Source organism: Pyrus communis, chromosome 14 (assembly GCF_963583255.1).
Source record: "Pyrus communis chromosome 14, drPyrComm1.1, whole genome shotgun sequence".
Taxonomy (NCBI): domain Eukaryota; kingdom Viridiplantae; phylum Streptophyta; class Magnoliopsida; order Rosales; family Rosaceae; genus Pyrus; species Pyrus communis.
This window is the reverse complement of record NC_084816.1, coordinates 19,472,441-19,598,124: the sequence shown is the minus strand read 5'-3', so window position 1 is coordinate 19,598,124 and position 125,684 is coordinate 19,472,441. Positions and strand designations below refer to the sequence as shown.

At 37.5% G+C, this 125,684-nt stretch overlaps 9 protein-coding genes across 19 annotated transcripts; 4 read left to right on the top strand and 5 right to left on the bottom strand.

Moving 5' to 3' along the window:
* Positions 1-30,273: 30,273 nt before the first annotated feature.
* Positions 30,274-30,639, bottom strand: LOC137714521 (calcium-binding protein PBP1-like). Its single transcript, XM_068453717.1, has one exon. The coding sequence runs from the start codon at positions 30,637-30,639 to the stop codon at positions 30,274-30,276; it is 366 nt and encodes a 121-aa protein (XP_068309818.1).
* A 33,508-nt stretch (positions 30,640-64,147) lies between these two features.
* On the top strand, positions 64,148-67,668 carry LOC137715830 (G-type lectin S-receptor-like serine/threonine-protein kinase At4g27290). Its single transcript, XM_068455177.1, has 7 exons — positions 64,148-65,447; positions 65,632-65,763; positions 66,017-66,141; positions 66,206-66,416; positions 66,547-66,784; positions 66,866-67,016; positions 67,120-67,668. The coding sequence occupies exons 1-7, from the start codon at positions 64,178-64,180 to the stop codon at positions 67,426-67,428; spliced, it is 2,436 nt and encodes an 811-aa protein (XP_068311278.1). The 5' UTR covers positions 64,148-64,177; the 3' UTR covers positions 67,429-67,668.
* A 6,773-nt stretch (positions 67,669-74,441) lies between these two features.
* Positions 74,442-77,811, top strand: LOC137714963 (G-type lectin S-receptor-like serine/threonine-protein kinase At4g27290). The gene is made up of 7 exons (XM_068454148.1): positions 74,442-75,774; positions 75,982-76,116; positions 76,187-76,344; positions 76,430-76,640; positions 76,753-76,990; positions 77,066-77,216; positions 77,313-77,811. Exons 1-7 carry the CDS (start codon positions 74,502-74,504, stop codon positions 77,622-77,624), a joined length of 2,478 nt encoding a protein of 825 aa, XP_068310249.1. The 5' UTR covers positions 74,442-74,501; the 3' UTR covers positions 77,625-77,811.
* Positions 77,812-87,628: 9,817 nt separating this feature from the next.
* Positions 87,629-88,404, top strand: LOC137714966 (calcium-binding protein PBP1-like). The gene has a single exon (XM_068454152.1). The coding sequence runs from the start codon at positions 87,781-87,783 to the stop codon at positions 88,243-88,245; it is 465 nt and encodes a 154-aa protein (XP_068310253.1). The 5' UTR covers positions 87,629-87,780; the 3' UTR covers positions 88,246-88,404.
* Positions 88,405-88,875: 471 nt separating this feature from the next.
* On the top strand, positions 88,876-92,876 carry LOC137714964 (G-type lectin S-receptor-like serine/threonine-protein kinase At4g27290). 3 transcript variants are annotated; one of them, XM_068454151.1, is made up of 7 exons: positions 88,876-90,649; positions 90,838-90,951; positions 91,086-91,255; positions 91,350-91,560; positions 91,685-91,925; positions 92,022-92,155; positions 92,245-92,409. In XM_068454151.1, the coding sequence occupies exons 1-7, from the start codon at positions 89,365-89,367 to the stop codon at positions 92,262-92,264; spliced, it is 2,175 nt and encodes a 724-aa protein (XP_068310252.1). In that variant the 5' UTR covers positions 88,876-89,364; the 3' UTR covers positions 92,265-92,409. The 3 variants fall into 3 exon arrangements, with proteins under 3 accessions (XP_068310252.1, XP_068310250.1, XP_068310251.1); XM_068454149.1 differs by having other exon boundaries at positions 88,877-90,649; positions 92,022-92,172; positions 92,245-92,876; XM_068454150.1 differs by having other exon boundaries at positions 88,878-90,649; positions 91,107-91,255; positions 92,022-92,172; positions 92,245-92,876.
* Positions 92,877-96,537: 3,661 nt separating this feature from the next.
* LOC137715329 (uncharacterized) lies at positions 96,538-99,057 on the bottom strand. Its single transcript, XM_068454616.1, has one exon. The coding sequence runs from the start codon at positions 98,934-98,936 to the stop codon at positions 96,561-96,563; it is 2,376 nt and encodes a 791-aa protein (XP_068310717.1). The 5' UTR covers positions 98,937-99,057; the 3' UTR covers positions 96,538-96,560.
* A 2,205-nt stretch (positions 99,058-101,262) lies between these two features.
* On the bottom strand, positions 101,263-105,661 carry LOC137715005 (G-type lectin S-receptor-like serine/threonine-protein kinase SD1-1). Of its 4 annotated transcripts, none has more exons than XM_068454200.1 (11): positions 105,530-105,661; positions 105,208-105,391; positions 104,941-105,025; positions 104,742-104,800; positions 103,880-104,529; positions 103,549-103,659; positions 102,987-103,144; positions 102,678-102,888; positions 102,304-102,541; positions 102,064-102,214; positions 101,263-101,983 (listed from the first exon to the last, which is right to left on the bottom strand). In XM_068454200.1, the coding sequence occupies exons 5-11, from the start codon at positions 104,469-104,471 to the stop codon at positions 101,648-101,650; spliced, it is 1,797 nt and encodes a 598-aa protein (XP_068310301.1). In that variant the 5' UTR covers positions 104,472-104,529; positions 104,742-104,800; positions 104,941-105,025; positions 105,208-105,391; positions 105,530-105,661; the 3' UTR covers positions 101,263-101,647. The 4 variants fall into 4 exon arrangements, with proteins under 4 accessions (XP_068310301.1, XP_068310302.1, XP_068310303.1 ...); XM_068454201.1 differs by having other exon boundaries at positions 104,941-105,014; XM_068454202.1 differs by lacking the exon at positions 104,941-105,025.
* A 2,765-nt stretch (positions 105,662-108,426) lies between these two features.
* Positions 108,427-112,248, bottom strand: LOC137715003 (G-type lectin S-receptor-like serine/threonine-protein kinase SD1-1). Of its 4 annotated transcripts, XM_068454196.1 has the most exons (10): positions 112,173-112,212; positions 111,978-112,036; positions 111,832-111,888; positions 110,953-111,602; positions 110,622-110,732; positions 110,062-110,219; positions 109,753-109,963; positions 109,379-109,616; positions 109,139-109,289; positions 108,427-109,058 (listed from the first exon to the last, which is right to left on the bottom strand). In XM_068454196.1, the coding sequence occupies exons 4-10, from the start codon at positions 111,542-111,544 to the stop codon at positions 108,723-108,725; spliced, it is 1,797 nt and encodes a 598-aa protein (XP_068310297.1). In that variant the 5' UTR covers positions 111,545-111,602; positions 111,832-111,888; positions 111,978-112,036; positions 112,173-112,212; the 3' UTR covers positions 108,427-108,722. The 4 variants fall into 4 exon arrangements, with proteins under 4 accessions (XP_068310297.1, XP_068310298.1, XP_068310299.1 ...); XM_068454197.1 differs by lacking the exon at positions 111,832-111,888 and having other exon boundaries at positions 112,173-112,248; XM_068454198.1 differs by lacking the exons at positions 110,622-110,732; positions 110,953-111,602; positions 111,832-111,888; positions 111,978-112,036; positions 112,173-112,212 and having other exon boundaries at positions 108,429-109,058; positions 109,753-109,958; positions 110,062-110,202.
* A 2,988-nt stretch (positions 112,249-115,236) lies between these two features.
* On the bottom strand, positions 115,237-118,622 carry LOC137715006 (G-type lectin S-receptor-like serine/threonine-protein kinase SD1-1). Of its 3 annotated transcripts, XM_068454204.1 has the most exons (7): positions 117,825-118,622; positions 117,499-117,609; positions 116,939-117,096; positions 116,630-116,840; positions 116,256-116,493; positions 116,016-116,166; positions 115,237-115,935 (listed from the first exon to the last, which is right to left on the bottom strand). In XM_068454204.1, the coding sequence occupies exons 1-7, from the start codon at positions 118,414-118,416 to the stop codon at positions 115,600-115,602; spliced, it is 1,797 nt and encodes a 598-aa protein (XP_068310305.1). In that variant the 5' UTR covers positions 118,417-118,622; the 3' UTR covers positions 115,237-115,599. The 3 variants fall into 3 exon arrangements, with proteins under 3 accessions (XP_068310305.1, XP_068310306.1, XP_068310307.1); XM_068454205.1 differs by lacking the exons at positions 117,499-117,609; positions 117,825-118,622 and having other exon boundaries at positions 116,630-116,835; positions 116,939-117,079; XM_068454206.1 differs by lacking the exons at positions 117,499-117,609; positions 117,825-118,622 and having other exon boundaries at positions 116,630-116,851; positions 116,939-117,048.
* Positions 118,623-125,684: the final 7,062 nt, after the last annotated feature.

The following is a 125,684-nucleotide window of genomic DNA, read 5'->3' as shown; positions in this document are numbered from 1 at the left end:
ACAACCTCGATTCTCTCCTCTTCGACAACACCACCGCCATCGTGACCACCATCACCCATCACTGACGTCGAGGATACTGCTACCAGCTTAGATTCTTTTACTTCATCGGCTATCGTAAGTCTACTTCTCCAAATTTTATTTTTGTTGATGCGGAGGATCAGTAGCATGAATAATAGCATTTGATTTGAGACCAAATCTTTAGGTGGGAGTAATTTGATGAATGCATGAACATTTGGGTGAAGGAATTGTGGATCTGTTTGGATGGGAGTGGGATTTGGGATTTGAGATTTCGGATTTGTGTTGGGATTTGGAGTGTTTGGTTATTGGTTGGGATTGGGATCGGGATTTCAATATGAGTAGGCAATTCTGAATTTAACTGGAATTTGGATCAAGAACAAGAACTGCGTTTTTCATATTTGGCTTTTTTTTTTTTTTTTTTTTTTGTTACTGTTTCATGTATGCTTATTTATCTAGGTTGTATATATGTAAATTATGCTTATTTGACTATGTGTGTGTGTTGTGTGTGTATGACGGCTTCTGCCTGATTTCATATTTTAATATGAAGTCTGGCGATTTATATTTTTTTGTGGAACAGCGCTTGCTATTTTCTTGTGCATTTAACTTGAGTTTATAATTTCAATTTTAGTAATTGGAATTAGTTTTATGAAGATGGTCTCTCTAGTGCACAACACTTGTATCAGGATGGCTTTTGTGTATGCCTTTATTGAATATGAATCATCAGTTGGCTTGATGAGTCTATTTGGTAAATAATTAAAGTAGGAATCTTGCGTTATAAAATCCAGATTCCAGATGGTTTTATGAGGCCTACTTCATTCAATCATGTTTATATTCTATTTTTCCTTACAGATTCAATAAGGAATATTGTTGGAATTTGGACGTTGGATGTGTTTCAGATGTTAATTTGGAATTTATTGTAGATGTTATGTTTATGTTGTTTTGGATTATTTGATTTTTGGACTTCGGAATTCGGATGTCTTGGACTTTCGGATATTTTATATTTTGATTTGATATTTAGATGTTGGACGATGTAATGTTGTTATTTTTGGATGTATTGTTAATCCATGAACTTGGATGTTGGACTTTGTATTTAGATTGGATGTGAATCATTGCAATGAATTTGTGCAAAATCTGCCTAAATGCAATTTGCACTGGTAGACTGGTAGTGCCGTAATGGTAGCGAATTTGTGCAAATTTTAGTTTTTTTTTTTATTTTTTTATTTTTTATATATAATAAAATAAACCAAGGACCCGTGGACCCAGTCCGTTTCAACCGGGCCTAGTAAGGTCTGGTTCCTATATTGAAAAATGTAATCCCCAGCTCGGCTTGACGCTTCTCCTTTGCACTCAGGTCCGATCCGGTCCGGTCCCTTCAAAATTGGGCCCTGGCCAGCCCGTGCCCACCTTTACCTGGAGTGGTTTTTCGAGAAGCACTTAGAGCATTCTAATGGGGTTTTTATTTTCTTTGAGGCTACTACATTGATAGCTCTAGTGAAAAATTTCATTCCTAATGGACCAGAAAATGGGATTACATCCACCACATGGATTAGCAACTTCATTCCTTGGATAGCGAAAAATTAGGCACCATTTATTCCCAAAAAGCAGAAGGACCCACACCAAATTGATGGCCCGGTGTTTTTTTTTTATAGTTTAAAAATGGGTGGGCCCTATTTCAAATTCCAAAACATGATTTTGATGGTTTATTTTTCAATTTTTTTATGATTTAAGAGTTTATTTTTAACCGATTATTCAAGAAAACATAAACGACTCATGCGTCATTGATTAAGAAAAAAAATGTTGTGCTTTGTGTTTAATTTTTTAAATCGAAAAGTTCACAAAAGAAAGTGATCAAATAACATTGGTAGTATAGAGACCTAAACCGGAAACATAAACAAACAACATACTTAAATTGTAAGGCCATTACAATTTTGTAATTTGAAAGCTTAAACAAGCAAACGGACCTAAGATAATCAACGGATGACATAAGACAAGATTGAGATGCGATAAATCCAATACAAGGGATGTAACGAAATGAAATCTTATATTGTCTGATTTCATAAAAACAAACTAACGAATAAGATTGAGGCAAGAGAACCTAATCCAATGTACATAAGTGATGAAATCTGACTTTGTCACTTTGTCAGAATTTGAATTTTTTTAGGTTGAAAAGTTCATTAAACTTCTTTTTAAGCTAGCATGTCCAAAAATCAACTTAAGAAAAGTTAAGACAAAAGTAAATTTATAATTATATTACTACATAAATAAATTATAGCCCTATATAGAGCACGAAAGATATATAACCCCGCACTGATAAGATTCTTTTTTAGAGCACGAAAGATTCCTTAGATCATCTCCAATGGAGAAGGCTAACGGGTTATAGGGCTAAAATATGGCCTGATTTGGACAAAATTCATCTCCAACTGAAGGCTGGGCCAAAAATTAGCGGAGCCCACCAGGCTAAAACATAGCTAAAGGGCCACCAGGCTGACCAAATTTGGCCTGGTACCCAGCCCGTTTTCTGGCCCTAGCAACTACAGCTGCAATGAGTTGGACAGATCCATTGGTACTATAATTTACATTTATATTATATTTATTTATTTAAGAGTGTTATGGGGAGCAGAGCAAGGGTACTAATTAGTACTAATTGGTAGTATCACTAACCCCATTTTTCAGCAAGGGTCTTGTATTTTGACCATGAGTCTAATTTGGGGAGCAGAGCAAGGGTCTTGTAGTTTGACCATGAGTCAAACATGAGTCTAATCTGGTCAATGAAACTTAAACAACATTTAGCGACAAGTGACACTCAAAATATGTCCGAAAACCTTATTTTAATATGGTAATTTAATTCAATTAGTCAATAAAATTAAAGAAAACACTTGAAATAATAAATTATTGAGAGGGCTAAAAAATAGCCTCATTCGGTTGGAAATGATATATAAAATGGCATGTCACTATTCATTAAAAAATAATTTCTTGCAGGGCTCTAATCTGGATGGCGGCTAAACATAGCCTCTTCAGTTGGAGATAGCCTTAGAGTTCTTAATTGGGCTACATCCATTACTTTTCTTGCCCCATATAGAGCTTTTCATTGGGGGTGCTCTTAGGAGGTGCTTTGAGATGTGAAAAAGGAAACACTTAGTTTATTTAATGAAAGTCTTTCAACTTCGAAACTACCTTTTTTAAAATCGAAAGGTCTGAAATACCCTTAAAATTCAAAATATCAAAGATTGTTTTAGGCTCTCTGGGTTGTGCAGACTTGTCAGCGATGTCCATTGATGTCCTTCTTGCAGGCCTTCTTCCCGTCGAGTTTCTTAAAATCTCTCTGATTCAACTAGCTTAGCAATATCCTCCAGCGACCTTCACCACGCCCTCACTCCTCGACACCTTTCTCTGGTCTCAGTGGTTGCAAAATTCACTTGCAAAAGCTCCAAAGAAATTAATATGTCAATGGAATAGAAGAAGGCCACATGAAAAATAGAAAACCATTACAAGAAATTGAAGCAAGATTGCCAAGAGTTGTCACACCCCGATCCCGACATAAGTCCAGGATCGACATGTGACGTCACAAACAACCCGTATCTCTAACATACCCCGTCTCCGGGATATGGGCAAAGCACAACTCGAGATCCAACTGCGTAATAATTTTCGTATACTTGATGGCTACACCTAACCTCCTCGTTAGATTGCCTACGTACCCTAAATAGGGATTAAGCCATTCGTAGTTCGTCATTTGTCAAACTCTAATTTTTTCATAAAATACTTCTAGCAAGAATCATAGAGTACCACACTACATATCAACCTTACGCCAAACAATAATTATCACCTTATCATGCACGCAGGTAAGCCATTCTCACACATATGCTTCCCAATTCATCCATCATATAAATCACTATATTTCACATCATACTGCAATTCATAGTATGCAACATCTCAAAGAATAGTCAACGAAGCACAATGGAATCGCGGAGTAGAAGGGATTCAGGACCATCACTCAACGGAATCCATATGGATACAATTCTAGACCATCACTCAACGGAACCCATATGGATATGATTTCAGACCATTACTTAACGGAATCACGGAGTAGAAGGGATTTCGGACCATCATTCAATGGAATCTATGTGCATACAATTCCGGACCATCAATCAATGAAATCGTGGAGTAGAAAGGATTCCGGACCATCACTCAACGGAATCCATATGGATATGATTCCAGACCATCATTCAACGGAATAGTGGAGTAGAAAGGATTCCAGACCATTACTCAACGGAATCCATGTGGATATAGTACCTACTGAATGTACCAAGTATATATAAACCTCATCATCCCTATAAATTACAACGTAGTCACCTACACTATCAACTTCTCATGACCATTAACTATTTTGTCATACCAACATAAAAGTTATACATAATACTTCTAATAAGATTCTAGGTTCACATTGTCATAAAAACAATCATACACATCATGCCAATCATACAAATCAAACCACATTTTATAAAAATTTCCAAGCTATAGTTGAATCACAATTAATAAAACCTAGATCGATGGCTAATAATAAAAATAACAATTCAATAGAAATCACATTTAATAAACAAGTATAACTCAATTTGGCACCATTAGTATATAAAGCGAGACACACGTCATCATGATGAGCCCATTAAGCTCCATGAAATCTCATCAGCACTCTATGCTAAATGACACGATAGAATAATTCCGCTAGTTGACTAAATAGTCAACCGTCAATCAATGTCGAAGATAGGGTTTACAACCGTAGTAATCTAATTCGGAAGATTCGCCTATCCAATTTCTGATCCGTAACTTCCCAAGGGTCTTTTTAATTTCCTAGAACAATATCTTAAAATTTCGGAACAATCCAACGGTCGGATTTCTTCCAATTGCTAAAATTACGTGGTGGCTGATGTTTAATTTTACAAACTTAGGAAATAAATCCGAGAAGATATGTACGTTAGATTCCCGATCTGTTAGTTTGTAATATCCTCAAATATTATGTACTATTACTTATTTAAGTTTGATGCCAATCCAACGATCTGATCATAATTCATAAAATGTCCAAGTGGCGGCCTCTATCAAAACTATAGTCATACGATGAGATTTCGTCAATTGAATGTCACATATGGAATCAGGGTATCCAAATAGTCTATCAACGGCAGGTGGGGTCTCGGCCCACGTGCCGCCGCTCGACTTGTAAAAAAATTCAACTATTTAAAAAAATTAGCAAATTTTACAAGCATGTAGATCTCAAGGAGGGGAGAAATTTACATACCTGGGCCGAAGTCCAATTTGGCAGGGAAAAGCCTGAAATCAGCATTGATACGCAGGAACCCTATAATTGGGTGTTCCTTGATTTGTCCTCAAATCGACTCCGACGCTCAAACCAATGATTGTGAATTGTTCCTAAGCTCAAGGGAGGTATTTTGATGGTGACGATTGATGGGGAGGGTTGTAGAAAACGATGAATTACCATCGGGTGTCCTCGAAGGTGAGACGATGATGAGATGTTTCTAGGTGGTGGCTCGACTTAATTCGCCATTGGCCGGATGAACCAACAGTTCCATTATTTCCGATCAAGTCGGGTCGCAAAGATCTGGGTAAGGGATCTATGATCCCGTGCTTCTTTCCCCTTTTCCTTCCCTTCCTTATTCTTTCTCTATTGGTCACCTTTCTTTCTCTCTCATTTCCCGATTCGGCCACCCTCTCTCATTTCTTATTCCTGTTCTCTTCTCCCCCTTCCTTTTTTCTGGTTGGTCTCCCCAATTTCTCTCTTTTTTTATTCTTTTTTTTCCCTTTCTCTCATTGGTTCCTTTCCAAAATAATAGGAACCCCTCAAAATGTTAAATTCCTATTTTATTTAAGAAACTTCTAACGTTCGTAATTTCTCCTTAATACAAATACGTAGTTTGCAATAGTGAAGTCCAGGAAAGGGATTTCACAAGAGTCACTGTGTTAGTTTTCTGCTGGAGGTTGGTGTTCAAATAGTGAGAATGTGAAGGTAAAAATGCCCCACATTGGTAAAAGAGAAACCTTGCATGGGCTTATAAGAGGTTAGGCTACTCCTTATAATGCTAATTGGTTTTATGGTGGAACCTTAACTTTCTTCATGGTATCAGAGTAGGTTGGCTCACTTGTGAAGCCCATCGGCCACATGTGTTCCACGTCAACCAATTTGTGTTGTCCACGTGTTTGGCTTGAAAATTCTCCACATGTGGGGCGTGTGAGAATGTGAAAGTAAAAAAGTCTCACATTGGTGAAAGGAGAAACCTTGCATGGGTTTATAAGAGGTGGTGCTACTCCTCATATTGCCAATTATTTTTATGATGGAACATCAACTTTCTTCAAAATACAGTTAATTTCCAAAAATTTTGCAACCCAAATAAAAAACCTTGAAAGATTTACATCAACCTTTCTTCAAACAAACCGATAATTATGATTTGAGATGAACTTGATATATATTTGGTATAAGGGAGAAATAGGAGCTCATTGGAAAATAATGTCCTATATTTATCAATACTAAATGCTTTTTTCATTTGGTAGCCAAACACTATACTTTAGTATCTAAAGCACTGATCAATGTTGAAGCACCTATTTGGTTGCTTGTGAAGCAACACACTACTTTTTCATAAAAACGTTACGAATAAGTATTACTGATAAAAAGCGCGGAAGACATTTATAGTCATTTAGTATCACGATAAAATGATAATTATCTTCACTTGTAAGTGATAGATTTTATGTTCGAATTTTATATATACCAAGTTCGATGACAATTTATTATGCTTCTTTAGTGTAAATATGTCGTCATATCTAAGAAAACAAAAACAAGACCTATATAATCTTGTATTAGAAAACAAAAATAAATTGGATATTTTTGTGCAGATAATTATAGTTAACGACATGATGTTTTTTTTTGTTTTTTTTTTTTGACGAAGGTATACAAGATGGCTTACAGAGAGGCAAACAACCAAACATGGCACCAGAAAATATATAGTGTAAGGAACTACATGGAGACTGACTCTGCACCTAATGTGAAATGTCACTCCTCACATTACCCACAAAGAAACCTAGTGTGGACAGGGAAGTCCATCATTACAGAGAACATGAACGAGGGAAGATGGAGATTTGTCCATCTAAACCACATTGCACATTTCCCTACTTCGCCGTGACGCCAAGAGGTGTGCAGCTTTGTTGGCCGATCTTGGGATCCAAGACCAGCGACAGTTATGGAAAGTCTTTCCCAATCTAGCACACTGGGAAATTATAGGGAAGTCGTCCCATCTGCCATTTGAAAGCGAATCCTGCAGACATGAGATTGCATCAGAGGAATCAGATTCAATTATCACTGAACTCTCACCCAATTGGTGACCCAGCTCGCAACCATGCTTGATAGCCAGCGCCTCTACCATAGCCACACTGCCAACCTTCATGGGATACCCACTTGCACCTAAAAAATGCCCCTCATGGCCCCATGCAAGCACCCCTGCAAAACCCGAGCCCAAATTTGCATCTCAACTAGCATCCACTTTATGACCCTTGGGTTTGGAGGAGTCCAAGTAACGGGAGTCACCGATGGTCAAGAACTAGGTATTGTACGAGTGCTTGATGATTGGGTAGCTGCCAAGAAAGCCCCTATTGAAGTGGAAATTGTGCGGATTACCTACCTAGGATTGATGGGTTGGTGATTGAAAAGAAAGTTACATCGTGTCTTCCAAATGTGCCAACTGGTAAAAGCAACATAAGATAAGACCCGTTTCTTATCAGACTTCATTCCAGGAATCGCCTCTAGGCAATTAATTGGACAAGCCAACCATGTTGTAACTTCACACTGCTGTATCCTTATGCTCAATTCTCCCTCAAACCACACCAATTCCACCCATGGACAGGATAGGAGAAGATGCTCAATGGATTCTTCCTGAGCATTACAAATAGGACATATAGAAGATGGAGAAGATCATTTCAAAAATAAATTTTCCATAGTAGCAATTGCCGCATTAAGATTCTTCCAAAGAAAACACTTGATCTTAGGTGAAGCCTCTATACTCCACACCCATTTCCAAATAGAATTTGGAATAGTAGCCGAAGTCGAAAAACTTATGTGTCATGGTAGTCCCTGGCGGGCACGAGCTCAATGGTAACCCGAACGAACATTATAGGTGCCATGTTTCTCAAAAGGCCACACCAAATGATCATGACACAACAGGTCACCAATATGTGTGTCTAAGATGGCTTCATAATCTCTTAGTCGTACAAAAGATTTCAAGAATTCAATATCCTATTGCCCAATGGCTGGATTAATCAAAGAGCTCACCTTCAAGGTTCTAGTGATAGACACCACACTCAATGGTTTCAGTCTACCTAATGGGACGTGTAGGAGCCATCTATTTTGCCAAACTTAAACCTATCGACCATTCATAATTTTTCAATGAGTGCCCCTCAGCAGTATATCTCATCCCGCCAATAAACTAGACTAAGCCCATGAAGCACGTCCCCCCTCGCTTAGCGTCAAGGAAAGAACAAGTGGGAAAATATCGAGCTTGAAGAACTTGTGCCCACAACGTATGCGGCTCCTGAATCAGTCTCCAACATTGTTTGGCCAGCAGAGCATCATTAAAAGATTCAAAATGCCAAAAACTAAGTCCACCTTCAGCCTTGGAGCTGCACAGCCTCACGTTGGAGACCCAATGGATGCAGTTTTCTCCACCTCTGCTACCTCCACCAAAATTGAGAAATCATGGCATCAAATTCATTACATAATGTCTTAGGGAATTTAAAAAGGTTCATCGGGTAGGCTGGAATTGCTTGGGCCATCGCATTGATTAAGACCTCTCGCCTCGTTTGTGAAAGCATTGATTGTTTCCAACCTTGCAGTTTCCCCAAAAGTTATAATTTGACGTATGCCAAGCCATATTTCTTCGACTGTCCCCATATAGCTGGGACCCCCAAATAGGACCCTGGGTCTTTAACTTTCATAATGCCCAAAATGTCGGTCAGTTCCTTTAATAAACCATTCGGAACATTTCTGCTAAAGAAAACACTTGATTTCTGTTTGTTTACCTGTTGTCCTGAGGCCAAACAATAATGATCGATTAACTGAATGAGACGCCGACAGTTTTCTCTAGTTGTCGTTAGGAAAATGAGAGTATTATCAGCAAAGAACATGTGGGATATAATGGGACTAGCCGTATTCATCTGCACTCCTTGTAACCACTTCCGAACACTGGCCTGTTTAAGCATAAGGGAAAAGACTTCACTAACGAAGAGAAATAAATATGGCGATAAGGGATGTCCCTGACACAGTCCTCGGGAGGGAGCAACGTTTGATCCTGGTTGACTATTAAGGAGAATTGTAAAGCTAACTGAAGAGAGACATCTCAAAATCAAATTCCTCCAACGTGAATTAAAGCCCATCTTCTCCATTACTGCCAACAAAAATTCCCATTCCACCCTATCGTACACCTTATGCATATCCAATTTAAGCCCAAGCTCGAACTTATGTCTTGCCTTTCTAAGTTTGAGAAAATGGAACTGCTCGTGAGTGATGCATATGTTGTTGGAAATGTTCCCTAAAACCAATCATATGATGATACTTTATGGACATTTCACATGTTAAACTAATCTAGTTTAATATTAAGGGCAAACATTATTGTTTGAGCCGTCTCATATAAATGTTATATGCTTAAACGATAAGTCCAAGGAATATGTGATTGGAAGAATGCGATCTAAAGAAGTTAGATTCATGAGACCATTCTTTCGTTGACACATCCTAAACGTTCCTGATCATAGGATTGTCAATTGGGCATTGACAGTCCGTTAAGATCAGCACGTGCTATGTCTTCTCTCAGGGAGAGTGACTAGTCTCGAGTCATTGGTGTGTGTGACATCAAGACAAGTACGTAGGTGCTCAATAGAGAATGAGTTCACTGAACACGATCAACGAAGAGTTCTCATATTCATGTCACATGAGAACTCATGGTTGGGATAATGCAAATTAGTCTTTTGACCTGAGGCATCACAGTTGTCTTGTGGTTAGGTCCTTAATCTTTGATTATGTCAAAGTCACTCCATCAGGAGGGTGTCCACGGCATCGTTGGGGTTAAGCCACTTAGCCATGGAGGCAAGTGAATGCGCAACAAGGGATCTCTAACCTTCAAACTGTTTGAGGGAGAATACTCTATGATATGATTAAGAATCTTTGGCCAAAGTATGAATGAGATTTAGGAATGTGTTCCAAATCACATTCAAGGTAATCATATAAGCACAAGACTCACATTGGATAGTAGACATGAATAAACTATCAAACCAAACAATGTGGTCAAGAGTATTGTATTAGAGAAAGACCGTATTGCATTTGTAATCCTAAAACTGAATAGGTTCTCCACCTCTTCTGATTAGCTTGGGTAACCATGACATGCTGCTAGGCGTCAACCATGGTTTGTGGAAGCCCTAAAAGTGTATTATCACTAACGGGAGAATTGAAAGTAAGTTTCAATTCACAATCGATTTGAAAGAGTTTGAATCGCCCACTGCCTCGCTAAAAGGAACCTAATGGATCGTACACCGTGTAAGGTAGAGATTGAAGATTCAACGGAGATGAGTAAGAATAATTAAATGGTTTAATTATTTATGGCAATGATTAATTAATATGATTATTAATCAAACGAATAAGTTCGTTAAAAGACCTCGGGATAGTTTTGGACCTTAAGGCCCAATGGGCTTCGAACGTCAAGTCCATTGACTTAAGTTGTGTGACAACTTAATGAATAATGATTCACAAAGGCCCAAATAGCCCAATGAATACCCTAAGGCCGGCCATTTAGAGAAAGAGTGGGTTTTGGACTTATTTACAAGTTTGCCACTCAAATGAATTAAGGTATAAGTGTGACTTTATAGCCAAAATTCAAAAGGGGTTGTTTTTGGGGAAATTGGAGAAACACAAACTTGCCTTTCTCTCTAGAAATGGCCGGCCACCCTTGAGGAAAATATCTAGCAATCTTACTTCCTCAAGGTCACTCATTTCTTCTCCAATCTTACCTTGGTGTGGAGACTTAGAGGTTCTCAATTTTGGGAACTTGGAGAAACCTTTTCATCCATCCAAATCCATGGATCTAAGATGCAAGGAATGAAGGCCCTCTCTTTGGGTGATTAGCCTTTGCTTATGCAAAGAGGAATCTACAAAGGTATTGATTTCTCAACTCACTTTGTTTTGAGTTGAGTCTTGGTTCACCTATCTACTAGGCTTTGAAGTTCATGGGTTAAGTTTTGTTTTTGAGTGCATATAAACATGATTCCGCCTTTTAATTGTTAATTGCATGTTGTTGATGTTGCTCAAATGAACTTGTTTTTCAAAAATCTTCCTTCATATGTCAACTTGTATTTGTCGACTAGCTACAAACGCATTCTGTGTAGGGGATATTAATTTCTGCAATAACACTTTAAGTCGGTTCGCCAACATCTTGGAGAGCACCTTATATGAATAATTGTATAAAATAATGGGTCTGAACTGTGAAACCGTTTCGGGCTTCGGCACTTTCGGAAATAAGACAACATGAGTGGCATAAATCCGAGTTGGATTCTGTGACTTTTCTACAATGTCCCAAACTAGCTGATTCCCATAATTTGTAGTGATATCCTAATAAGAGTGGTAAAAAATACCTTGGAAGCCATTCTTACCTAGAGCTTTAAGGCCGCCCATTTGTGTTGCAGCTTGTTTAAACTCATCCACAGAAACCGCAGAGTGAGTTGGGCATTCATTTCCTCCGTGACTTTTGGAGTGACACAATTCAAGATATCCCCCCAATCACGGTTCCCTTGTGACGTAAAAAGATCAACAAAATGAGCATCAATCATATGCCTAATCATTCTTTGGTTGGCCACCCATTCTCCACGGTTGTTCTTCAACAAAACCATTTAATTCCACCTTCTCCGTTGTAAAGTCGTTTGGTGGAAGAATTTTGTATTTGCATCCCCCTCCGTGAGCCACTTCACCCTGGAACGCTGGTGCTAATAACTTTCCTCTTGTCACCACAATTGATCCACTTGTTTATAGAGCTTATCAATTTTATGACAGTTATCCCGCCAATTCCCTTAAAGATTCCGTAGTTCATTCAACATATTTTGAATTTTCCACCCACATTCTTTGAACTTCTCTTTACTCCACTTCCTCAATTTATTACGGCAATCATTGATTTTTAAAGTCTAACGCTCCGCATGGTTGCCATCTCTAGGAGTTGCCCACACTTCGTTCACTAGTTCTCTGCAACTTGCTTCTTTGACCTAGAAGGGCTCAAACTTGAATAGATGTTTCCCCTTCAACCTTCGGCTCCTCATGTAATAAAATTGGACAGTGGTCGAACCCTAGTACTACATCATGTGTGACCATCGAGTTAGGCCAAAGCGTTTGCCACTTATCATTAACAAGCACCCGATTGAGGCGGGCCTCCAACAACTGACCATTCCTCGTTCCTCTCTATGTATATTGGGGACCATTGAACTCTAGGTCCATAAGCTCCAACTTACTCATAAACTTCGCCAGATAGTGTGGTCGGTTGTATCAGACTTCAGTTCCACCTACTTTTGTAGAGTCCCACAAGAATTCATTACAATCGCCACCATAAATCCAGGGTATGGTGTTTGGGACAAACTGTTGGTTCATATGACTCCAAAAATCCGTATTGTCAACATTATAAGACGTGCCATAGATTCCTGTAAACCAAAAAACACACTGTACATCCACCAACTTGTAGTGAGCATCTATATAATGTTGAGAAACATCTTTCTTATGTTGTCATTTTGTGTAATCAGTCAGCAGTCTTCGCTTGCTTCCCATAAATTGCATCTACTACACCATGAAGTTTAGTTTTTTCTGTGAAGAAAGAACTGTTTCCTGGTTTTGCTTGCCATCTCCCATTTCGAACTGCTACCTGACATATCATGTGGATCCCTTTCAACCTCCGACACCTTGTTGTCCATTCTCAATTCGGCCCGCCGCTTACTGTGGTATCTTAGATCACTAATTTGAGACGTCCCTGTTTCCCATCCACTCGAACTGCACCTTCCTGCTTGCAGTTATGGAGTTTGAACTTCCTGATTTTGTTCTTCTCCACCATATAACGCCAAAGGCTTCGTACCTATCTCAACTGGATTGTGGACCAACTGACTAGAATCTCTTATTCTCCCCTGATCCGTAATATTATTGGGCCCCCCTCGGGTCGTTGTAGTCTATGCCACCTCTTCGAGTTTTTACCCTTGACATTCTGCACTGCCACCTTGTGAGAAGTTTCTATTGATGTGTCAACGTCATGAGTGATGGCTTCGACATTGGTCCGCATGCTACCTTGATGGGCTATCCTTAAGCTCATTTGTGACACCCCCGGCAATCGACGATCTCCCATGATAGTTAACTGTCTTGGAGACTCAAAGATGTCGCAGACTGGCACCACCTTTGTCCAGTCCCCATACTCGGCCATGCCACCGCTGGTAAGTTAAAATGCATATTTCATATTTGAGTGTCCAATCCGACCACACCGATAACAGAAGTCCTTTAATCTTCATATCTGAATTCAAGCCACATTTCCAAATTATTATCCCTAGTAATCCAGCATCCAATAGTTAGTGGCTTTGATGTATTAACTGCCACCCTTGCTCTAAAAAAATCCACTTGCCTTTGCCGAGTCCTTCAATTCCTCAAAATCCCAATTTGTGAAGCTAGTTTCCGCACATTTTCTAAAGTTACTAGATATAGGGGAACATCTCTGATTTGTACCCAAAATGGAACAACTTCCAGATTGATTTCCTCTAAAGCTAGCTCACTTGGCCATTTTTTAATAGCGAAATTCTGTTTCATAACCACCCACGGCACCTGTTCCAGAATTTTCACTGCAGTATTTTCATCAAGTACTGTAATAATAAACATATTATCTTTTACCTACTTCACTTCTATTTCCCCCATCTCCTTCTAGAAAGATCAAAGAATATTTCTAATTCATCATTTATTGAAGGGTTTATGTACCAAAGCTAAACCTACTAACTAGACGCCCCGCTCCAAAGTAGTAAGCTCCAAGTTTCTCTCTAGATGAACCACTAATTCCTCAACAGCCTCTCCTGCCATGAGGTGCTGTGAAATAATTTTCTCACAGGCCAGCCAAATAGAGATATACGACCAATAATCACTTGAAATGACTTGCAGATAAGCTGTAGTTGTTTTCTTTGTTCTCTCACCCTGCACGCTTCTCTCAAACTCCAATAGGAAATACAGAAGAAACACCAGCAAAAAAAGAGATTTTTGTATTCCACAATTAAGGATTAAGTTGGATCGTACCTTGTCTTTAATGTTTGATTGAATGTTTGTTGGGTCAATTAGTTGTACCTCTATTATTTTAGACAGCTGAAGGTCATGCTTTCGCAAGATTGAGCCCTGAAGTAGCTGAGGCCATAATAGTAACTGCCGTATTAAGGGTCTTCCACAGAAAACACTTAATCTTAGGTAAAGCCTCCATACTCCACACCCATTTCCAAATAGAATTTAGAATAGTAGCTGAATGTGTCGTGGTGGTCCTTGGTGGGCATAAGCCCAATGGTAACCCGAATGAACAGTATAGGTGCCATGTTTCTCAAAAGGCCACACCAAACGATCATGACACAACGGGTCACAAATAGGTGTGTCCAAGATTGCTTCATAGTTTCTCAGCGACACAAAAGATTTCAAGAATTCAACATCCCATTGCCCAATGGCCGGATTAATCAAAGAACTCACCTTCAAAGTTCTAGTGATAGGCACCACACTCAATGGTTCCGGTCTACCTAATGAGATGTGTGGGTGTGGGAGCCATTTATCTTGCCAAACTTGAACTTGTCAAACATTCATAATTTGCCAATGAACGCCTCTCAACAATATATCTTGTCTCGCCAATAAACTAGACCAAGTCCAGGAAGCACGTCCTCCCCCCTTAGTGTCAAGGAAATAACAAGTTGGAAAATATCAATCTTTAAGAACTTGTGCCCACAACGTATGTAGCTCTTGAATCAGTCTCCAACATTGTTTGGCCAGCACAACATCATTAAAAGATTCAAAATGCCGAAAACCAAGTCCACCTTCAGCCTTGGAGTTGTATAACCTTGCGTTGGAGACCCAATGGATGCGGTTTTCTCCACTCCGCTGCCCCCGCCAAAATTGAGAGATCATGTCATCAAATTCATTACATAATGTCTAAGGAAATTTAAAAAGGTTCATCAAGTAGACTAGAATTGCTTGGGCCACCGCCTTGATCAAGACCTCCCGCCCTGCTTGTGAGAGCATTGATTGTTTCTAACCTTGCAGTTTTTGAATTGTTAATCATATTAACCAAACTTGGTATCAGTTATGAGTCAAGTTAAAGATCGTTATCTAGTGAATTTTGTTAGCTGAGATAATTTGATTAAGGATGCATCTCTAAGAGAAGCTAAAAAACCGCTAAAACTCTATGTTGACGAGCTTAATCTATAACTTTATTATAACAAAATGAAAAGTTACTTTTTTTTTTTTAATACATCGATATTTTTACATTAAAAGGAGAAGGGGTTAATTACTCTTTAAGTTTAGAGAGTGATGTTTATGAGCTAAAATATGAAATACTTAGTAGAACTCGAGGGTGGGCTCGTGTGCGAATGAGAAAGGGAAGAGAGACAAGGTGATTATAGAAAATGGTAATGGTTGAGAAACTAAATTTATAGATGAAATTTGCAAACTAAATGATTTGTTACCAATAGGAATGATTTATCAACGCTTAAGTAAAATTCAATCATCAACTTCCATGCTATTTAGTTTACAAAATATTATCTATAAATTTATTCTTCCTAGGTTTTTTGTTTTTGAAATGATTGATAATAAAATATCCAAAATTTGTTAAAATAGAGAGTGTTGTTAAAGATAAAAGAGTAAATTGTAGCAATGGTTCCTCAACTTTAATCAAATTGGAGCAATGGTCCCTCAACTAAAAATCCGTTACCATTGGTCCCTGAATTAATCAAAATGTGTAGTTATAGTCATTTTCATCAATTTCGTCAAAAATTTTCAAAATGAGTTATGTTGGGATAACCATTTATATAATAAGGGTCATTCAACTCATCAGAGTGTGTAATTATGGTTATTTTCGTCAACTACGTCAAAAATTTTGTCAAAATGAGTTATGTTGGAAGGACCATTGCTACAATTGGGTTAAAGTTAAGGGACCATTTTTCCAGTTGAATTAAAGTTGAGGGACCAATGGTAATGAATTTTTAGTTGAGGAACCATAGCTGCACATTTTGATGAGTTGATGGACCAATGGTAATGGATTTTTAGTTGAAGGACCATTGCTCCAATTGAGTTAAAGTTAAGGGACCATAGTTACAATTTACTCAAGATAAAAAGCTAAGAAGACGAGCTAAAGTAGTTTTTGTTTAACACTATTCACCCACTAACATAACAAAAAATTAATAAAAAAGTAACGCTAGATAAACTAAATTTGTAGGCTAAATTCGCAAACTAAATAATGTTTTATCAATAGAAATAATAAATACTTAAATAATGATCTAAATCATCAACTTCCATTTACTTTATAAGATTTTGTCTACAAATTTAATCTTCCTAATATTATCCTTAATAAAACTGTTGAAGATGTTGGTTTCAATAGCATTATTTTATGGAACTGGTTGTACTAGAGACTTTTTATTTAATTAACTTTCTTTTTCTAGCAAAAAAATAAAAAATAAAATAGCATTATTTTAATGAAACAATGATGACATGGAAAATTTTCGCATGATGATTCTATTTGGCATATGATTACATCGTGAGAAATCTTTGTTTGGCGAGGTGCAGAGTCGGCGTTGAGGGCGAGGCAAAAGTGCAATTGCACAGGCCCCAAAAAATTTTTGGTATCTTATATTTATATGTAATAATGTTATATATTATAAAAAAAACTTTTATTAGCACTTTAAAATCTTATAATGCACTTTTATAAGTGTAATTTTTTTTTTCTTTCTAAATATAAAAAATTGGAGTGCACAATGAGATATTAGGAGTGTCAATAATAACACCTTAAAAAATGATTTTCTTTTCAATTTTATTATATAATAGTGCTATATATTCAAGTAAAGCTCTAAATTAGAGTTTTTGAAGCTTTTTTTCTTTTTTCTTTCTTTATCTGGTTGTTTAAGATTGAATTGTATTTGATTGTTTGTAACTCTTTTTACTTATTTAGTGACACTTGTAAACTTACAATCAGTGAGTCTTGAATGTTGTTTTGATTTAAGTTATTATTTTTTAGTGTTAATATATTGTCCAATTGAAAAAATAAAAAACCTAAAAAGGGGCCCTTTTATAAATTTCGCACAGGGCTCTCGAAATCTCAGAGACAGCCCTAGCAAGGTGGAGGTATGGGGAGTTGTAATTGCATGGGGGAAATGTGTGGAAGAGAGTTTCTTGTGTGCGGTGAGTGAGGATTCTTGCCGGATCCTCTTTGTGAAGATTTCGGAAATCCTCTAATCACATATGTTTATCGTACATTGTGCAGTTTTTGTCACGTACTGTTTATATTCAATTTTAAATTAAAAAATAATAATAATTTCTGACTTCACGATGTATAATAAACATATATGATTGAAAGATCCTCACAAAGGATCCTCCTGAGTGTGCAGTGGAGGTTGAAGATACGACAGGTTCTTTGGATCAAGACAGAGGGGAATGAGTTTCCAAAAAACTAAAAAAGAAAAAGAAAAGAAAAGACAGAAGGGAAGGTGCATGTTCATTTTCCTTGGGGTGTAATCCCCAAGCATAGTTAGAGGGTGACGGCTACAATGATGTCTAGTGAGCACCCCATCTTTCATAATACAAAGAGGAACTCACGAAAAATGGTACATCGTTAGTGTTGTGTCCGCTTAATAAAATGATCTTAAGTTATGAAGGATTTTTATCGTAAATGGTCTTGAAAATTTATCCAAACTACTAAGATGTTCTATGAAATAGATAATAGATTAATATGATGTGGTCATTTCGTCACAATTATGTCAAAAATACTGTTATATGTTAATGTGGCACATAAATGGGTTCCAAAAGATTTAAGGGCTTTTACCATAAGTGATCCCCGAAATTAACATACACCATCAAGATGTTCGCTAAAATTGATAATCAAACAATGTACTTCCTGAAAATGAGTGTCACAAATCAATGCGATCCTTTCATCACATTTTTGTCAAAAATTCTGTTATATGCTGATGTGGGTTTAATAATTAATTAAAAAAGTTGTCAAAATACTTTTTAACATAGAGAGATTATCTCAAGGCAAAGCTCGTCGTTCTTTGCGTCATCAAGGTCACCAGGGGAACGCCTAACAAACTCTCCAAGAATAAGGTTGTGAGGTTGTCGTTCTCATAAATGTTAACGGTGATGTCACATAAGTAGTCGGCAATCCAAACCATCACTCATAACCAAAGGTCGTCACAATCCTGGTCCAATTCGGTGAAGGGTGTAAGATGGTGTCTTGAGAATTTTTTTAGACAGGAGATGGCAAAGGCTATCATAGATGGAGGTAAAGGAGTGTGGGCTGGGATCAGAGGTGATTGCGGGACTAGGATTCAAAGTTGACAACTTTTTTAATTAATTATTAAACATATTCCTAATTTATTTTTATAATTAGACTTGTGAGACCCATTTCTATATCACATCAGCATATACTAATATTTTTAACAAAATTGTGATAGAATGACCACATTGATTTGAGACACCTATTTCTAGGACTAATTGATCGATTTTCAATTTCAGGGACTACCTTGATGGTGTATATTAATTTTAGGGAACATTTGTGATTAAAAACGACTTGTGGACTCATTTATGTGCCAAATCAGCACTTAACGGAATTTTTGACAGAATTGTAATGGAAGAACCATTCTACTGTCTGTGAAAATGGTTACCACACTTAACCTTTAGAAAAATACATGTGATGTCACATAAGTTGTCGACAATCCAAGCCGTCACTCGTCACCAAATGTGGTCTTGATTGTTGGAAATGTGCCCTAAAGCCAATCATATGATGATACTTTACGGACATTTCACATGCTAAACTAATCTAGTTTAATATAAAGGGCAATGATTATTGTTTAAAGCTGTCTCATATAAATGTTATATGCTTAAACGATAAGTCCAAGGAATATGTAAATGAGGAAGTTAGATTCATGAAACCATTCTCTTTCGTATACTTATCCTAAACGTTCCTGATTATCGGATTGCCAATTAGGCTTTGACAGTCTGTTAAGATCAGTACGTGCTATGTCTTCTCTTAGAGAGAGTGACTGGTCTCGAGTCACTGGTGTGACTGACACCAAGACAAGCATGTAGGTGCTCAATGGAGAATGAGTCCACTGAATGCAATCAACAATGAGTTCTCATACTCATGTCACATGAAAACTCATGGTTGAGATAATGCAAAGTAGTCCTTTGACTTGAGGCATCATAGTTATCTTATGTTTAGGTCCTTGATCTTTGACTATGTCAAAGTCACTATGTCAAAGGGTGTCGATGACATAGTTGGGGTTAAGCCACTTAGCCATGGAGGCAAGTGAATGCACAACAAGGGATCTCTAACCTTCGAACCGTTTAAGGGAGAACACTCTATGATATGATTAAGAATATTTGGCCAGAGTATGAATGAGATTTAGAAATTCGTTCCAAATCATCATATAAATAAGATAATCACATTGGATAGTAGACATGAATAAACTATCAAATCAAACAATGTGGTCAAGAGTATTGTATTAGAGAAAGACCATATTGCATTGTAATCCCAAACTGAATAGGTTCTCCACATCTTCTGATTAGCTTGGGTAGCCATGACATACTGCTAGGTGTCACTCATGGTTTGTGGAAGCCCTAAAGGTGTATAATCACTAAAGGGAGAATTGAAAAGTAAGTTTCAATTCACAATCGATTTGAAGAGTTCTAATCGCCCATTGCCTCGCTAAAAGGAACCTAATGGATCATACACCGTGTAAGGTAAAGATTGAAGAAACAACGGAGATGAGTAAGGATAATTAAATGGTTTAATTATTTATGGCTGGGATTAATTAATATGTTAATTAATCAAATGAATAAGTTCGTTTTAGACCTCGAGTTACTTTTGGGCCTCAAGGCCCAATGGGTATCGAATGTCAAGTCCAATAACTCAAGTTGTATGACAACTTGAAAACACAAAGGGCATGAAAGCCCAATGAACCCACATGGCCGGCCATAGAGAGTGTGAGGGAGAATTGATTTTAATTTCAATTATGCCACTCAATGTAAGTGGCTATAGAAAGGAAATTAAAACCCATTCGCTCATAGGGGTTTTCTAGAGAGAAAAGAGAAAAACACAAAAAGCTCTTTTCTCTTAAGAGGCCGGCCACTCTAGGAAGAATGGACTAGCATCCATTTCTTCTTGGGTCACTCATCTCTTCCTCAATGCTCTCCTTGGTGTGGAAACTTAGAGGTTCCCCTTCTTGGGAACATGGAGAATCCATTCCTTCACCCATATCCAAGAAGTCATGAAGCCAAGAAGCAAAGTTCCTCCATCCACATCCATGGAGCCAAGGAGCAAAGGAGACTAAGGAAAGAAGGCCCTCACATGGGTGAATATCCTTTGCTAAGCAAAAAGGTGCTTCAAAGGTATAAAAGTTTCTCAACTCTTTTCTTTAAGATTTGAGTGAGTCTTGGTTCACCATAACTACTAGGCCTTGAATTTCAAGGGTAAAGTTTTGTTTTTGAGTGCATACAAGCATCATTCCGCTTTTAATTGTTAATTGCATGTATAAATGTTGCTCAAATGAACTTGTTTTCACAAATTTTTCCTTCATCGATCCTGGTCCAATTCGGTGAAGGGTGTAACATGGTGCCTTGAGAATGTTTTTTAGACAAGAGACAACAAAGGCTATCAATGATGGAGGTAGAGGAGTGTGGGCTAGTATCAGAGGTAATTACAGAATTGAGATTCAAAGTTGACAACTTTTTTAATTAATTATTAAACATATTCCTAATTTATTTTTATAATTAGACTTGTGGGACCTATTTATGTATCACATCAACATATAATAATATTTTTAACAAAATTATGATAGAATGACCACATTGATTTGAGACATCTATTTCTAGGACTAATTGATCGATTTTCAATTTCAGGGACTATCCTGATGGTGTAGATCAATTTCAAGGGTCATTTGTGATTAAAAACGACTTGTGGACTCATTTATGTACCACATCAGCATCTAATAGAATTTTTGACAGAATTGTAATGGAATGGCCATTCTACTGTCTGTGAAAATGGTTACTACACTCACCCTTTAGAAAAATACATGAGATATTATTTCCCACAAATTTTCTTTATATACATCAATTAGAGTGATTTTGATCATGACATTAATGTGAGTGGTTGTTAGTCGCATACTGACTATTGGTAGCATAACTCTTTCACTTAAGGATTTTGATGATTTGAATTTAATTAAAAACTTTTCACATATATTTACAATTTGAGTGTAATTAAGTGCTTTTCACATGCAAGCGCTTGATAGTGTAGAGAAACATTCAACTTACTTTATAATGCTATGGGAATTTTACAACTAATTAAGAATTAATTAGATCATACCAAGTGGATAGATGATGATTTTTTTCTCCATTTAAGCACCTGAAGTAATTTTTTTTTGGTTTTAAAAATAACATTCATTATGGAGGAAAAAGAGTTGCACAGGTCCAACACAAAAGAAGGCAACCCAAAACACAATGGGGAGTCCCAAGTACAACCTAGCCCAACAAGCAGAAAGACAAAAAAAAAAAAAAAAAAAAAAAAAAAAAAAAAAAAAAAATCGATTTTCCAATGGCAGAAAACAAAATGTTGCAGCCATCACAAATGACTTGTCAGCAGCTACCAAGGCAAGTACACTGGAGAAAACAATAGAGTGGTCAGTTCAACTAAGGCATCACATCACATCGGAGAAAACCTGCAACTAGAAGTGCACCACAACCAGATTTCTTCACTAGATACGCCTAATCAGGAGAAAGCCATCGACCCGAACCACCTTCACCAACCACTGCAAGTATATACAAACACAATAACTGTGAAAATGAGTAAGGCTAAGGGGGTATGTGAAATAGCCTTGATTTGACAGAAATCGCAACACACTCGGCCTTGAGGAAATCTGGCATGCCAGTCGAGGGTAGCGAAGGAAGAAATTGGATCTGTCATCCATCTTCGATTCATCACTTGTAGACCTCAACAAAGGTTGTGGTGGTGATGATTTGATTAGAATATTCCGTGCGCATTAACTAAATAGTTAATTAGAAAGAAAAAAAAAATACGCACCATTTATAAAAAAAAAAATTTCTAGTGTTAAAAAGGCAACTAATGTCCTATAATACTCCCGCCTTCTCGTGCTCGCCCACAAACGTCTCCTTCGGTTGCCGTTTTGAGAGTCGGTAGCATGCTTCCTCAACGATCATCGCTTGTTTTTGTTGTTTTCATTTCTTTAATTTTCCACCCATCCTTTCTTCTTGCAGTTTCTTTTCAAACCTAAACAACCATCATCATCCCGGTAAAAGTTTCCAAACTTCACCTTTTCGCTCATAAGACAACTCCAATCAGCCACCACACGCATGTAAACGAAACTAAAGCACATCGTTGTGAAAGTTCATGGTTTCCACACCCTTAACGTAGAGATAGCGATCCATATAAAAAAATAATGGCATATATATATTGATGTAATTATGCATGAAACCTAATTAAAGTTAATTAACTTGCTAAAACTTCATTACAACTTGATATGACAATAATGTATAAATTCTCATTATTCACCTTACAATGTGCCTCTACGTTAATATACGTCAATATGTTACTTGTAAAAGATGAATGAGGTAATAGACCTATATATACAGATAGGGTAAGGTGCGGTTTGACCACTTGATTTATCACCCCAGTTGAAATTGACCCATGAACTATTTTTTTAGTAAATTAAACCCCATAACTATTTAAAATCAGTCAATTAACCCCTTGTCGTTCGATTGCTAAATCAATTCCATCAAATTCAAGGGAAAATTAGTCATTTCATCATTAATTGTTACTTGTCAGCTATAACCACCAATAAAATTTTGACACATGGACACAAAATAATTCAAAAATATATAGCATACTAAGAAAACATAAAAAAACCAAACGTTTACATAATGGATCATCTCACATTGTCATTACACATTTTTGTTTTCATGTCATAATTACATTGTTGGTTATAGTTGATAAGTAAGAATTGATGAAGGAAAGACAAATTTTCCATTGAATTTGATGAAACATTGGATGAAATCTACCGACAAGGGGTCAATTGGCTTATTTCAAATAATTCACGGGGTTAATTTATCAAAAAAATAGTCAGGTGTTAATTTCAACTTGAGTAATAGTCTAAAAGATCAAATGACAGTTTGGTGTCAATTTCAATTTGAGTAATAATGCAAAGGATCAAATGACAATTTACCAGTACAAATATATAATTATCTGTTTGTGTGATGACCAAACAACACGATGAGCGCTTGTAATAAGCAACATCCATGCAACTTCCAAGAAGGAGACGAAACTCTCCACAAAATGATGAGCGCTGCGCCTGCCCCTTTGGCTTTTTTTTATTTCTGTGGCTCTAGCTAGCTAGCCATCAATTCAATTGGTTGGCTGCTTCTTCCCTTTCCTCGAAATCCTCCCTCCCTTTCCTTATTTCGCTTTTTGTCTAATTGCTAGCCACTTTCAAACTACGTACGAATATGCATGATCATCAACTGCATCATTTTTTTTTTTTATCACGTGAGCATGCAATATCAACCTTTTGTTTTCATCTAGTACTAGGCTACTAGCTACTTCGTACAATAATGTACATGTATTTATAAATGGGTATCTATGATCTGTTCCAGTTGCGATGGAAATTCATATATTGGTGATGAAATTTAGACTTATATAATATCCAATCCAATTTCACGCATGATACAAGTACGGCACGCATGTTCTGTTTGCGTAAATATATGTCCAGTTGTGTTAGGATTTGGAATGTTAGCATAGAATTAACAAACACCAAGACCAAAACATGAACTAGAACCATACAAGAAACCAGGAAGGATAACATACCTGTAGCAGCACCAGAACTTGAAGCCATCGCAGCAAGCTTTTAGTGATCCTTCTCTTCTCTTGCAAATTATCAAGAGCTCGACTCACAGATAGGCTTCGGTCCAATATGAGTGTTAGTTCTGTGAGAAGAGAGACCACTATATATATACATATAGACTTTACCAAAATAGATTAGGATTTCCTATCAAAATCCTAATAGGAAACAAATACTTGTTTCCGTGTCCTGCAATCCGATCTCAATGCTATACAAAATCCTTCTTTGTCAAGGATTAGCATTCCTTTCATCAACAAGACTTTCTATCAAAATTGAATACCTATAACTAGTCCTAAAACTTCTCTATCTCATACTCATATTTTTATATTCTCCCACTTGAGTATGAGAACAGTTTCAAGCATTCAGTTTATTCGATCATACTTAGATAGAAGTGATCACTACGTCTGTTAACAAAAGTTTTCAATCACAACCAATCTCACTTACATTTCAAAATGTAGAACTCTGAAACTTTATTACAACCATAATGCAAAACAGTTTTCAGGAGTTAAATACATTCAATTTGCATCTTTATCATTGTGAACTCGATCAATATGAGTAAAATGATTTGCTCCCACTATTTCATAACAATGTCAGCAAGAATTCAAAATAAATAATTGCCCTAAACAATGCATGAAACGATAATTCAACAACTGCTGAAACATACAAACTGTCATGAAAGCATCAAATGAACTAGCTCAAATTTTATTTCTCAAAACAATAGACCATTATAACAAGTCTCAATTCGAAAATAAAATAAACCAATCAAAACTAGCTAATTAAATACTAGCTTTAAGCTTTATTGAAAAACATAAAACCTGTTTTCATCACTGCACTAGCTCTTTGAACTTCACAGCAGCAACCAACAGTCAATATGCAACAATGGATCACTCCCACTGATCAAATGGTTCAAGAACCCCCATCCGTGCAACATGAGCTTTAAATACCCCAATAGGTAACACCTTAATCAAAGGATCTGATATCATCACATCAGTACTCAAATGCTCCACTTGTAAATAACTCAATCCTGAACCTTTTCTCGAACCTTAAGAAACTTCAAATCCATCAATCTCAAAGCTGAAGTTCTTCTATTATTCTTAGCAAAAAATACTACAGAGTTATTATCACAATACATCTTAACATGCCCTTGCACCGAATCAACAATTCTTAAATCACTTAGGAAATTTCTTAACCATACAGCTTGTTTCATCCCTTCAAAACAAGCTATAAACTTCGCCTCCATGGTAGAAGTGGCAATTATAGTTTGTTTTACACTTTTCCATGAAACTGTACCACCCTAAAGCATAAATACATAGCTACCCGTGGATTTTTTGCCATCTACATCACCAGCTAGATCCTAATCAGTATAACCAACTAGCTCTAGATTATCTTCTCTGCCATAAACCAACATATACCCCTTGGTTCTTTGCAAGTACTTTAAAACCTTCTTTGCAGCCACCCGATGAAGCTCTCCTGGATTTGTTTGAAATCTACCCAACATTCCTACTATGAAAGCTATCTCTGGTCCCGTGCAAATGGTAGTATACATCAAACTACCTACCAAAGAGGCATAAGGCTTGTTCTTTATGTACCTCTATGGATGTCTTGGGACAATGAGCTTTAGAGAATTTGTCTCCCTTATTCATAGGTATTTCACCATTATTACACTTTTCCATATTAAATCTCAGGAGTACTCTTTCTAAATAACCCTTTTGTGATAGTCTAATTAGCCTTTTGGACCTGTCTTGAATGGTCTCAATGCCAAGCACATAGTGTGCCTCTCCAAGGTCCTTCATCTCAAAGTTCTTGCTAAGTATGGCCTTAGTATCATTGAGGAGCTTCACATTAGAACTTGCTGGTAGGATATCATCGACATACAATACCAAAATAATAAAGCTTGAACCTGACCACTTAATGTATATGTAATCATCCAATTTGTTTTCCACAAAACCATACTTTGTAACAACTTGATCAAATTTTAAAAACCACTGTCTTGATGCTTGCTTCACTCCATAAATAGACTTGTTGAGCTTGCATACCATGTTTTCTTTCCCCCTTTCAACAAATCTAGGAGGTTGTTGCATGTAAATGTTTTCTTGTAGTTTACCATGGAGAAAAACAGTCTTCACATCCATTTGATGTAACTTTAGATCAAAGTGTGCAACTAGTGCCATTATGATTCTCACAGAATCCTTGGAAGAAACAGGTGAAAAAGTGTCATTGTAGTCGACTCCTTCTCTCTAAGTGAAACCCATGGTAACCAATCTTGCCTTGTACCTTTCAATTTTTCCATAAGCATCTCTTTTGGTCTTATGAACATCCTATAGCCTTGATTTGAGGATTGGAATCCACTAATGTCCATACTTTATTCTGTGACATCGATTCTAATTCCTCCTTCATTGCAATGCATAATGCTTGTTGATGACTGTTCATGGCCTGAGAGTAGGTGAGAGGATCATCTATATCGTCAAAATCATACTCACTCTCATGGAGATAAACACAGTCATTTGACATGGTGGTCTTCTTGATTCTTGTTGCTTGTCTCGATGGAACCACATATTCATTAATAGCTTCAATGCTTGGATTTCCTTGAACTTCAGACCTTGGAATTTGATTATGTTGCAGCTGCACTTGAGACCCAAAATCTATTTCCATTCTATCTTCAATAGGCCAATCTTCTTCCAACTGAATTGCAGATGAGGGAGTTATCAAAATCTCCCTATAATTTTCCTCAGAAAAAGCAACCTCAGTTTGATTTTGTTCTTCAAAAAGAAATCTGCCTTGTGACAATTCTGCAACATCTTGATCTTCAAAAAACTTGATATTGTGAGTTTCTTGAATTCAAGTATGAGATAGAGAAATTTTAGGACCAGTTATAGGTATTCAATTTTGATAGAAAGTCTTGTTGATGAAACAAATGTTGATCCTTGACAAAGAAGGATTTTGTATAGCATTAAGATCAAATTGCAAGCCACAAGACATATAAACATGAGTTCAATCTGTAAAGAAGAAAAGTTTGTGTGTGATTATTTTAAAAAATAAATAATAAATAAATAAATTTGCTCTCATGGAGAATCGAAGTCAGCTTCTCGAAACTGTGAGATCAGTTGTGGTGGAAAACGGCAAAATAACGGCTCCTTTAGAAATTGAAATTTTTTTGACCATTGGAACCTCTAAACCACAACCGAATGAGGGTTTTCCAGATTAGACTTAGGTTTAATTCTTTCCATGAAACTATGATATGGGTTTTCCCTAAAGCGCAAAAACCTTGTGTTTGGATATATAGATGGATCTCGCTCTTGTTCATGAATGATCATGATGTGCATAAATGATTACTTTGATTAATTGAACTGCAAGTAGCTCTTGTTCAATCGTTTAATAATTTCATACAGATAAAGTTAAACCTAGCTAAGTTATGATTCTTACTCTCCCTATTTATTTTCATGCTCCACACAAATAAGATAAGTGAAGGAAGAATCAAAGAATACAATTTTATGGTTGAAAGAAGAAGCTGTTAAGCTATTTTCTTGCATTGGAGTTGTTGTCCAATTTCTTTTTCCTTGGAGTTGTTCATGTACTTCTGACTTGATATTTACATATAGGTGTACTGTGTTGCATAATGCACTCCGCAATGTTATAAATTTTGATATAAATTTTGATAATTACTTTGTTTTGGTCTCGAGATTATAGGTTTAAATCATGGATTTAAAAGAGTTTTATAATCAATTTGTTAATGTGGTTAGGTTGATTATTTCTCGTCACTTGTTAGCTTAGTGATTTTTCAATGGTGATTGATGACATGTTTAAAAAACAGTTTGTGATAAATTCACACATTTCATATAAATAAAATGACTTGCTACTAGGTCTATTTGACATGCTTTATTTTCAATGAATTTGTAACATAACATGTCACATAATATTAATTTTACATCATTTCGTGCATTCTCACACAGTTGTAGCTACCAATCAAATATTAAAATTACTCTTTTTTTTATATGTGCACGTGTGGCAATACACACAACTATAAAATCCAAAATCCAACTGACTAGGCCACTAGGGTGCTCATGTGAACTTTTTGTGTGTAAATTAGCACCTTTGCTTTTGGAGGTTCAGGAAGCGTCAAGAGTTATGCTAAAGCTCGGATAAGGATAGATTTTTCAATGTGATCAGAAGACGAAATTGTATATTATATATTATTATATAAATAATATGATATATGTGTTTAAAAGTTAACAACTTAAATATTAAAATTTTCCATAATTTATATAATAACACGTAATGTACCACCTATATTTCCGTCACAATAAAAAAATTCTTTTGGATAAGATCTTCCACCGCGCGTCAGTATTGTTCTAATAATCAGCATCTCTATGCCAAGTACCATGTATCACCATTGCTTCCTATATGCCAACTAAATGCAATTGAACCAGCAAGCGTTTCTACTGACATTGCAATATATGAAATTAAATCAAGGAGAGGGTACTTATAATTACATAGCATATGGGTGCTTGAACCACACACATACATATATAGATAAATATCAATTTACTACTTTCAAATTTTATGGTTTTCAATATTTGGTACATGAAGTTTTTTTGGTCCCAGAATCATACCTAAATTGTTAATTTTGGAACAGTCTCATACATCTGTTAGTTTGGCTGTTAAGTCTTCCATTAACTGATGACATGACGCCTATGTGAATAATGACTGGACTCCACGTGTCATTAAAGGTACACATGAAAATTAAAAATTAAAAAAAAAAAAAAAAAAAAAAAAAAAACCACCCATCTTCTACCTTCCCCAACCCTCCCTCCCTTCTTTCCTCTGCAACCCTACCCTCCCTCCTCTCCTCTGCAACCCTCATCTCCTTTGATCCATAGCCTGCCTCAGCTCCCCAAAATTGTAAAACACATGCAACCCAATCCCCACCTCGGCTTGGTTCAAACCCTCCATCCCTCTTTCCTCCGTAAGAAACTTGTCTTCGGTCTCTTTGACACACTCGAGTTCAGAATCGACCACATCAATGCCAGCGAGGTCGTATTCGTTGTAGAGAGCTAAGATCTCGCAATGGAGCTGAGCGGCCTTGGCGAGATCGAGGCCCTCGGGGTCGTTGGAGGTGAGGGATCCGAGCTTACTGGAGAGGTGGAGGGCTCTGTTAGAGTGATGGAGAAGATCAGAGGAGGCATGGAGATTTTGGAGCTGGATGGTGAGGGTGTGGATAAAGGCGAGTGGGTCGGAGAGCTTGGATCGGGTGTGGCAAATGGAGGACTGGAAGGTGGCAACGGAGGATTGTACGGTGGAGAGGGCAGAGAGCTGGGCGAAGAGGTCGGAGTGGCGGGAGAGGATCTCGGAGCGGTGAGAAAGGAGGGTACGGATTGCAGAAGGGAGGGAGGGGGTTGAGGGAGGTAGAAGACGGGTGGGTTTTGTTTTTGGGTTTTTTATTTTTATTTTTATTTTTTTGAATTTTTAATTTCCTCGTGGACTCTCTTAATGACATGTGACACCCAGTCATTATCTACATGCGTGCCATGTCATCAGTTAACGGAAGACTTAACAGTCAGACTAACAGATGTATGAGACTGTCCCAAAATTAACACTTTAGGTATGAGTTTGGGACAAAAAAACTTCATGTACCAAATGTTAAAAACTACGAAACTCGAGGGTCGTAAACTGATATTTACCCATATACATGTGTGTGTACAAATCAAAGGAGAAGAAAAGAAGAAAAAGGAATTGCAAACGCTGAATCTTATTCTATAAACAAAAATAAATTGAGAAGGTCACATCTTGCCAAGACTCAATCTACACAAGGTTACAGGAAGTGTGTTTATATAAAGAAATAATGAAGCAAACAGGAAAGCAATCTTATACCCTAACAAGAAGCAGGAAAACAATCATAATCCTTATTCTATTAGAAAATCCCAATACATAAAATAGAAAAATACCATAACATAATTAATAATGAATTGAAATTGCTAAACTTATTACTTTTCTACAATCATTGATACAACTTTATCAAAGTCATTATTAATTGAATAAGATATACCAAGGACAGACAACAAGATAATACATTGATCATTGGAAGCCTACATGCGTTTGATGATCATTTACACGACGGTGATCGAAGTCTTCCATCCAAAATTGCTTAGATCCATCCATTATCCCTGGACTTAACTTAAACATGAGAATACAAAACTCCATCTGACTGAGAGCTCCATCTCCATCCAAATCACCCTCCATCAACATCCACAGAAGCTCATCATCTCCCATGTCATACAATCCCAGCAGAACGCAGTTCCTCTTCAAGCTTTCAAAAGTGATGAGCCCCTTCTCGACATCCATCAGCAATCGAAACCCGCTGCAGAGCTCCCCGATGAACCCCTCGTCTCCCATCCTTGCAAACATGGATGGAAAGTAGTCCACAAACTCAACTGCACTCATGATATTTTGATAATGATGATCTAATGCTATCATGATTAATGAAAAATTAGTATCCAAAACTAAAATAATCGAAAGCTTTATAAGTGAGCTAAGAGAGATATGGATGATGGAGAATATGGAGTCCGGAGGAGGTTATTTAACGATAAGGACTGAGGAGTGAAGAGTGATGAGTGATGAGCTGAGGTGCAAATATATACATAAGGAAAATAATATATCTATAAATTAGGGTAAAATACAAAAAACTACCTCAACTATTGGGATCACGACAGTTTCATACCTCATCTTTTAAAATTGACAATGTCATACCGCATCTGACGAATTTGTGACAATGTCATACATCCGTCAATTTTTCTGTTAAATGCTGATGTGGCAAAAGAGAAGGACCACTTTCTATTAAAAATTAATAAAATATTATTAAAAACTAAAAAAAATATTTAATATTTTTTAAATATTAAAATAATAAATAAAAGTAAAATTTAAAAAAAAAAAGGTAAAGTACAAAAAACTACCTCAATTATTGGGATCATGACAGTTTCATACCTCATCTTTTAAAATTGACAATGTCATACCGCATCTTACGAATTTATGACAATGTCATACCTCCGTCAATTTTTCTGTTAAGTGCTGACGTGGCTTGATTCGTAACCTACTTTCTATTAAAAAATTATTAAAAACTAAAAAATAATTATTTAATATTTTTTAAATATTAAAATAATAATAATAAAAAGCAGAAAAAAAAAAAAAAACCTTCATTTCGTCCCTCCCCTCCCCCCTCCTCCCTCCTCCCTCCTCCCTCCTCTCTCCTCTCCTCATCTTCATCTTCTTCCCCCACCTGCAAATCCCAACAACAAAAAAAAAATCCAATTTGTCTTCCCCCCACACCCACACTCTTCTCCCTCCTGCAACCCAGAAAAAAAAAAAAAAAAAACCTAGATCCCGTCGGCGGGAAGATGGGTGCGCAGAGAAGGTGGAGGATGGGTGCGGAAGAGGATGTGGAGAATGGATGAAAGTGGTGGATTTGGGGTTTGATGGGTTTTCAATTTTTTTTTTTTTTCCTTCTTTTTTCCCTCTTCTTCTTCCTCCTTCTTCTTCCGCAGGGGAGTTGATGGTTTAAAAAAAAAAAATTTCCTTCCTCCTTTTTTTCCTCTTCTTATTCTTCTTCCTCCTTCTCCTTCTCCTTCTCCTTCTTCTTCTTCCGCAGGGGGTGTTGATGGGTTTTCAAATTTTTTTTTTATTTTTTCTTCCTCTTCTTCCTCCTCCTCCTTTTCTTCCTCTTCTCCTTCTTCCTACTTCTCCTTTTCCCTTCTTCTTCTTCCGCGCCGACAGGGGGAATTTTTTTTTTTTTTTTTTCCTTCCTCCTTTTTTTCTTCTTCTTCTTCTTCCTCCTCCTCCTCCTTCTCCTTCTTGTTCTTCTGCAGGGGGTTGTTGGGTTTTCAAAATTTTTTGATTTTTTTGGGTTTGTGGGTGGGGGGAAGAAAATGAAGATGGGGAGAAGAGAGAGGAGGGGGAGGGGGAGGGGGAGGGGAGGGACAAACTGATGGTTTTTTTTTTTCTCTGCTTTTTATTATTATTTTAATATTTAAAAAATATTAAATAATTGTTTTTTAGTTTTTTATAATTTTTTAATAGAAAGTATGTCCCGAATCAAGCCACGTCAGCACTTAACAGAAAAACTAACAGAAAAATTGATAGAGGTATGACATTGTCACAAATTTGTAAGATGCGGTATGACATTGTCAATTTTAAAAGATGAGGTATGAAACTGTCGTGACCCCAATAGTTGAGGTAGTTTTTTGTACTTTACCCTTTTTTGTTTTTAATTTTGCTTTTATTTATTATTTTAATATTTAAAAAATATTAAATATTTTTTTTAGTTTTTAATAATATTTTATTAATTTTTTAATAGAAAGTGGTCCCCGTCTCTTGCCACGTCAGCATTTAACAGAAAAATTGACGGAGGTATGACATTGTCACAAATTCGTAAGATGCGGTATGACATTGTCAATTTTAAAAGATGAGGTATGAAACTGTCGTGACCCCAATAATTGAGGTAGTTTTTTATACTTTACCCTATAAATTATTATTATTGTGACTTTCTTGGTAGCCCATTTTAACTGTTAGCAGCAACTTCCTTCCTTCTTTTTTCTTTGGTTCTGTGATGAAGCTCATCTCCTTCCTGGAAGCTGCATCGGATCCCGGGGATTTTATGCCTATTGGTGCGCTAATACTAAGTAATAAACTTTAGCTCAGTTAAGGAGAGGAAATTACAGATAAACCTTACTAAATTAATGCTTTAATTTAAAAAAGAAAATTGCAATTAAATACTGTATCTATCTTAAATTTACGAGTGGGGCTGCTGTTGTTTTGGATAATTTATTAACAGGAGCGTCATGGCCAAAGGCTAGCTGTTTGTACTAGCTAGCTCTAGGAGTTGAGTTTTTTCTTGGAAAATTGGCCAAGATGGTACCTTGGAAAAATTTTATTACTAAAATAATTAGTTTTTTTTTTGTATGTTATCAATATCTTTATGGTTTCAGTGTCTCTTTAATATTCAATTGATATATTATCGCTGTTTTTTGTTAATAATTGATTGATATGTCTTTGCTATTTGATTTTTATTAGTTAAGTAATTAAGATTTGACTTCTGATCAATTTAGTCAATCTCTGCTTGAGTTTGTGACACAATTTCTTTAAAAAAGAGGAGAAAAGAAAAACACTAGCTCTTTTTTAGTAGAACAACAACTTTCTTAGGATTATAGGACGGTACGATAGACGGCTGAAAATGTGAAAAGTGTAACAATTTCATAGAATCATTTATGTTAGAGAAGGTGTTGTTAATGTTAAGGTGTCATAGTACGAGAGTAATAGACTCTCCATCAGTCTCTATGTAATTTCAACAATCTATTCAATGAAAGTTTTCCTTTCTTCTTCATTTCTTTTGCCAATTAACAAGCGTTAGTGAGTTAAATAGTTAGTTGTCATGGGAAGAGAAGTCGGTGAGCATCAAACTCGCACCAATATACATAAACATAGTTAATTTCCACCACTACAGTACAACACTTACTTAAATATACGCCAATGAGGCTAACCACAAATTGACCTGTGATGGAAGTGTCAGCGAGCACCCCGCTTACTGCCTTCTACTTATAAGTAGGGGAGTTTGTCGTTAGTAGTGGAGCCTGGGCTCGCGATGGAGTAATCCACTCTCCAACAAATTAGGTCCACTTGGATTTCGTTAGACGCTTGAGAAAACAAGTCCGATCAAACAAGAAGCCGTTGCACGTTGATGATGCCATGTTTGGAATACTCTAGATAAACCAGAAACCAGATCAAGGAGCAATACTTGAACACACACCTTCTAATTCCTAAATCAAATTAGATGCAATTAGATGGAGACCACCTACTTTTAAAACTTTAGATTGTTGTTCTGCATCCCCCATGTGATTACTTTCTTCACATCTTTTTTTGACTTGCATCGAGCCAATTATACACTAATATTGACGTCAAAATTACACAATGTTGAAATCGTTAACTAATTCTTTTAAGGTAATGCTAGAGAGACCAAATTCCTAAATCAAATGATGTGGATGTTGATGATTGAATTATTACTTAAGTGTTGATTAACGTGCTTATTTCTTATTGATGACACATTGGTTTGCAAATTTCGTTGAAAAAAATTTGATCTTCCTAGTATTATCGATTTTTTTTTAAATATATCTTTGTATTTGGGCCTAAAATTCAGATTTGCTGGAGTTGATTGATGTCAGCCTAAAAAGGTGTGAGTTTCAACCTAGTGGTGCAGTGTTGAAGGAGTAGACGAGTCTTAGATAAAATAGGATTGTCTAAGGACCAAGATTAGGATCCTGGCATGGTCGAGTCCTAGATGAAGTAGGACTATTCGAGGATCAGGATTAATCTTTGAAAAAAGTATGAACTGATCATGATTGTTTTTGGATGGGATTTCAATTGATCCTCAAACAATTCTAGGTTCAAAATTCTAGTTCAAGTCAAAGAGGGCAGAACTCGGCTGTGAAAGAGCTTGGTGGAAGAAGGATTTGTGGGAAAATTCCAAGTGTTTTGAGATAATATGCCAAGGAATTGCAATATTATCCGGATTCTGCAACTTGGCAGTCTTAGGCATCAAGTAACTTATTTATATAAATACAATAAGATTGGCAACATAGAGAAGACCTTCAACTAACAAACAAATCAACGCTCTAAGCGAAACCTTTCACATCATTTTGTGAAAACTAATTGATTTACTAATTGTCAACACGTATTCTGACTAGAGAGAAGGGTTTGGGTTAACAACCAATGACAACGACCAACTGGATAGAGAGGGTAATAGTTGTGGAGTTAGTTTGTCTTAGGAGTCTCAACTAACTGGATAGACAGAGATTTTCCTAAGTTTGTGGCTAACTATTTATCTCAAGTTTCAACCGGTGAAGAGTCTTTGATTCTTTCACCGAAAGAGGACACTTCATCAATGTTCTTGGTGAATTGAAGTGTTCTATAATTGATTACTCACAAGTCACATTCGGAGTTCGGCACGCAAACAGGCGAACCACTTTTACAATAAAGACACTCATCACCTTTGAGTATCTTTGCCCATATAGTTTGACACCCATTCAGAGGATCTATATTCTCAATATTATAGTTGAGGTTGCCGAATCTAGCGCAAAAGATCCAGACCTTTAAAGTGACTAGCACAACCTTATCTTCATGTTTTAGAGCCCAATCTCAAGAGTGTTCATTCATCGGTCAAAGTCGCTTGATTCAAAAGTTAGCAGCGCATTTCATCACACCCACCACGTTCAAGATATTCGCCTGGCCGAGTAGCATTCAAGCCACCAAAGGATGCAATTAGCTCATAATTACTTCGACATGTGCACCACGCAGTTGTGTAATATTTAGGGAAAGGGATCCTCTCCGGATCCCTTCCACCAAGTCCACCTATTCGGGCCATTGAAATTTGATCCAACGGCTACAAACAGAGGGTTTCTTTAAAAAATTTCAATGGTCCGAATGAGTGGACTTGATGGATTTGGTGGAAGGGATCCAAGAGGATCCCTTTCCAATATCTAGGACCAACACTTTTTTTGAAGAAGTTTGGACCAACACTTAGTTGTTAAAATATTGCAAAGTTAAGTTTGATGCATGATGATCAATCGATGAGGTAACGTTCACATTGATTTGATAGTTTCCGTCCAACATAAAAGGGAATTTCCATGCAACTTCCTTCATCCTTTTTACTTTGTTAGGGTGCAGCCACATTTCTAAATATGTATATTTTAACAGTTCAACGCCACCCCAATTGGAGTAAATCAACCGTACGTAATGGTTGAAGAGCACGTACTACTTATTTGACAGCCATTATCAGAGTTTTGAAAAGATGTCAAGAATCCAATAGCTCTACCTTCGAAATCCAAAAAATAATAAGGGTCCCAAACTATATGTGAACATGAAAGTTGAGGAATCAAAAAATAATTAAAAAAAATAATTATGGAGACGACATGTGTACTTTTGGGTAAAAAGAACAAAATTATTTTCGAGGCACATCGGGATTCACACGCGTATGCAATGGACAATAACGGTTCGATCAAAGAAAAGTCAAAGGTGAACAAAATGGTATTTATTAAAAACCTCCTCATTACTCCTCATCAAATCCTTACTCACAAGGTAACTTCAAATTATTCTTTTCAAATTGTGATTAATTACGAAATTAATTACAAGATATTTTTTGACATAATATCTTGCAATTATATTCAAAATACCACCATAAGTAGCCAGTCCCTATTTCTGCAAATGCACCGCAGTTGCAGCATAGACGAGCCGAACACATAGAATAACAGCCTAGACCAACAGGTTAAGATTGGGGCTAGCCGAGAGCTCCACTATCTTAACAAAGGCGGTAAATTCAAGAAGAAGTAGAGAGGCTCTTAACTGAGGGATTGTGTGATTTTCAATGCAACGAGGTCATCGATGAAGCGCTACTACGTGACATGACCAACATAAGCGGGTCACCTTTCATTGACAAGATAGAGCATACAGGACTATCCTACATAGATTGTCGAATACAAGGATTACTTATATTCCAACAAATGCAGTAGCTCAACCTAATGGCGTTCTGCGGGCAGACGAGTAACAGAAGGACACACTAGCCCAATTACCAAAAACAGGGGGCATGCCTTGTCTAGTAGTTGAGAATCATAGACCTAGTGGTCCAATTCCTCATGTTGCTAGCGAAAGACTTAACGGTGAAGAAGCTTGCAATCCATTCAGATTCTCAGTTGATCACTAACCAAGCCTCAAAATGGCACACGATGAAACATCTAATGATGGTGCAATACTTGATGAAAGTCTAGAAGCATCTCACTACGCTTCCTACGTACGCCTTTACATGGGTTTCACAAGCAGATCACCGAATAAGACCTCACAATACCTCACATGCTGAGGATTATTTCAGTTATCTAACAGTGCAGTTTTCCTCAGTTGCGCTCACAACAATGATTTCCATGCTCTCCAGTGTGAGAGGGTAAATTAATTCCCTGACACTCATATGGGTCAGCTTTCTAGCGCGAGAGGATAAACCGATTGCTCTCCAGTGTAAGAGGCTAAACTAATTCCCCGACACCCATCTGGGTTTGCTCTCCAGTGTAAGAGGATAAACCAATTGCTCTCCAGTGTGAGATGGTAAACTAATTCCCCGACACCCATCTAGGTCTGCTCTTTAGCGTGAGAGGATAAACTAATTGCTCTCCAGTATGAGAGGGTAAACTAATTCCCTGATACCCATCTAAGTCTTTTATCCAGTGCGAGAAGATAAACTAATTGATCTCTAGTGCGAGAGGGTAAACTAATTCATCGACACCCATTTGGGTTTGCTCTCCAGTGCGAGATGATACCGGGATGCAGATATACCGATGGTTAGATGGCTAGCGAACATCCTATAAAAGAAGTTTATTTCATGAGGCTAACTCGTAGCGTTCCCACTAATTACTCTCTAGTGCGAGAGAGTAAACTAATTTCCCAACACCCATTTGGGTCTGCTCTCTAGTGTGAGAAGGCCACACAACTCAAAAAATTGAATACTCGAATACCAGCTAAGCAGCAAATGGTCAAGGGGCAGCAACCACTTCGCACCCAACTATTTACTTATTCGACACTCTATTTACGGCAGTTGAGAAATCAAACTGAAGCAGTTTCCTCATTCTTGGCAAGCAACCCAAAAGTAATAGCCCAAATCGTGGCCCATACCACGCCACTTCCTCGGCCCATGTCGAGCCAGCTCTTAGCTTTAGTCAAGCCAAGTAGCACAAGCCGTGTCCTCTGCCACACCATCTCCTCGACCCATGCCAAGCTAACTCCTAGCCCCTGCTAGCCGACGTGCCGCACTACCCCGATAGCACCATCCAAGAAGAAGACAAAGAAAATTAAGTTTTTCTTATATTGGTGCGGCGAGGAGAAGACAAAGAGATCAATGGAAGATGGTTCTTTGCATGGGCAAGCAAAGAAGAGTGCTAGGGGAGGGGGAACAAATATTTTCTAGCTTTCTCTCCTTCTTGTAGGGATAAATAATTGCCCTCCGAAGTTGATTTAATACCGTACTTAAGGTAGGCTTAAATAGGCTTTAGAGGCAATTTATTTCCCTTCTCTAGAAGAATCTAATTATAAGTACAAGTGGGAATCTACATCAAAGTTGGAGATCTCTATACCTGCTGCCCTTTCTTGCGAGCAGCCCAGCATGTGTGGAGGCATTTGTGGAGCCAAAAATAATCAAAAAAAATTATGGAGGCGACACGTGTACTTTTGGGTGAAAAGAATAAAATGACCCTTGAGGCACAACGGGATTCCCACGCACATGCAATAGACAATAATGACTCAATCAAGGAAGATAAAAGAACAAGTTCTGCCAAACATGAATCCTAGCTAGGTCTTGATCTTTCTCACGCTCAAAACCTCATTGATGCTTTCGTCATCTCTTGGTGTCGCAAGACCAGTAATGAGTTAAACTCCACAACAACCTTCACCTTGACAAAAGGTCCTATGGCTACAATTATATGAAAACAACCTTGAAAAGCTTCCTAAAGCCTCAACGTTTGCACACCTAAAATAACTTCCCTTTTTTTTAATGGAACCTGCATTTGTCTTCCTACAATTGTTGTTTGTATTATTACTTGTTTGATAACATTGAATATGCCACTTAAGCTTTTAATTAAATAGGAGATACTTTTTTTTCAACTAAACTTTTCTTCTCTTGCAATAAAAAACTACAAAATAGTGAACTTTTTCGCTATGGAGTACAAGTTCGTTGGAATAGGGGTCCAAATGAGATAGGGGTGGAGATTTGAGACCAATAAGTACCAAAGCGTGAACGCTTTTGTTATCTTGGTTCTATCTTGCAAAAAAAGGGAGATTGGATGGAGATCTCAACCATAGAATACAAGTTGGATGGATGAAGTGGAAGAGTGCACTGGGTGTGTTGTACGATTGTCATATGCCACTGAAGTTCAAGAGAAAATTTTATAGGACGGCAATAAGGCCAACAATGTTTTATGGTACGGAATGTTGGGTGGTCGAGCATCACCACATGCAAAAAATGAGTGTAGCAAATATGAGAATGCTTCATTTGATGTGTAGGCGCATGAGAAAGGGCAAAATTAAGGAAGAAGATATCCGATGTAAAGTAGGAGTGGCCGCAATTGAAGATAAGATGAAAGAAAATCGGTTAAGATGATTTAGACATGTGAACCGAAGGCCTACAGATGATTTGGTTAGAAAATGCGATTATTAGATAGAGGCTCAGGGCAAAAAGGGTAGAGGAAGATCTAAGAAAACTTGGAAAGAGACTTTAAGAAAATATATGGTGTACTTGGACCTATTATAAGACTTGGTGCAAAACCGGACGCATCTAAGATTCATACAAACAAATCTCATTTATTAGGATAAGGCTTTGTTGTTGTTTTGTAATTAGGATAAGACTTTGTTGTTGTTTTATAATTAAAAAAAACTATAGTTTATTTATGAGAGTTTTAATGAAAATGGTATGGGCCAAGTTTATTTTAACAAAAAATTATTATATAACTTTATTTAATGAAAAGAGTTTAAATTTTAATGAAAATGACAAAAGTTAAATATAGAAAAATAAAGTAGAAAAAAGTAATAAAAAATCATCACACACACTAGTTCTGAAACTGAACAGTATTACACTATTTTTTAAACTAAACGGTACTGCATTATAATAAAAAACTGACATGCGGGGTCTCGCGTGTCAGTCACACACTATTTCTAAAACTAAACGGTATTACAATATTTTTGAAACTAAACGGTATTACACTATTATTTCTGAAAACTGAACATTAATTATTTTTTAAACTAAACATGAATACTACATTATTTTTTAAATTAAACTCGGGTACTACATTATTTTTGTAACTGAACACGAATACTATTTCTGAAACCGAACACAAATTAATTGTACTGACTATTTCTTAAACTAAATATGGTATATCTTCAGAAAGTCTAACAACCATTCTTCTCGACACTTGGTCTTGGCCAGATCAAAGGCAAGGTTCCTTTCTTCATTTCTCATCTTCTCTGACAAGGAGAGCCTCTTCAGTACCGTCACCGTTGCCTCGAACAAAACAAGTTTCATATCAAAACAAATTGAATTAATTTTCTAAATAAAGTTTTGTTCAGAATGAAACTCTTATTTAGGTTTCTCGTTAATTTTCTATTTTCTAAAATTCTTAATTTTGGTTTAATATATTTGAGAATTGCTAAAAAATTTGAAAACCAAAGGTTCGTAGTATGGGAATCAAATTTGCAGGTTGGAGGTGTGAGATATTTAGCTTCGATTATGTACGGAGAGGGTGAGTTCATAAAAAATCTAGGCATATTTGTCGATTTGTCTCCTAAACTTGTATAGAGATACTAATTTTTCTTATGAACTTTAATTTTAGCCGATTATCCTCTTGAAATTTTATAATTAGCCAATTTTCCCACTTGAACTTTAATTTTAGCCGATTACCCCCTTGAACTTTTATAAATAGTCAATTTCCACTGCGCTAGATTTTAAAGTTTACATCCAATTTTCCATCCATCTTGATCACGGAAACAACACATGACAACTATATGAGGGCAAAAATGATGAAAAATTGGATGGATGAAAAATTGAATGAAAGTTTTTAAAATCTAATGTCAATGAGGTAATCGGCTAAAATAAAAGTTCAAGGAGGAAATTGGCTAATTTAAAAAGTTTAAAGGGTAATCGACTAAAATTAAAGTTCAGGAGAAAATTGACAGCTGTATACAAGTTCAAGGGACAAATCAACAAACATCTCAAAAATCTAACTGCACGCATGGCACATAGATCTCTCTTTTTTTTTCTTTTTTTTGTTGTTGTTGGGGATTTTTGGTTTCTTTGGTTGTAGATGAGATATCAGCGATTGTACTCAAGCTCGGTTCCCACACTTGCAAAGCCGCCTACACCGGCAAAATGCGCCCAAGGCCGTTTCTCTTCGGTATTTGCTTACGCGCAATCTTTACTACAATTGTTCATAGTTGCAGTCACATTTAGAGTTGTCAGAGGCAAGAGCTATCATACAGGCAACAGAGGTGTGAGATAATTAGCAAGAAAGGAAGAAAACGGCGAGGGTGTTGCAAGCGCTTTGGGTTGTGTTTCTTTTTTTCATTGAGATCATTTGATGTTCACGGAAAATGCTTAATTCCATTCCCTTCTTGTCCTTCCTGATTTTTTGTTAATCTTACTGAACTTGAAGATTACAGCTGATACCATAATCTTTAACCAGTCTGTCAATGATTCTCCGATAACTTCGTTGGGTGGAAGATTTGAACTAGGTTTCTGTTCTCTGCCGGGAAACTCCAGGAACAGGTACTTGGGAATACGGTACAAGAACATACCTAGCAAAGTTGTGTGGACTGCAAGCAGAAACAGTCCACTTACTGATTTCTATGGGAAACTCGCGATTGACACCGATGGAAATCTTGTTCTTCTGAATCAAAATGCAAGTAGTATTTGGTCTTCAAATGTATCAACAACACCAAAAAGTCGAGTTGCGCAGCTCTTAGATTCCGGAAATCCTGTTTTGATGGACAATACAGGTACAAGTAGTGTTGCAAATTATTTGTGGCAGAGTTTTGATAATCCATGTGACACATTATTACTAGATATGAAGATGAGCTGGAACATAAACACCAGATTAAGGCGACATTTGACATCATAGAAAAGCATTCATGATCCATCCACTAGCGATTTCTCATATAAAGTGACAGTGAAGTGGTTACCACAACTAGTTACCGAACAGGGCCATGGAATGGAGTTCGATTCAGTGGTCTTCCTGCCCCAGCCGACTCAGTGTTCAATACAGTAATGGAATTGCATGAAGATGAGTAGCATTACAAGTTTGAGGCTAATAAGAATGTGGTTGCCTCACAATTAAGGATAGATCAGTCCAGTTCTTTGCAACTCCTTGTGTTGAATGCCGGGAGCGCAGAATGGGATGTTATGATTTCGTTACCAGATGATCCATGTGACAATTATGGATACTGTGGTGCTAATGCTATTTGTAGAAACAGGTATCCCATATGCGTTTGTTTGCAAGGGTTCACTCCAAGGTTTCAAGAACAATGGGAAATGTTTAATGGAACCAGTGGATGCATGAGAAAGACACCATTGGATTGCCACAGCAGAGAGGGATTTTTAATGCTTGAAGGGGTGAAATTGCCTGGCATGTTAGAATTTTCACTCAATGAGAGTAGGAATCTCGAGGAATGTATGATGTGCTTAAAAAATTGTTTGTGTACAGCTTATGCAAATTCAAATATTTGGGGATGGAGACGCGCCTTAACATTATCATGGGAATAGCAAGGATCTCAAAGCAGGCATTATTTTGTAATGTCAAAAAAGCCAATTCAAAGACTGAAAAATAACTCGATAGCGCTGTGTGTATCTGCTATCTTCTCAGCACCAGAACTTGAAGCCATCGCAGCAAGCTTTTAGTGATCCTTCTCTTCTCTTGCAAATTATCAAGAGCTCGACTCACAGATAGGCTTCGGTCCAATATGAGTGTTAGTTCTGTGAGAAGAGAGACCACTATATATATACATATAGACTTTACCAAAATAGATTAGGATTTCCTATCAAAATCCTAATAGGAAACAAATACTTGTTTCCGTATCCTGCAATCCGATCTCAATGCTATACAAAATCCTTCTTTGTCAAGGATTAGCATTCCTTTCATCAACAAGACTTTCTATCAAAATTAAATACCTATAACTGGTTCTAAAACTTCTCTATCTCATACTCATATTCTTATATTCTCCCACTTGAGTATGAGAACAGTTTCAAACACTCAGTTTATTCAATCATACTTAGACAGAAGTGATCACTAAGTCTGTTAACAAAAGTTTTCAATCACAACCAATCTCACTTACATTTCAAAATGTAGAACTCTGAAACTTTATTACAACCATAATGCAAAACAGTTTTCAGGAGTTAAATACATTCAATTTGCATCTTTATCATTGTGAACTCGATCAATATGAGTAAAATGATTTGCTCCCACTATTTCATAACATTGTCAGCAAGAATTCAAAATAAATAATTGCCCTAAACAATGCATGAAACGATAATTCAACAACAACTGCTTAAACGAACAAACTGTCATGAAAGCATCAAATGAACTAGCTCAAATTTTATTTCTCAAAACAATAGACCATTATAACAAGTCTCAATTCGAAAATAAAATAAACCAATCAAAACTAGCTAATTAAATACTAGCTTTAAGCTTTATTGAAAAACATAAAACCTGTTTTCATCACTGCACTAGCTCTTTGAACTTCACAGCAGCAACCAATAGTCAATATGCAACAATGGATCACTCCCACTGATCAAATGGTTCAAGAACCCCCATCCGTGCAACATGAGCTTTAAATACCCCAATAGGTAACGCCTTGATCAAAGGATCTGATATCATCACATCATTACTCAAATGCTCCACTTGTATATAACTCAATCCTGAACCTTTTCTCGAACCTTAAGAAACTTCACATCCATCAATCTAGAAGCTGAAGTTCTTATATTATTCTTAGCAAAAAATACTACAGGGTTATTATCACAATACTTCTTAACATGCTCTTGCACCGAATCAACAATTCTTAAATCACTTAACAAATTTCTTAGCCATACATCTTGTTTCATCCCTTCAAAACAAGCTATAAACTTTGCCTCCATGGTAGAAGTGGCAATTATAGTTTATTTTGCACTTTTCCATGAAACTGTACCACCGTAAAGCATAAATACATAGCTACCCGTGGATTTTCTGCCATCTACATCACCAGCTAGATCCTAATTAGTATAACCAACTAGCTCTAGATTCTCTTCTCTGCCATAAACCAACATATACCCCTTGGTTCTTTGCAAGTACTTTAAAACCTTCTTTACAGCCACCCAATGAAGCTTTCCTGGATTTGCTTGAAATCTACCCAACATTCCTACTATGAAAGCTATCTTTGGTCCCGTGCAAATGGTAGTATACATCAAACGACCTACCAAAGAGGCATAAAGCTTGTTCTTTATGTACCTCTATGGATGTCTTGGGACAGTGAGCTTTAGAGAATTTGTCTCCCTTATTCATAGGTATTTCACCATTATTACACTTTTCAATATTAAATCTCAGGAGTACTCTTTCTATATAACCCTTTTGTGATAGTCTGAGTAGCCTTTTGGACCTGTCTTGAATAGTCTCAAGGCCAAGCACATAGTGTGCCTCTCCAAGGTCCTTCATCTCAAAGTTCTTGCTAAGTATGGCCTTAGTATCATTGAGGAGCTTCACATTAGAACTTGCTAGTAGGATATCATCGATATACAATACCAAAATAATAAAGCTTGAACCTGACCACTTAATGTATATGTAATCATCCAATTCATTTTCCAAAAAACCATGCTTTGTAACAACTTGATCAAATTTTAAAAACCACTGTCTTGATGCTTGCTTCACTCCATAAATAGACTTGTTGAGCTTGCATACCATATTTTCTTTCCCCTTTTCAACAAATCCAGGAGGTTGTTGCATGTAAATGTTTTCTTGTAGTTCACCATGGAGAAAAACAGTCTTCGCATCCATTTGATGTAACTTTAGATCAAAGTGTGCAACTAGTGCCATTATGATTCTCACAAAATCCTTGGAAGAAACAGGTGAAAAAGTTTCATTGTAGTTGACTCCTTCTCTCTAAGTGAAACCCATGGTAAACAATCTTGCCTTGTACCTTTCAATTTTGCCATAAGCATCTCTTTTGGTCTTATAAACCGATTTGCATCCTATAGCCTTGATTTGAGGATTGGAATCCACTAATGTCCATACTTTATTCTGTGACATCGATTCTAATTCCTCCTTCATTGCAATGTTCCATAATGCTTGTTGATGACTGTTCATGGCCTGAGAGTAGGTGAGAGGATCATCTATATCGTCAAAATCAGACTCACTCTCATGGAGATAAATACAGTCATTTGACATGGTGGTCTTCTTGATTCTTGTTGATTGTCTCAATGGAACCACATATTCACTAATAGCTTCAATGCTTGGATTTCATTGAACTTCAGACCTTGGAATTTGATTATGTTGCAGCTGCACTTGAGACCCAACATCTATTTCCATTCTATCTTCAATAGGCCGATCTTCTTCCAACTGAATTGCAGATGAGGGAGTTATCAAAATCTCCCTATAATTTTCCTCAGAAAAAGCAACCTCAGTTTGATTTTGTTCTTCAAAAAGAAATCTACCTTGTGACAATTCTGCAACATCTTGATCTTCAAAAAACTTGACATTGTGAGTTTCTTGAATTCGAATATGAGATAGAAAAGTTTTAGGACCAGTTATAGGTATTCAATTTTGATAGAAAGTCTTTTTGATGAAACAAATGTTGATCCTTGACAAAAAGGATTTTGTATAGCATTGAGATCAAATTGCAGGACACGGAAACAAGTATTTGTTTCCTATGAGGATTTTGATAGGAAATCCTAATCTATTTTGGTAAAGTTTATATATATATATATATATATATATATATATATATATATATAGTGGTCTCTCTTCTCACAAAACTAACGCTCATAGTGGCCTTTCTTGATAATCTGCAAAAGAAGAGAAGAATCACTGAAAGCTTGCTGCGATGACTTCGAGTTCTGGTGCTGCTACATGTATGTTTTCCTACCTGGTTTCTTGTATACACATAATCGGTTGGTTATCTCTATGGTTGTAGTTCATGTTTCGGTCTTGGTGTTTGTTAATTCTATGCTAACATGTGGTACCAGAGCCACAAGACATATAAACATGAGTTCAATCTGTAAAGAAGAAAAGTTTGTGTGTGATTATTTAAAAAAATAACTAAATAAATAAATTTGCTCTCATGGAGAATCGAAGTCAGGTTCTCGAGACTTACATCAGTTGTGGTGGAAAACGACAAAATAACGGCTCCTTTAGAAATTGAAATTTTTTTGACCATTGGAACCTCTAAACCACAACCGAATGAGGGTTTTCCAGATTAGACTTAGGTTTAATTCTTTCCATGAAACTATGATATGGGTTTTCCCTAATGCGCAAAAACCTTGTGTTTGGATATATAGATGGATCTCGCTCTTGTTCATGAATGATCATGATGTGCATAAATGATTACTTTGATTAATTGAACTGCAAGTAGCTCTTGTTCAATCGTTTAATAATTTCATACAGTTAAAGTTAAACCTAGCTAAGTTATGATTCTTACTCTCCCTATTTATTTTCATGCTCCACACAAATAAGATAAGTGAAGGAAGAATCAAAGAATACAATTTTATGGTTGAAAGAAGAAGCTGTCAGGCTATTTTCTTGCATTGGAGTTGTTCATGTACTTCTGACTTGATATTTACATATAGGTGTACTGTGTTGCATAATGAACTCCGCAATGTTATAAATTTTGATAATTACTTTGTTTTGGTCTCGAGATTATAAGTTTAAATCATGGATTTAAAAGAGTTTTATAATCAATTTGTTAATTTGGGTAGGTTGATTATTTCTCGTCACTTGTTAGCTTAGTGGTTTTTCAATGGTGATTGATGACATGTTTAAAAAACAATTTGTGATAAATCCACATGTTTCAAATAAATAAAATGACTTGCTACTAGGTCTTTTTGACATGCATTATTTTCAATGAACTTGTAACATAACATGTCACGTAATATTACTTTTACACCATTTCGTGCATTCGGACACAGTTGTAGCTACCAATCAAATATTAAAATTACTCTTTTTTTTTCTATGTGCACGTGCGGCAACACACACAACTGTAAAATCCAAAATCCAACTGACTAGGCCGCTAGGGTGCTTATGTGAACTTTTTGTGTGTAAATTAGCACCTTTGCTTTTGGAGGTTCATGAAAATTCAAGAGTTATGCTAAAGGTCGGATAAGGACAAATTTTTCAATATAATCGGAACACGAAGTGATACATTACATGTTATTATATAAATAATATGATATATGTGTTTAAAAGTTAACAATTTAAATATTAAAATTTCTCATAATTTATATAAAAATACGTAATATATCATCTATATTTCCGTCACAATAAAAAATTTCTTTTGGATAAGATCTTCCACTGCGCGTCATTGTTCTAATAATCAGCATCTCTATGCCAAGTACCATATAGCACCATTGCTTCCTATATGCCAACTAAATGCGATTGAACCAGCAAGCGTTTCTACTGACATTGCAATATATGAAATTAAATCAAGGAGAGAGTACTTATAATTACATAGCATATGGGTGCTTGAACCCTACACACATATATATAGGCAAATATCAGTTACTACCTTCAAATTTTGTGGTTTTTAACATTTGGTACATAGAATTTTTTTTGTCCCAGAGTTATACCTAAATTGTTAATTTTAGGACAGTCTTATACATCAGTTTGTTTAGCTGTTAAATCTTCCATTAACTGATGACATGACACCTATGTGAATGTTAACTAGACGCCACGTGTCATTAAGAGCACACATGAAAATTAAAATTTCACGAAAAAAAATAAAAAATAAAAAACCACCCATCTTCTACCTTCCCCGACCCCTCCCTCCCTTCTTTCCTCTGCAACCCCCACCCATCCTCCCTCCCTCATCTCATCTCCTTTGATCCATAGCCTGCCTCAGCTCCCCAAAATTGTAAAACACATGCAACCCAGTCCCCACCTCGGCTTGGTTCAAACCCTTCATCCCTCTTTCCTCCGTAAGAAACTTGTCTCCAGTCTCTTTGACACACTCGAGTTCAGAATCGATCACATCAATGCCAGCGAGCTCGTATTCATTGTAGAGAGCTAAGATCTCGCAATGGAGCTGAGCGGCCTTGGCGAGATCGAGGCCCTCGGGGTCGTCGGAGGTGAGGGATCCGAGCTTACTGGAGAGGCGGAAGGCTCTGTTGGAGTGATGGAGAAGATCAGAGGAGGCATGGAGATTTTGGAGCTGGATGGTGAGGGTGTGGATAGAGGCGAGTGGGTCGGAGAGCTTTTGGATCGGGTGTGGCGAATGGAGGACTGGAAGGTGGCAACGAAGGATTGTACAGTGGAGAGGGCAGAGAGCTAGGCGAAGAGGTCGGAGTAGCGGGAGAGGATCTCAGAGCGGAGAGAAGGGAGGGTACGGATTGCAGAAGGGAGGGAGGGGTTGAGGGAGGTAGAAGACGGGTGGCTTTTGTTTTTGGGTTTTTTATTTTTATTTTTTTGAATTTTTAATTTCCTCATGGACTCTCTTAATGACACATGGCGCCTAGTCATTATTTATATAGGCACCACATCATCAGTTAACGGAAGACTTAACAGCCAGACTAACAGATGTATGAGACTGTTCCAAAATTAACATTTTAGGTATGACTTTAAAACAAAAAGAACTTCATGTACCAAATGTTGAAAACTATGAAACTCGAGGGTAGTAAACTGATATTTACCCATATACATATGTGTGTGTACAAATCAAAGGAGAAGAAAAGAAGAAAAAGGAATTGCAAACGCTGAATCTTATTCTATAAACAAAAATAAGTTGATAAGGTCACATCTTGCCAAGACTCAATCTACACAAAGTTACAGGAAGTGTGTTTATATAAAGAAATAATGAAGCAAACAGGAAAGCAATCTTATACCCTAACAAGAAGCAGGAAAACAATCATAATCCTTATTCTATTAGAAAATCCCAATATATAAAATAGAAAAATACCATAACATAATTAATAATGAATTGAAATTGCTAAACTTATTACTTTTCTACAATCATTGATACAACTTTATCAAAGTCATTATTAATTGAATAAGATATACCAAGGACAGACAACAAGATAATACATTGATCATTGGAAGCCTACATGCGTTTGATGATCATTTACACGACGGTGATCGAAGTCTTCCATCCAAAATTGCTTTGATCCATCCATTATCCCTGGACTTAACCTAAACATGAGAATACAAAACTCCATCTGACTGAGAGCTCCATCTCCATCCAAATCACCCTCCATCAACATCCACAGAAGCTCATCATCTCCCATGTCATACAATCCCAGCAGAACGCAGTTCCTCTTCAAGCTTTCAAAAGTGATGAGCCCCTTCTCGACATCCATCAGCAATCGAAACCCGCTGCAGAGCTCCCCGATAAACCCCTCGTCTCCCATCCTTGCAAACATGGATGGAAAGTAGTCCACAAACTCAACTGCACTCATGATATTTTGATAATGATGATCTAATGCTATCATGATTAATGAAAAATTAGTATCCAAAACTAAAATAATCGAAAGCTTTATAAGTGAGCTAAGAGAGATATGGATGATGGAGAATATGGAGTCCGGAGGAGGTTATTTAACGATAAGGACTGAGGAGTGAGGAGTGATGAGTGATGAGCTGAGGTGCGAATATATATAAGGAAAATAATATATCTATAAATTATTATTATTGTGACTTTCTTGGTAGCCCTTTTTAACTGTTAGCAGCAACTTCCTTCCTTCTTTTTTCATTGGTTCTGTGATGAAGCTCATCTCCTTCCTGGAAGCTGCATCGGATCTCGGGGATTTTATGCCTATTGGTGCGCTAATACTAAGTAATAAACTTTAGCTCAGTTAAGGAGAGGAAATTACAGATAAACCTTACTAAATTAATGCTTTAATTTTTTTTAAAAAAATTGCAATTAAATACTGTATCTATCTTAAATTTACGAGTGGGGCTGCTGTTGTTTTGGATAATTTATTAACAGGAGCGTCATGGCCAAAGGCTAACTGTTTGTACTAGCTAGCTCTAGGAGTTTTTTCTTGGAAAATTGGCCAAGATGGTACCTTGGAAAAATTTTATTACTAAAATCGCTGTTTTTTTTGTTAATAATTGATTGATATGTCTTTGCTATTTGATTTTTATTAGTTAAGTAATTAAGATTTGACTTCTGATCAATTTAGTCAATCTCTGCTTGAGTTTGTGACACAATTTCTTTAAAAAAGAGGAGAAAAGAAAAACACTAGCTCTTTTTTAGTAGAACAACACGTTCTTAGGATTATAGGACGGTACGATAGACGGCTGAAAATGTGAAAAGTGTAACAATTTCATAGAATCATTTATGTTAGAGAAGGTGTTGTTATTGTTAAGGTGTCATAGTACGAGAGTAATAGACTCTCCATTAGTCTCTACGTAATTTCAACAATCTATTCAATGAAAGTTTTCCTTTCTTCTTCATTTCTTTTGCCAATTAACAAGCGTGAGTGAGTTAAATAGTTAGTTGTCATGAGAAGAGAAGTCGGTGAGCATCAAACTCGCACCAATATACATAAACATAGTTAATTTCCACCACTACAGTACAACACTTACTTAAATGTACGCCAATGAGGCTAACCACAAATTGACCTGTGATGGAAGTGTCAGCGAGTACCCCGCTTACTGCCTTCTATTTATAAGTCGGGGAGTTTGTCGTTAGCAGTGGAGCCTGGGCTCGCGATGGAGTAATACACTCTCCAACAAATTAGACGCTTGAGAGAACAAGTCCGATCAAACAAGAAGCCGTTGCACGTTGATGATGCCATGTTTGGAATACTCTAGATAAACCAGAAACCAGATCAAGGAGCAATACTTGAACACACACCTTCTAATTCCTAAATCAAATTAGATGCAATTAGATGGAGACCACCTACTTTTAAAACTTTAGATTATTGTTCTGCATCCCCCATGAGATTACTTTCTTCACATCTTTTTTTGACTTGCATCGAGCCAATTATATACTAACATTGACGTCAAAATTACACAATGTTGAAATCGTTAACTAATTCTTTTAAGGTAATGCTAAAGAGACCAAATTCCTAAATCAAATGATGTGGATGTTGATGATTGAATTATTACTTAAGTGTTGATTAACGTATTTATTTCTTATTGATGACACATTGGTTTGCAAATTTCGTTAAAAAAATTTGGTCTTCCTAGTATTATCGATCTTTTTTTTTAATATATCTTTGTGTTTGGGCCTAAAATTCACATTTGCTGGAGTTGATTGATGTCAGCCTAAAAAGGTGTGAGTTTCAACCTAGTGGTGCAGTGTTGAAGGAGTAGACGAGTCTTAGATAAAATAGGATTGTCTAAGGACCAAGATTAGGATCCTGGCATGGTCGAGTCCTAGATGAAGTAAGTAGGACTATTCGAGGATCAGGATTAATCTTTGAAAAAAGTATAAACTGATCATGATTGGTTTTCGATGGGATTTCAATTGATCCTCAAACAATTCTTGGTTGAAAATTCTAGTTCAAGTCAAAGAGGGCAGAACTCGGTTGTGATAGAGCTTGGTGGAAGAAGGATTTGTGGGAAAATTCTAAGTGTTTTGAGATAATATGCCAAGGAATTGCAATATTATCCGGATTCTGCAACTTGGTAGTCTTAGGCATCAAGTAACTTATTTATATAAATACAAGAAGATTGGCAACATAAAGAAGACCTTCAACTAACAAACAAATCAACGCTCTAAGCAAAACCTTTCACACCATTTTGTGAAAACTAATTGATTTACTAATTGTCAACACGTATTCTGACTAGAGAGAAGGGTTTGGGTTAACAACCAATGACAACGACCAACTGGATAGATAGGGTAATAGTTGTGGAGTTAGTTTGTCTTAGGAGTCTCAACTAACTGGATAGACAGATTTTCCTAAGTTTGTGGCTAACTATTTATCTCAAATTTCAACCGGTGAAGAGTCTTTGATTCTTTCACCGAAAGAGGACATTTCATCAATGTTCTTGGTGAATTGAAGTGTTCTATAATTGATTACTCACCAGTCACATTCAGAGTTCGGCACGCAAACAGGCGAACCACTTTTACAATAAAGACACTCATCACCTTTGAGTATCTTTGCCCATATAGTTTGACACCCATTCAGAGGATCTATATTCTCAATATCATAGTTGAGGTTGCCGAATCTAGTGCAAAAGATCCAGACCTCTAAAGTGACTAGCACAACCATATCTTCTTGTTTTAGAGCCCAATCTCAAGAGTGTTCATTCATCGGTCAAAATCGCTTGATTCAAAAGTTAGCAGCGCATTTCATCACACCCACCACGTTCAAGATATTCGCCTGGCCGAGTAGCATTCAAGCCACCAAGGGATGCAATTAGCTCATAATTACTTCGACATGTGCACCACGCAGTTGTGTAATATTTAGGGAAAAGGATCCTCTCCGGATCCCTTCCACCAAGTCCACCTATTCGGGCCATTGAAATTTGATCCAACGGCTACAAACAGGGGGTTTCTTTAAAAATTATAATAATTTTAGCCGTTAGATCAACTTTCAATGATCCGAATGAGTGGACTTGATAGATTTGGTGGAAGAGATCCAAGAGGATCCCTTTCCAATATTTAGGACCAACACTTTTTTTGAAGAAGTTTGGACCAACACTTTGTTGTTAAAATATTGCAAAGTTAAGTTTGATCCATGATGATCAATCGATGAGGTAACGTTCACATTGATTTGATATTTTCCGTCCAACATAAAAGGGAATTTCCATGCAACTTCCTTCATCCTTTTTACTTTGTTAGGGTGCAGCCACATTTCTAAATATGTATATTTTAACAGTTCAACGCCACCCCAATTGGAGTAAATCAACCGTACGTAATGGTTGAAGAGCACGTACTACTTATTTGACAGCCATTATCAGAGTTTTGAAAAGATGTCAAGAATCCAATAGCTCTACCTTTGAAATCCAAAAAATAATAAGGGTCCCAAACTATATGTGAACATGAAAGTTGAGGAGTCAAAAAATAATTAAAAAAAATTATAGAGGCGACATGTGTACTTATGGGTAAAAAGAACAAAATTATGTTCGAAGCACATCGGGATTCACACGCGTATGCAATGGACAATAACGGTTCGATCAAAGAAAAGTCAAAGGTGAACAAAATGGTATTTATTCAAAACCCCCTCATTACTCCTCATCAAATCCTTACTCACAAGGTAACTCCAAATTATTCTTTTCAAATTGTGATTAATTACGAAATTAATTACAAGATATATTTTGACATAATATCTTGCAATTATATTCAAAATACCACCATAAGTAGCCAGTCCCTATTTCTCCAAATGCACTGCAGTTGCAGCATAGACGAGCCGAACACATAGAATAGCAGCCTAGACCAACAGGTTAAGATTGGGGGTAGCCGAGAGCTCCACTACATTAACAAAGGCGGTAAATTCAAGAAGAAGTAGAGAGGCTCTTGACTGAGGGATTGTGTGATTTTCAATGCAACGAGGTCATCGATGAAGCGCTACTACGTGACATGACCAACATAAGCGGGTCACCTTTCATTGACAAGATAGAGCATACAGGACTATCCTACATAGATTGTCGAATACAAGGATTACTTATTTTCCAACAAATGCAGTAGTTTAACCTAATGGCGTTCTGCGGGCAGACGAGTAACAGAAGGACACACCAGCCCAACTACCAAAAACTAGGGGTATGCCTTGTCTAGTAGTCGAGAATCATAGACCTAGTGGTCTAATTCCTCATGTTGCTAGCGAAAGACTTAGTGGTGAAGAAGCTCGCAATCCATTCAGATTCTCAGCTGATCACCAACCAAGCCTCAAAATGGCACACGATGAAACATCTAATGATGGCGCAATACTTGATGAAAGTCTAGAAGCATCTCACTACGCTTCCTACGTACACCTTTACATGGGTTTCACAAGCAGTATGAAGTCTCAAGCAGATCGCCAAATAAGACCTCACAATACCTCACATGCTGAGGATTATTTCAGTTATCTAACAGTGCAGTTTTCCTCAGTTGCGCTCACAATAATGATTTCCATGCTCTCCAGTGTGAGAGGGTAAATTAATTCCCTGACACTCATATGGGTCAGCTCTATAGCGCGAGAGGATAAACCGATTGCTCTCCAGTGTGAGAAGGTAAATTAATTCCCCGACACCCATCTGGTTTGCTCTCCAGTGCGAGAGGATAAACCAATTGCTCTCCAGTGCGAGAAGGTAAACTAATTCCCAGACACCCATCTAGGTCTGCTCTCTAGCGTGAGAGGATAAACTAATTGCTCTCCAGTGTGAGAGGGTAAAATAATTCCCTGATACCCATCTAAGTCTTTTATCCAGTGCGAGAAGATAAACTAATTGATCTCCAATGCGATAGGGTAAACTAATTCCTCGACACCCATCTGGGTTTGCTCTCCAGTGCGAGATGATAAACTAATTACTCTTTAGTGCAAGAGAGTAAACTAATTTCCCAACACCCATCCGAGTCTGCTCTCTAGTGTAAGAAGGCCACACAACTCAAAAAATCGAATACTCAAATACCAACTAAGCAACAAATGGTCAGGGGGCAGCAACCACTTCGCACTCAACTGTTTACTCATCCGACACTCTATTTACGACAGTTGAGAAATCAAATTGAAGCAGTTTCCTCATTCTTAGCAAACAACCCAAAAGTAACAGCCCAAACCGTGGCCCATACCACATCACTTCCTAGGCCCATGTCGAGCCAGCTCTTAGCTTTAGTCAAGCCAAGTAGCACAAGTCGTGTCCTCTGCCACACCATCTCCTCGGCCCATGCCAAGCTAACTCCTAGCCCTTGCCAGCTGACGTGCCGCACTACCCGATAGCTGCCCCGTGGTAGCACCATCCAAGAAGAAGACAAAGAAAATTAAGTTTTTCTTATATTGGTGCGGCGAGGAGAAGACAAAGAGATCAATGGAAGATGGTTCTTTGCATGGGCAAGCAAAGAAGAGGGCTAGGGGAGGGGGAACAAATATTTTCTAGCTTTCTCTCCTTCTTGTAGGGATAAATAATTATCCTCCGAAGTTGATTTAATATTGTACTTAAGGTAAGCTTAAATAAGCTTTAGAGGCAATTTATTTCCCTTCTCTAAAAGAATCTAATTATAAGTACAAGTGGGAATCTACATCAAAGTTGGAGATCTCTACACCTGCTGTCCTTTCTTGCGAGCAGCCCAGCATGTGCGGGGGCATTTGTGGAGCCAAAAATAATCAAAAAAATGCGACACGTGTACCTTTGGGTGAAAAGAATAAAATGACCCTTGAGGCACAACGGGATTCCCACGCACATGCAATGGACAATAACGGCTCAATCAAGAAAGAGTCAAAGGTGATCAAAATGGTATTTATTCAAAACTCTCTCATCACTCTTCATCAAATCCTCACCCACAAGGTAACTCCCAATTATTATTTTCAAATTGGGATTAATTACCAAATTAATTGCAAGATATTATTTGACATAATATCTTGCAATTATGTTCAAAATACCACCATAAGTGGCTGGTCACTATGTCTGCAAATAGGGTCGGCTACACCTGTCACATCCCGGCCCAGGAGGGACCACTTCCCAAGCTTGACTCCACCATAGCACGATATTGTCTGCTTTGGGCCCCCAGCACACCCTCACGGTTTTGTGTTTGGGAACTCACACGAGAACTTCCCGATGGGTCACCCATCCTTGGAATGCTCTCGCGCGCTACTCGCTTAACTTCGAAGTTCCCATGGAACCCGAAGCCAGTGAGCTCCCAAAAGGCCTCGTGCTAGATAGAGATGAGAATATACATATAAGAATCAAACCCCTGAGCGATGTGGGATGTCACAATCTACCCCTCTTAGGAGCCCGACGTCCTCGTCGGCACACCACGGCCAGGGTTAGGCTATGATACCAAATTGTCACATCTCGGCCTAGGCGGGACCACTTCCCGGGCCCGACTCCACCATAGCACGATATTGTCCACTTTGGGCCCCCAATACACCCTCACAGTTTTGTTTTTGGGAATTCACATGAGAACTTCCCGATGGGTCACTCATCCTGAGAATGCTTTCGCGCGCTACTCGCTTAACTTCGGAGTTCCCATGGAACCCGAAGCCAATGAGCTCTCAAAATGCCTCGTGCTAGATAGGGATGAGAATATACATATAACAAATCGCACCCCTGGGCGATGTGGGATGTCACAACACCCCTATATATAGTCCCACTTTCACACCAAAATGCAAGTTGATTCTCTCCCTAAAAATTCCTAAACACTTTCTCTCTCGAATTCTAACTTTGGCATCAAAGATCATATGGCCAAAGGCCCCCCATTCATCATAGGTACATGAGACTTTTGGCCTTAATCTTAAGTGTTATTATTTTGCAGGTGCATTTTCGTCAAAGGAGAAGACGGCGAAAATTCGCATCCACAAAAGTTTTAATTAATAATATAAAAGAACAAATTCTGCCAAACATGAATCCTAGCTAGGTCTTGATCTTTCTCACGCTCAAAACCTCATTGATGCTTTCGTCATCTCTTGGTGACACCAGTCACCTCTTCTAGATCTTCAATCGCAAGACCAGTAATGAGTTAAACTCCACAACAACCTTCACCTTGACAAAAGGTGTAACAACCCGTCCCGAGATTTACGTAAGAAAATGGGTATTTTTGTATTTTCACTAAGTTTGGGGAATACTTTCCTTTTTAAAATTATTTTTGAGCCTTAATTGGTGAGCCCAAGGGGCCCACCCCCTGTTTTGTTCCCGGTTCCTTTCCCTTTCCCTTTCTTTTGTTTGTTCTAAAAGTCTATCTTCTCTCTTTCTTCCTCTGATTTCTCCATCCCCCCTCTCGGTGCTCTTTTCTCCGACAAGAACACACACACACACACCCATGCCCACACCTATTTTTTCTAACCCTGTGGTTGTGTTTTGGACGTCAAACCACGAAGAAACCACCTCGGAGACATTTCCTAGTTTTCCGGCGAGCACAGCCCTTTTCGAGTCAATTTCCGGCCAAACCACAGCGAGTTGGCCGGCGTGCAAGATATCATTCTCTTCGTCTCACTGAGTACTACAACTTTCCTTTTTGTTTCACCCAATTTCATTGAGTATTGAAGAAGTTATACTCATTTGAATCTTACCCAGTTTTCGGCGGACACCCGTGGCTTCCAGGCTGTTTTCCAGCCAGCTCCAACCACAATGACGGGAACCAAGGGTATATTTTGATTCCTTACCTTCGGGGCTTCAATTTGGTATATTGAATGACATGTTTTGGTTGAATTTTGAGCTCCACCGGAGCTTGGGAATTCTCCGGCCAAAAACCGGCCTTCTCCTTCCTTGGAATCCGGCGAACACCCAAGGCCTTTGGTCCTTTCCTGCCAAGCCCAAAACCCTGGGCAGCCCAACCCAACATTTTTATTATTTTTATTTTTGGTTTTGTTAATTTAAAGGCCTTTGGGCCGTTTCTTTTAGGGCCTCCGGGCCGTTAACCCTAAACCCATTAGACCCAAACCCTTTAGGCCCAAACCCGGATCCAACCAAGTCCAAACCCTTTAACCCAATCCGGATCCAAACCCAGACCTGTTTGACCTATTGACCCGGACCTGGACCCGGTCAACGGTCAGCGTTGACGTTGACTTTGACTTTGACCGGTCAACGGGCAACGTTGACTTTGACCGGTCGTGCGGGATCCCTCCTAGGCTAATTTCGACGTTCTGAACCCGTTTCTGATGTTCGTTTCCCCAAATTCAATCGTTTGAGTAGAGTTTGACTAAGTGTACCCTTTATGTGCTTAGGGGCGATTATATGTGGCGTTTCCTTCTTCGCTAGATGGCGTGGCTTTTTTACGGCGAAGTACTGTGAGTGGACCCCTTCTAAAAATGCATGTTTTGATAGTATAAATGCATACATGAAAAGCATGATTTGATGATTATGTTTTATGAAACGTTTTACGAGATAACATGCTTACTAAGGCTAGTTTGAATTACTACTATTTTTCCTATAACCCACGTTCTTATAGAATATCTGATGGATGACGATATGATATTTAGAACATGTTTAGAACACCTCTTTATAGTATAGATGATGGATGACTTTATACTATGAAGTTGATTTTCAATATATGTATGTTCACTTGTTTTGTACTTACCTAGTGGTCATTTCCGCTACGGGACATAGGGATAGATCCGGTCCGTCCCGGGCGACGGTTTGGTGTTGGCATAGGGTCTGGAGTGTGGTTTCCTCTGACTCTTTGCTCAGAGACGGGGAGCCGGCAAGGGGCCTGAAGTGTATTTTCCTCTGACTGTCTGCTCAGAGACGGGGAGTCGGCATGGGGCCTGAAGAGTTATATCGGACATTCACTAGTGTTTATTGTTTATGCGAATTATGATTTGAGATATTGCACGACACGCTAGGTTTCGGAAAACCTATGTTTATCATTATATATGTGTTTTCATAAAACCTGGGGGTTAGTATGTTGATAACTGTTTTATTATATATATATATCAACTTGGTCCACTCATGTTTGTTTTGCGCCCCCTTCAGGACTTAGAATCGAGGCATACAATCCCGACGTCCAGGCACTTCCGCATCGGCATCTTCGAGTCCTCTCGGTGTAGGATCCACTCCTTTGTTTTATTCAATTTGATATTATTTTCTTCTAGTGTTCTAGATTAGAGGTGTGCTCTGAACACGGTCCTTATTTGCTTATTCATTATTCTTTTATATTTATAAACCTTATTTATCCTTTGTTTTCAGTATTTACATTCAATAAATGGCTTTCGTCACCCTCAGGTGTCGGCCAGCACGTGCCTATCCTGGTATTCGGAGAATATCAGGGTTTGGGCGTGTCAAAAGGTCCTATGGCTACAATTATATGAAAACAACCTTGAAAAGCTTCCTAAAGCCTCAACGTTTGCACACCTAAAATAACTTCCTTTTTTTTTAATGGAACCTGCATTTGTCTTCCTACAATTGTTGTTTGTATTATTACTTGTTTGATAATATTGAATATGCCACTTAAGCTTTTAATTAAATAGGAGATACTTTTTTTTTCAACTAAACTTTTCTTCTCTTGCAATAAAAAACTACAAAATAGTGAACTTTTTCGCTATGGAATACAAGTTCGTTGGAATAGGGGTCCAAATGAGATAGGGGTGGAGATTTGAGACCAATAAGTACCAAAGAGTGAACGCTTTTGTTATCGTGGTTCTATCTTGCAAAAAAAAGGGAGAATTGGATGGAGATCTCAACCATAGAATACAAGTTGGATGGATGAAGTGGAAGAGTGCATTGGGTGTATTGTACGATTGTCATATGCCACTGAAGTTCAAGAGAAATTTTTATAGGACGGCAATAAGGCCAACAATGTTTTATGGTACGGAATGTTAGGTGGTCGAGCATCATCACATGCAAAAAATGAGTGTAGCAAATATGAGAATGCTTCATTTGATGTGTAGGCGCATGAGAAAGGGCAAAATTAAGGAAGAAGATATCCGATGTAAAGTAGGAGTGGCCGCAATTGAAGATAAGATGAAAGAAAATTGGTTAAGATGATTTAGAAAATTGGCTAATTTTTCTTATGAACTTTAATTTTAGCCGATTATCCTTTTGAAATTTTATAATTAGCCAATTTTCCCTCTTGAACTTTAATTTTAGCCAATTACCCCCTTAACTTTTATAAATAGTCAATTTCCACTGCGTTAGATTTTAAAGTTTACATCCAATTTTCCATCCATCTTGATCACGGAAACAACACATGACATCTATATGAGGGCAAAAATGATGAAAAATTGGATGGATGAAAAATTGAATGAAAGTTTTTAAAATCTAATGTCAATGAGGTAATCGGCTAAAATAAAAGTTCAAGGAGGAAATTGGCTAATTTAAAAAGTTTAAAGGGTAATCGACTAAAATTAAAGTTCAGGAGAAAATTGACAGCTGCATACAAGTTCAAGGGACAAATCAACAAATATCTCAAAAATCTAACTGCACGCATGGCACATAGATCTCTCTTTTTTTTTCTTTTTTTTGTTGTTGTTGGGGATTTTTGGTTTCTTTGGTTGTAGATGAGATATCAGCTATTGTACTCAAGCTCGGTTCCCACACTTGCAAAGCCGCCTACACCGGCAAAATGCGCCCAAGGCCGTTTCTCTTCGGTATTTGCTTACGCGCAATCTTTACTACAATTGTTCATAGTTGCAGTCACATTTAGAGTTGTCAGAGGCAAGAGCTATCATACAGGCAACAGAGGTGTGAGATAATTAGCAAGAAAGGAAGAAAACGGCGAGGGCGTTGCAAGCGCTTTGGGTTGTGTTTCTTTTTTTCCTTGTCCTTATCATTAAATAAAATTATTATATGATTTTTCTGATAAAATGCAAAATTTTAAATTATTAAATTATTTTTTATTTTGTTTAATAGCTTTTGAGTTTCTCTTTTCTTGAATTTGTGAGTATTTACTAATTTATTAGATTTTTTTTTAATAAACGAACTAATTTATTAGAGTTGATATGCATTGAGAAATTACCGGGTCCCCATAGCCAGACTGTGCCTTGGTTTCTTGTTTTTAGTTTTTTTAAAAGAATTTTAACAAAAAGCTTCTAGTATTATTCACTTTAATGAAAAACTATATTTTTACACTAAAAAGTCAATCATGGTACTATTCCCTTTACCCTTTATTTTGTCCTTATCTTTAAAACTCAAAGTTTTCAAGTCTTTTTCATTAGTTTTTCTTTTTCTAGAACGGTATTGGTCTTCCATCACAAAATAATCAGAATAATAAAAAGAATTAAGGAAAATAGTGTTGATGCTGATGCTAACGCTGATGACCATGGTATTTTTCTAGATTATTCTGCTGGTTTAGTCCTTCCACATCCAATAATTAAAAGGGTTATTATCCAAAATGGTCATTGAGATTTGCATGATCAATAGAAATGGTCCCTGAGATTGAAAATCAATAGAATTGGTCTCTAAGATTGTCGACCATCCATGATTTTAGTCATTCCGTTAAAAACGATTTTGGGCAATTTTCAAAACTTTGTAACTCAATTGTTTCTTAATCAAATTCGACTCATAATATATCAAAATAAAGATAGGAAAGTGTAGAATAAGATTATACCTATTTGGAAACCCAATGGTTGCCGGAGATGGCTAGAAAATAGTCTGAAAGGTGACTGGTCCATAGAAAAACTGAAAAACTCGCTGGAAACCAAGTAAACTTTAAACGTTCATAACTTCTTCAATACTCAATCAAATTGAGTGATTCAAAAATGAAAATAATACTTCTTGACGAGACGAAGAGAATGATACCTTTTTCGAAGGCTAACTCGTTGTGGTTTGGTCAGACAATAGCTCGAAAATGGCTAACCATTTTCGAGTTAGCCACTTTCGAGCAGTTTTCTGGCATAACCACATCGATTTAGCAGTAAAGAAAGATATCATTCTCTTCATGTCGAGAAGTATGATATTTATTTTTTAATCACTCGATTTCGTTGAGTATTGAAAAAGTTATGAACATTTAAAGTTTACCCAGTTTCCGGCGAATTTTCTAGTTTTCATGCAGACCAGTCACCTTTCAGACTATTTTCTGGCCATCTTCAACAATCATTGGGCTTTCAAATAGGTATAACTTTGTTCTACACTTTCTTATTTTCATTTTGATATATTATGGATTGAATTTAGTTAAGAATCGATTGAGTTACGAAACTTTAAAAATTACCTAAATAGTTTTTAAAGGAATGACCAAAATCATGGATGATGGACAATCTCAGGACCATTTGTATTGATCATGCAAATCTCAGAGACTATTTTGGATAATAACCCTGATTAAAATGACGTTGTCTATTTCAAATTTTTAACAAGCATACCAGAATATATGTAGAGTATTATGATATAAGATTGATATGGTATGATTTCAACCTTAACTTTTTTCTTTTTAGTACATCGATTACATTACGGGAAAAAGAAGTTTGACTAAATCATACAATGGACAGCCTAATTTTAACCTTAACTTGCATTATATTGTTTTAAATTTTTGTAGTCCACACCACAACTACCTGATATTTTATACAAATTATAAATCATTTTCCAATTTGAAAAACCACAGAGAACCGTGTACACGCTTGACATGGATTGCTTCTGTACGGACTTTAATGTTTTCAGTCAGTCAATAGCCAAGAAAATGGATTGGTTGATGAGGCCATTCATTCTGTTACCTGATGACGCGTTTACTAATCCGTTGTTCATGGAAATGAAAAGTCATTGAGATCATTTGATGTTCACGGGAAATGCTTAATTCCATTCCCTTCTTGTCCTTCCTGGTTTTTTGTTAATCTTACTGAACTTGACGATTACAGCTGATACCATAATCTTTAACCAGTTTGTCAATGATTCTCCGATAACTTCGTCGGGTGGAAGATTTGAACTATGTTTCTGTTCTCCGCCGGGAAACTCCAGGAACAGGTACTTGGGAATACGGTACAAGAACATACCTAGCAAAGTTATGTGGACTGCAAGCAGAAACAGTCCACTTACTGATTTCTATGGGAAACTCGCGATTGACACCGATGGAAATCTTGTTCTTCTCAATCAAAATGCAAGTAGTATTTGGTCTTCAATTGTATCAACAACACCAAAAAGTCGAGTTGCGCAGCTCTTAGATTCCGGAAATCTTGTTTTGATGGACAATACAGGTACAAGTAGTGTTGCAACTTATTTGTGGCAGAGTTTTGGTAATCCATGTGACAAATTGTTACTAGATATGAAGATGAGCTGGAACATAAACACCAGATTAAAGCGACATTTGACATCATAGAAAAGCATTCATGATCCATCCGCTGGCGAGTTCTCATATAAAATTGACAGTGAAGGGGTTACCACAACTAGTTACCGAACACGGCCACAGAATGGAGTTCGATTCAGTGGTCTTCCCGCCCCAGCCGACTCAGTGTTCAATGCGAGTAATGGAATTGCATGAAGATGAGTAGTATTACAAGTTTGAGGCTAATAAGAATGTGGTTGCCTCACAATTAAGGATAGATCAGTCCAGTTCTTTGCAATTCCTTGTGTTGAATGCCGGGAGCGCAGAATGGGATGTTATGATTTCGTTACCAGATGATCCATGTGACAATTATGGATACTGTGGTGCTAATGTTATTTGTAGAAACAGGTATCCCATATGCGTTTGTTTGCAAGGGTTCACTCCAAGGTTTCAAGAAGAATGGGAAATGTTTAATGGAACCAGTGGATGCATGAGAAGGACACCATTGGATTGCCACAGCAGAGAGGGATTTTTAATGCTTGAAGGGGTGAAATTGCCTGGCATGTTAGAATTTTCACTCAATGAGAGTAGGAATCTCGAGGAATGTATGATGTGCTTAAAAAATTGTTTGTGTACAGCTTATGCAAATTCAAATATTAGGGATGGGAGACGCGCCTTAACATTATCATGGGAATAGCAAGGATCTCAAAGCAGGCATTATTTTGTAATGTCAAAAAAGCCAATTCAAAGACTGAAAAATAACTCGATAGCGCTGTATGTATCTGCTATCTTCTCTGCAATTTTTCACTTTGACAAATATTCTCTCCAAATTTCAAACTAACCAGCTAGCATTCCTTTCTGGTGCCATCACCTTGTGGGACAAAGGACCTTGACGGCCAAGAGCTTGCAGCGGGCATGACAGTTGTACGTGTCAAGCAACATGGCCTGGAAGGAGAAACGCATCATCTATGTGCGATGCGAAGGGTTCCCTACTGTGAGCGAACCGGGAGCCTTTGGAAGATTTGTCAATTATCAACAACTTGGAGTAGGAGTTGGTTGGAGACTCATACTAGGTTACTATTGATTCAAGGGTCGCTTTCACTTCACATCGTTAACATTGAAATGCTAGTAATCAATGACGTACCAGGAAGCCTCATAGAGACGGGCTGCAATACACCATAGATACTATTACTTCCCCACTTAATTACCTGTGCAATCAATAAGTGCATGATTTTTATGCAAAAGACCTCAATCCAATAAGACGCGAAAGCATTTAAAATTTGTAATTTTTAGCAAGCACGTGTGAACAATTCTAGATTTATCAACTATCATTCTCCAAAGAATTGTTCAAAGTGGAATAGCATGGAAAATGACACAAAAGTCAAAATACTCCAAAGATAATACTTGTCAAGGAGAGAAGGTGGCTGCAAACTCCAAACATAAGGTCCAACATTCCCATTTGCTTACCAAACGACACAGAATGAAGCCCTTTCCTTTCATCCTCCTTACCTCTCTACTCCATTTTCTACTATTACAATTCTCCACAGCAGCTGATACCATTTCTTCATCAGAATCCATCACCGGCACGAATACCTTGGTTTCTTCCGGCACAAGCTTCCAATTAGGTCTCTTCTTTGCTGGCAGTTTACGGTATTTAGGAATATGGTACAAGAACTTTCCAGATACTGTTGTATGGGTGGCCAACAGAGAAAAGCCTCTTGCAGATTCAAATGGATCCTTGACATTATCGAAAAACGGAAGCCTGATCCTCTTAGACAACATGAACAACACTCTTTGGTCGTCCAGTTCTTCCCGAGCAGCAGAAGATCCTGTTGCGCAGCTTTTGGAGACTGGAAATCTTGTTGTTAGAGACAAGGCCGCAACTGATTCAGAAGATTATGTATGGCAAAGTTTCGATTTCCCCACGGACACTTTATTGCCGGAAATGAAGTTGGGGTGGAACTTCGGAACCGGCCTCAACAGATTCTTGACTTCTTGGAAAAATGCTAGCGACCCTTCTCCTGGAGAATATACTTATGGGATGGATCGTGTTTTGTTGCCTCAGCTTGTTATTTCAAAAGGATCAAAGAAAAAGTTTCGTACTGGACCTTGGAACGGTATCCGAATCACAGGTACTCCTTTTCGAGCCCTTTCGTTCGGAGGGGTTGTGCATCCATATTTTGTGTATAATTCCAATGAGTTATACTATGCATATGGGGCTGTCAGTAATTCTACCATCACAAGGTTAAAGCTTACTGAATCGGGCGAGATCCAGCGGTTACTTGTCAATAACGGAAGCACTGAATGGGCTGTTATGTATACTTTGCGGAACGATGAGTGCAGCAATTATGGACAGTGTGGAGCAAATGGCTTTTGCAAGATTAACAAATCACCCATTTGTGACTGCTTGCCGGGGTTTTTTCCGACATCAACAAGCGAATGGGGGGTGCTTAATTGGACTCGTGGGTGCAGGAGGGAGACCCCACTGAATTGTTCGAAGGGAGAAGGATTTCTGAAAATTGAAAATGTGAAACTTCCGGACCAATTGGATTTTTGGGTCAAGAATAGCACTAGCACCAGAGAATGCAAGGCAGAGTGCTTGAAGAATTGTTCTTGTGTAGCTTATGCTGACTCAGATATCAAAAATGAAAGCAGTCTCTGTCTGATGTGGTTCGGCAACCTAATTGATCTGCGTGAGTTCGTTGAAGAAGATAGTGATCAAGAGCAAGATATATATATTCGGGTGCCATGTAAGTCAGTCTTTGCTTTATTTCTTTTGAATTGGATGTTGCAGGGATCAAATTGAATAGGTCAAAGTCGGGTAATTTTGTTATTATTCAATATTTTAGGGCCTAGACTCATGAAGAAGTGCTGAAATCAGAATATTGAAATGTTGGTTTAACGATTTGATATAATCTTGTATATGACCTTCAGGGAAAACGAGTGGGAAGAATGATAAAAAAGTAGTACTCATTTCAGTCATACCAGCCGTTTGTTTGCTACTTTTTCTCGGTTTGGCTTTGTTTTCCTGGTGTATAATTCTGAAGAGGAGAAGAAATAAAAGAGGTAAGTTAAAATGCATATGCGCCCTGCTGTTATATTTGTGGACACATTATATCGAAAAAAGATGCTTCAATAAATTGTGCCCTGTGAAAGACTATATGAGAATGATCATGTTCATGCCCCGTGACGTTTCTAGGAACCATTATATGCTGGAGGAAACTCTTATGCATTGACAAAGACATTGTGTTTGAATACTTGTGTGTCCTTCACATTCTTCTCATTGTTCTTTTTAACTTTCTGGTTTTTCATTTTACAGCTTTAAGAGACAGTGAGGAGAACTTGGAGTTGCCACTGTTTGATTTTGATACAATTGCAGCCGCCACCAATCACTTCTCCCACACAAACAAGCTAGGAGAGGGAGGTTTTGGTTCGGTTTACAAGGTAACAAAACGATACTTGAGGCTGATATTTTCTACGAATTTAAGCTAATAGACAAAATTTTCAGGCCAAGTTAACCCAAGAAGAATTCATTGCTGTAAAAAGACTCTCAAAAGATTCTGGCCAAGGAATTGAAGAGTTTAAGAACGAAGTTGCGATGATAGCCAATCTTCAACATTGGAATCTTGTTAAACTTTTGGGCTGCTGCATCGAAGGAGATGAAAGGATGCTGATTTATGAGTACATGCCCAACAAAAGCTTGGATTGCTTCATTTTCGGTTTGAGATTCTGTGCTTCATCTTCAAGAATTGTTAATATTTATTTAGTTCAATTTATCATTAAGTTGAGTCCTTTGCAGCTCTGTTTATGTCATTCAAAGTTGACTAATATGGGGGATGACTTGTGCAGATCAAAATAGAAAGGTGTTGTTGAACTGGAAAAAGCGATTCGACATTATCATGGGAATCGCACGAGGACTTCTCTACCTCCACCAAGACTCTAGACTAAGGATCATTCATAGGGACCTTAAGAGCAGCAACATCTTACTTGACGATGAGTTGAACCCCAAAATATCTGACTTTGGCATAGCAAGGATTTTCGAACGCAATCAAACTGAAGCAAAAACAAAACGCGTAATTGGGACATAGTAAGTTATACCAACACATGTCATGCATGAATTTCTTCCTTTCTAGTTATAAACTACTGACATTGTCTTGTCTGCATGCAGCGGATATATGTCTCCTGAGTACGCAATTGACGGGAAGTTTTCAATGAAATCTGATGTCTTCAGTTTTGGAGTTCTTTTGTTGGAGATAATTTGTGGCAGAAAGAACAGAGGGTTTCACCATCCAGATCACGATCACAATCTTCTTGGACATGTAAGTATTACATGCATCTGTGGGTTTTCCAAATGTTGAGCGCTATAGACTATAGTTTTCAATGAGTATGTACTAAAGATAGATAATTTTGCAACTGAACCAGGCATGGTTACTATGGAATAAAAGCAAGTGTTCGGAACTAATAGATCAATGCTTAGAGTACTCGTACGTTGAGTTTGAGGTGCAAAGATGCATTCAAGTAGGTCTATTATGTGTTCAAAAGCTTCCAGTAGACAGACCGGCAATGTCATCAGTGGTGTTCATGTTAGGCAATGAGGGAGCGCCATTGCCTCAACCGAAGGAGCCTGGTTTCTTTAGTGAAAGAAGCTCCGAGGACGTCGATACCTTAGTCGACGAAGGTAGAAGCCAGACGGGAAGCTCAATTACCATTACCACGGTGGTAGCTAGATAACCAACATATATATGGATTCACTGGTCCGATTTTCACACATTCGACATGGCGGATACTATGTATATTTTTATACTAAGAGACACAGAAAGAGATTGGCCTCAATATATGGGAAGGTGGATTGAGAAATGTTAAAAGAACATATAAAATTATTTATACATAGATTAACTGAGTGTGTGTTAGCTACAATATATCTCATTAGTAAAAGTAAATAAAACATTGTATTTGTAGGTTATGAAACTAGTTCGTTTCTTCTTTTTATTATCAAATAACTAGTATATGTTCACACAAAGTGTGTGAAATTTTTTAACTTTGATTTTTAAAATTGAAGGAGGGATGAAGTGAGTGAGAGAAAATGTGGGAGTAGGGAGAGAAGTTTATTTTATTTTATTTTTTTAATTAAAGATGATTTTAGGTGAGATTTAAACAAAAAACAAAGGGGAGTTCATTAATATGTAGGTTAGATTAATAGATAGTAAGAGTAAGATCACCTTCAATTAGTTGGTCACACTCCTCATAAATTCAAAAAAAATCTAAACACAATTGCATGATAAATAAGAAAACTCTCGAATCAAATGAAATGAGTGTAAGGATCGGATGTAACGAAAATATAAGGATTTCATGTCTTCATAAGAGCAACTCTACAGTTGCAAAGGCCCCTAGGGCAAGTCACTATTGAATAGGCTTCAATGAACAATAACTGCTTTTTTTATCTCCATCCCTACACTAAATAACCATGGCTATGACATCCCACATCGCCCAGAGGAGTGATCCTTAAATGTATATTCCAATCCCTACCTAGCATGAGGCCTTTTGGGAGCTCACTGGCTTCGGATTCCATTGGAACTCCAAAGTTAAGTGAGAAGGGGGCTAGAGCAATCCCATGATGGGTGACCCACTGGGAAGTTGCTCGTGAGTTCCCAAAAACAAAACCGTGAGGGCGTGGTCGGGGCCCAAAGAGGACAATATCGTGCTACGGTGGTGAAGCGGGCCCGGGAAGTGGTCCCGCCCTGGCCGGGATGTGACAATTTGGTATCAGAGCCTAACCCTGGCCGTGTGTGTGCCGACGAGGACGTCGGGCCCCTAAGGGGGGTGGATTATGACATCCCACATCGCCCAGGGAAGTGATCCTTAAATGTATATTTCAATCCCTACCTAGCACGAGGCCTTTTGGGAGCTCACTGGCTTCGGGTTCCGTTGGAACTCCGAAATTAAGCGAGAAGGGGGCTAGAGCAATCCCATGATGGGTGACCCACTGGGAAGTTGCTCGTGAGTTCCCAAAAACAAAACCGTGAGGGCGTGGTCGGGGTCCAAAGCGGACAATATCGTGCTACAGTGGTGGAGCGGGCCCGGGAAGTGGTCCCGCCCGGGCCGGGATGTGACAATGGCAATAGGTAATAATATATTAATATTTTTTTATTTTATAAAATAATACAAAATAATTGATTGTGGGATTTCTTTTACTTTGACCTGTTCCCTATCCTAGCCCTCTCTCTCATTTCCCTTACACTTTTTTTTTTCTCTCTCTCTACTGACGCAACCCTTCCCCCTCATTTCTAAAACCTCTCTCTCTCTTCACAATAATTCCCTATCATTTCTTCACATCGTGAACTTGGAACTTGTATATTTGGATGCCTGGCAACTTTAGGAACATAATTGGGTCCTTGCATGCACCATCGGTGCATTGGGAAGTGTAGTGATCCTAGACCCGAGAGCTTCATGCTCTGCTTGTAGTTTCAGGTGAGATTTCCTTGTTCCTTTGAATATTTGGGATTTTCTTGTTGGTGTTGTGATTCCGAGTGAAGACTTAATGGTTAAATTTTGTTCTTTTCACTATGCATGCTTTCTGTTTCGTTTTTCCAGAATTCGGCGAGAAAATCCAGTGAGCTCCATGACCAAACCTGGCCAATCTCGACCACGGTTGTTACTCACAGTGGTAGAATCTTGTTCCTTTTCATTTTAGCATCATTTTTGTGCTTAAATTACAATTTTTAATGGAGTTTTAAGTCGAGATTGGAATCAGGATGAATCCCTGCCAAATATTCCGATGTTCTCCCTCGAGGGGTCCGGTGATCCATGTTTTAAATCATAACTGACGTCAGCCTTGCATCATCTCCGCCTCGGGCTCTCGGGCCAACGATTCATGTCGGACCTGTCGCTCGAGCCCGCTTCTGATGCTGAAGCCTGCATGGGCCCAACGATTTGGTCATGTTCTGTCCACAATCCATCGAACTAAAAGCCCCGCTAGACTTGCTCTAAACTATCGTGGTCTGAGTGCCGCGGCACAAGTTTTCTTTTCCCCAAAAATTCATGTTATTTTGGTTGAGGTTGATTTCAATGTGCAAGTATTTCTTTTCTATGGTCAAAAGTCCAAGTTTGACAAAGGGTGATGAATTAGGACGTTTTCGAAAATAATTTCTGATCCAAAAGCCACGTAACAGAAATGCTAGCTAGTCAATTTCGTGTGCAAGAGAAAACGAGGTGTTTGACTGCATAGTTGAAGATACGAAGTGACATCCCAAGCATCCTTCACGTTATGCAATTTTTTTTCTGCTAATTGTGTCACCCAACTAATATCAAATTATAGAATATGTGTGTTAAAAAATTAATAATTTAAAATATAAAATTTCTCATCATTTACATAAAAACACGTGGTTTACCACTCGTATTTCCGTCAAAATCAAAAATTTCTCGTGGATATGTTCATTAGCGACTTCTTTCAATTTAGGATAATCATTTGTTTACAATGAATTCCCCATAATTCGGTATCAAATTTGTTGTCTATGTCAATTAAATTTGAAACTCTCACTTATAAATGGGAATAACATGCTACTAAATTGCAATGCTCATAATCCTAAGATCAACGTTAGAAAGGCAATATTAATGAAGAGAATATTGGAGCTCTCTTATGCACAGGGTCAATGATTTTTTTTTTTTTTTTTAATAGTTTTAAGGAGAGGCCAATGAAAATACAATAGAATTTTGATAATTTAATATCCAAAAAATTAATAGCTTCGGTTAAATAATACCTTTGGTTAGTCCCAACTTGATCATAACGTGCTAAATTAATAATTCATTAAATTCATAACTAATACATTATAAAAAATTCGCATAGGTTATGCGTAATATATAAATTAATGATTCTCTAATTTCTTTACACCATTGAAACCAGAAGCCATTGTTGTATATATGATGTGATGTGTTACTAACACCATTGAGATCATAAGTCATTGTTGTATATATAATATGATGTGTTACTAACTTACTATGGCTTTTGTTTATTTAAATAGAGTTTCTTTATTTAAATAGAGTTTCTGCTTGCGTAAATGCTCATAAAATGAATAATGTAGTACATAGAATAATTACAATCTATTTTTGGAAAGAAAAAAAAAACAAAGTAGGTTCAGGAATTTTATTTGGTTGAACAAATACTTAAAATTGTTAGGTCGTAAAATAAAAAACTAAATACAATATACATTACTTAAAATTGTTAGTTAATTAATAACTTATTAATTTATAGAATATTTAACGCTCGCTAAATTAATAGATCTTCTTTAGTCTCAAGACTATCAATTTATAGAGATTTAACTGTAAATTTTAACAAGTGTTGCAGACCTACATCAGAGAAGATTTTTTTTATTTTTATTTTATTTTTTATGTTGGAGTGAAAATTGTTTCCCAGGACCTATGGGTTAAGGAACAATCTCAGGTAAACAGTTTTTATGGGAGTAGGCCTCCCAAAGATAGCGAAGGCACATTGGCAGAACCACATCGCGCAGGCCTAGACATATCCTGGAATTTCGCAGTTTTATATGTACTATATGAAAATTTTAGAAATAATGAGCATATGGTCAGTGGCTTTCGCAATTTCAAGTCACCTTGGTTCGAGACTTGTTGGTGTGGGCCACCAATATCTTTCAAAAAAAAAAAAAAAAACTGAAAGAAAAAAAAAAAACCTTTATAATTTTGCTTTCTTTTTTACTATATATAATAACCAAACTCTTTTTTTTTCAATTAGCCTTATTTTTTTAGAAAATTGTTATTATCACTTCAAAAATCTCATTCTATATTCTAAACTTTCTATATTTGGAAAGAAAAATACACTCGTGAGGAGTGTAGAATGAAATTTTTGGAGTACCAATAACACTTTTTTTTTTTTTACCATATAAAAACTATATCCACTTTTTGGCTAGTTAATATAAACAAGGCCTATACAGTTTAGAGCAAGAACTAATTTTAAGTCATGACTTAAAAAAAAAATTCAAATCAAATGTGTTAACATTTTCATTATCAAAGCTCATACAATTTTTTTGTTCTTATGATATAATTAATACAATACTAAAAAATTAAAGCTACACCAGTCTTGTTTCGATTAAAATTTTTTATGACAATACAAAAAACAAGAACTTAAATTTCTATATACGGTTTAAAGGTCCATCCTAATCTGAATTTCTAGTTCTGCCACTGTAAAGGTGTGAAAAGGCTTTCATGGGCTTAAATCTTTGTTAGAAAAAGAAATGTTCATTTATAGACGCAAACAAAAGCCATAAATTATCAGCAACACTATTTTTTGTCCCAACAAACATGACTCACAAATAAAACCAGTTTTTGTAGTATCTCGTTGTACTAATTTATTTCCCTAAAGAATAGAGAACATATTTGTGAAAGGAAAAATATGCGAGAGTAGTTGTAGCACCACAAATCTGTTATTCCCCGCAAAGGAGAGATTTTTTTAGTGCGTTTGGAATAAGGGATATAACACTACATGCATTATATAATTAGAGAGATACTTGAAAAAATAAAATAAAATAAAATAAAATAAAATAAAATAAATAAATAAACTTTTCTCCAAATTTATAATGACACATGATGTTTTATCTTATTTTGAGCATACTAAAAATCTCCCTCAACTAGGACCGAAAATTATTATTTTAATGAAGGATGAGGTGGATGTTGCAGCATTAAAAGGGCACCGATATTTTAGGAAACAGTCGCGACTACGTGAAAAGATCAGCTTCGGGCTTGAGTTGGCAAAGAAGACCAACTCACACACCTTCAATTTTAAAGCCAGCCTAGCTTTTATGTGTGGTTCAACAAAACCCAAACTACAGACCCATGTCTTTACATTGTAGGGTACGGAATCATAACTTCAGCCTCTGTGTTAGCTCCAGCTAGCTGTATGTAAGCATTATAATAGTATGAGAAGTTTTTTAGCGTGTTAAGAGCATGATTCGATACATTATGTGTATTAATATATTGGTCGAAATTTTTTTTTCTTCAAGTTTTCAACTAATTGTATTATACATTTTGTGTATCAAACCGTGTTTCAGCATATTGAAAATGTCTCATAGTTGGATTATTATTGCCTTGTTCTTCCGCAAATGTAATAAAATTCAATCGTATCATTTTCAATCCTACCATCATCATTGACGCATTGAATGCAAATCTTCGATGTTTACTACGCGGAGTAAGGTATGCTCGATACATAGTTGCTTGCAGTACAATGGACTTGTTCAAACTTTTTGAAGAATTGGTGCTGCAAACGACCCAACATTGATAAGAGAAAAAAAAATAAATTTGACCAAGTGCTAAATTTTAATGACTTGAGTTCAATTTCAAAATGCGACCAAAGAAAGTTTGCGTTCAAGAAACTTAAGACTTTTTTGACAATCATTTGCATTTTAATTCTAAATTTAGATTTTAATCAGAAAAGGTAAAAAAGTATGGATTAAGTAAGAAAAAGTACATAATATAAGGAGTGAGAAAGAAAAACTTGGTTATGGTAACCGAAGGTTAGGCCGACTACTTACTTTAGTATAGCTACACCTAAAAAAGTTTATTCCTACCCCCTTTTCTTCCATTTTCTGTCAATGTTGCCAATTCTCAGGATTTATTTATTTATTTATTTACCTTTTAGAAATGAGACGATGCATGAGAAAAAGGAAAGGTAACAAATGGTAAGAGGTAAATGAAATTATGCATGACATACATTCTCATTCATTTTCCTTCCTTCCCACCACCTTTCTTCATCCCTTTTTTTCTTATACTTTTACTCTATCTCAAGATAAAACACATGCAACCAAATGTTGTTGAAAGCCATAGACAAGACAACATGCAATGCATGTTGTTAAAAGAAAGTGGCTTTTCACAACATGTGTTGGAATTGGGTGAAGTTTTGTCCGATGAAAAATTAAAGGAGACGGAGGATGTGTAGAGGCAAATACAAGATTCAATCTAAAACGAAGAATATAATCCTAATATGTAGCAAGAAATTACAAAATATAACCTCAAATGTAGCAAGAAATTGAAAGAGGTGGAGGATGCGTAGAAACCAATGCACTTAGTGCTGTAAGATCATGTGAGAGATGAAGGCTTTCGAATCAACTGTGAGATTGGAAAATACCCTACTTCTATTTGAACTCTATAGAGGATATCATGGCTCCAAATCACCTTGTGATCCTAGGTCGCCATTTAAAAGTACATTTAACAAACTCAACCATCTCACCAGCCATACTCTGGTGAACCACCATATCGACCACACAATGGCTAATATCGACAACACGATGGCTAATTTGCCTAAAGCGAGAATACCAAACTTGCCTATGACGAGACCAAAACTCATACTATGTTTCTAGCTAGAGTTATTACAAACATGAGACTTGAGTAAAATAAAAAAAACAAAAACAAAAAATTAGCACACAAACCTCTACGCTAAATCCCCTAAGACTTAGAATCTCTTTCCAAACATATATAGTCTTAAGAATAAGGTACGTGTCCTCGAATTCTATTGAATGACTTAAATGGAGTACAATATTATCATGACATCTCATGCCAATAACTCAATAACACGTAATAGTTTTTTTTTCTTACATGGCGTTGTATTATTAGCATGGAACATTAGTAACACGTCTAACAAATGTTGCTCTCTGAATCCTAACCTATCAAGCGTAGGACACCTTTAACGCTTGTCCTTGTTGATGTTTCTTCAACTTTTAAGAAGTGAATTGAAGAAAAGTTTCTTGAATTTTTCATGTATCTAAACCTTGACCTATACTAGTTTTTCTGCCTTAAGAGCCATGGAAATCTTTACAATGCTTTTCGTTTTATCATCTTTCCTCTTCTTTCCAAGCATCTCCACTACAAAAGATATCATCACTCCGACAGTTTCGCTCAGAGATGGAGAGTCCCTTGTTTCCTCCGGCGGAACATTCGAACTAGGATTCTTTAGCCCAGGTAATTCGAAGAATCGGTACGTTGGAATATGGTACAATGGAATATCTCCTCAAATTGTTGTGTGGGTGGCCAACAGAGAAACTCCACTTACTGATCACTATGGAGCTTTGAACATCACTAATGGAGGAGTTCTTGTTCTTTTCAGTGACAAAAATAGCAGTATGTGGTCATCTAATTTCACTTCAAGAACCCTAAGGAGCCCAGTTGCTCAGCTCCTGGAATCCGGCAACCTTGTTGTGAAAGACGGAAATGATGACAACTCGGAGAGCACCCTTGTGTGGCAGAGTTTTGATTATCCAGGCAACACCTTACTACCAGGAATGAAGCTTGGATGGAACTCAGCGACAGGTATAAACAGGTTTTTGTCTTCATGGAAAGCCGCAGAAGATCCATCTCCAGGTGAATTCTCGTATTCCATAGATCATAGCGGATACCCCCAACTAGTCCTTCGGAAAGGTCGTGTTCCACACTATAGGTTGGGGTCTTGGAATGGCCTTGGTTTTACTGGGAGTCCTGAACTTACTCCTAATGAAGCATTTAAAATCGAATTTGTGTCCAATGATAGTGAGGCCTATTACAAATTCGACCTCATGAAAGATAAGATGCATTCGAGATTGGTACTCAACCTGTCTGGTGGTTTGCAGCGGTTCTTGTGGATTGATAAAACACATAGCGGGAACATATTTTACTCCGCTCCAGCAGATCGTTGTGACACTTACGATTTGTGTGGTGCATTCGCTTTCTGCAAGCTTGATTCTGATCCTCTATGTTCATGCTTGCAAGGTTTTGTACCAAACTCTCCAAGAGACTACTTGAAAAACACGTCTTCAGGATGTCTTCGTAAAGGTCCCTCGGGTTGTACGAATCAAGATGAATTTCAGAAGTTCATACGGGTGAAATTGCCTGACACATCATCGTCACGGATCAATAAAACCATGTCCCTTGAGGAATGTAAGAAAATGTGTTTGACAAACTGCTCTTGCACAGCATATGCAAATTTGGATGTTAGGGGAGGAGGAACTGGCTGTTTGCTTTGGTTCGGCAACCTCATTGATATAAAAGAATTCGACTCTGGTGGGCAAGATCTTTTTGTGCGGATACCCCCCTCCGAATTAGGTACTTATTTCTACTTGATTTCAAGCTTCATTACTCTCTGGTATTGTTAATAAGTTTTGTTGAGCACAAACGAATGTCGGCTTTAAGGATTTACCTAAATTATGTAGATGCTTTGAGTTCTGGCACTTGTTTGATTTGAACTTAGTTGTAATAAAACGTTCATGATCGAAAATTGAATACTATCACCAATCTGCCTTGATCTTTCAGATGGCACTAAGACAAGCAAGCTCTCTGGTGTAAAAAGGAAAGTGGCAATCATAGTCAGCTGTGGGGCAGTAGTCACGGGAGTGCTAATACTAGGATTGGTTTTCTACATACGGAAGAAGAAATTGAAAGCACGAGGTAGAAATTATTCAGTTAAAAGATTAGTACGTTATGGTCAAGCTTTTGATTGATTCTTCTACTGTCTCAGGAAACATGAAAAACATACGTGAAAAGAACTTTGGTTTCGAAGGTGGAAGCGAGGACATGGAGTTGATAACATTTGATTTGGCCACTGTATCTAGAGCCACTGATAACTTCTCAAACAATAACAAGCTGGGACAAGGTGGTTTCGGACCAGTGTACAAGGTATTAAAAAAGGGTAAAATGTGATTAGAATGTGATGCTTCCTTCAACAAATATATAAATCAAATTATTGAATGATGGTTTCTAGGGAATCCTGGAGGAAGGGCAAAATATAGCAGTGAAAAGGCTTTCAAAATGTTCTGGGCAAGGAATCAAAGAATTCATGAATGAAGTAGTATTAATCGCTAAACTTCAACACCGAAATCTTGTAAAGCTTCTTGGTTGCTGTATTGAAGGCGATGAAAAAATGTTGATCTATGAATATATGCCAAACAAAAGCTTGGACTACTTCATATTTGGTTTGACCCTCTATATATAAATTTCGTGAATTAATCTGTGTCTTGAGTCTTGTCATAATTTTGTTGTCGAATTAAGGGAAGATTCAACTAACATTTATGATTCATTGGTTAGACGATACAAGAAGTAAACTCCTCAATTGGGATCAGCGCATCAACATTATCGGAGGAATTGCTCGAGGACTTCTCTATCTTCATCAGGATTCCAGACTGAGGATCATCCATAGGGATCTTAAAATCAGTAACGTTTTACTAGATAAAGATATGAACCCAAAAATATCTGATTTTGGCACGGCTAGAGCATTCGGGGGAGATCAAACTGAGGAAAATACTAATCGAGTGGTTGGAACATAGTAGGTAGCTCGAAACTTGCTTTGTACATTGTATGCTTGTAAATGTGCTTGTAACTCTAGTTTCATTTTTAACAGTGGCTACATGTCTCCTGAGTACGTGGTCGATGGACTCTTCTCGGTCAAATCAGATGTTTATAGCTTCGGTGTGATGATGCTGGAGATACTTAGCGGGAAGAAGAATAGGGGATTTCATCATCCAGACCACCAGCTTAACCTTCTAGGACATGTAAGCTTAAGCAAAGATTGACTTTCCCAAGTTTAGTAAAATATTTGGATCGTATATGGAGAATCATCATATATAAATTTTGTGAATTAATTTCAGGCTTGGATGCTTTGGATTGAAGGAATACCAACAGAAATAATGGATGAGAAGTTAGATGGATCATGTGCGCTGCCAGAAGTGTCACGAAGCATTCATATAGCTCTACTGTGTGTGCAGCAACAACCAGAAGATAGGCCAAACATGGCGTCTGTGGTCCTAATGTTGGGTGGGGAGGGTTCATTGCCTATACCCAAGCAACCTGGTTTCTTTACTGAAAGGAACTCGGTTGAAGCAAAGGCTTCTTCGCCAAGCAAGTACGAATCCCATTCCATAAATGAGATGAGTCTAACGCTGTTAGAAGCAAGGTTTTAAAAGGCAGGTGCTCCTCTGACGACAAGTAACGACCTAGCGCGCGTATGATTAAGTAAAAAAATAAAATGCAAACTTTTTTTTTTAAGAGACACTTTGGATGTGGTTCCTAACTATCAATATTCTTTGATTGAAACCTTATTGGTTTTCAATATTTGATCGAAGTTCCTAAAATTAATGTGATAATGTATTTCTATGTCGGTTACTATATTTTTTAAATTAAAAATTGAAATTTATAGTTGTTTGTATTAATGAGATTTTAAACAAAAAAACCCATAATTTGTGGATTAAAATTATTAAAATATAAATTATACTCTCCAATATATTGTGTGAGTGTGTGCGCACGTGTGTGTATAAACATGGGTACATTCATCAAAATTTAAAAAAAAATTATTGTACCAAAATATGGGTACATTCTTCAAAACCACACAAAAAATAATAGATATTAAGCTTAATAACATTAGTAAATTTCTTTGATTAAACTTGACATGGATAAATTCTCAAATCAAGAAAAAGAATGTACCCATATAAGTTTAAAAATGGATTAAAAAAAATTGAATAGATTATATATATATATATATATATATATATATATATATATATATATATATATATGTATATAAAAGGGTACATTTTACTACAACAAATTGATATATTTAAGAAAAGGTACATTTTAAGATTAAAAAAATTGAAAAATTACATGAATTGGTACATATAAGATTAAAAAATTGGAAACCTTTTTATAAAAAATTAAGGGGTGCAAACTTATTTTAAATTTTTTTTTTTTTTTTGGGAAATGTTTTGAATTGAAAATTATTTGGGAGTTTAATACAGGTGTGAGTATTAATGTCACATCCCGGTTTGGGGCGGATCACTTTTAGGGCATGCTCCACCACCGTAGCATGATATTGTCCGCTTTGGGCTTACCATTCCCTCACGATTTTGTTTTTGGGAACTCACGAGCAACTTCCCAGTAGGTCACCCATCATGGGATTGCTCTAGCCCCCTTCTCCCTTAACTTCGAAGTTCCTACGGAACCCGAAGCCAGTGAGCTCCCAAAAAGCCTCATGTTAGGTAGGGATGGAAATATACATAGAAGGATCACTCTACTAGGTGATGTGAGATGTCACAATCCACCCCCTTAGGGGTCCGACGTCCTCGTCGGCACACCACGGCCAGGGTTAGGCTCTGATACCAATTGTCACATCCAGACCCGGGCAGGACCACTTCTCAGGCCCGACTCCACCGTAGCACGATATTGTCCGCTTTAGGCCCCGACCATGCCCTCACGGTTTTGTTTCTGGGAACTCACACGAGAACTTCTCGATGGGTCACCTATCCTTGGAATGCTCTCACGCACTACTCGCTTAACTTCGGAGTTCCCATGGAACCCGAAGCCAGTAAGCTCCCAAAAGGCCTCGTGCTAGGTAGGGATGTGAATATACATATAAGGATCACTCTCCTGGGCGATGTGGGATGTCACAATTAAAATCCTAAATCAATTATTATTTTTTATTTTAAAAATTATGTAACCGACATGTAAATTCATTATTGCATTAATGTTAGGGACTTTGATCAAAATTTGAAAACAAATAAGATTTCAATAAAAGAACATTAGTAACTAAGGACCATATACTAATTTTTCCTTTTTTTTTAATCATGTAGGAGTTAGAATTAATTCCAGTTTATCTACTTCTATCCATTGATTTTTTTTTTTTTTTTGGGACAATTGAATATTAATCCTTTGATAAGATTGAAATTCAATTAAAACCTAATGTAAGATCAAATATTATTTATAGTCCTTTGACTAGATATCCACATAAGCATTTATATTTAAATTCATAATTAATTGTTATTAGATACTTAAATTTGTTTTTTTAAATTCCCAAAATGCCCAAATATTTGACTGTTTTTTTTTTTTTTTTTGTCAAACTAAAATTTTGATTTATTTGATCCAGATTTTGCCATCATTCTTGACTTCCTCTATTAATAAATGCACCTGAATGGAAAACCATAACAAAAAAAATATTAATGAAACGTTAAGAAAAAAATGCAAAATACATAGTCTGTCATTATGCAAGTTGCAAAGTAAAGAGTATATATCAAACAATTATAAAATGATTGTACCTAAATATGTGTACCAAAGTTTGTGTACCGAAGTATATGTACCGAAATATAGTACCTAAATATGTGTACCGAAATACAGTAAACATGTGTACCGAAATATATGTATTGAAGCAAGTGTACCAAAATATATGTACTGAAACATATGTATCGAAATATTATACGAAGTATATGCACCAAAATGTATGTACATGTATAGTTCTCAAAAGTATAATGTAGCTTTACGAAAAAAAGGCATTTTGTTGAGATCACTATTGTTGTGAAAAATGGAAAAAAGGCTTGATATATTTAGGTATAACAATCACCAAATGGAAAGTTCATGTCACACCCCGATCCCGACATACGTCCAGGATCGACACATGACGCCATACGTACAAAGCATAATTCAAGATTCGAATTACGTAGTAATTTTTTTTATGCTTTATGGTTGCATTTAACTTCCTTGTTAGGCTGCCTACGTAACCTAAATAGGGATCAAGCCATTTGTAGTTCACCGTTTCAATAAACTCCTATCACCACTGCAAGTCATTACTACATACATGTAAACATAGTAACCCTTATGAGACGTATAGACACATAGCTTCAGAATGTGAATCGTCAAATTGGTTTTGGTTTCAGTGTAGTAATGCATATAGATATGTATACTTATTAAGACACCCATTTTAACTTTCAAACAAAGAAGGTGATGTATAAACATGAAGCACTTAATCAAAACAGTAATCACACCGAATTGAATTTGTCAGACTATTGATAGCTATACCAGCCCTAACCTTACGAACCAATATAATTTAAATACAATCACAATCAATTTCTATATGCATACCCCTTTCAAATTCTATATCAAAACATGGAGCCAATAGTACATATAAAAGCAATAATCTAACTATGGTTTGATAATAATTAGCTGGACTAATTGTAGCAAACAAAATAGCTTGTTTTCTTCAAAACCAATCCGATTGGATTGTAAAAATTGAGTGAGGAAGATATGCATGTACTTTGATACATATGTAGATAAAACCACTTGCATATATTTTCTCTTTATAAGTAATTATGTATTCAGTATACAATAGTTTGGAAAATAACCAACTTCCCAAAGTCGACTAGTCGAAATACTTTGCCAAGCGTAGTATTACAACAATATAGCTTTCTGCATAATACAAGTCTTCAGAAACAGGGCTAATAAACAAAACATCCCTTTTCGGCTTTTATACCATTCTAGGGTTTAGGCATTTGCATATATATAATACTAGTTTTGCAAACAATAGCTAATCCACGACATATTAACCGAAAGAAATATTAATAAGAATTAGCTAAACGGAAAGGATAAAGAGAGTTAAGAATATGAACCCATACTGCAGATTGACATCCCCGACCACGCCCTCACGGTTTTGTTTCTAGGAACTCACACGAAAACTTCCCATTGGGTCACCTATCCTGGGATTGCTCTCGCGCGACCTCGCTTAACTTCGGAGTTTCTACGGAACCCGAAGCCAGTGAGCTCCCAAAAGGCCTCGTGCTAGGTAGAGATAGGAATATACATATAAGGCTTACAGGATCCACAACCATAGGCGATGTGAGATCTTACACAACAAGTCAATGAAAGTCAACACATACCCTCTAAAGGCATTTTGATCGTTTCACATTTAAAAAATAAAATAAAATAAAATTATGGATGGGTTGTAACAGTACCATTTAGATTAATTGAATTGTTTGAGGCAATTCAAACTAGAAGATGCAAAATCAAAATTCATGAAGCCCAAGTTTTTATTTCGGAGACTGAAAAGGAGTTTATGAAGATAATGTGAGTCTTTGGCCGACGCATGGAGAGGAGTGGTGGTCACCGACTTACCGTGGAGCAGTATAGGTGACTGGCTTGTATGAGGGAGAGAGGGAGAGAGTGAGAAAAAGGATCATCACCTTATATTAAATGAGTAATAAATTCTACAAAATTTCTCAAATGAGTAATAAATTTTGCAACATCTCTCATAAAAACAATTATTGTTCACGAGGATAGAATTGGAAGAAAGAAAACCATAAAATCAATATAAAATGGGTAAAAATGACATGGAATATGCATGATGACATTTAAAGCAGATCAAAGGACTAAATTCAAAATAGGGCGGGCCGGGGTGGGTCCATTTAATTAGTGGGTCGGTGTGGGTACAAATTTCAAAGAGACACCAGGTTCAAACCGTTTCCACTGTTCATTGTAGGGAGATTAAATCTCCACCGTTTATTTCTTAGGTTATGTGGAATTCTCCAGACTTCCAGAGTCCTAAATCCTGACTTCGATCATAGTAACCTCCAAATCCTGACTCTTCTCGACCTAGATCTCAAATTTTCCCAGCTCTGTCTGTTCAGACTTAGCCGTCGATGGTGTTGTAGTGGTTGTAGTAGTCGAGCTACTTACCATCAGAGTCGTCAAGTCATCGCCAGCAATGCCATTGAGTCGTCGGGGGTCAGTTGGTCTCCATGAGTAGCCTCTTTGTTTTTCTCAGGACTCGTCAATGTCCTAGTCATCTTCGCCTATCTCATTTCATAGCTCCATTGTTAGCCTCCTCGATGTCGAAATTCACATCCTTGTCCATCAAATCCAAATCTTTACCACCAATATTCAAATCCACGGAATTGGCTTGCGGCAATTCGACATCTTTAGCCTCCAAAACCTTAGACCCACTAACTAGAGAAGCATCTTTAGCGGAATTGGTTGGAACAAAGGCGGCGGGAGCTAGGGTTTGGGAATTAGGCGGGTGAGAAACAGAAAGATTAGAGTGCAGAGTTACAAAAAGGATATTGTCCTTTTCGTCGAGGACATTGGAATCGATCAGACGGTGGAAAGATTGGGGCGCGCCGAAGGATTGATGGGGATGCGGTGCAGATGATGACAATAGTTCGGACGATTCGAAGGGTCGAAGAACGTCAGTGTAGAGATCTTCGAATTCGTCGTCATCTTCCATAAAAAAATGAGAGAGCTTTAGTGAGAGAAAGTGTGTGTAGAATGAAAGAAAGGGGAAATAAAAGGTTTTGATGTCTGTACCTCGCCATCGTAGGACCCGTAGGAACCAGCCCATTTCAAAAGGGTCGAGTTAGGTCCAAATCTCATTTAAATCCAAAACCCGCCCCGCCTCTCCCCATGTTATTTACAAAAGAGTTCGGTCTGGTTCCTTCAATTTTGGGCCCAGCCCAGCCCGTACCCACCTCTAAACAAAATACTTCACAATACGTCACTTAGTACTACGGTCTAGTGGTATTCCTGTTCACTTATAAGTGAGAGATCTTAGTTCAATTCTCACCAAAGGAGAATTTGAACCACATTATTGCTAACTCATTGTGAGACTAAACTCACCTCCTCCCCCGTAGTATAGATAATCTCATTTGTTCAAAAACAAAAATCTTTTGCAATGCATTGCATAAGTCACAAAGGGCCGTTAAGTGAGAAGCTGACAATGGTGGTCTAGATGATTAGTAAGCCGGCGATAGGGACGGAAACATGATTTAAAGTGGACCGAACTAGCTTTAGCATGTGAAAATTGGAATTGGGAGGTGTGAACCCCTTTTTTTCCGAACATGCCCAAACATGTTAAGAGTAACTACAATGATTGGGTAAAAATTCAATATTTAAATTTTAAACTCACCCAAAACTTCCTCAATCATCTGGCTAAAAATAGGTTTTGAGTTAAAACTTATTTTTTAGCCAAATTTAGCCCAAAAATGAGCCAAAATGAATGGCTAAGACCTAGCACTGGACCGAATTAATAACGTTGTCGGCCACTTGCGAAAAAAAAAACGATTATTATTTTTTATCTAATGGACCACAACCAACGGTCCAGATTCAATTTTTTTAAAGCAAATTTATAAAGACATTAAATTCAACGGTTTGAGATCGAATATGAGTAATTCTACCATTAAAAAAAGATCTAACAACCAAAAATTATATCCAACTGCTAAAACAATTAAAAATATTATTTAAATTAAAATTCACCTAGAACTCTAAATATTCCTACTTATGTGCTCACACATCTACACAAAATTCACTTTCGTCAAACAATTCTTCTTATTCTTTTTCTTTTTACCCACCTATGTATTTGTGTTTAAAAATGGGGTAGGTTTAGTGTGATATTGTCCGCTTTGGGCCCGGACCATCATGGTTTTGTTTATGGGAACTCACACGAGAATTTCCTAATGGGTCACCCATCATGGGATTGCTCTCGCGCAAACTCGCTTAACTTCGGAGTTCCTATGGAACCCGAAACCAGTGAGCTCTCAAAAAGCCTCGTGCTAGGTAGGGATGAGAATATACATATAAGGATCACTCCCCTGGCTGATGTGGGTCTCACGATCCACGGATCACTCCCCTGGACGATGTGAGATGTCACAATCCACCCCCCTTAGGGGCCCGACGTCATCGTCGACATATATGCAACCAGGGTTAGGCTCTGATACCAAATTGTCACATCCTGCCCATCATGGGATTGCTCTCGCGCGAACTCGTTTAACTTCGAAGTTCCTATGGAACCCGAAACCAGTGAGCTCTCAAAAAGCCTCGTGCTAGGTAGGGATGAGAATATACATATAAGGATCACTCCCCTGGTTGATGTGGGTGTCACGATCCACGAATCACTCCCCTGGGCGATGTGGGATGTCACAATTCACCCCCCTTAGGGGCCCGACATCCTCGTCGACATATATGCAACCAGGGTTAGGCTCTGATACCAAATTGTCAAATCTTGGCCCGGGCCCCCACCACATCCCGGGCAAGACTCCGCCGTAGCACGATATTATCCGCTTTGGGCCCCGACCATCACTATTTTCTTTCTAGGAACTCACACGAGAACTGACACACCCCGACCGAGATCAGGGCGTGCTGGCCGTCACATAATGTGACGTAACCATGTGCACGTGCGGAAGCTAATAAGATAGTAATGTAAAAAGTACAAATAATTTAAAACTAGCATGCAAAGTACTAAAACAAGTGCTAAAATAAGTGTTAGCGTGAGTGAGATACAAATTCAGAGCAAGACTACAGCAGTCCAAAAGAAAAGTTGCGACAAAAGTACACCCGAAGGTGACCCTACGCTAGTGAGTGTCTGTCAGAAAAGCCGGGAGAATCCTCTGGGAAACCACCGAAACTGCTAAGCAACTAGAACCTGGAGGGGCGCAAAACAAAAGCGTGAGTGGGCAAAAACAAATCTTTTCTAAAACCATTTAGTAAAATACTTTCTAACCCCTCGCTGTAAAACCTGTATACTTCCCAGAAAATAAACATATATACGTATGTATAGGTATGCCAATCATGCTCAAGAATATGCCATGTCGAATCCTCATAATGAAATGCAAGTGCTCAGGTATAAATCAAATCAATAACATGAAATCTGGCAGCCAGAGTCACCTAACGTGACCTGTACGGCTGCATATAGAGCTCAAATCTCAAAATCAATAACTGAACCTGCCCACGAGTCGGAACCACCTAAAGTGGTCTGTACGACAGGCCTGGGTGTAATACATATGTACGCTCTAGTGCTACGATCACGTGAAGGCTGTGCGAATAATCGCGGGTCACCTACGAGTCGGAACCACCTAATGTGGTCTGTACGACAGGACTGTGCACCTAACTTGGATCCAAGCTGAGCGTGTGGTGCGGGAGGTGAACATCACGTGAAGGACTAGGCCCTACTCTGGGCAGGAGCACTAACACCGGGGGTGCAGGTTATGAGCTCTCTAAGCATCTCAAACTACTACTGAATGTAAATATGAACAACACTTACCTGGCACTTACATGTGCGTCCACAGCACCCAATATGCATATGTATATATATATGCAACTACTAACATAACCAAGGATGCATGAATAATGATAATGTAACGCATGGCATAACTAATAAACATTAATTCAATTTCTGGGAAAGTATAGTATATAGGTATATGCAGAAAACCAAAAGCCCACTCACTGGTAAGTGGAAGGGTCGTAGCCCCCCTGCCTCAAGTGCGCACGCTCGTCCTCGGGGTACGTGTCACCTATATGCGAAATAACTACAAAAACGTTAATTTTAAAAGCACATAACCAACTTCTCGTAATAACTTCTCATACATTGCTCAAATTGGACAAATGAATAAACCAACGTGCTCTATACAACCTCAGGATCACAACCATATTTTTAGAAAAATTTTCCACCACTGCACGCGCCCCCACGCACCGGCCAAGGCACGGCCACGCGCAGGCGTGAAGGTGAGAGTGTGTGTGTGGCCCAGCACCCGCCAACACCACACCAAATAACCAAAAACATGACGAAAACGAACTAGGGACAAATTTGTAATTTCACACGTACGTTAACATGAATTTTTGGGACGGGATGTCACAAGAACTTCTCAGTGGGTCACCCATCATGATATTGCTCTTGTGTGAACTCGCTTAACTTCGGAGTTCCTACGAAACTCGAAGCCAGTGAGCTCCCAAAAGTCCTCGTGCTAGGAGGGATGAGAATATACATATAAGGATCACTCCCCTAGGCGATGTAGGATATCACACTTAATGATTTTTCATTATTTATTAGAATTTAAATATATTTAAGTTAAAATGGTTATTAAAAAATTAGAATTGTCTAAATAAATTTTATTTTACAAAAGTTACTGAAAAGATTAGGCTAAAAATCAATCGTTAAAAATTTCGGGCTAAAACCTTCCATGATAATCGTTGGCAACTATATATAATACTATACACAAATCATGATAAAATATTGTTATTAGCAATTTAAAATAATTGTTCTGCAATTATCATTTCTCATATTTGTAGAGAGAAGTGCATAAAAACTATTTTAAAGTGAAAATAATAGTTATAGTCCAAACCCTAAGGGTCTATTCGGTATTATATTAAAAAAAATCATCATTTTACAAAACTTAAGAACATCTTTTAAGACCAATTTTTTTTTTTAATTCAAAAACTTATTTGGTATGAAATTCACAATTGTTTTTAAAGAAAAAAAAATTCATCCTACAATGGCAACTTCTAAATTCAACAAAGAGAAAGAGGAGAGAGAATGAAAGAAAGAAAGAAAGAAAGATAAAGAAATAGGAGAGTGAATCGGAGGAGCGAGAAGTAAGAGAGGATCAAAGGAGACAAAATTGGAGGAGTGAGAAATGATAGAGATAAAAGAGACCATATCAGGTGTGAAAGGAAAGGGAAGAGAGAAAAAGTGAGATCTAAATTTAAAAACTCTTAAAAATATATATTTTTTATGTTTTTAAGAAATAGACTAATTCCTAAGTTAGTTTTGAATTCAGTTTGAAAAAAAAATCTTATTAAACAAGTTTTTAACACTTTAAACTTGAAAATTGTTTTTGAGTTTCAAAAGTTATATTCAAATAGAATATCAAACAAACCCTCAATTTGCTGGCAACTTATTTGAGGTTATGATGCAATTGCTGTCACAAACTTCCACCCTACACATAACAAAATGGTATTACGTGGCCACTTAGTACTACAGTCTAGTGTTATTTCTTTTCACTTATAAGTGAGAAGTCTTAGGTTCAATTTTCACCAGAAGAAAATTTGAATCATATTATTGCTAGCATATTGTGAAGCTAAACCCACTATCTCCTCTTTAGTGTAGATAATTTCATTTGTTAAAAAAAAAAATAAATGGTATTACGTGAGAAAGAGGATGGAAATAGGCAAATACTTATGGACTAAGCTTCCCTACTAAGTACTAAGTCCAAGATCCCACCCTCTCTCTTTTCCTCTATATAATTTAAGGAAAATAGAAAGATTGAGACACCTTCCTCCAAAGTGACGGATTTACCCTTGAGCACCTTCCTCTTTTGACTCCTTCACCGATATTCTTTCTCCAACCCGAAAGGCCATCATTCCCCTCTTCCACTCCTTAAACGCGCTTTGATGACAATCCTACCCCTCGTCACTTTCTCAGAAACCCCAATGGCAGCTTCAATAAAACAACAGACCGACTGACTCCCCCTTCTCTGGACCTGAGTTGTCTCGCATGTCCTCTCTTTCTTGGAAAACCCAACCCGCCCTCCCTTTATGTACTCCCCCACTTCTCTCTTTCCCCCACCAACAAGCATACCCTTTCTCTCACTCATCATCTTTCTAACTCCTCTCTCTCTCTCTCTCTCCTCCAAATTGTCAATGGCTTCCCGGCAAAACCAGCAATCCAATTTCCAAGACTTGTTGCCCACCATGGCCGACAAGCTTGGCGGGGACGGTTTAATAGGCGAGCTCTGTAACGGGTTTAATTTGTTGGTGGATTCTAGCAAGGGAGTCATCACCTTGGAGAGTCTCAAGAGGAACTCTGCTCTTCTGGGGTTGCAGGATCTGAGCGACGACGATCTACGGTCCATGGTGGACGAAGGTGATTTCGACGGAGATGGCGCTCTCAATCAGATGGAGTTCTGCGTTCTCATGTTTAGATTGAGTCCTGAGCTCATGGACGAGTCCAGACTCTGGCTCGAAGATGCTCTTCAACACGAGTTTAAACATTGTCACTGATTTGGGATTTTGTTCTTTTAGATATATAGAGATTCTCTGATCTGGGTTTTTTATGTTTTTATCTTCGGTGATTGTAATTTGTCCCTACGGAATTACTGGGAAAGAAAATTACAGAAATGCAATTGACAGTTGACAACTTGACACATACTTTGTTCTTCATCCTCGGGTGATTCGGTTGTTTTGATAAATGTTGAATGAATGATTTTAATGCGTTTTCACACACTGCATTATTTTTATTTTTATTTTTTATTTAATGCGTTTAGATTGTTAAATGATCTTTAATTTAAATTTTTTAATAAGAATAATTTATATTGTAATGAACTTTGTAGCACGGTGAAAGTGAAAAAAATAGCGCTGTTATTATCCATGCAATCGGGATAATATGCTGCTAAAATATCAAACATCAATTGTTTTGGTCAAATGTTGGGATTTCCCCGCATTATTTAGTTTCATATAAGATTTAATTATTATGAAATTCTAGCGGATCTTTATATAAGTCTTCACCGTTAATTTTTCAAACGAGTAGCAGCCGTGAAGGGAAATATCTGAACGTTTTGATTAGGAGTAAACTTGATTGGGACAGTTTTGTTCTGGTATATTACAAAGTTTTCTTAACGAAAACAACAAACAAAATCAACAATAAAAAAGGCCTCAAGGTTCATTCTTTGCAGATTGCGTGGCAAACTTGAAGGTCCAGTGGCAATTTTGATATATCACAACAAATACAGTACCAATTTTAGCAAACAAATCAAAAGCAAAAGACGACCGTGTTTTCCTTGAAATATTAACGCCCTCATCTTCTGGTTTTCCTCCTAATCAAACAAGTTAGGCAACCAAATCTCCTCTGTAAGTCGTGGTTTTCAGTTTCCCAAAAACCAAAAACAGAGGTCGTTGTTTTCAGGGCTTCGAATTCCTGCTCCTCAGAATTTGTGGTCTTCTGATTCTTTTCAGGTGCTCTTCACGCACAAAAGCAGCGACTACAAAGGGGCGGATTCTCGTTCTCAGTCCTTGCTGTGCCGTAGCTTCGCCAGTGAATGAAACCACAAGGGGTTTTCTCAATTATCTTGTACTTGAATCAAATCAGTTGTCAAGGAGAGGGAGCACAAGAAGAAATATTTTATGGGCGGTCTTTGTTTTTCGTTTATGATCAGCGCTAACTTGTTCTTCTTGTCATCAACAATTTCCCTTGCAGTTGACGGCATTACACCTTCGCAGTCTGTCCTTGATGGAACGACGTTGGTTTCAAGTGATGGGAGCTTTGAGCTCGGTTTCTTTAGTCCAGGTAGTTCCAAGAACCGTTGCTTGGGAATTTGGTTCAAGAATGTCCCGGTTAGAACGGTTGTTTGGGTTGCAAACAGATGCAACCCCATCAATGATTCTTCCGGCGTGTTGATGATAAACAGCACAGGTAATCTTGTGCTTTTGAGTCAGAATAGCAGCGTTGTTTGGTCGCCGAGTTTAGTTAAACAGGCCCAAAATGCGACGGTAGAGCTCTTGGATTCCGGGAATTTGGTACTAAGAGATGCAAGAGATGGAAATTCAGGAACTCATTTGTGGCAAAGCTTCGACCATCCTTCTGATACATTATTACCAGGAATGAAGTTGGGGTGGGACTTGAGAACAGGCCTAAAACGGCATTTGTCAGCATGGAAAAATTCAGATGACCCGTGTCCCGGAGATTTTACTTACGGAATTGGAATGGAACATCAAGCATATCCTGAGGCATATATTCTGAACGGAAGTACAAAATTCTATCGCACCAGCGCATGGAATGGACTGACAATCTGTGGTTCACCCGAAGATCCTAGTCCTCGTTATAGTTTCAATTTTGTCTACAACGACGATGAAGTTTACGTCACATACAAACCGAAGATTGAGTCGATACTCTCAAGAGTAGTTTTGAACCAAACCACCAGCACATGTGCTCGGTTTCAGTGGAAGGTGGGAGATCAAGCTTGGCAGGATTTTTCATCAAGACCTACAGCATCATGTGATTATTATGGCTTCTGTGGAGCCAATGGAAATTGTACCAGTGAGGATCCGGTCTGCAAATGTATACAAGGATTCAGCCCTAAGTCTCAAGAAAAGTGGAATTTATCAGACTGGTCTCTAGGTTGCGTGCGCAATAAACCATTAAGCTGCCACGAAAGAGATGAAGATGAGTTTCTCAAATTTGATGGCTTCAAATTGCCAGATACTACAAATTCTTGGGTGGACAAAAGTATGAATCTCAAGGAATGCAGAGCCAAATGCTTGAAAAACTGTTCCTGTACTGCTTATACGAGCTCAGATATCGGAGGAGGAAGTAGTGGCTGCACCATCTGGTTTGGTGATCTAATAGATATCAAACAGGTTCCTGTTGCTGGAAAGGAAATATATATTCGAACGTCAGCTGCTGATATAGGTATCGAACTATACAAAACGAGCTTCGTGTTTACACTTTTATGTCACTTGTAGTTCAACTATTGTTTTTCAACATGTTTCAATAAGAAGTTGGTTTTGTTTCTCGCAAAGTTGAACTGACCCTTCTATTGTTTTTCTGTTTGCTCCATTTTAAATTTGTTTGCTTTACTTAATCATTCAACAATGAAGGAGAAAACAGCAGAAAAGTGAAGATTGCAACTGTAGTTGTTGGCATATCAATAGTGTTTTCCGGAGTGCTGTTCGTTGGCTATGTCATTCGCCGAAGAAAGAGAAAAAATAAAGGTATGTTAGCTTTACCCTGACCATCCTTCAAGCATTTGTCAATTTTGTTTGTGTTTCGATATGCTTTTGAGGGAACGGGATGTAATCTATCTGCAAATTTAAGTTTTAGTTTGGTTACTACATCTAGGCTATAGCTAACAGGAACTCCATCACAGAAATAAGGGAAAGAAATGAGGACAACGAAGGGGCTCCAAGAGGGGACATGGAGCTCCCACTCTTTGACCTGATGACAGTAGCTAGCGCCACGGATAACTTTTCAAGCAATAAAAAGCTCGGAGAAGGTGGATTTGGCCCTGTTTACAAGGTAGATTTCTAATTTACTCTACAATAATGAACAGACTAACAAAGAATCATTCCATGAGGACTTTCACAATTTTGGAAATTGAGTAACTTTCCAGGGGACGCTGGTCGACGGACAAGAAATTGCTGTGAAGAGGCTTTCAAGAAGTTCTGGCCAAGGATTGAACGAGTTCATGAATGAAGTTAGATTGATTGCCAAACTCCAGCACCGAAATCTGGTAAGGCTTCTTGGTTGTTGCGTTCAAGGAGAGGAGAAATTGCTACTTTACGAATACATGCCCAACGGAAGCCTAGACTCCTCCATTTTTGGTTTGAACCTTTGGACCCTATAAGTTTATAATTATTGCTTGGTTGCTTTAAAATAATAATCGTATATAGGCCATTAAGCAATTTGTATTGAAAATTGAAGTTGAATTTGGATTTAACTTGCCAGATGAAACGAGAAGAGAACCATTCGATTGGCCTAAACGTTTCAACATTATATGTGGCATTGCTCGAGGTCTCGTCTATCTCCATCAGGATTCTAGGCTAAGGATTATTCATAGAGATCTCAAAGCAAGTAATGTTTTACTTGATAATGAAATGAATCCGAAAATTTCGGACTTTGGCCTAGCTAGATTATTGACTGAAGGAGATCAGACTGTGGCAAATACAGAGAGATTAGTTGGCACGTAGTAAGTTTGCTGTATAATATTCCCCCGATCAACTACTAGTCCCCGTCAGTTGTTTATTTTGTTCACAGTCCTGTATGATGTCTCTACTTTCTACAGCGGTTACATGGCACCCGAATATGTTATGGGCGGGCAATTTTCTGTGAAATCCGATGTCTTTAGCTTTGGTATTTTGGTGCTGGAGATCGTTACTGGAAGGAAAATTAAAGGATTCTCCGATCCAAGCAACAGCCGTAACCTTTCTGAACATGCAAGTATCATTAGTAATTGTATCGTTCCTATTGAGAGCGGCAATTGACGACGGAGTTTTGATTTGTTTCAGTTATGGAGATTGTGGAATGAAGGGAAGCCTTTAGAACTGATTGATACATGCTTAGCAAGCTCAGGCACTCTATCGGAAGTGTTGCGTTGCATCAACATTGGTCTCTTGTGTGCGCAACATCATCCTGACGACAGGCCAAGCATGGCGGCTGTGGTTATAATGTTGGGAAGTGAGACTGCTTTGGCTCAGCCGAAACAACCCGGTTTCTTCATGGAAAAGGGAACACCTAAAGCAGGTTCTAATTCAGGTAATCAGACATGTTCAACCAACGAATTATCGATCTCGCTTTTGGAGGCTCGATAAGGATCATCTTATTCATCTCAGACTACATCTCTATGCTTTCCTATCAAACATTTGTTCAAAATAAATTTTGAGAAGAAAGCTGAAGAGGAGCATAGATTTATGAATCATTTGCTGTATGGATTCCAACGTTTTGCAATAGGGCCCTCTGTGCTACTGCTTGTTGAACAAGTAACTTAGTGACACTATTTGACCCCCAAAAAAAACTGCGGACTCTAAAAGAGCCCAATCCATTGAGCAATGGAAAATAATTGTTGTTATTTATTATACACAATAATATATTTACGCCAAGAATAACTAAATGAAAGAATAAGTTAATATAAATCATATTAGCAGAGAGCACATACTTTGTGTGTGTGAACAATTTCTCTTAATAAGTGCATATTTTTTCTTAATATTACATAATTACTATTTTGTCATAGGAAAAATAGGTATATGATTGTCATTTTCTCAAAAAATGAGGGTAAAATAGGAAAAATAGAGATATGATTGTCATTTTGTCCAAAAGTACAAAATTAAAGGCTCTTCAACCGCCCAACCTCCTCCCACGTTCTCTTCAAGCGCAATCGTTTCAGTTCATTCAAACTATCGAAAAAAACATCATGATTTCACTTACGTCTATGAAAAAATGATGGTGAGATAATTTATCGTAGTAAGTGCATATTTGTTATCTTATGTAAATAGTTGGATACAAAAATACTATTTTGCCCTCTTTATGTAAATGTTATGTATCAAAAGTGAGGGCAAAATAGGGAAAAAAAGGGAAAAAGTTCAAAAGATACAAAATTACTATTTTGCCCTCCTCATGTCAACATTGTGTATCAAAATTGAAGGCAAAATAGAAAGAAAAAAAAAAAAGGGGCAAAAAGTTGTTAAGGCCGCTTCTCTTAATAGAATAGATAGAAAAGATATGTGCAACGATTTTAAAGCATCTCACATACAATTAAAGAGAAATACAATTACACGGTAGTATGACAATAATGAAAAATATTTAGAATTTTGTTACTTAGTACTACGGGCAAGTAATATTTCTCTTCGCTTGTGTGTGAGACGTCTTAAGTTCAATTCTTGCTAAAAGGGAATTTGAACCACATTATTAATAGCCTATTGTAAGGCTTAGCTCACTCCCTAACTCCTTTAATGTTGATAATATTGTTTGTTAAAAAACAAATATATTCAAAATTCCAACTTTCTACCATTTGTTGAAAAAGGACCACATTAGCAATTTTACCCAAACAGAACTGATAAAACATAAACAAATAAAAATGTGCTAGTCCCTGTAATTGTGCAATTTACATTTGAGTCCATCAACTCAAATAAATGCTCCGAAGTCCTTCAATTGTTTTGTCTAAGGCTGGTTTGGGTCGAGATCCCGAACCGAAATCCAAAGTTCAAATCCCAAATCAATAATTTTTGAGACGAGATTTCAAAACCTGAAGTCGAACCAAATTTTCGGGATACTTGAAATTTTTTCAGGATATCGGGATGGATCGAGATTGGGCCGTCAAGCACAAATCCAATTCATACGAATCCCAATTGCACCATCACTCTGCAATTCAAAACAAAATTAAAATTCTGTAAAAATGCTCATAACGATCAAACAAACATAACCTATAACAAAATTCAAATCAAATAAAGAATCAGATTACAACCCATTAATAAATAAATAAACCACGTAATTAATCACAAAGCAAGTGGGCAAAGCTTGTAGCTAGGAATGGAGGATTTGGGTTGAGCAGAGATAGCGCGAAGGAGAGAAGGGCTCTATTTTGGAGTTTTGGGAATCGAAAAATATAGAGGAGGAGGAGGAGGAGGAGAGGGAAGAAAGGGCAACAGCGGCAGGAAATACAGCTGCAGCCGTTATGGCAATAGTGGTAGCCAGTGACCTTAGAAATGCAGAGGCGGCGGATAGAACAAAGGCGGAGAAATGAAAACTCGGGAGGGATGAGAGGGTTGAGGCTTGAAGCTTCGGTGAGAAATGTGAGAGACCGAGAGTGTGTGAAATCCTAACTAATATTGGACGGTTGAGATTAAATCTCAACCAATTCAACGGTCCAGATAATTTATAACCTTTAATTTAAATTATATAAATATATTGTTGTTCGGTTCAGGATTATCGAACTAAAGAATACATTGAAATCAAATCCCATACCAAAAGTTCGGGATTATTTCGGTTCGGGTTACCGAAGTTTTGTGATTTTCGGGTTACCGAAGTTTTGTGGGGCCAACAAGTCAATATTCCACCAACATGGGCCCAAAAAAGTCAACAATTTAGCGGTGACGGTCGATGGTACTATATAGCCCACAGTGATGCCAACTAATTAGACCAAATTTAATAAACCATATGACATAGTTGTTGATTGGATTATTACTGAAGTGTTGATTAATGCGCTTATTTCCTATTGATGACACACCACATGGTTAATAAATTTGGTCTAAAAATTTTGATCTGCCTAACATTACTCTATTTTCCCCTTTAGATACACACCCTACAATTTCATTGTATGTATGTATGCATGTACGTACGTCTGTATCTACCAGTCTCAAAACATCTGCAATTGTAAAAGACTCAAATGAGAAAGTCCATGGAAAATAAAAATGTTTTTTCCTTCATTTTTGTTGGAATTTGTTTGCCCCTCTTTCTTCAAACCCTCAGTTCTAGCTGATTCCATTACTTAAAAATCCCAACGGATCAGAGATGCCATGGCAGCACCTTGATTTCCAACATGGCAGTTTTGTACTGGGCTTTTGTAGTCCCCCAGAATTCGGCTTTTCCCAGAAGTGCTTCTTGGGAATTTGGCACAACAGTTCAGTCCCATCACTCCCAAATGTTACTTCGGTTGTAAACTAGCACAACCCCATCAGTTATTCATCTGGTTTTTATATGATTAACACCTCAGGTATTGCTGTTGCCTGGTCAATATCTTTGTCCAAACATCCCCAGAATCCTGTATTGCAGGTCTTGGATTCCGCAATCTTGTCCTAAGAGAAGCAAAACATGGAAACCCGAGAAACTACCTATAGCGAAGTTTTGGTTATCGATCCGGTACGAGTCTTTTGGCACTACTAAATCCCCAGTTTGCTGTTGCTTCCAAGGATTCGAGCCGAAAGCGCCAGAAAAATGGAGCTTTGGAGAGTACCAGGAAGGTTGTGTGCGGACTCAACCACTCAAGCTTTGAGCTGCCAAAAGAAACATGGGTTTGTGAAATATGGTTTGGGTGAAGTTGCCAGATACCACAAAGTCCCGGGCCAACCAAAGTCCGAGTCTCGTCGAATGCAGGGACATTTGCTTGAGCAATTGCACTGGTATGGCTTACTCAATAGATATGTAGTTACTCTAATGCATTGATCTTTTTTTTCTCATTCATAGATATGCAGTTTCTCTTTATATTAGAGAAAACAGGGAAGAAAAACGAAGGACGTGAAGAAGACCCGGAGCTACCATTGTTTAGTCCGTGGGAAAAGTCACGGCCACTGATAACTTAGCATTCAACAGGAAGCTGGGAGAAGGTGGTTTTGGATCTGTATGCAAGCTAAATTTCCTGTGTGTGAGATCCATCCTTACGCTAATGAGAATTTTCCGGGTAGACTAGAAGATGGGCAAGAAATTGCTGTGAAGAGTCTCTCACCAAGATTCCAGATTGAGGATTATTCACAGAGATCTTAAAGCGAATAATGTTTTACTTGATAAGGAGACGAACCCGAAAATCTCAGACTTCGGCTTGGCTAGAATGTTGGGAGGAGATCAGACTTAAGGAGTGACAAGAAAAGTGGTCGAAACCTAGTAAGTACGCATAACATCTCTGCTTACTATCTACTGGTTCCTTAGTTCATCTGTTTCGCTTCTTGGTGAATAAATTATCACACAAAAAAATTGCTCAAAAAGCTACCGAGAAAAATTAAGATTTCAACTGCACACCCAACATCCCAAAAATTATGTAATGGACACCCAAACTAGCCTAAAAACAAATAACAACAGACACTCGCGGCGAATTCTGAGCCTAAAGAAACACCTACTACAAATACTTGTTGAAAAAGTAAGTCCCTATTTTCCCTTTCTTTGTAGTCTTTCTCTCATCAGCCCTATGAATAAACAATCTCAATGTAAGCACAACTGTATCTCTAGAACAGCTCTCATCTTCCGTTTTCAACACATACTCACCTCCGTTATCGGAGCCGCTATGGATTATGAATTCGTTTGTACTTCCATATGGGATTGTGACAATTGTGTTCGGGGAAAACTTCTCTGCAACTACAACTCCGCTTCCACTCGGGCCTCCACTGCCCTTTATGCTGTAAGCTCCCCTCTTTATGGCCAGTGTTGCAGGCTCCCATATGTCGATGTACCCGGCGAAGAGGAATATTTTGAATGAGGCATGGCCCTTGTGAAGAATCTTCTCTATCTGAGATTGCACTTCGGGGTCGCAAGTTATCTTCTTGTGGCCGTTGGCGTACACCTTTACGAGCTCCCCCTTTCGCTTCCTGTTGTCCAGAGGCTGAACTTCAATAGCAAGGTATGAATCCACATCATCAGCAGTTACAAGGTAGTTCGGTTGCTTTGCTCCGTCAATGTAGTTAACTGATCCGTCTTGGAGATGTCTTACCCACTCAAAGTTGCAGCTGGTTGTTCCGTTGATGGAGTATCCGCATGCTTGAAGCTCGTGTCCTGGAAAAGCTTCACCCGATATTTGAAGGCCCTCTATAGCTGGTAATGGGTCATCATCTGCAGCCTCTGAATACGATGAAGAACCCTCTTCCATAACTGGCGGTAGGAAATGGGGATACGCGGTGCTGGATTCGTTGTGTGGCGATGCATAAGGAGATGTTCCTGCACTCCAATTGGATGAATCTCTCTCATTGTGGTTTCCCTCTGCATCTTGATCATCCATCTCTCTGTGTGTGTTCCTGATAGGATCACGAAATGTCACCTGTCTATTGCTTGTTACTTCATTATGCCGATTTCCTTGCGTATCACCTGGAACAACAGCATGATTAATGGGTACATCTTGGGCAGCAATAATCCGGTTTGGATCAGGGGAATACCTATTCCCCATGACCAGGTCATTGTGTTCCACATTGTTGGCGACAACCCCACCAAAACCACTCTGCTGATGAGGATTCCATTCCGGGGTTGTCTGAGCATCAGAGGTAGCAAGCGCCCTGCTTCCACCAATGTAAGAATATGCTTGCTGATTCTGAGCAACCATTTCAAGAGCATTTCTGCTTACATTCAGCAATGCTGCTCCAGCAACGGACTGAGGTGGTGGCGGTGGTGGCGGCGGCGGTGGTGATAACTGCGGTGCAGAAACATTAACATTATTAGGCTGCTGATTCGAATCTGATCGCCAAGGCGTTAACTGATACTGCAACTCCTTCAATTTGGACTCAGTAAGAAGCAACTTCTCCTGCAAATGCCTAAACAAAACCTTCACATTACCAACAATTGATTGCGCATCGGGGACAGGTGGCTGCAACGAGTACTCAGCCAGAATCGGCAGCAAAGACGAAACAAACGTGGATCTCTCCTGCTGCGCATCCTGCACGGCGTAAGCTAGCCGAATGTTCTCCTCAATTATGTCTTGCCTGTAAGATAGAGACTTTGATGCAGCATCCACAAGGTCCTGCTGCTGCTGATCAAATGCCAAGCGCATGTAAGCAATGCGCTTCTCCAGCACATACTTTTCGTTCCGAATTTCCGCCTCTTTGATTGAATAATCCGCCAAATGCTTTCGCAATTGCGTAATTTCTTGCTCGTGCTCATGAACCCTACCAACCAGATCCTTCTTCCACATGCTGCTATTAGGGTTGTTCGATTCGGTCAATGGCATCAACCCATTTCCGTAATCCCCCTCCGTGCTCGACCTACCTGGCGAAAACGACGTCGTAGTGGATGGCGACGACAATCTCGATATCCCGCTGCTCGCGTTATCAGCCGCCCGCGGAGTACCCGAAACCCGAACCACCTTTCCTCCATTGATTTCGCCGCCGCCCAATTGGGTCTCTCTTGTTTCCGATTCCCCGCGACTATGCTGTGCAGAACCGTGATTCGCAATCCTCTCGATTCGATTGTCGACGCCGGGGGCAACTACCTGATGAGCTTGGTCCTGAGATCCGCCGGCAGAAGGCGGCAACTGGGCAGCCATGGATTCGTGGAGCTTGTACCTGTGCAACTCGAGAATCTTGTGTTCAAGCTGATTCCTCAATCGGATGTTCTCTTCCACCTGCTGCTTGATTGTGGCCTCCGCAGCTTCCATGGCGTTCATAACCTGAATCAAGCTGCTGTCTTGATTGTTTGGGGAGGCGGTGGGGGTAGAAGAAGGAATTGGGTCGGCGGCGGAAACCGTCAACCCTGAGAATTTCTCCGCGACTTTCCAATCGTGACCGTTCTCCATTGTTTTTGATTTTTCGGTCTCGGTGGTGGTGGTTTGGGGGTTTTTCTGGTCGCGGTCTGTCTCACTGCATTATTTCCCTTTGTTTTATTGTTTAAGTGCTCCAAGTTGTGCTTGTTTTTTTGTGTTGTGTTGGGGCAGAGTTTGTGGAATTTTGAAGGTCCAATGTGTTATTTATATTTGACCAGGTCTTGTGTATTGAGCCCATTTTATGATCTAGAAATAATTTATGGGCTCTTTTGGAGATTCTTCTTTGCTTATTTGACCCACTCTAAGTCTTCTTAAATTTCAATCTCTTTTCCTTAAGTAGAGGATGATATTATCAACTGCTATGATTGATTAGTTTGCTCACTAATCATTTCCTCTTTAATTAAGAGCGTTTATTCTTGCATCGTGTACCTAGTTTATTGTTCAGTTTTTCTTCTGCCTGTTATATTTATATTCAAATTGCAAATTAGGTTGATGTTGTTAGCCAAGACCTTATAGTTTAAGTAGTTAATAGCATTTACTCTTGCTCCTAATGATCTGTGCGCTGTTCCGAAAATTGATTCTTGAACTTCCATTGTAGTTTGGATTTGATTCTTAAACTAAAAGTTTGTTAATTGAGGTCTTTGAGCTCGTTTGGAATTGTTTCTTTAAAAATCACTTCCAGTAAAATTGCCTATACAAGAAGCACAGCGAGTGCTTTTTTGAACTCAAAAGCACTTCTACCTTTTTGGTCAAAAGTACTTTTAATTATTTTAAAACCACTTTCAAACAGAATGTGTACCATTGGAATCAGACTTTGCCACCAAATGACACACATTTTGTTAAGTTCAGCGATGTTATTTAACAAATTTTTACTTCATGATCAATTATAAACTAGAGTGAAAGTTTCAAACACTAATTGTAAAGTTTTATCAAATAAAATAAATGAAGGTTGAATGGGTCACTGCCATTTAAAATAGAAAACACCTTGACAAAGTGGAAGCAATCTTATCGTATGTGTTAAGGTTTTATGATTATTGGAAACCCATGATATACAATCATGAGCTCAACGCAATGAAACATTGGAATCGTCATGAGAACAAATCAATTAGCAACCACCTGGTCACAAATTAAGCCTCTTTTTGCTTGCTAATTGTGGGGTTTTAAAGCTAGAAGCCCATTAAACATTGGCAAACACCAGACTCCCCAATGATGCAAATTTCCGTAATTGTCACACAAGTCTCTTTGCACCCAAGCAAAGACATTTCGAGTTCCAGTTGCCCCGTTCCATGAGCAGGGTCAATCCTGAGTTTTCAAATGTTCGTGGCAAAATTTCAAATGGTGATTTTGTAGATTGATTAATAGACATTCTTTTTACAAATTAATTAACTTTATTAACAATTAGAAAATAATGTTATGTCAAATAAAAAAGGATTACAACCGAATGGGAGGAAACCTATGCGATCTAGATAGCACGACTAAATAAATAAACGATGCCAAGATTAAAGTTAACATAAAATAAATTGGAGAGTTAAACATTGAGAGATGAAACCCTAAAATTGTACAAAAGATATAAGCATTTGTGCATATTACAATTTGTTTAAATGTTGAGTTTATGGGTTTATTTGGTCTTATGTTATTGTTTGTAATGAACAAATAAGATTAGAAATAGCTCATAGGCTATATGAATGACAATTGTTATAGCAGCTGTGTCTTAAGTTGTACAGATGTAGTGCACGTGAGTTAAGTCATATAAAGTATCCTAGAACAAAACACTAACACCTTGTGGCGGCAACACGGTTGCAAAAATCTGACAAGGTTTTGAGTTTGGATGTTAATTTGATGATTCATGAAAAAAAATTGGCGTTGAATAACTAATTAGATGAAGAAAGTTTAAATTTAAATCGTTTTAGAAATGAGGCACTGTTCATTTACTAATTTTCTTGAAAAGGGAGAACTCTTCATTTACTAGTTTTTTTTCGTTTTTAATACACATGGACTAAAAATAATAGGGAAATTCTTATATAAAAAAGGAATTGGGAAATAATTAGGTGCCAGTAGAAAAGAAAAATGCTCATGTGTCTGTTAAATAATTAAAAAAAAAGAAAAAAAAAAGAAAGAGAGACATTATGAGGAATCAAACACACATTCTAAATGCAACAAATACCACTACTACTAAAGAAACACTTTGATAATTAATCAAACTGCCTAATATCTATACGAATATAACAAAAACTCAATAAAGTACCTTAATATTTTTGGCGCCTCCGATATTTCGGGCCCCCAGACAGTGCCCTACTGGCTCTGGGCCATGTCCATGAGTAGAGCTCAAGCAAGTAATAATGGAGAGATTGGAGAAATGATAAAATCTCGCATTGGAAACTTGACAAACTAAAATACAATATTTACATAAATGATTACACTACTAATTTGTCGTGGTCTTTTACAAAATCTCTTGACTATTGGGCCGTGCATGTAATTAATTTGAGAACGATATCAGTGTTGGACTAACTAGTAGTAAAGTAATCCGTTGGATCTGGTGTCTGAAACCTTAACAGGTAATTGATAAAAACCCAATACCAATCTTTGAAGTCCCAGCTGCCAAGCTTCACTCAGTTCCTTTGGTAAATATGTATCTGAAGGATAGCCAAAGCTCTGCCACAAATGTAAATAGTTGTCAGAGTTCTCGTCTCCCAGTTCTGCATTTTTCAGAATGCAAAAGCGAGTTATGTGATGATTAGTGAATCTTATCGAGGCTCCAACACGGTGATGGAAGATTCAATCGTTGAAGATGTTTCTTTTTTCACACCGGAAAGGGAAAATGGTTCGTTCCTACTCGAAGATTCTGCTTCAGATGATGCATACTTTCCTATAAAGAAACCTGGCTTTTTGGGTTGAGGCAATGCACTCTCACCACCTAACATCAGAATCACAGATGACATGGTTGGCCTGTCTTCTGGAAGATGTTGCACACATAAAAGACTAACATGTATGCAACGCAAGACTTCCGATAGACTGCACGAGTCTGTTAGGTATTCATCAATCAGCTCTAAAGACCGCCCTTCTTTCCACAATCGCCACGCCTGAGGCACATATATCATGTCAAATCGTCAGTCACAAAATCAAACACAAGGAGATGAGGAATTCAATAGTTGATGCTCACATGTCCAATTAGGTTGAGATTGTGATTTGAATCATAAAACCCTCTACTTCTCTTTCCACTTAGTGTCTCCAGCAGTAAAATACCGAAGCTGAAAGCATCAGATTTTATAGAGAAATGACCATCAATCGCATATTCTGGTGCCATATAGCCACTGTCGGATGTCACAAGAAACAAAACACTTCAATTATGAAAGTAGTATGCTATAGTAAATAATAGACAGAGATGCATTGTAATACTTACTAGGTTCCAACAACTCGTTTTGTAACTGCTTCAGTTTGATCTCCTCCAAAAAGTCTAGCCATGCCAAAGTCTGAGATTTTCGGGTTCATATCTTTGTCAAGCAGCACATTACTGGCTTTAAGATCTCTATGAATAATCCTCAGTCTGGAATCTTGATGCAGATAGAGAAGTCCCCTAGCGATCCCACGGATAATGTGGAAGCGTCGAGACCAATCCAACTTTCTACCTTGAGTTTGATCTAGCAAGTTTAAATCCATGTCACTAAAATTTAAATTCTCAAAGATGCAAATTCAAGAGTCTTAGAACCTATTATACGATATTTTTAGGACTGAAACTAATTAGAACAGTATTATTAAGTTTTAAAGAATCCGAACCAAAAATGTAGAAGTCCAAGCTTTTCTTTGGCATGTATTCATAAATCAGCAATTTCTCTTCTCCCTCAATGCAACAACCAATAAGCTTTACAAGATTCCGGTGTTGAAGTTTGGCTATCAGTATAACTTCATTTTTGAACTCGGCCTGTCCTTGACCAGAACTTTGTGACAGTCTCTTCACCGCCATTTCTTGGCCATCTTCTAGTCTACCCTGTAAATTCTCTTTAGTGAAAGGATTACCATGTTTTGAACAGAACAGTTGCTTCCCTTGAGTTTACGCTTCTTATGTGCACAATGTTAGAAATTTACCTTGTACACAGATCCAAAACCACCTTCTCCAAGCTTCGTGTTAAACGAGAAGTTATCAGTCGCTGTGATTAATGTGGACAAGCTAAACAATGGTAGCTCCAGGTCTTCTTTCTGTCCTGCAGTGTTCTGACCCATCATTCCATCTTTCCCCAGTTTCTCTAATACAAAGAAGAAGAAAAATGTAATCATCAAATGCAATAATCAGAAAAGTTGTCTTAACTAAAATAGAAAAAACAGTGGAGGACTAAATTTGATACGTTATGTGTGAATCAGAAGTTAGATCATATGTCTGAGCTCCATCCATATGAAAATATACTAAGGGACATGTAACTGACGAGATTAAGAACATTTAATATACTCGCATGTATAGCTACTCTTTTAAACTTTCCATATTTTTGTTATATGCATATTAGTGTCGAAACAGAAGCTTCAGTTAAAACAAACTGCATGGGAACTCCGAAACCTGAATTTACCAATTCGGAAACACGATGATATATATGGACTAACAGACATGTGTTTTACAAAGTTGAATGTAGTTTTGTGGTTAGAGAAGAAATGTTACCTTTGAACTTTTGCCTCCTTCTGTAAGTGTAGTAGACGGCTAAGAAAATTCCCAAAACAATGGAAACAGCGGATACAGCTATCACTATTATCTTCGTCTTAGATGAATTTTCTGCACCATAGTCAATTCAACAGGGCAAAGCAACACTATAGTTAACTTCAACCTCATCATCAATGAAAAAATTACGAGAAGAACATAAAGCTGGGGGAGTAGGGTTCAAAAAGTTTAGACGAACATAAAGCGGGGCAAGTAGAACAGTTAAACAATGATTTGATGTCACTAGCACTCCTAAATAGTTATCAAGGAGAAAAAAAATAAGGGTTTGACATACTTGATTCAGAAGCAAGCATTCGGACATATAGATCCTGCCCGCTGTCAGGAAGCTGCCTAATGCCCATCAGATCACCAAACCAAACAGTGCAGTCACTGCCTCCTCCTTTGACACTAGAGCTTGCATAAGCAATACATGAACAGTTATTCAAGCAACTTGCCTTGCATTCCTCAACACTCCTACTTTGTTCAACCCGAGAACTTGTGGCATCTGGCAACTTCACACCCCCATATTTAAAAAACACATCTCCGGTTTGGCACATCAGCGGCTTAACATGCACGCAACCTGCATAATTATCTGCATATTCCCAATTCTGAGGGTCTTTTGGTTGGAATCCTTTTAAGCAGCTGCAAACCTCTGAATTTCTAATATCACACATTCCGTTGGGGCCGCAACGGATGTAATCATCACACCTATCTATTGAAGCTGAAGCCAGTAGACTCCTGTAAACACCAGACTTGAAAAAACCCAATTGAAATCTGCCATCTCTTTGGGTTTGGGATTGAGTAATAGCTTCAGCTGCAAGTGAGGGTTTGAAGAAAGAGAGGGACACATGAATTGCAATGAACATGACTGAAAAAATGGTGTCCATTGTTTTCTGGTCTTGGAGTTGTATGTATAATCTATATGCTACTGCTACTAACTGCACTCTGCAAATTTGAAGTTTTGCAGATTTAGATAAAATTTTGCCAGAAGAAAATAAACATAAGAAGCACGTTAATAATCAAGGGAAATTTTTGTTCCATTTCTTGTGATTTATTAATTTTTGTTCTCTAATCAAGGGAAATTACAAAATCATATTGAAAACCCCTATTGAAGCACGTTAATAATCTAACTAATGAATGTGATTCGAGAAACAAACCTTGTTCAAGTGCAATCGATCACATCTCGCCCTTGCATTGCTGGTTCCAACACAGCACTCTGTACACAAAATCCCAAAAAAAAAAAAAAAAAAAAAAATCAACAAGTAACCTACTTAATAGATTAATTTAGGCAGATGTGAATTTGAATGGCTTAAAACTAAAAAATTGCGAAATTTTATAGAAAAGTTTCGATCAGACCTTATTTCAAAAACATTCTTCTGTTCTTCCTCAGGCTGCGGAACAACTCCTCCACCAAAACTGATTTACAGCATCTGTTTCAAGCCTAATCATTATGAGTCAATTTGGAGATTTGATAAAATATCTCAGAAATTAAATGAATAATTCAGATTAAAAAAAATCATATCAAAAGAAAAATTGTCCTAAACCCTGCAAATTTAAAACTCAACCGTTGCACACCAAATTCACAACCTAAGCAAATTTGAGGGTGTAGAGTAAGAGTATCACCTTCGCCGAACCCAAAAAAGGTCGGAAAGGCCTGAAACCGGTCGGAGAAAACTCAGATCTTCGTCGGAAAAACCCACCGCGAGCTGGGTTTATGGAACTCCTCGGTCTAGGGGCAGATTCGAGCATGCAAAACTCGAATGTTGTTGTTGGGACTCTCCTAAGTTGAATATATTGAGATAATGCTCTGAAAGAATAGATGCAAAGTTACAGATACACACACACAAAACCTTAGACAATCCCTCCAGCTCAAGGGCATTCTTATGCAGATTATACAGTTTCCTTTCATTCATCTTAAACTGAACTAATATTGAACATGCAATACCTTAACGTATCTCCTAAGAGTGAGAGAAGTTGTTTCCAGGTAACGGAGAGGCCCAATTCGCCGGCGATCTGCACGAATTGGGTCGTGGTTGGGAGGCGTGGTGAGTTGCGCGCTGAAGGGAAGAAAGAAGGCAGGAGGAAGAAACGGAGAAATAAATATTTGGTATACAACAGTGGCAGACTTGAAATAACAGAAACTAGGGGAGGGTAAAACCGGAACAACACTGTGATAATGAACAGTGTTTCATGGCAAAATGGATTTTAGGGCATTGACCAGGAGCCACAATTCTGGTGCCTGTTGGTCCACCTTGGCCCCACTAGTTGAGTTAAAATTGAATTATTGGGGGATTTGAAACTTAAAAAGATTGGTATTTCAAAAATCTCATTCTACGCTCCTTACAAGTGTTTTTTTTTATTTCCTAATATATATAGTTTGGAGTATAGAATAAGATTTTTGGAGTGCTAATAACAATTCCCAACTTCTAAAGTAGATATTTATCGTTCCCATGATTCTCTAATTTGAAGAATGGATGTGGATGTTGAGAATGAATTCCATTTTGATGAGTAGAGGGACGTTGCATGTGCTTATAAGAAGTTGGGATGCTCCTCATATTGCCAATTAATTTTATAATGAAATCTCGACTTTCTTCAATGTACACCCTTAAGACGTTATGGTTGGTTGGTAAAACCAATACTACAACATCACCTTTTTTTTTTAATCTCATATAATATCTTATTATAGATGTAAATTGAAGAAAAAAATTCAAAATTATCCACAACAATTGACAATCTTTCTAATCAAAATTAAAAATTATTTCTAAACAACAAGGATACCACCATTTTCTCGCAAACATCAAGTGAACAACTAAGTTAACCCTGTGACCCTATGGGACCAGATGAAACTTATCTTTCGAAGGTATATCTAAGCATAACTAAAAGGATTATACGAGGAATCAATCAAACCCATTAATAATTTCATAGATTTCGAACCCAAAACAACAAAATCGATCATAACCCAATATTAATTTCACAATCTACAAAACAAAATCATAGAAATAGGTCGTCGGATTTGAAATTTACCAGATGAAGACGAGCAGGACGAGGGAGTAGGATGAGCGAGAAGGACGACCGGCGAGTAGGACGACCGAGAATGAGGAGCGAGCAACGCTCTTGAAGTTGAAGACGGGCTTAGCAATCCCGTGAGAATTGGGGGTTCTCGCTAAGAACTTTTAGCGAAGGGGTTAGTCGGAGCGAGTACCGGCTAATCCCATTAAAGTTAATCCCCGTGTGAGACAAACACTGGACTACACTAATAAACGGTCCGGTCCAATCCAATGAAACTTAATGAGTCCAAACAAACACACCCTAAGTGATAAGTCCTCGCTACTAAACCCTATTATTGGTATTAGTCTAACGTGCTCAATTATATATAGAAAATAAAGAAGGGCAGGTGACGTGTTCCTTTCAGGGCAGTCCGATGACATAAATGTCACGATGTTTCCATTGGCTTTTTGACTAATACAAATAAATAAAACTTGTCCACGCTCGATTCGTCGAGTTTTTTAATATAGCTCAGGTTGGCATTGTTGGAAAAATATTAGGCTTCTAGAAAATCCTTTTTTTTTTTAAGAAAAAAAAATGATATTAGGCTGCTAGAAAATCTTGATGATATATTTGCCAGATATTCAAAGAGACATGTCATTGACACACTAATAATTTATACAATATTGTCCTTCAACTTACATCTTGCCAATTGTACATAACATCAAGTGTGGTAGTTTTATACAAAAGGTCTGGACAATTTTAGAAGCGGAACCAAACATTTATATGTTGTATTTTATTTTTATAAAATTTTCAATGTGGGACATATATTCAACACGCTTTCCTACGTAGGACTGCTACATAGTAGGCCACATATGCAACTAATCCTACATCGATCATTAAGTGTGAAAGCATGGTATTACATTAAACTCAATAACTCGGACACAACATGGACCTTTAGGAACCATAATCAAACCCACTATGATACCGTACCAGATAAACAAAGAAGCAGATCATTGGCCATTTCTAACCATGTCATCCAACTTGCAATTTGTCACTTGCAAAGAACGGCATGCGTGGCGGTTTCACACAAAAGGCACGAAGTTATGAGGAGTGCAACCATACACATATCTATTGTATTTTATTTTCTTGATTTCTTCTCAATGTAAGACAAATATTCAACAATAATATAAGCATAAAAATTGAATAAATAATAGGTTAAGTATGAAAACATACCCAACCTTTAGGGGTGATTCCAAATTGATCCTAACATTTTAAAACGTTCCAAATAACTAACATTTTGAAAAATGGGCATCCGTTAGGTTTATTAATATTAAATGATGACATGGACATATATAAAAGCTTGCAAGTCATCAATGTAGCTTTGAATCTCCAAATTTTTCCATTTTTAGCCAAGCAAATTTACGATTTAATTTGGCTAAAAGAGGTCGATTTGGGGGATTAGAGCTCCAAAGACGATGATTTGTGAAAACCAACTTTAGTATTTGTCCACGCCATCATTTATTCAATTAGGTTTTGAAAAAAAAAAAAAAAAAACGCATCCGAATATGACAAAATCCTACTTTGAAAATGGAAAAGAAAAAGTGTGACATTAAGTGAAGTTCTCATCCCTCCAAGAGTTGATTTTGTACATGGTATGCGATATGGAGGTCCCATTGTTTTATCAATAGATTAACAGGGTGGGTAAATGACGTTAAATCGCATTGCAATCAGGCATTCTTATTGATAATAATTTGATATTTGATTGTATGATGCCACTTAATTAGATTTGGTCAATTTATTATGGTAAGGTTACGTCACTACTAATTTGTTGTTAATTTGTTGTGGCATTTTATATAAAATCTCATGACTATTGGTCCGTGCATATAATTAACTTGAGGACGATATCAGTGTCGGACTAACTAGTAGTAACCCGTTGGATCAGGTGTCTGAAACCTTAACAGGTAATTGATAAAAACTCATGACCAATCTTTGAAGTCCCAGCTGCCAAGCTTCGCTCAGTTCCTTTAGTAAATAGGTATCTGAAGGTTAGCCAAAGCTCTGCCACAAATATAAATAGTTGTCTGAGTTCTCGTCTCCTACTTCTGCATTTTTCAGAATGCAAAAGCGAGTTATGTGATGATTAGTGAATCTTATCGAGGCTCCAACACGGTTATGGAAGATTCAATCGTTGAAGATGTTTCTTTTTTCACACCGGAAAGGGAAAATATTTCGTTCTTACTCGAAGATTCAGCTTCAGATGATGAATAATTTCCTATAAAGAAACCTGGCTTTCTGGGTTGAGGCAATGCACTCTCACCACCTAACATCAGAACCACAGATGACATGGTTGGCCTGTCTTCTGGAAGATGTTGCACACATAAAAGACTAACATGTATGCAACGCAAGACTTCCGATAGACTGCACGAGTCTGTTAAGTATTCATCAATCAGCTCTAAAGACCGCCCTTCTTTCCACAATCGCCACGCCTGAGGCACATACATCATGTCAAATCGTCAGTCGCAAAATCAAACACAAGGAAATGAGGAATTCAATAGTTGAAGCTCACATGTCCAATTAGGTTGAGATTGTGATTTGGATCATAAAACCCTCTACTTCTCTTTCCACTTAGTGTCTCCAGCAGTAAAATACCGAAGCTGAAAACATCGGATTTTATAGAGAAATGACCATCAATCGCATATTCTGGTGCCATATAGCCACTGTCGTATGTCACAAGAAACAAAACACTTAAATAATGATAGTAGTATGCTATAGTAGATAATAGACAGAGATGCATTGTAATACTTACTAGGTTCCAACAACTCGTTTTGTAACTGCTTCAGTTTGATCTCCTCCAAAAAGTCTAGCCATGCCGAAGTCTGAGATTTTCGGGTTCATATCTTTGTCAAGCAGCACATTACTGGCTTTAAGATCTCTATGAATAATCCTCAGTCTGGAATCTTGATGCAGATAGAGAAGTCCCCTAGCGATCCCACGGATAATGTGGAAGCGTAGAGACCAATCCAACTTTCTACCTTGAGTTTGATCTAGCAAGTTTAAATCCATGTCACTAAAATTTAAATTCTCAAAGATGCAAATTCAAGAGTCTTAGAACCTATTATACGATATTTGTAGTACTAAAACTAATTTGAACAGTATTATTAAGTTTTAAAGAATCCGAACCAAAAATGTAGAAGTCCAAGCTTTTGTTTGGCATGTATTCATAAATCAGCAATTTCTCATCTCCCTCAATGCAACAACCAATAAGCTTTACAAGATTCCGGTGCTGAAGTTTGGCTATCAGTATAACTTCATTTTTGAACTCGGCCTGTCCTTGACCAGAACTTTGTGACAGTCTCTTCACCGCCATTTCTTGGCCATCTTCTAGTCTACCCTGTAAATTCTCTTTAGTGAAAGGATTACGATGTTTTGAACAAAACAGTTGCTTCCCTCAAGTTTACACTTCTTATGTGCACAATGTTAGAAATTTACCTTGTACACAGATCCAAAACCACCTTCTCCAAGCTTCTTGTTGAACGAGAAGTTATCAGTCGCTGTGATTAATGTGGACAAGCTAAACAATGGTAGCTCCAGGTCTTCTTTCTGTCCTGCAGTGTTCTGACCCATCATTCCATCTTTCCCCAGTTTCTCTAATACAAAGAAGAAGAAAAATGTAATCATCAAGTACAATAACAGAAAAGTTGTCTTAACTAAAATAGAAAAAACAGTGAAGGCCTAAATTTGATACATTATACGTGAACCGGAAGTTAGGTCATATGTCCGGGCTCCATTCATATGAAAATATACTAAGAGACTTGTAGCTAAAGTGATTAAGAACATTTAACAAACTCGCATGTATAGCTACTCTCTTAAACTTTCCATATTTTTGTTGTATGCATATAGTGTCGAAACAGAAGCTTCAGTTACAACAAACTGCATGGGAACTCCTAAACCTGAATTTATCAATTCGGAAACACGATGATATATATGGACTAACGGACACGTGTTTTACAAAGTTGAATGTAGTTTTGTGGTTAGAGAAGAAATGTTACCTTTGAACTTTTGCCTCCCTCTGTAAGTGTAGTAGACGGCTAAGAAAATTCCCAAAACAATGGAAACAGCAGTTACAGCTATCGCTATTATCTTTGTCTTAGATGAATTTTCTGCACCATAGTCAATTCGACAGGGCAAAGCAACACTATAGTTAAAACTTCAACCTCATCATCAATGAAAAAAATTACAAGAACATAAATCTGGGGCACTAGGGTTCGAAAAGTTTAGACGAACATAAAGCGGGGCAAGTATAACAGTTAAACAATGATTTGATGTCACTAGCACTCCTATATACTTATTAAGGAGAAAGAAAATAAGGGTTTGACATACTTGATTCAGAAGCAAGGATTCGGACATATAGATCCTGCCCGCTGTCAGTAAGCTGCCTAAGGCTGATCAGATCCCCAAACCAAACAGTGCAGTCAACGCCTCCTCCTTTGACACTAGAGCTTGCATAAGCAATACAAGAACAGTTATTCAAGCAACTTGCCTTGCATTCCTCAACACTCCTACTTTGTTCCACCCTAGAATTTGTGGCATCCGGCAACTTCACACCCCCATATTTAAAAAACACATCTCTGGTTTGGCACATCAGCGGCTTAACACGCACACAACCTGCCGAATTATCTGCATAGTCCCAATTCTGAGGGTCTTTTGGTTGGAATCCTTTTAAGCAGCTGCAAACTTCTGAATTGCTAATGTCACACATTCCGTTGGGGCCACAACGGATGGAATTGTCACAGCTGTCTCTTGAAGCTGAAGCCAGTAGACTCCCGTAAACACCAGACTTGAAAAAACCCAATTGAAATCTGCCATCTCTTTGGGTTTGGGATTGAGTAATAGCTTCAGCTGCAAGTGAGGGTTTGAAGAAAGAGAGGAACACATGAATTGCAATGAACATGACTGAAAAAATGGTGTCCATTGTTTTCTGGTCTTGGAGTTGTATGTATAATCTATATGCTACTGCTACTAACTGCACTCTGCAAATTTGAAGTTTTGCAGATTTAGATAAAATTTTGCCAGAAGAAAATAAACATAAGAACAAGATTAGATAACACAAGCAGTGAAGCCCGCGCAATGCTGCAGGTTTCAAAACTGTCTTGAACGTGTAAAAAGAGTAGGGTTATATACATATATTACATGAGAAAATTGAGGATGCTGATATGGCGCAGTTAGAGAGTGTTATTTAAGACAAAGACTCTGACTTACCACTTGCAGCCATTTTTCCAATTGCTCCATTTCTTGTGATTTATTAATTTTTGTTCTCTAATCAAGGGAAATTACAAAATCATATTGAAAATCCCTATTGAAGCACGTTAATAATCTAACTAATGAATGTGATTCGAGAAACAAACCTTGTTCAAGTGCAATCGATCACATCTCGCCCTTGCATTGCTGGTTCCAACACAGCACTCTGTACACAAAATCCCAAAAACAAAAAAAAAAAAATCAACAAGTAACCTACTTAATAGATTAATGTAGGCAGATGTGAATTTGAATGGCTTAAAACTAAAAAATTGCGAAATTTTATAGAAAAGTTTCGATCAGACCTTATTTCAAAAATATTCTTCTGTTCTTCCTCAGGCTGCGGAACAACTCCTCCACCAAAACTGATTTACAGCATCTGTTTCAAGCCTAATCATTATGAGTCAATTTGGAGATTTGATAAAAGATCTCAGAAATTAAATGAATAATTCAGATTAAAAAAAATCATATCAAAAGAACCCATAACTTCAAAAGAAAAATTGTCCTAAACCCTGCAAATTTAAAACTCAACCGTTGCACACCAAATTCACAACCTAAGCAAATTTGAGGGTGTAGAGTAAGAATATCACCTTCGCCGAACCCAAAAAAGGTCGAAAAGGCCTGAAACCGGTCGGAGAAAACTCAGATCTTCGTCGGAAAAACCCACCGCGAGCTTTTTATGGAACTCCTCGCTCTAGGGGCAGATTCGAGCATGCAAAACTCGAATGTTGTTGTTGGGACTCTCCTAAGTTGAATATATTGAGATAATGCTCTGAAAGAATAGATGCAAAGTTACAGATACACACACACAAAACCTTAGACAATCCCTCCAGCTCAAGGGCATTCTTATGCAGATTATACAGTTTCCTTCCATTCATCTTAAACTGAACTAATATTGAACATGCAATACCTTAACGTATCTCCTAAGAGTGAGAGAAGTTGTTTCCAGGTAACGGAGAGGCCCAATTCGCAGGCGATCGGCACGAATTGGGTCGTGGTTGGGAGGCGTGGTGATTTGCGCGCGGAAGGGACGAGAGAAGGCACGAGGAAGAAACGGAGAAACAAATATTTCGTATACATAAACAGTGGCAGACTTGAAATAATAGAAACTAATAGAGGGTAAAACCGGAACAACACTGTGATTATGAACAGTGTTTCAAGGCGAAATAGATTTTAGGGCATTGACCAGGAGCCACAATTCAGGTGACTTTTGGTCCACCTTGACCCCACTAGTTGAGCTAAAATTGAATTATTGGGGGATTTTGAACTTAAAAGGATTTCTCGCCATTAAATTTCATCAAAGCTTACACTAATCAAGATTTAACGGTTAAAACTACTAAGGAATTGTTATTGGTACTCCAAAAATCTCATTTTACACTCCTCGCAAGTGTTTTTTTCTTTGCTAATATAAAAAGTTTGGAGTGTAGAATAAGATTTTTGAAGTGCTAATAACAATTCCCAACTACTAAAGTAGATATTTATCGTTCCCATGATTCTCTAATTTGAAGAATGGCTGTGGATGTTGAGAATGAATTCCATTTTGATGAGTGGAGGGACGTTGTATGTGCTTATAGGTAGTTGGGATACTCCTCATATTGTCAATTAATTTTATGGTGAAATCTCGACTTTCTTCAATGTACACCCTTAAAACGTTATGGTTGGTTGGTAAAACCAATACTACAGCATCACGTTTTTTTTTTAATCTCATATAATATCTTATTATAGATGTAAAACGTCACGATCAATTGAAAGGTGCATGCAAAACGTTATAATTTTAAGATGAAACAACTGCAGATGCGCCCTGTGTCCCATGAAAGTCATTAAGATTATGTCATTTGGCATCAATGCTAAGGATTTGAGTGTCTCGTGTTGTGAAACCTTAAGTGACAAGTCCTTGCTACTAAACCCTAGTGATGGTATTAGTCTAATGTGCTCAATTATCTAAAGAAAAGAAAGAAGGGCAGGTGACATGTTACTTTCAGAGCAGTCCGATGACATAAATGTCACGATGTTTCCACTGGCTTTTTGACTAATACAAAGAAATAAAACTTGTACACGCTCGATTCGTCAGTTTTTTCATATAGCTCAGGTTGGCATTGTTGGAAAATATTAGGCTTCTAGAAAATCCTTTTTTCTTTTTTTTTTTTTAAAGAAAGAAAAAAAATGATATTAGGCTTCTAGAAAATCTCAATGATATATTTGCCAGATATTCAAAGAGACGTGTCATTGACACACTTATAATTTACACGATATTGTCCTTCAACTTGTATCTTGCCGATTGTACATAACATCAAGTGTGGTAGTTTTACACAAAAGGTCTGGACAGTTTTAGAAGCGGAACCAAATATTTATATATTGTATTTTATTTTTATAAAATTTCCAACGTGGGACGTATATTCAACGTGCTTCCCTATGTAGGACTGCTACATAGTGGGCCACATATGCAACTAATCCTACATCGATCATTAAGTGTGAAAGCATGGCGTTACATTAAACTCAATAACTCGGACGCAACATGGACCTTTAGGAACCACAATCAAACCCACTATGATACCGTATCTGATAAACAAAGAAGCAGATCATTGGCCATTTCTAACCACATTGATAGTGTCATCCAACTTGCAATTTGTCATTTGCAAAGAATGGCATGCGTGTCGGTTTCACACAGAAGGCACGAAGTTATGAGGAGTGGAACCATACACATATCAATTGTATTTTATTTTCTTGATTTCTTCTCAATGTAAGACATATATTCAACAATACTATAAGCATAAAAATTGAATAAATAGTAGGTTAAGTATGAAAACATACTCAACCTTTAGGGGTGATTCCAAATTGATCCTAACATTTTAAAACATTCCAAATAACTAACGTTTTGAAAAATGGACATCTGTTATGTTTATTAATATTAAATGATGACATGGACATATATTAAAGCTTGCAAGTCATCAATGTAGCCTTGAATCTCCAAATTTTTCCATTTTTAGCCAAGCAAATTTACGATTTAATTTGGCTAAAGGGGGTCGATTTGGGGGATTAGAGCTCCAAAGACAATGATTTGTGAAAACCAACTTTGGTATCCATCCATGTCATCATTTATTCAATTCGGTTTTGAGAAAAAAAAAAAAAAAAAAAAAAAAAAAAAAAGCCTCCGAATATGAAAAAATCCTTACTTTGAAAATGGAAAAGAAAAAGTGTGACATTAAGTGAAATTCTCATCCCTCCAAGAGTTGATTTTGTACATGGTATGCGACATGGAGGTCCCATTGTTTTAGCAATAGATTAACAGGGTGGGTAAATGACGTTGAATCGCATTGCAATCAGGCACTCTTATTGATAATAATTTGATATTTGATCGTATGATACGACTTAATTAGATATGGTCAATTTATTATGGTAAAGTTATGTCACCACTAATTTGTTGTGGCCCTTTACATAAAATCTCATGACTATTGGACCGTGCATATAATTAATTTGAGGACGATGTCAGTGTTGGACTAACTAGTAGTAACCCGTTGGATCAGTTGTCTGAAACCTTAACAGGTAATTGACAAAAACTCATGACCAATCTTTGAAGTCCCAGCTGCCAAGCTTCGCTCAGTTCCTTTAGTAAATAGGTATCTGAAGGTTAGCCAAATCTCTGCCACAAATAGAAATAGTTGTCTGAGTTCTCGTCTCCTACTTCTGCATTTTTCAGAATGCAAAAGCGAGTTATGTGATAATTAGTGAATCTTATCGAGGCTCCAACACGGTCATGGAAGATTCAGTCGTTGAATATGTTTCTTTTTTCACACCGGAAAGGGAAAATGTTTCGTTCTTACTCGAAGATTCTGCTTCAGATGATGAATATTTTCCTATAAAGAGACCTGGTTTTTTGGGTTGAGGCAATGCACTCTCACCACCTAACATCAGAATCACAGATGACATGGTTGGCCTGTCTTCAGGAAGCTGTTGCACACATAGAAGACTAACATGTATGCAACGCAAGACTTCCGATAGACTGCACGAGTCTGTTAAGTATTCATCAATCAGCTCTAAAGACCGCCCTTCTTTCCACAATCGCCACGCCTGAGGCACATACATCATGTCAAATCGTCAGTCACAAAATCAAACACAAGGAAATGAGGAATTCAATAGTTGATGCTCACATGTCCAATTAGGTTGAGATTGTGATTTGGATCATAAAACCCTCTACTTCTCTTTCCACTTAGTGTCTCCAGCAGTAAAATACCGAAGCTGAAAACATCGGATTTTATAGAGAAATGACCATCAATCGCATATTCTGGTGCCATATAGCCACTGTCGTATGTCACAAGAAACAAAACACTTCAATTATGAAAGTAGTATGCTATAGTAGATAATAGACAGAGATGCATTGTAATACTTACTAGGTTCCAACAACTCGTTTTGTAACTGCTTCAGTTTGATCTCCTCCAAAAAGTCTAGCCATGCCGAAGTCTGAGATTTTCGGGTTCATATCTTTGTCAAGCAGCACATTACTGGCTTTAAGATCTCTATGAATAATCCTCAGTCTGGAATCTTGATGCAGATAGAGAAGTCCCCTAGCGATCCCACGGATAATGTGGAAACGTCGAGACCAATCCAACTTTCTACCTTGAGTTTGATCTAGCAAGTTCAAATCCATGTCACTAAAATTTAAATTCTCAAAGATGCAAATTCAAGAGTCTTAGAACCTATTATACGATATTTGTAGTACTAAAACTAATTCGAACAGTATTATTAAGTTTTAAAGAATCCGAACCAAAAATGTAGAAGTCCAAGCTTTTGTTTGGCATGTATTCATAAATCAGCAATTTCTCATCTCCCTCAATGCAACAACCAATAAGCTTTACAAGATTCCGGTGCTGAAGTTTGGCTATCAGTATAACTTCATTTTTGAACTCGGCCTGTCCTTGACCAGAACTTTGTGACAGTCTCTTCACCGCCATTTCTTGGCCATCTTCTAGTCTACCCTGTAAATTCTCTTTAGTGAAAGGATTACGATGTTTTGAGCAAAACAGTTGCTTCCCTCGAGTTTACGCTTCTTATGTGCACAATGTTAGAAATTTACCTTGTACACAGATCCAAAACCACCTTCTCCAAGCTTCATGTTGAACGAGAAGTTATCAGTCGCTGTGATTAATGTGGACAAGCTAAACAATGGTAGCTCCAGGTCTTCTTTCTGTCCTGCAGTGTTCTGACCCATCATTCCATCTTTCCCCAGTTTCTCTAATACAAAGAAGAAGAAAAATGTGATCATCAAGTACAATAACAGAAAAGTTGTCTTAACTAAAATAGACAAAACAGTGAGGGACTAAATTGGATACATTGTATGTGAACCGGAAGTTAGGTCATATGTCCGGGCTCCATTCATATGAAAATATACTAAGAGACTTGTAGCTAAAGTGATTAAGAACATTTAACAAACTCGCATGTATAGCTACTCTCTTAAACTTTCCATATTTTTGTTGTATGCATATAGTGTCGAAACAGAAGCTTCAGTTACAACAAACTGCATGGGAACTACTAAACCTGAATTTACCAATTCGGAAACATGATGATATATATGGACTAACGGACATGTGTTTTACAAAGTTGAATGTAGTTTCGTGGTTAGAGAAGAAATGTTACCTTTGAACTTTTGCCTTCTTCTGTAAGTGTAGTAGACGGCTAAGAAAATCCCCAAAACAATGGAAACAGCGGATACAGCTACCGCTATTATCTTCGTCTTAGGCGAATTTTCTGCACCATAGTCAATTCAACAGGGCAAAGCAACACTACAGTTAAAACTTCAACATCATCATCAAGGACAAAATTACGAGAAGAACATAAAGGTGGGGAGTAGGCTTCGAGAAGAACATAAAGGTGGGGGCAAGTTGAACAGTTAAACAATGATTTGATGTCACTAGCACTCCTAAATACTTATTAAGGAGAAAGAAAATAAGGGTTTGACATACTTGATTCAGAAGCAAGCATTCGGACATATAGATCCTGCCCGCTGTCAGGAAGCTGCCTAAGGCTGATCAGATCACCAAACCAAACAGTGCAGTCACTGCCTCCTCCTTTGACACTAGAGCTTGCATAAGCAATACAAGAACAGTTATTCAAGCAATTTGCCTTGCATTCCTCAACACTCCTACTTTGTTCCACCCGAGAATTTGTGGCATCCGGCAACTTCACACCCCCATATTTAAAAAACACATCTCCGGTTTGGCACATCAGCGGCTTAACACGCACGCAACCTGCCGAATTATCTCCATAGTTCCAATTCTGAGGGTCTTTTGGTTGGAACCCTTTTAAGCAGCTGCAAACTGGTGAATTGCCAATGTCACACATTCCGTTGGGGCCGCAACGGCTGTAATTGTCACAGATGTCTCTTGAAGCTGAAGCCAGTAGACTCCTGTAAACACCAGTCTTGAAAAAACCCAATTGAAATCTGCCATCTCTCAGGGTTTGGGATCGAGTAATAGCTTCAGCGGCAAGTGAGGGTTTGAAGAGAGAGAGCGACACCTGAAAGGCAATGAACATGACTGAAAAAATGGTGTCCATTGTTTCTGGTCTTGGAGTTGGATGTATAATCTATATACTACTGCTACTAACTGCACTCTGCAAATTTAAAGTTTTGCAGATTTAGATAAAATTTTGCCAGAAGAATACAAACACAAGAACAAGGTTAGATAACATTTGTGAATCTGGAAGGGGCATTGGCCAGGAGCCACATGTCAGTTGACTTTTGGTCCACGTTGGCCCCACTAGTTGAGGGAGGTAGATTGTTCACTTCTGTTTGGATGTCATTTTTATTCCCTCCTATTTTATCCGGTTACAATTAAGTCACGTCAATATTTTATATTTGTATTGTTTTTTATCTTATTATCCCTATAAAAAAATTAATATAAAATGTTGACGTGGTTTAACCGTGACCGCACAAATAGGAGGACAGACAATCTACTTCCCTAGTTGAGCTACTTGAGTGTCTCGTGATGTGAAACCAGTGACAAGTCATTGCAATTAATTGCTATTAAGTACTGGTTTGATACTGAAATACTTTTATGAAAAGTGGATATAAAAAAAAACTGAGCTCAAAAAAATATTTGGTAAACACTTAAAAACAGTTTATTTTCACAGTTTTTTGTGGAAAAAAAACTGAAAACTTGAAGCAGCAAAAATGAGCTTTGAAAAAAAACCTGAAAATGTGAAGCAGCATAAATGTTGAATTATATGTTGAATGTTGGATTATGATTTCTTGTTATACGTTGAATTATATGTTTAAGATAAAGTTTATAAATATTTTTTTTTTAAAATAAAATATATTTAGTAATTCAACTTTATTTGTTAAGAAAATTAAATTAATAACACATCTAGTAATATACAGTTTTTAGTCATTTTATAAAGTCGAAGTTGTTTTACATCAAAGTTTACTAAACACTATAATACTTTTTTTTTCCTTTTACAAAAGTACTTTTACAAAAAAAATTATCAAACACTTTGTTGTTTTATTTTACAACTTCTTATTCTTACAGCAGATCAATTAGTGTAATGTGATTAATTATCTAAAGAAAAGAAAGATAGTTAGGTGAAATGTTACTTTCAGAGCAGTCCGATAACATACATGTGACGGTGTTTCCACTGGTTTTTTTGCTAACCCAAAAGAAAACTTGTCCACGCTCGATTCGTCAAGTTTTGTATATAGCTCAGGTTGGCATTGTTGGAAAAATACTATGCTTCTAGAAAATCCTCTCTTTCTTTTTTGTTTTTTTTATTTGTCAAGCAAGATAAAGGCTAAAAAAATAAAATAAAATAAAAATTAGGTAAACAACTAACTACAAGGGCCTAATTAGATTATTAGTTTCTGTGGTAATAAAAAGATAGTCATCGTGGTAAACAAATAAGATTTAAACCCTTGTGGTAAAGTCTGTTAAGATTTAAACCTAAAATAAAAAATTTATTCAATTCTCTGTTAATTATTAGCACATGAGCCATAAATATGAGGCTAAAACGGAACTTTATGTTAATTGTTAGTATGTGAGGCTTACATGTGAGGCTAACCTTATCCTTTTAGCCTCACATGTGAACCTCAATTGACAAAGAGTTGATAGAATTTTCAATTTTGTGCGAAATCCTAACAGACTTCACCACAGGGCTTAAATCCCTTGTTTTTTTTTTTTTTTTTTTTTACCACAGGGGTTACCTTCTGACTACCCTATCACCACGGGAACTATTAATCTAATTAAGCCAACTACAAATAAAGTAAAAGGCCCAAGCAAAATGATTATCGGGTTGGGTAAATGACGTTAAATCGCATTGCAATCATGCATTGGTTATTGATAATAATTTGATATTTGATTGTATGATGCCACTTAAATTAGTTTGGTCAATTTATTGTGAAAGGATTATGTTCTTACCGAGTTGTTGAAGCTCACCCCTCATTGTTCATGTAGGTTTAAACTAGACAATCAAGAGGGTAGGTGGGATGAGAATGAATTAGATGGGAGGCTAGAAGTTTATTTATCTAATTTAGCCCTGTAAATAATTCTTGAGTACTATTTATCAATTGTACTTGAACTGTTAGATAATTATAGTCGGTGATACCATCACTGTTACCATCTCTATTTTAGAACCGTACATTAAATTTTCACCTCGTACGGCTCCTTGAAGGCCAGAAATAAATATAGGGACTGCATTAGTATTCTTTTTTGAATCTTGAGATGTTCGTAGGATGGATAACTCTCTGCCGGTCCCAAATTAGACCAATTGAATTCTATCAATTATAATTATTTTAATTTGAAATTAAATAATAATAAAAGTTATTTATAAGAGAAAATTTTATTTTTCACCCATTATAGTTTCTTTTTATTTATTTTTTTTAATTCATTTTTAGCTTGCATTCTGGATTCAGGTTTTTCAACCGACTCCGAATCCAAGATGTAAAAGGAACACAACCATCTAGAACAATTTTGGTTTTCTTTTCTTGTTTGCGTGTAGCTTTCATGGTTGAAATTTAATATGTAATGTTTTAATACTTGTGTGTTTTATGATTATGAAAGATGAAACCTCTCTATTTGAACTCACATTGCCTAAATGAAATGCACCAAAAGTTCTAAACCTCTTACCTTTATAGTCTGTTTGACTTTTTTTTAAAGACCAGGAAAAAAAAAAAAACAATATTTAAAGATCAATAAAAAACAACGGATATATCAAAAGAAAATTACATGCTAAAATTACTTTTCCGTTGTTTTTTCATTCAACGACACCGTGAGGATTCAAATTTGAGACCGTAACTAACATTGGGAACATAAGGGCATTTCTAATCCCACTTTAAAACATCATTTTCATGCATAAACTTCCTCCAACCCTACTCTGAACACAATTCCCAAAATATTTTTTAGAGTTTGGATTCTCTGTTCACTGCCATACTCCATAAAAATGGAGCATGTCCCTTTTTGTTTTTTTTCTTTTTTTTTTTCTTTTTTTTTTTTAATTTGATGAAAGGTAAGTTCATTACTAAGACAACATAATTACAAGATAGAAGTCCAGTTACAATATCCACACAACACAAAGGTGGACCTCGAAAGTAAAACAAAAAACCCAAAACTAGGTTCTGGGCCCAACACCAAAAAAACAGAAACAAACCCTAACAACTTGTAATTTCCATTGCCACCGGACCGCCTCTTACCCACCATCTCAGACCGTCGCCCCCAACCCCTGAAATCAGGCCAAACATGGTCCCCAAACTGGATGAAGAAGAAACACTTACATTCTCCAAAGAGCACCACTGAAATCTCCACCACAAATCAAAAGAAACACATGCGAAAAACCAACCCGCAAATACTTGTGACAACGAAAGTAAAGAGAAGGAAGGAGGTGGTGGTGTGAACACCCGAGCCGAAGCTTTATGCAGCTTCTAGGGAGATCGCGAGAAATCGCGTTGAAGATTTGTGTGTGCAGATTCGGACTAAATCGATGAAGGATTGATTTTATGAAGAAGGTTATGGAGCGGATTGATCATGGAGGTAAAGGGAAGGGGAGTTTGAACCAAAGTATAGTGAAATTAGAGGAAAGTAGAGGTGATGGATGAGACCTATCCAGCCAAACAGAGGAAAAACAAGTTGGGGGAGAAAGAAAGGGAAGAAGAAAGAAGAAAAAAGAAATGAAATACTATCACCAACCCTAGACAGAGCTAAGATCGGTGGCTTCGAAATTGACGATGAACGGAAAAACACTCACAAACTAGTGAGAAACACTCCCAGGGAGAGAGAAGAGCTCCCACCAAATAGGAAAGAACTCCATGTTTTTATTTATTTATTTATTTATTTTTATAATGCATATACTACCTCTATTTGCTATATTAAAGAAAATTTATTTCCCTTCAATCCCTTTTACATTTTAACTGATAACAATTATCATATCACAAGTTTAAATTTAATTATTTTTTTATTAAAAGTTATGGAGTTTGTAGTTAGACCATTAGACCCGTAACAAGGAGAGATTTTTTAGTGTGACCAGTACATAGGGTGGTACACCACGTGTCACTATATAAATAATGAGATATGTGTGCTAAAAAGTTAATAACTTAAAAAATAAAATTTCCCACCACTCATATTAAAACATGTAGTGTACCATTTGTGTTTCTGTCATAACTAAAAATTTCTCTGTAACAAGGTTGGTCTTGACTTCCTGTTTTGTTAGGTAATTTATTGCTAACCATAAAATACCCTTGACAAATGCCATGAGTAACCAATTTTTGTTTGTTCAATATTAATATGGCTAGTAAGCCCTTATGGAGGGTGCGAGGAGAAATGAGTTTTGACCAGCTTAAGGTTAAAGGGAGATTTTATCAATTACTTGCTTGAACTCTACACCTGCAATGTGGTAACTTAAAAATGTATGAAGAGCTTCAAACCTGCAGTTTCACCCAAAAACTTAATGGACTGATCCGAATGATGTTTTGTTGGGGAAAAAACTTAGAGTACACAACTCTAACTTGAATAATCTAGCTAACCAACCTTAGTTAATGTTCTAGAATTCTTTATTCTAGATTTGTGTAGGTCCTTCAATGAGATGGGGTTGATTTCTTTAACACTTCCCCTCAACACCCTCTCATTATTCTCTCTATGCTGAGTTGACGATGAAACTTTTTCTTGAACACCCATTTGCATGATATGGGTTTTACATCTCTTCGCTTTGGCACTAGATTCCAAGCTTGATTTAGCTCCATTGCAGTGACCTCTTCTCCCAACTTTAAGCCACTCAGGTTCAACTGTTTCATTTTCTATGGCTACGTTGGCGTATTTAGGATTTGGTTTCCAAATTCTTGTTGACCTCCTTGGTTGTGATTGTGGAGTCGATACTTCCACTTCACTAGGTCTATCTTCTTCTGGTTGTTGATATACGTCAGCTTGCCAAGGGTTTGAGGCATTGCTTGCTCAACACCATCACCATCAAGTGAATCCTCATACTTATCTGGTCTCGACTGGATTCGAACAATTTGCTCCCTCATCTTTTGCTGCAACTTATCTTCTATCTCTCTCGAATCAGGCAACGCCTCCTTTTCTGAGAACCACCAAGAAGATGCTTCATCAAACACCACATCTCATGATGTGTAACACCTTCCAGTCGTGGGATCACAACATTTCCACCCTTTTCTTTGGCTATCGTATCCCACAAAGATACATCGGACTGCCTTCTTGTCAAACTTGCTACGTAGGTGACTTAGAACAAATACGTAACACACACAGCCAAATACTCGAAAGTAACTAACTGTAGGTTTCATATCCCATAGTTTTTCAAAGAGTGAGACAAATTCTAGCCTTGGTTGAGGAAGCCTATTAATCACATGAGCTGCAGTTCTCATTGCTTTGACCCAAAACCTTCTTGGTACATTCTTGGCATGGAGTATATTTTGACATATTTTTGCAAGATGTCGGTTCTTTCTTTCCGCTACGCCATTCTGTTGTGGCGTGTTGGCATATGTGAATTGGTGACGTATTCTACAATTTCTTAGAAACTGGGAAAACTCATTCGAGGTATATTCTCCTCCATTATTTGTGCGTATGCAACATATCTTTTTTTCCCACTCCTCATTCTATTGTCTCTTTAAACTCTTTAAATTTTGAAAATGTTTCAGATTTTTCTTTTAAAAAGAAAACTCACACATACCTGGAGAAGTCATCAATAAACGTCACCATGTATCGCATCCCTCTTATTGATGGTTGCTTGACGGGCCCGAACACATCGGAATGAACTAATTGCAACAGCTCTTTCGCTTTAAACTTCGACTCTTCGTATGGTAGTTGATGCGTTTTACCATACTGGCATCCTGCACAAACTGTGTTTGTTCTCACGTCAAGCTTAGGTAGCCCCTTAAGCATTGACTTCTTTATCATCACATTTAGCTTGTGATAGCTAACATGACCCAATCTCATATGCCATGAATCTGCTGTCTCGTTCTTCCTTGTTTTGTCTACGTATGCAGTTTCTGTTGACATTACATAGACTGATTGCAGTCGTCGTCCCTCCATTGTTGGCATCCCTAAGATCTTGAGGTGTCGATACACCTTCACATCTCGTGAACCAAACAAGACATAATTTCCTAATGACGTCAGTTGAAGCACTGAAAGCAGATTTTTCTTCATACCTGGAACATGGTAGACATCTTAAAGTGGCACATGATTAATGTTGTATCGGGGCTCAATTACTGTCTTACCGATGTGAGCAATCAGTAGCCTCGAGTCGTTGGCCGTCACCACCAAGCGGCCTCCTTTGTACTCAGTCAAACTTTGTAACTTTTTCTCATCACCTGTCATATGGTTTGGGCAGCCTGAATCCACGGTCCAATCATTATGGTAGTCAATTGACTCCGGACTTTTTGCTGTGAGAGCTGACTCTTGCTTCTCCATAGTAATGGATGCTTCAGCGTCCCATTCTTTCTCCAGGGCTAGAGACACAACGACGTCCCAATCATCTTCACTTTTCTTCTCTGAGTTGGCAATGTTACTTTCTGCAGGCCTTTTGAACCAACAATCCTTCGCCATGTGGCCCTTCTTTCCACAATTGTAACACTTGCCCTCAAATCTTTTATTGTTTTGGGACTGACCACGATTGTCGTGATACTTCGGAGCTCTCCCTGGTCGAGAACTTCCTCCTCCTTGATGACCATTTTCCTTGTCACCATTTCTTTTAGATCCACCACCAGCATGCTGCTTAAAGCTGCCTTTACTTTTGGTGTAGAGTGCTTCCTCCTCACCTCTTAATGAGACCCTTCCTATTTGCTTTGCCAAAGCTTCTTGATCGGCAAGCAAATTCTCAAACTCAACAAGTGATGGTTGAGTCGACCATCCTTGTACAGCATCAACGAAGCCTTAATATTCGGGTCTCAATCCATGGATAATTATTCTTTTTATCCTGGATTCTACAATTGCAGCACTAGGATCTAATTCAGAAATTTCACGGCAAATAGACTTTACCTTATGGAAATACTGGGCAATCGTTATGTCTTGTTGGGCCACCGATAACAACTCGTTCTCGAGAAGCTGCAATCTTGTATCGTTCCTCTTTGAAAAGAGTGGCGAAGGTCTCCCACACTTCTTTTGGTGTCTTGGCCTTCCGTATGTGCTCCAACATGTCATCTTCAACTGTAGTTTTTAAGGCAAACATGGCCTTACCTGCCTTGATCGTCCACTTCCTCAAAGAGCCGCTTGTGTCTTCTTCTGACTGCGTAACTTCATTGCCACCGACGACATCCTAAAGATCTTGGCCTTGTAGGTAAGACTCCATACACGTCGCCCATGTGTTGTAATTTTTGTTGTTCAACTTTTTGA

Bases quoted from the DNA above. Each gene is read 5' to 3' on its own strand.
- LOC137714963 (XM_068454148.1), top strand. From the start codon at position 74,502: ATGGAAATCTTTACAATGCTTTTCGTTTTATCATCTTTCCTCTTCTTT. The intron at 76,641-76,752 runs GTTTGACCCTCT...TTCATTGGTTAG, and splicing joins CTTGGACTACTTCATATTTG to ACGATACAAGAAGTAAACTC. The intron at 77,217-77,312 runs GTAAGCTTAAGC...AATTAATTTCAG, and splicing joins AGCTTAACCTTCTAGGACAT to GCTTGGATGCTTTGGATTGA.
- LOC137714964 (XM_068454149.1), top strand. From the start codon at position 89,365: ATGGGCGGTCTTTGTTTTTCGTTTATGATCAGCGCTAACTTGTTCTTC. The intron at 91,256-91,349 runs GTAGATTTCTAA...GTAACTTTCCAG, and splicing joins GATTTGGCCCTGTTTACAAG to GGGACGCTGGTCGACGGACA. The intron at 91,561-91,684 runs GTTTGAACCTTT...TTAACTTGCCAG, and splicing joins CCTAGACTCCTCCATTTTTG to ATGAAACGAGAAGAGAACCA.
- LOC137715830 (XM_068455177.1), top strand. From the start codon at position 64,178: ATGAAGCCCTTTCCTTTCATCCTCCTTACCTCTCTACTCCATTTTCTA. The intron at 65,764-66,016 runs GTAAGTTAAAAT...TTCATTTTACAG, and splicing joins GAGGAGAAGAAATAAAAGAG to CTTTAAGAGACAGTGAGGAG. The intron at 66,417-66,546 runs GTTTGAGATTCT...TGACTTGTGCAG, and splicing joins CTTGGATTGCTTCATTTTCG to ATCAAAATAGAAAGGTGTTG.
- LOC137714966 (XM_068454152.1), top strand. From the start codon at position 87,781: ATGTACTCCCCCACTTCTCTCTTTCCCCCACCAACAAGCATACCCTTT.
- LOC137715003 (XM_068454197.1), bottom strand. From the start codon at position 111,544: ATGGACACCATTTTTTCAGTCATGTTCATTGCAATTCATGTGTTCCTC. The intron at 109,290-109,378 runs GTAAGTATTACA...GACATACGACAG, and splicing joins AAACGAGTTGTTGGAACCTA to TGGCTATATGGCACCAGAAT. The intron at 109,059-109,138 runs GTGAGCTTCAAC...TATGTGCCTCAG, and splicing joins ATCTCAACCTAATTGGACAT to GCGTGGCGATTGTGGAAAGA.
- LOC137714521 (XM_068453717.1), bottom strand. From the start codon at position 30,639: ATGAGTGCAGTTGAGTTTGTGGACTACTTTCCATCCATGTTTGCAAGG.
- LOC137715329 (XM_068454616.1), bottom strand. From the start codon at position 98,936: ATGGAGAACGGTCACGATTGGAAAGTCGCGGAGAAATTCTCAGGGTTG.
- LOC137715006 (XM_068454204.1), bottom strand. From the start codon at position 118,416: ATGGACACCATTTTTTCAGTCATGTTCATTGCCTTTCAGGTGTCGCTC. The intron at 116,841-116,938 runs GTAAATTTCTAA...GAGAATTTACAG, and splicing joins GTTTTGGATCTGTGTACAAG to GGTAGACTAGAAGATGGCCA. The intron at 116,494-116,629 runs GTTCGGATTCTT...TGAACTTGCTAG, and splicing joins CTTGGACTTCTACATTTTTG to ATCAAACTCAAGGTAGAAAG.
- LOC137715005 (XM_068454200.1), bottom strand. From the start codon at position 104,471: ATGGACACCATTTTTTCAGTCATGTTCATTGCAATTCATGTGTCCCTC. The intron at 103,145-103,548 runs GTAACATTTCTT...TCTTTGTATTAG, and splicing joins AAGGAGGCAAAAGTTCAAAG to AGAAACTGGGGAAAGATGGA. The intron at 102,889-102,986 runs GTAAATTTCTAA...GAGAATTTACAG, and splicing joins GTTTTGGATCTGTGTACAAG to GGTAGACTAGAAGATGGCCA.